The 112,468-nt window shown below is 47.4% G+C and overlaps 4 protein-coding genes across 8 annotated transcripts; 3 read left to right on the top strand and 1 right to left on the bottom strand.

Annotated features, from left to right (window-relative positions):
• Positions 1-5,827: 5,827 nt before the first annotated feature.
• LOC308575578 (uncharacterized protein) lies at positions 5,828-36,781 on the top strand (the record flags this gene model as incomplete). The annotated part of the gene is made up of 20 exons (XM_081174330.1): positions 5,828-6,232; positions 8,395-8,498; positions 10,096-10,250; positions 11,607-11,775; positions 12,173-12,296; positions 13,164-13,282; positions 14,976-15,190; positions 15,536-15,644; positions 16,141-16,344; positions 17,287-17,363; positions 21,708-22,201; positions 24,015-24,118; positions 25,562-25,716; positions 26,697-26,865; positions 28,046-28,169; positions 28,795-28,910; positions 29,788-30,002; positions 31,779-31,887; positions 32,747-32,950; positions 36,226-36,781. The coding sequence occupies 20 exons, from the start codon at positions 5,828-5,830 to the stop codon at positions 36,380-36,382; spliced, it is 3,528 nt and encodes a 1,175-aa protein (XP_081030456.1). The 3' UTR covers positions 36,383-36,781.
• A 4,622-nt stretch (positions 36,782-41,403) lies between these two features.
• LOC308575445 (solute carrier family 22 member 6-A-like) lies at positions 41,404-59,043 on the top strand. 2 transcript variants are annotated; one of them, XM_081174106.1, is made up of 10 exons: positions 41,406-42,146; positions 45,713-45,816; positions 46,265-46,419; positions 48,942-49,110; positions 50,039-50,162; positions 52,031-52,146; positions 54,260-54,474; positions 55,703-55,811; positions 57,125-57,328; positions 58,496-59,043. In XM_081174106.1, exons 1-10 carry the CDS (start codon positions 41,730-41,732, stop codon positions 58,590-58,592), a joined length of 1,710 nt encoding a protein of 569 aa, XP_081030232.1. In that variant the 5' UTR covers positions 41,406-41,729; the 3' UTR covers positions 58,593-59,043. The 2 variants fall into 2 exon arrangements, with proteins under 2 accessions (XP_081030233.1, XP_081030232.1); XM_081174107.1 differs by lacking the exon at positions 58,496-59,043 and having other exon boundaries at positions 41,404-42,146; positions 57,105-57,274.
• Positions 59,044-64,740: 5,697 nt separating this feature from the next.
• Positions 64,741-80,826, top strand: CHRM1 (cholinergic receptor muscarinic 1). Of its 2 annotated transcripts, none has more exons than XM_081174505.1 (2): positions 64,741-64,793; positions 77,497-80,826. In XM_081174505.1, the coding sequence occupies exon 2, from the start codon at positions 77,593-77,595 to the stop codon at positions 79,174-79,176; it is 1,584 nt and encodes a 527-aa protein (XP_081030631.1). In that variant the 5' UTR covers positions 64,741-64,793; positions 77,497-77,592; the 3' UTR covers positions 79,177-80,826. The 2 variants fall into 2 exon arrangements, with proteins under 2 accessions (XP_081030631.1, XP_081030630.1); XM_081174504.1 differs by lacking the exon at positions 64,741-64,793 and adding an exon at positions 75,422-75,555.
• Positions 80,827-83,096: 2,270 nt separating this feature from the next.
• DPF2 (double PHD fingers 2) lies at positions 83,097-110,917 on the bottom strand. 3 transcript variants are annotated; one of them, XM_081174204.1, is made up of 12 exons: positions 110,737-110,917; positions 106,393-106,553; positions 105,492-105,599; positions 103,179-103,342; positions 100,578-100,670; positions 98,003-98,081; positions 96,887-96,928; positions 91,307-91,444; positions 90,334-90,462; positions 89,002-89,114; positions 88,172-88,253; positions 83,097-86,372 (listed from the first exon to the last, which is right to left on the bottom strand). In XM_081174204.1, the coding sequence occupies exons 1-12, from the start codon at positions 110,766-110,768 to the stop codon at positions 86,296-86,298; spliced, it is 1,218 nt and encodes a 405-aa protein (XP_081030330.1). In that variant the 5' UTR covers positions 110,769-110,917; the 3' UTR covers positions 83,097-86,295. The 3 variants fall into 3 exon arrangements, with proteins under 3 accessions (XP_081030330.1, XP_081030332.1, XP_081030331.1); XM_081174206.1 differs by lacking the exon at positions 110,737-110,917 and adding an exon at positions 108,386-108,548; XM_081174205.1 differs by lacking the exon at positions 96,887-96,928.
• Between the last annotated feature and the right edge of the window lie 1,551 nt (positions 110,918-112,468).

Below are 112,468 nucleotides of genomic sequence, written 5' to 3'. Positions count from 1 at the left end.
AAGGGATGCCGGCTGTGAGTCAGTTTGCATGTTTCTTTGGGAAGTGCAAACAAATGGAATCACCTTCCCCCCCCCCCACCGACACTGGGATCCCCGATTAGGAGCCTATGGGGGCCAGTGGCTTCTCCAAGCCCTTGCCACGAGGGGCCCAGGACCCCAGGCTGAAAAGCAACAGGCTTGCAGCCTTGAATCTGGCGAGAAAGAAGAGCGGTCTGCTCTGAGGTTCGGAACACTTGGGAAAGGCCTCTAAGCACTTTCAGAGCCCAGATTTTCCATGCAATGGGCTAGGAAAGGATTAAATTCTCCCTCCCCTTCTGCCAGATCCGGATCATTATCAGCCCCTCCAGCTGCTGAAAAAAACCTGCATGTGAAATATGAAGATACATTTACTGTCGCATCTACTTTGGTTCTCAGATATCTCCAACTGGCAGAAGTAGCTTCTAAGCCAGTGTTTCCCAACCTTTTTTGGGCAAAGGCACACTTGTTTGATGAAAAAAATCTCGAGGCACACCACCATTACAGCCCCGTGACGTCAGCGCGCAGCGTCACGCCGGGAGGGACACACGAAAGTGTAAGTTTCAATTTTTTCCCCTCCCCCTTGCCGGGGAACCTCCAAGCTTTGGGGGTGGGGGGGAGGAGGCAGCAAAGCAAGGCAGGAAGGAGAGCGCGGCTTGGCTGGGTGAGCTTTGGCAGGGAATGAGAGCCGCGAGGCGGGCGCTGTGGATGGAGGCGCTGCCCGCCGAGCTCGCAGGCAGCCAGGCAGGCAGACGGCGAGAGCCCCGCGCTGGGCGGCCTCTCCTCGCCGCCACCGCCCCGCCTCTCGCCGCCCGACTCGCCCGCCTCCCTCCAGGCAACATCTCGCGGCACACCAGGCAACATCTCGCGGCACACTAGTGTGCCGCGGAACAGTGGTTGGGAAACACTGTTCTAAGCATAGGAGCCAATTCCTAGGGGCTGAGGTCCCTTCGGCCCCCTCCAATAAAATATTGGAGGGGGCTGGACGCCTCCCAAAGTTGATAGACATTGCCATTCAAATGGTGCACATGTGCCGCATTTTGCGATTGATCATGTGGGGCAGGGCTTACCTGGCCTCCCCAATATGCACCATCAGCACCAGTCAGCATAGCCGTTGTGCAGGATGATGCACCAACTAGATCTAATTTCTCCCCCCCATGCTTACTCTGGGTTGGCATTGGGAGCCCCACAGGTGTGTATGCCCATGTGGGGCTGCTGCCACCCCACAACTCCCCACTCCATCCTTCTTATGATGAGCATAGTGTTGTCACCAAGAGGCTGCCGCTGCCTTTGGCCTCCACCCCATGGGCCACCGCTGTTGCCTCCTCTGCTTGGGTCATAAGAAAAGGGAGCACAGGATTCTCCCGGCGAATCATTCACATGAGATCCCAGCCTTGCAAAACAGCGCAGGGCTGGCAGGGTGATGTGAGGAGCCAAATGTGCAGTGTCGCTCAGAAAAATGCTCCCAAGACCATCAGCAAGCCCTGCCCTATACCCCTAGCTACAGTTGCATTCTCCACTGCAGATTCTGCACTGAGTAGAGCAGCGGTTCTCAACATGTGGGTCCCAGATGTTGTTGGACTACAACTCCCATCATCCCTGAGCTCTGGCCTTGCTAGCTAGGGGTGATGGGAGTTGTAGTCCAACAACATCTGGGGATCCACAGGTTGAGAAAGGCTGGAGTAGATGGTTAGACTAGCTGGAGGTCCCTTCATGAAATTCTATGATTCCATTCTGAGAATGATTTTGCCTTACCCTCCATCGGTAATCACAACCGGCCTGTGAGCTGAGAGGTGATGGCTGGCCTTCCAAACAGATTGAGTACCCTGCTGTACAAGGATGGGGAATCTTTGGCCCCTGAGATGCTTTTGGACAGCAGCTCCCACCATCCCAGACGTCTGGCCATGCAGAGTGAGGCTGAAATGAATGGGAGTCCACCAGAACCCAAAGGACCACTGGTCCCCCATCGTTGCTGTTGTAGGAACTAAGCAGTGGATGCTCATCTCACCTGCTCCTTCCATGCACTGAGTGCCACATTGCACCCAAACTTGGTGGAAGAAATGGCTGATTCCTGATTTTCCACTCCATGCCCAAACCACTGATCCACAGAGCACAAGCACAGCTCGCTGCGCATGAACAGATGAGTGCAGATGAATTGCTCCTTGAACCCGTGCCATGCATTCCAGCAAACATTCCTGGCTAAAGGCCGCCATCTTGTTGAGCTCGATGATTGGGTAGCTGAACTTTGCCCACAGTCTCCAGGAGGGAAATGATCAACCCAACTTCCTTTCTTAGGGACTGTAGCCAAGTTATAAAAGTTGGACTCCAGGTATTTAACAGATTTTATTTGTCACTGACTTCGCTTATGGGTCAGGTCCACTAGCTTGGTTTCCTGATAGATTATTGATTTAGGTCAGGGGTAGGAAACGTCAGGTGCACGGGATGAATGCAGCTCTGATGCCTGATCCTTATTTGGCCCCCAGGACTCTTCAAGGGCCACACACCTTCCCAGAATTCACCCCTCACTGGCCCTGCCCCATGTTCTCCTGCAGAAGCACTTTTTACAATCCTACAGCAAAGTCCTCCAAGGCCCTAGAACAGTGTTTCCCAAACTTGGATTTCCAGGTTTTGTTTGAATTGTAGTCCAAAATCAGCTGGGGACCCAAGTTTGGGAAACACTGGGTTGTGGATAGATTCTAAAGATAGCTCAGTTGGTAGAGCATGAAGAAGAAGAAGAAGAGTTTGGATTTGATATCCCGCCTTTCACTCCCTTTAAGGAGTCTCAAAGTGGCTAACAATCTCCTTTCCCTTCCTCCCACACAACAAACACTCTGTGAGGTGAGTGGGGCTGAGAGACTTCAAAGAAGTGTGACTGGCCCAAGGTCACCCAGCAGCTGCATGTGGAGGAGCGGGGAAGCGAACCCGGTTCCCCAGATTACGAGACTACCGCTCTTAACCACTACACCACACTGGCTCTCAAATCTCAGGGTTGTGGGTTCAAGCCCCACATTGGGCAAAAAGATTCCTGCACCGCACAGTGTTGGTTTAGGTCAGTGATGGCCATACTTGGCCCTCCAGCTGTTTTAGGACTACAATTCCCATCATCCCTGACCATTGGTCCTGTTAGCTAGGGATAATGGAAGTTGTAGTCCCAAAACAGCTCGAGGGCCAAGTTTGGCCATCACTGGTTTAGGTGATCCTCATGGTCCCTTCCAACTCTATGCTTCTAATGAAAGCTGGCTCTGTGCTGCTGTCACCGTGAAATGTGGGCAGCCTCGTTCATATCAAATGAGGACTCCAGGTAGTTACAAGTGCTGGTGCAACAAGTGCCATTTAAGGTTTTACAGTTGGGCCCATGAAGAGTTTGGCAGTGCGTGTTGAGGGCAGGGCAATTTTATCCACCTAGAGAGGATGTTACTATAGTGGTACCTCTGGTTACGAACTTAATTCAGTCTGAAGGTCCGTTCTTAACCTGAGGTACCACTTTAGCTAATGGGGCCTCCCGCTGCTGCCGCATCACTGCCACGCAATTTCTGTTCTCATCCTGAGGTAAAGTTCTTAACCTGAGGTACGGCTTCTGGGTTAGCGGAGCCTGTAACCTGAAGTGTTTGTAACCAGAGGTGTTTGTAACCCGAGGTATCACTGTAGTGTCTGCAAGTGACACTGAAGGCACCAATGAAGTCAAAGTTGCACCTCATGAGAGCTGTGTTTATGTCTGTGAAAGAAAAACTTCTGATGAATGTAACATCTCAAGATTTCTTACTAGTAAGATATAGTACATTTCTTGAGGAACGGTGGTAATAAAGACCACTTTCTATGGTGGGCTACGTACTGGTGACCTCTGGCCCCATTGTAGGCATTGATTTTGGTGCTCTGATTTTCCCTTTGATATGTATGTTAATTTTATTCTTATACCTATTCCTGTTTTTAAGAAAGGGAGGTGTGTGGTATGACATCCCTGTAAAATTAATGAACAGCTTGCCAGCACAGGTGAAAAGCATTTCAACAGACAAGCTCATTTCCTCATGGTGTGTTATGTTTGCACCTGCTTATCTCTGGATATGTGAATAAACTTGCATGCCGCATTTATGATGCATTTATTAAATGTGTATAACTGCCCTTCATCCAAAAATCTCAGGGAGGTTCATAGAATAAAAATACAAAATAAAAATACAAAATACATAATAAAAACAAGAATATGAACAAAACAAGGACCCTCCGTCCCACAAACACATCTAAAAGGACACAGCCAAAGGCCTGGTTGAAGAGGAACGTTTTCGCCTGGTGCCTAAAAGTGTACAATGAAGGCTTCCCTGGAGAGAGCATGGCACAAACGGGGAGCCACCACAGAAAAGGCCGGTTCTCCTGTTGCCGCCCTCTGAACCTCTCATGGAGGAGGAGGAACAGGAAGAAGGACCTCAGGTGATGGTGGTAGAGTCCAGGCTGGTTCATATGGGGAGAGGCAGTCTTTGTGGTATTGCCATTTGGGAAGCCTGGGCATTATTGAGTTGGTTCCACAGAACCTTTGAGAACCAGATCTTGAACTCTGACAATGCCTCTTGCTGGAGGATGGAGAGGTGAGTGTGGCCTGTGTACATTGAACCCTTTGGCATCTAGAATGAGGAATCTTATGGCTAACCTAGTGTGCTACCTGGCACACGATGTGTTCACCTTCTGGAGCTCTGCTCAAGCATGCAAGGGAATATGGGCAACACCAGATCCTGTGATTGGCTGGCAGCACGAAGCCTTAGCATTGGCCAGGCATGTTATAAATACTGGAAGCCTGGCCAAGAGAGCAGTGTTCTTCTTCCTGAATTTCAGGTGCAAAGCTTTGCAAAGCATCTCAGCTGAAACTGATGCCCCCAGTTTCAGCCCTTGACCTCAGAGACCCAAGGCTGGAAGGAGACACACTCCAGGTCAGAGGTGGTGAACCTCAGGGTTCAGTGGTGAGGAGAGTCAGGAGAAAGGGGAAAATGCCACAAAGGGTCTCTCCTGCACCCTAAGTGCCCAATATCCTCCTCCATTTTGACAGCTCCAGATCACTCTGGGTGGATCTGACTCAATGGGGGTGATCAAAGGCTGTTTCAAACCATCCATGGACCAGCCCCTGGTAGCTTCAGGATCCAGGATTCATCCAGACTGGATGCAAAGCCCTAGATCTAATGCCTAGCTCCATCTCTCTGCTTTGTAGCCACCACTAGTCGTCCTCAAAGCAAACCCACTGAGATTAATGGGAATAACTGAATCCCATTCATCTCTGTAGGTCTTCTCTGAGAATGACTTAGCGTGATAGCTCTTGTTATGTCACCCGTGTGATGTAACATGCCAAGGTCCACTGCTCCGGTCCACTTCCCCCTTTCCCAATAGATGGAGCATCTTCCATTTAAGCTGCCACCGCCCCCTTGGAAACTGCTCTCAGAGGTAAAAAATTAACCGGCCCGAAGCTTTTATACAAAGTGCTGGCTTTTCAAAGCTTGTGGATTGGCCAGGAGGGTCCTATATACTGAAGGCATCTTCTCAGTATCAACACGTAGAGGCCCTGTTCTTAAATTCTCTTGGGAATAAAGGAGAGCTGGAGAGAAGAGCAATATTATTGATAGGTGAAGAGAAAAGCAAGGGGCGACAGCGGGCTTTTGGTGATTTCAGGCCACGCCATCTGGGAACTGTGGATTGCCACATTTCTGCCTTCTGAAACACAAGAGGCCAGTTCTCTATAAACTCCAACCAGTGTGCAGAGGCTTGAATCCCATCAGGATCTCCTGGGAGCCCCTCTCCTCCAGGGAACTCTACTCGGCTGACCACCAACACCACCATGACTTTTGCAGATATCCTGGACAACCTGGGAGGCATGGGCCGCTTCCAAAGGATGTCCGTTGCCTTCCTGGCCATCCCTCTTATGTTTCTGGCCAACCACAACCTCCTGCAGAATTTCACGGCAGGGATCCCCGAGCACCACTGCCGGCCCCGCATCACGGCCAACCACACCCGCCATGCCAGCAACCTCACCCAGCAGCTGGGAGCCGAGAGCTCCCTCCGGATTTCCATCCCGATGGATGAGAACAAGCAGGTAGAGAAGTGCCGCCGCTTCGTCACCACCCAGTGGCGGCTCCTGGATCCAAACGCTACCCTCCCCAGCAACACCGTGGTGGACACTGAGCCATGTGTCGATGGGTGGACCTATGACAGGAGCATGTTCACCAACACCATCATCAGCGAGGTGAGAGAGAGCAGCCCTCTATCTGGACCATCCTTGAGAGAGTGGGGTTGAGGATAAGTGGCTGGGAGGTCCATCGTGCAGTGGTAGAGCACCTGCTTGGAGTGCAGAAGGAGTGTCCCCTGCCTGAAACCCTGGAGAGCCACTGCAAGTCCACTACATGGACCAGTGGTCTGATTCAGTAGAAGGCAGCTTCGCAAGCTCCTTTGTTAAGAACCATGAGGTCTAGAATCTTAACTTTTTTAAAAAGGAAAAGGAGCATATATTATTTACATACAGAAGGTCCCTGCTTCAATTCCCAATGGCACCTGGAAAACCATTGCCAGTCAGTGCAGCCAGAGTTCCCCAAACCTGGGTCTCCAGCTGTTGTTGGACTACATCTCCCATCATCCCTAGCTAGCAGGACCAATGGTCAGGGAGACCCAAGTTTGGGAAACCCTTGTGTAGACTATATACTGAGCCAAATAGACCAATGGTGTAACTTGATGTAAGGAAGGCAGATTCCTGTCCTGCCATGGACAAATGAGGCAACAGTTTTTCATAGAGATGAAAAGAGTCATAGGGCTGGAGGATAGGTTTGCGTTCACCCAACGGTCCCTAATTTGCACTTCCCGAAACAATATGCAAACCCCTAAGCAGCCGTCCTTCAAAATTCACACTTCTCCAGAGATTTGGATGCTGTTCGCTTGCCAAATAAAGTGATCAAAAATATGTGACTCGCGGGAAGCTGCACATAAAAATCCACCCGTTAGCAGAAAGAGCATGCAATATTGCATTATATGAGGAAATTGCTTGCAAAAATGTGTACATTAGGCAAAATTACACATACGTATATTAGAAGAGAGAGTCACACCAAAATGCTGATGAATTCTAAAGAGCAGCTTTAAAAGACAAAAGAAATCAGAACAGATGCTCATTCAAGACTGAACATTTTATATTTTTGGCATAAAACTTGTGTGAGCAAATCAGTTTTTGTACACCTCATTAAATTTTGTAGACCCAAAACACCTTATAGCAACAGATCTGTCAGGGGTGTCAGCTATAACAGCCAGAGGTTCAGAGTGTGTGGAGTCAAAATGTAACAGCGAAAGGGAGGGATTTCTTCACATCTGGCACATAATGCTATGGTGTTTTTCAAGCCTAAGAATCTGTATTTCAGTCTCTACAAGTGGGATCTGTAGCAAAATGTCCAAGCTTCCTGCCAGCCATGCCTTTCCTCAGAGATCCCATCCATTCTGCATTGGCTCCCAGTGCATTTCCGAGCACAATTCAAAGTGTTGGTGCTGACCTTTAAAGCCCTAAACGGCCTCAGTCCAGTATACCTGAAGGAGCGTCTCCACCCCCATTGTTCAGCCTGGACATTGGGGTCCAGCTCTAAGGGCCTTCTGGTGGTTCCCTCACTGCGAGAAGTGAGGTTACAGGGAACCAGGCAGAGGACCTTCTTGGTAGTGGCGCCCACCCTGTGGAACGCCCTCCCTTCAGATGTCAAAGAAATAAACAACTATCTGACTTTTAGAAGACATCTGAAGGCAGCCCTGTTTAGGGAAGTTTTTAATGTTTAATGCTGGGGAAACCCAGCCAGATGGACAGGGTATAAATATTTTTTTTTATTATTTTTATTTTCCCCCAATCTACCAGCTAGCATGCTAAGTGCAAATTGGACTATGGGGGGGGGGGTGTTCCTCTGAGCCAGATTCCTCCCTCCTTGTGCATGGATTTTGGATGCGTGAGAGAGCGAGGTTACTATTAGTAGGTAGGATGAATCGGTAGCATCAGAAACATGGACATAAAACGTTTGCACCTATTTGTAAATGTACAAACAAATAAGCAGCTTCTTTAAATGATGACTTCCCTAAGTTACTCCTTATCCCCTTTCAGCACTCTACCTTGTTCGCAGTTATATTATCTAAAGGGGGGTATTTAAGGATTGTAATGAGTCATTGTTTTCAGCACCTTTGTAATGAGTCATTGTTTTCATTGCCTTCGCCTAAAGCCTGAAGTTCACCAGTCACATAATTTTTCCTCTGGGACACTGGAAACAGATTCCGCGCTGAAAATAGATTTCCAGGCTCAGAAATTAAGCCCCGCTGTGAGGCTGCCTCAAATGTTATGTCCACCTTTGTTCTCACAAAGTCTCTGCTCCCCCCCCCCCTCTCAATTTTTAGTGGGATTTGGTGTGCGATTCCCGGACCCTGAGGCAGATGGCCCAGTCCATCTACATGGCCGGAGTGCTGATTGGATCGGTGCTGTTTGGCAACCTCTCGGACAGGTGAGGTCCAAGGCCGGTTGCCATGGCTACAAACAACAAAGCTGGATGAATCTCCCCCATTCCCCAGTTCAATCTGTGGGGGTTGGTTGTCCCCTTCCTCTGGGGTATAATAACAACTCTTGAAATCAATGTGGTTGGGGTTGTGGGTGAGAGATGTGGGCGTGGCCTGTTGCGTGGCCACCTGGGTCAAGGGGTGGAGCCTAAAGCAGGTCTTATGGTGAAGCCAGTGGGCCTCTCAGGCTCCAGCAATGCTGAAAGTTTAAACTCTCTGCAAGTCCAAATACTTCTAGGAATCCTAAAGAGCTACTGTGGGCAGGGACAATGGTAGCCCCCAAACTGTCATAGAATTCTACTCAGTATTGATCCAGAGCAGATTCCAACATATAGTTAGCAGAGTAAAAACTTAACCATGTTGCAGGATTGACAAAACTAAATAAATAAATAGACCAGAGGTGCTTAATATTTCATCCAGCAGAGCTTTGCTGCTACTGAAGGCAAACGAGCATAATAGTCACAAATCCAATACATTCAGGATTGGCCCTGTCCACAAGAAATCCAGTTGCAACAGACTTAACTTAAACTTGCAATAACTTATAATAAGACTAAACCTTAACACTATACAGTGGTACCTTGGTTCTCAAACTTAATCCATTCCGGAAGTCCGTTCCAAAACCAAAGCTTTCCAAAACCAAGTCATGCTTTCCCACAGAAAGTAACGCAAAATGGATTAATCTGTTCTAGACTTTAAAAAAAACACCCTAAAACAGCAATTTCAAATGAATTTCACTATCTAACGAGACCATTGATCCATACAATATAAGCAACAAACAATGTACTGCAGTCACACAATCAATCAATCAATCAGTAGCTGAACTGGGTTCCACACACTCACAAAAACAAAACAAAAAGCCGCAAAAACAAAAATGCAAAATAAATTGCCAAAACAGACAGACCTCAGCATAACACTCAAAACAAACGTGTGGCCCTCAAAACGGAAGTGTAACACTCCAAAGAGAGCATGTTCGGCTTCCGAGAAAGTTCACAAACTGGAACACTTACGTCTGGGTTTGGAGTGTTTGGGTTCAGAGAAAGTGAAACCCAGGCTCCTTCTGACCTTTCTTTTATAGTCAGCATGACCTTGACAGAAGAGATAAGAGAACCCGTTTAAACCAGCTGTACTCAGCTTCTCTGAAGGAATAACCCAAACATCATGAACCTTCTGCTTGCTTCTTTCACACAGAGAAGCTTCCAGAACCCTCTTGAATTAATTAGACTAAGAAAGATCTCTAGACATCAGGTCAATACTTTCTGCACTAAGAAATGCAAACTGGCAACAACATCAGGAGGGTCCCATCTCTGCAGTGAAGAAGGGAGACGGGCCGTAGCCAAATGGGAGAGTATCTGCTTTGCACACCTGAGTTCCCAGTTTCATCCCAGGTGTGTTCAGGTGGGGTTGGGAAGCTCCCCTGCCTGAAACCCTGGAGAGTCAAAGCCAGTCCATGGAGACAACAGTGAGCTAGATAGACCAATGGCCTGATGTGGTTTTTTTAGGCTCCTCTTAGCTTCACATTAATACATGTTCAACTCCATCATTTAGGTTTGGCCGGAAAGCCCTCATCGTCTGGAGCTACCTGCTGATGGGGGTGGCGGGCACCTCCACTGCCTTCTCGCCAAACTACACGGCTTACTGCGTTTTCCGCTTCCTGTGTGGAATGGCCATGTCGGGGATAGCGATTAACTCCGTCTCCCTGTGTGAGTACTTCGACGCTCCTCTCTCGCTGGCCAAGTCCTCAAGCAGCCCTTCACAAGCCACCTGAGAAGAACAGGCCCACTTCCATTTCATCCTACAAACCGGGGATGGGGGAACCTCAGATCCCAGGGCCAAGGGTAGCCCCCAAGGCCTGTCTAACTGGCCGCCGTGACTCTCCTCAGACACCTCCCCCCCCTTTCCCTAGGCAATACCTTTCGCTGGCCCTGAGGGGTTTTTGTCTGGAGGGAACGTGCCCTTGCACTCTGACAATGTCTCTTACTTGTGGATATTTAGTGGAGCATGAGACTCTTCATTTCAGGGTTGTGGGTTCGAGCCCCACATGGGGCAAAAAGGGGGTTGGGCTAGATGACCCTTGTGGTGCCTTCCAACTCTCTAAATTATATATATATATATATATATATATGCTTTCGTAGATTTTCACGGGTACAGGAATGCAGGTTTTGGTGTCTTCGGGTGTCTTCCCGTGTACACCCCAACTCTTACACGGGAAGACACCCGAAGACACCAAAACCTGCATATATATATATATATATATATATATATATATATATATATATGTTTTTAACATCATTTTCAACAGTTATTAAACATACTTTTATATCTTATACAAATTTTTTTACTTCCATCAATCACATCTGAAAATTTTCCACTCTTTTCCACTTAATTTACATTTCTTACTTTCACTATTACATTTAAGTATCATAAGTAATGTCTCTCCTCTTTATCTTCTTTGCAATATTTCATATATTCCTCCTTACAAAACTTCTTGTAGTCCTACTAGCGTAATTTGCTCTTCAAATAGTTTGTATATTTCTTCCAATCTCCTGTGAATCTCTTGTGGTGCCTTCCAACTCTATAATTCTATGACTGTCTGGATGGAAAATGGAGAGGGTGTGTGTGTATTTAGAAACAAGCCTACTTTACAAGAGTAAAAGTTTATATTTTAACTAAGCCAGCACTTCTACACACTTTACTTTTGTATTTTGAAACATTTCTCCCAGTTTGAAAAGAACTACCTACCCCTTTTTAATCTACGTGACTATAACAGCTCTGTGTTTCGGTGCCCTGTCCACTCAATCAACTCCCATGGCACTTAATCAACTTGAATTTGAGTCAGGTTCAAAGGTGCATCATGGGGAAAAGAAAACGATATCCTAGCTAGGCAACTAATGTATGACTCCTACCCTGAACAGCAAGAATTGCGGCAAGAAAGTGGTACCCATAATTGTTACCTGCGCACTTTTATCGTTTTTACTCACCCTGCTCCTCTGACATCGGTTGCCAACCTGAAAAAAGCAGCTTTTTTAAAAAAAATGTATCCTTTTCTCCTTCCCCAGGCATGGAGTGGATTCCGACCAAGTACCGTGCCATTGTTGGCACCATCAACGGTTATGGCTACACCTCTGGGCAGTTCATCCTGGCTGGCCTGGCGTACGCCATCCCTGGCTGGCGCTGGCTGCAGCTGACAGTCTCCCTGCCTTTCTTTGTATTCTTCCTCTACTCCTGGTAGGTCAATGTGGTCTGCTGGCAGTGGCGCCACCAGGGCAGGACTTTGGGGCAGAGAAGCCCAAAGCTCAGGAGCAGGAGGTCTCAGGCCACCCCATACATCAGGGCTGGCTTGACACATTTTGCAGCAAGTGAAGTAATACACATGGCTGGGTCTTGCTCTCCACAGGTCCCAATCCCAAACACTGAGAATGGAAGGTGCTCCAAGCTCACTGTGGGTTACTCTGCATTTTTAAATCGGTCCCAGTATATCCTTCCAACATTAGGCTCATTAGGCCTGGCTCCCCTGAGCAGGCATTTCTTCAGATAAAGAGTTAACTGCTCCCTGCTCTGGCCATTCCTTCCTTCCCTCAGAGAGCTACTGAAAGAATTCCCTTTCCTTGTGTTTGGTCTGCAGGCTGTATGTGGAGTCGGCACGATGGCTGGCAATTTCAGGAAAACACGAGCAGGCAGTGAAAGGCCTCAAGAGAGCCGCCCAAATAAACGGGAAGAAGAACGAAGGAGACAAGCTTAGTGTGGAGGTACATCACGCTGGGGATGCAGGACAAGAAAGAAATGCAACTTTTTGCACAGGCACAAAATTAGGAAGCAGCCATGTGTGCAACGGCCCTAGCAAACTCATCTGTAGAGTTCAAATTCAGGCCTCCCATCCTGAGACACCTGAGGACTGGCTGCAGTTGGCTGTGATGGAAAGGTACTCTGAGCATGCTCAGAAGTATTATTTCATAGATCCCTAGGGCTCAGCCATTTCATTTCATTTCACTTCATTCAGTTATTCATTTTTCATTCATGAATGTTGCCAAATAAACTCATATTTAGCTAACCATGAGATTGTTTGGCCATTACGAATCCAGCTTGGGAGGCTGGCGAGTCCCTCATTTGCCAACATATTTTGATGCCTTTCAACTATTTCATTCCACTTTTAATTTGTGTACCACCTTTCTATATAAGCTATGCATGAGCTTGCTAGATTAAGATTTGATTTCAAAAGCAAAACGCTTTTCTGCACAGCTCAGGTTCATTGTCAGCCAACTTGTGTCGGGAGCTGTAAAGCATTTCATGCCCCTGTTTTCTCATTCTGCAACAAGTCTTGGGAAACAAAGTGTCGGCGGATTAGGCTATCTGTGGCTATAGGCCAAGATGGCTATGTTCTGCTTCCACAGTCAGAGGCAGCATGTCTCTGAATGCCAGTTGGTGGGAATCGCAGGTGGAGTTGTGGCTGTGCTCAGGTCCTGTTTAGGGGCTTTCCAGAAGAGGCGTCTGATTGGCCACTGGGAGAACAGAATGCTGGATTGGATGGGCCTTGGGCCTGATCCAGCTGCAGGGCTGTGTTGGTGACCTTCTGTCCCCTGCTTGGTTTATCCCAACTTTGCTCTCTTCCTGCTCAGGTTTTGAAATCCAGCATGCAAAAGGAGCTCTCCTCCGCCACCAAAGCCAGCCACGGCATGGCCGACCTGATGTGGACACCTGCTATTCGCAGAATCTCCTGCGGGATCTCCCTTGTCTGGCAAGTGCCTTCTTTTCTTCTTCTTGCTGGGGCAAAAAAAAAGGAACACAAACTTTGCCCCCCCCCCCAATGCAATGTCGGGGACTGGCTGGATAAAGAGGAGCGCTAGGAGGCTTCAGCCGAAGAACTCCCCCAGGAAAACAGCAGAGGAGGATGGCTCACAGCCAAGATTGTGGTGGTGGGACTCTGGAGACAGGTCAGAGATGGAGGGAGGCTGGGAGGCGCAAGGAGCAACAGGCTCGAGGGAAAGAGAAGAGCCTGAGGCAGAAAGCCCTTCGAGAGCAAGACAGGGTAATAATAATATTATTATTATTTATACCCTGTCCATCTGGATGGGTTCCCCAGCCACTCTGGGCAGCTCCCAACCAAATATTAAAATACCGTAATACATCAAACATTAAAAGCCTCCCTAAACAGGGCTGCCTTCAGATGTCTTCTAAAAGTCTGGTAGTTGTTGTTCTCTTTGACATCTGGTGGGAGGGCGTTCCACAGAGCGGGCACCACTACCAAGAAGGCCCTCTGCCTGGTTCCCTGTAACTTGGCTTCTCGCAGTGAGGGAACTGCCAAAAGGCCCTCGGGGCTGGACCTCAGTGTCCGGGTAGAACGATGGGGGTGGAGATGCTTCTTCAGGTATACTGGTACAGATATATGGGTACAGAGAGAGAGAGAAATCAGGCCCTGGACCTGAAAGAGAGAAGGTGGAAAGGACAAAAGCTGCACCAGCTTTGCAGCAGCTGCCCGGTCCCTCTGTGTTGAGCGTCCCTCCCGTTTTGACTCCAAGGCCATGCAGGGCTTTACATATAGCCGAACAGAAAGCTCAGAAAGGTCAAGGGCCTGCCAGAGTTTGAACCAGTTTGGGAGACATCCAGAGGAGAAGATTTAGGTGGAAGGAGGAGGAGCCAAGAGCTAGTCTTGGCAACGTTGCCACTGAGAGCAGCCATGCCTGCGTGCTCCCTGCTTATATGCTATTTTCTTGAATCAAAAGCCAGCTTTACTTTGAGTCTCTGTTCTAACTGGCCAATGACCCAGCCCTGACATGCAAGCAAACAAATAGGGGATGCAAAAGGGGGGGGGGATAAGGAGAATGCAGAGGGGCTGAATGAATTATTTGCATCCGTCTTCACAGTGGCAGGTGTAGGGTGGATGTGTATACCTGAACTATCTTTCTCAAGAAGGAAGTCTGAGGAATGGGCCTTTTCAGTGTTGGCTCCCTGTTTGAGCAATGCTTTCCCTAGGGAAGCATGCCAGGAACCATCATTCACGCATCTCTGAATTTTGAAAGGCAGTTCTCCAGCCGGGTAATGCGTACACACATGCATATACTAGGGCAAAGTGTGCACTAAAATGCCTATATTAGTGAAAATCACATACAACACTGTATTCTCCAGGGGGAAATTGCTTTACGAATATGTGCAAAATCACATACAAATGTGACTCTTTGGAGAAATCCACACTAAATGGCTGGTGAATTTTCGCAAGATTGCTTAAAAATAAAATAAAAACTGCAAACTGATATGGCAATGTGGAGAACGGAATTTAAGATTGGAGAGAAAGAACTGTCAGAAACTGAAACCAACAGATTATTGGAATCCATTTCAGACAAGAAAGACAGGAAGAGCTTTTGCATTGTTGGCAAGCAAGGAAGTTGGGGGCGTGTTGGTTGAGCATCCTAACTTGTGATCTGTCACCCCAGGTTCTCCACCGCCTTTGCCTATTATGGGCTGGCCATGGACCTACAGAACTTTGGCTTCAACATCTACCTAACCCAGCTGGTCTTTGGCGCTGTTGACTTCCCAGCCAAGCTGGCCTCAGTGTTGACCATCACGTTTGTGGGCCGCCGATTCTCCCAGGCTTCGTCACTTATCCTGGCAGGGCTTTGTATCCTGGCCAACATCTTTGTGCCTTCAGGTGAGGCTCTTGTTATGAGCGCGGCACAGAAATTGGTTAGTGCAAAGATATAGTGTCTCCCCTCCCCACTGGCCTCAAACCCAGGCATAAGAAGAGTCCTGGTGGAACAGGTCAATGGTTCACCCAGTCCAGCACCCTGTTCTCACAGCAGCCAGCCAGATGTTCCAATGGGAAGCCCAAAAGCGAGACCCGAGCAACTCTCCCTACCTCTAGTTTCCAGCTATTGGTGTTCAGATGCATATGTCCTCCAACAGAAGAGCTTCAGCATAGCCATCAGGCTAGAAGCCATTGGTAGCCTTATCCTCCATGAATTTTTGCTTCCGACTGACAAGTCTCTCTTCTTAGATCTGAGCAATCTGCGAATGATTTTTGCTGTGATCGGCAAAGGCTCCCTTGCAGCCTCCTTCAACTGTGCCTACATCTTCTCCGGAGAGCTTTTCCCAACTGTGGTCAGGTGGGTCAAAGGGAGTCCTGGAAACCTACAATGCAAAATTCAGATAACTGTGAATTTTGAAGGTTAGCTGTGTTTCGGTTTGTGTATTGTTTTGAAAAGTGTGTTTAAGGTAGATTTGCCTTTAAATGAAAACGGAACTTCTCCTTCATCTCCACTGAAAAGTGTGGAATTAATTAATCATTAAGAGGAAGACGTACAAACGCCTCACAAGCAAGTCATGGCGAATGCATTGTTGTATAGTCTCCCTGCCAACAAATCAGAATGAAACGTTCAGTAAAGCTGTCTAGCTGCCGCTTAAGCTTTGTGTGAGCACATCAGGATGACTGCTCAACAAACAGGTCATCTGGAAGAGCCCTGCATTTTTATTTTGTATCTTGTGATGCTGCCCTAGAAAACTCTAAGCAAACTGACGGTCATGCAATCCACATTCAAACCAGAAGCTCTAGAAAGAGCAGAAAACTGCAGATCTTCACGTCCGTTTCCTCTCCTGCCACAGGCAATCGGGGATGGGCCTGGGAGGTACCATGGCCCGTGTGGGTAGCATGATAGCCCCTCTGGTGAAGATGACTGGGGAAATATTCGCACCGTTGCCGCTGATAATCTATGGAACGGCCCCCATTATCTCTGGCATTGCTGCCTGTTTTCTACCAGAGACCCGGAATGTCCCACTTGCAGAGACAATTGAGGAAGTGGAGAGACGGTGAGTTTCAAGACATATCTAACGCTTTGGGGAGGTTTCTGCCCTGGTGGCCCTGCCCTCAAATTGGGCTGGCTAAGGACGAAAACAGGGATGCGGGAGCTCCTGTTGCTCAGTCCCAGCTCCTGCCAACCTAGCAGTTTGAAAGCACGTCAAAGTGCAAGTAGATAACTAGGTACCGCTCCAGCAGGAAGGTAAATGGTATTTCCGTGGGCTGCTCTGGTTTCGCCAGAAGCAGCTTAGTCATGCTAGCCACATGACCTGGAAAAACTGTCTGTGGACAAATGTTGGCTCCCTTACCCAGTAAAGCAAGATGAGTGTCGCAACCCCAGAGTCGGCCACGACTGGACTTAACTGTCAGGGGTCCTTTACCTTTACCTTTAAGAAAGAAAACAGAATTCTATATACTACTCAGAGACACTTTTTTTATAAAAAAAGCACCCCCTCCCTTCTTTAACTGACGAATTTATAAGATTTTTAGGCTGGAATCCTATACACATTTAAAGATAAAGGGACCCCTGACCATTAGGTCCAGTTGTGGCCGACTCTGGGGTTGCGACGCTCATCTTGCTTTCTTGGCCGAGGGAGCCGGCGTACAGCTTCCGGGTCATGTGGCCAGCATGACTAAGCCGCTTCTGGCGAGCCAGAGCAGCGCACGGAAACGCCATTTACCTTCCCGCTGGAGCGGTACCTACTTATCTACTTGCACTTGATGTGCTTTCGAACTGCTAGGTTGGCAGGAGCCTATACACATTTAGTGAACAGTAAATGCCTTGTGGGATATCTTTGGGAGAAGAAAAGGTGAAGGAGTAAACCCTACACAAATCCAGAGTGGAGTCTCTAAGACGGTTAGATAAACATGCCCATTTCCTTCCGCCATTTCCGCATAGGGCATGATCCTTGCCCTGTATTGCTTATTTCTGTTCAATTGCTTTTACTTTTAAGGTCAAGACCCCTCCAAGAGGATGAACAACAAATGAAGGTTCTTCTTGCCTCCACCAAGTCTGATCCCATCAAAGATGGTAGCTAAGAAGACAAAAGACACAGGGGCTTTTTCACTCCACCCTCACCTGCCCACCCCAGTCTTCAGTCTTCAGACCCCTCCCCGGGTCCTCTCAAAGTTAAATCTCAGTGGGGAGGGAATTGATGGAAGCAGTGGGATATGCATACACCTACGGTACAGGCATGTAAATTTCATGTGCTCGCGTGGACGCAAAATGTCAGCGCACTCTTTCCAGTCTTAAATTCAGTTCTCCACATTTCTGCATCAGCGTGCAATTTATTTATTTTACAAACGCCTGCTTGAAAACCCATCAGCATTTTATTGTGAATTTATCCTGATATACACATTTTTTTATTCAGTTTTGGCAAAATAGATAGTTTTTGCAAAGCAATTTTCTCCAGTATAATGTGTTTTTGTACACTACTTTCACTAATATATGCATTTTTATGCACGCTTTGTCCAAGTATATGTATTTTTGTACACATCACTTCGCTGGAGAACTGCACTGCAAAATTTGGAGAAGTGTGAATTTCAAAAGGTGGCTGTGTTATGATTCATGTACTGTTTTGAAAAGTGTGAATTAGAGTTTGTCTTTAAATACAAACTGATTCAGTTTCCTTCCCCATCCCTTATCAGAGATGATGGGAGTTGTAGTTCAGTAATATCTGGAGGACTGCAGGCTTCTCTCCTGCCAAAGCTGTTCAGGGATACACTCTGCAACTTGACTTGACTCCACACTAGGCAGCCTCTGACTGAACTAGAATTCCTGTGGCAAGTTTGATTCTGTGTGTCTGTGGCTCAATTGGAACCAGGGTTTCCTCTCATACCTGATGCGTAATTAATGGAACAAAGTTTGGAAGATTGCCAGTTGCTACTGATGAAAATGGTTACTGTGCTTATTGTATTGTATACACCTGAGATTTGCGAAATGTCAGACTGTACTTTCTGCATCCTGTGGCCTTTGGGCCCCACTGTTTACAGTTTTCTCTATACCTGTATATATATGTGTGTGTCGGCCATGAGAGGCTTTTTCATGCATATGATGCCATAATAAATGTGTTAGCCTTTAAAGTGCCACAAGGCTCTTTATTTCATTTTGCATTGCTTTGCTTCAACAGAACAACAATGAACAAACCTATGGTCACGTAAAGCATGCTCAATAAACACACAAGACATAACCGGCTGTGTTCTTAGATAAATAAGGCATACTATTCATTGTACCAAATTATAAATTTCAACAGAAGTAACTCATAAAGTTCAACAAACGAACGAAGCAGAAGACCCAGTGGATCAGATCATTCTCTAGTCAGTTCATGCATAAGATCCATCCATGTAATGGTGTCTATTCCACCTGTCTGTTCATAAAGTCCAAACCATCCACATGAAAGGTTGTTACAGTTCCACAAAATCCTCTCACAAAGACAAGGATTTCCGGAATATTGGCCTTGTTTCGCTGTCCTGGGCTTCATCAAAAGTTAAAGCTCATATGTGATATTACAGGACAGCGGATCTTATGCCATAGTAGTAGCTGCAGTCAGCAGACAGCATTTTCGATTTGTACGGCTACTCCTCTGGAAACTGTGATAATAAATCTGTTAAGATGTCACTGGACTCTTGGCTCAATCCATGGCAGCAGCCCTTGGTGCTTTGGATAAAGGGCTGATCTAGACAGAAACATGGAAAGGTAGCTGATATGGAGGGCTGCCACCAAACTGGTGGACTGTTGTTTTGGTTGGAAATCACTGGGGAATACCAGTTAATCCTAAAGTCCCATGTGTGGGAAAAGGGGTGCGGGGCTTGACTCACTCTTTAGGAAAACCAGTCCCTAGCAGAGTTGAAAACACAGATCATTTGCAAAGCATAGGAAATATACGTTGTTAGAGCTTTAACGTTTTAACATTTGCAAAGCATAGGAAATATACGTTGTTAGAGCTTTAAATATGCCACTATTTTTAAAAATAATAATAATACTGTTTTTATTTATTTTCATGGTTCAGAAGATAAATTTTGAGAAAACAATTGTTACAACAGTAAGCAACAAGTAACTTGTCCTGATAAAATTATCATGCCATGTGTTAAAGTTTCACTTGATTACTCCAAGAGATCACGCCACATTTCCCCAAGAGTGCTGGGTGGATTCCTGCCACGGTCTGAACAATTTATGTATTCAATAAACATTTGTCATGTTATAAAATGTGCCAGTATTAAGCAATTAAAATTCTCCTCCACCCCTTTTGGAGTGAATAGACCATAAACGTTAGCAAGTTTAAATACTTTGCTCATGCATTCTCCAATGCTACAGCAGAAACAACACAGGTAACATCATCTTCAGCAGTACAAGCAGTCTCCTCCCACCCCTGCTTATGTGGGGGTTATGTTCCAAGGCACCGTGCGCATCAGTGAAATTGCATATAATTGAAACCTACAGCAGAAATCCTGTCTGCCAGGATACCTGATAATGGTCACTGGTTGCATTACCTGGGCAGTCTGGCCATTCTTTTTTGATGGCTAATACTTTAGTTCCTGAACTGAGGTCACAGGCTCACCCTATTCATACACAAATACACCCTTAAGGCAGGATTTGTAAGCAAAAGACAATGGGGAGCCTTTCCATTTCCTTCCTTCTTGCAGAGAAATATTTGAGGTCAATTTGGGAGAATCAAAATGGCTTCAGGATTGCTCTCCTGTACTATTTCAGACATGTGGTTTATATATTTATGCATATGGTTTGCCTTGTACATTTATGAACATTTAATTTATATATGAGACCTGTTCCTTGCAGTTGTGATCACTTTTGCAGAGCTGTGTAATTAATGCCCATCAGCGCCTCCCATCAAGCGCTGGAAATTATTGGTTGCGCTGTAAATTGAGGGCATGCACCACCCCACATGCACCACCCAGAAAGGATAAATTCATAACCTTTTCCTCTGAAGTAATAGGTTTTTTTATGAATGGAAAACCTTGCTTATGAATGAAACTCATGGCAAATGATATAGTAAACCCAAAAGTGAGCAGTGTTTGTCCCACAGCTCACCCCAGCAGCCACCTCTGAAGTCACACAGCCAGGAAACTAGGAAACCCCTCAACTAGCTGCGAATGTCTTACCAGTTGGAGAGGGTTGCTTGTCCACAGAAGAGGGAACTGTCATTTGCTTATCAAAGAGGGGAAATGTGGGCAAGAGCAAGAAGAATAGATCTGGGAGGGAGAAGGAGAGTGGGTGTTTAGATGCCTGGAGAGGGGAATAAAATGTGTCTGAATTTGAATGGCGGTTCAAGACAGGCAATTCACAAAGTATTGTGGTTGACAAGTTCCGAAACTATGTACTCATGTGTGCTCCAGTGTCACTAAACACCTCCTCTTTCTTTTTGATGTTTTCATTACATTTTGGGTGGTCTTTCTGACAGGGCTGGGCAGTTTCCTTTCATTTTAGCTGGCTGTGACTCTGTTTCCTTCCACTGACCAATAGCGGACATTGCAGGGTCTCCCTTGAGAGAGCCCCATTTTTCGTGACATGTGGATGTGTCAAAGGCAGAAGGGTTCACCATGCAGACTGATACATTCATTGGGGATTCATGACGCGACCTCAGCGGGAAGCATCCCAGACCAAGAGAAGGGTGGAAAAAGTCTTACCAAACACCCAGAGCAGCAAACAACACCCCCCCCCCGGATCTGCAAAGCCCCCATAAATAAAGCTTATCGTTGTGATGTTTTCTTTGATACCAGGAATGCAAATGACTTCAAGGGGAAAAGTTCATATTCCGGGCCTGACTCAGCTCATTCCTCTGCCTGTTACCACCATCTCGCCCAAGTTCGCTGGACGTAAATGTGCACCCCTCCCTTTTCACTAATACCTCCATTCTTAGGAGATGTGGGTCTAATGGAACCGACTAAGCCGTCTGAAACTCAGCAGGAGCTTAATCAGAAGCACAGAAAAACAAGCCCCTCTCCAGAGCCTTTTCGTCTTGCTCTGGCCTTTTCAGCCTCATTCTACCTTTCGTTCCTGCAGGCAGAGGGGGGAGAGGGAAAGGTGCCCTACTGGTTCCTTCGTAGGAACTGCACATAAGCGGCGGCGCATTTCTGGGTGACCTTGGAGCAGGCTCAAATATGAAATGCACACGCAGGAGGGCAGAGGTCCCCTCTGTTTGCCCATCAGCAGGAGGCATGGGAAGTGTCCTTCTTAACTGTTTCATTCCTTCAGTACAGCTCCAACCACTGCAAAGGAAATCAGCCGTGGAATCATTTTGACAGCCTCCACCGGGCCAGTTCTTGGAGGTTTCCATCTCTACGTTTTAGCAAGTCCATTTGGGATTTGCACCTCCAGATCACCAAGCAAACACCTAACGTTTGCAAGTATATATACCAGTATATATTTTCTCCTTCCTCTGCTGCCATTGCATCTACATCGGCCAACGTGCCTCGTCCGATTCAGCCGGGCCCGTCCTGCGTCTCTGGGCCGCGATGACTTTTGCCCAACTTTTGGATCAGGTTGGCGGCATGGGCCGTTTCCAGGTCCTCAACGTGCTGCTGCTTTGCTTCCCGATGGTCCTCATGGCAGCCCACAACCTCTTGCAGAATTTTACAGCAGCCGTCCCCGGGCACCGCTGCCGCACTGGCATTAACAGCACATGCGGCGGCAGCAACGTCACCGAAGGCGCAGACTGTCGGGATCCTCTGAGAGCCTTCATCCCGACAGACGGCAACCAGGTGCTGCAGAAGTGCCGTCGCTTCGTCACCACCCAGTGGCACTTCCTCGAGCCCAATTCCACGGAGCTGGAGAGAACAGAGGCAGAGTTGGAGCCTTGCCTTGACGGATGGACCTACGATGGCCAAGTCTTCACGTCGACCATTGTGACAGAGGTAGGAAGGCCTTAGGTGAGGATCAGCAATGCCTCACCACATTTTTTGGGATTGGGTTGGGACTGAAGTGGGATTCTGGATGACATGGCTGGATTTGTGTAGATCGGGGGGAACTTGCTGCTAGACTACAGTCCCTGGTCTGGGCATAGCTGTCAACTTACAGATTTGAAAATAAGGGACCAGCAGCCTCGAAAATAAGGGGTCAGCAGCCAAAATAAGGGATTTTCCGGGCACAGGTATATTCAACTTCTGAGCCACTCCGAGCCAAAGGCAGAAAGCCCAGCCAGCAGCCAAATGAAGCCTCATCAGTAAGGGACAGCAGCGGGACATGGCACTGGGATAAGGGACTGTCCCGCCAAATAAGGGACGCTTGACAGCTATGGGTCTGGGGTGATGGGAATCGGAGTCAGTGCAGATGTTAAGTGTGTGGGAGGACCTGGGAAACCAGGGTACAAATCCCCACACAGCTGGGTGACCATCAGCCAGTCACTCTCTCTTAGACTGGCCTACCTCCCAAGGTTGTTGTGTGGAGAAAGCAGGGGGGGGATACACATGTTTGGCCCCTTGAGCTCCTTGGTGGAAAGGCGGGATACAAATAATAATTAAATAATCTGGAGGGTCCCCAACAATGATGCAGATGACTTCCTGTAACAATTTTTTTCACAAATAAAGGGGGGGGGAGAGATAGGCCACATGTCCACATTCAATATGAAATATGACTATGCCCAAGACTGATTTTAAGGGAGCAATGTTGAGTAGCTAAATTGTGATTATCTATTTGCAAAAGTTTAGTGATTTAAATAATCCTCCCCCCTCCTGCAAACCCCCCCCACCCTCTCCTAATCCATCATTCACGAAAGCTCTCTGCGAAGAGTCTCCATATAAATATGGGGGGGTTGGGGGGCGTCTATTCTTAAGAAGTGGAGGACCAGCTTTGCAGAAGGAAAATCCTAGGTTCTGTATCTGGGGTCTCTTGCACAGTGGCGTAGCGTGGGTTGTCAGCACCCGGGGCAAGGCAAGTAATTTGCGCCCCCTAACCCATGGATTTGCGCCCCCTAACCCTAACCCCCAGATGTTGTGCCTGGTGCGGCCGGGCCCCCCTGCACCCCCCACGCTACGCCACTGCTCCTGCATTTGTCTAAATTCAGCAATTTCCTACTCAACACAATTGCCACAATACAGTGGTACCTTGGGTTAAGAATTTAATTCGTTCTGGAGGTCTGTTCTTAACCTGAAACTGTTTTTAACCTGAAGCACCACTTTAGCTAATGGGGCCTCCCACTGCCGCCGCGCCGCCGCCACGCAATTTCAGTTCTCATCCTGAAGCAAAGTTCTTAACCTGAGGTTCTATTTCTGGGTTAGCGGAAGCATCTGTAACCTGAAGTGTCTGTAACCTGAGGTACCACTGTTCTTGCCAACGGGATTTAAGGATTAAAGTTTTTGCAGTAAAAACTGCCTCGGCCACCTATGGTTCTAGGAATGCCTTTTGGAGCTGCGGAGCTTGAGCACACACCATCTTCTGTGCGAGATGGAAAGTTGGAAAAGGAAATGGAGCTTTATAGATACATACAGTGGCGTAGCGTGGGTTGTCAGCACCCGGGGCAAGGCAAGTAATTTGTGCCCCCTAACCCATGGATTTGCGCCCCCTAACCCTAACCCCCAGATGTTGCGCCCGGTGCGGCCGGCCCCCCCTGCACCCCCACGCTACGCCACTGGATACATATCCCAAAGTCAACTTTTCTGCTTCGCGTTTCGGAAAAGCCAGGTGATGGTGATGCTTTTGTGTTAACCGCCTCCCCCCTCCCTCCCGCAGTGGGACCTGGTGTGTGACTTTCGGACGCTGCAGCAGATGGCCCAGTCAATCTACATGGCGGGGGTGCTAGTGGGTGCGGTCGCATTCGGCGGCCTCTCAGACAAGTAAGGCTTTTCACGCTTTGAAAGCACGTCGCGAATGCACGTCAGAGCGGTTGGTTCTAGCTGGGCCAAGGAATCCTTTGTTGTTGTTGTTTTAAAAAAAATACATTCATACTAGATTAATAAGTAGAAGCAAAATGTCAAATGGCAGGTTGTGGGGACAGGGGCGCCATCAAAGGAGGGACTGGGGGGCCAGGGCACCCCCCATATTTTCAAGGAAATTCCATGGCAATCCTCAAAAGGATGAGCCAGGATGAAGAGTCTTTGCCTTGGAGCATCCCTTTCATGAAGGTAATGTGGCTGTTCAGGGTGGGGGGGGCATGATGGGCCAAGTCGGCCTGGCCGGGTTGGGAGGGCAGCACATGTGTGATGTCATGCCACGCCCACGCCCCCATGTTGGGGTCAACTCGGTGTGTGTGTGCAGGGAAGAGGACCACTTTTTTCCTAGCCAGAAACTTACTTTCCCCCAGTCCCAGAGTCTTATCCGGATTACAGTGGTACCTTGGGTTAAGAACTTAATTCGTTCTGGAGGTCCGTTCTTAACCTGAAACTGTTCTTAACCTGAGGTACCACTTTAGCTAATGGGGCCTCCTGCTGCCGCCAGAGCACAATTTCTGTTCTCATCCTGAAGCAAAGTTCTTAACCTGAGGTACTATTTCTGGGTTAGCGGAGTCTGTAACCTGAAGCGTCTGTAACCTGAAACGTCTGTAACCCGAGGTACCACTGTACACTGTGGGCTCAGGGCCGGTGGAAGTATCTGACTCTGGGCTCATCTACATTTTCATTTGCCCCGTAATTTCTTCAATTAGTCCCATGATCCTCAAAGGTTTTAGTTTTATCCTGCCACTTTCCTTGGGGAAACCCAAGGCGATGGGTGGCAGCGACGTGTAAGGGGTGGCAGGCGGCAAGATGCAGGGGGAGGTCATGTCCTGATTTGCCCTCCCAGGATGCTGGCAGCTACGGTGTGTTCTCTTTCCATTCTCCAGCCATTACGCCTTGGTGCTTCTAGAGTAGCTCTTGGGTGGGAAGCCCCAGGCCCGGGGGACAAATTCTGCCCTCCATTTCTCTCTTTCTGGCCCTCAGGAGCCTCCCCAGGCCACCCCAGCCAGACCATCCTTGAGTGTTTATGCCTGGCTGGAATGCACCCTCAAACTCTGATACCGCCTCTTGCTTGTCTGGGTTGAGGAGAGAGAGGCGTGTGCAGAAACTGGCCCGCCGTACAAATATAATATTTACATTCCTTGCTCCTCCCACTTTTGCCTCTGGTCCTGCCCACCACAGGCATGTGGCCCCTGGTAGGTTGCGCAGAAGGAAATGTGGCCCTCAGGCTGTAAAAGCTCCCCCACTCCTTTTCCAGATCATTCTTCCATTCCCGCCGCTTCCAGATTTCACCCACACAGAGACCACCACCCTGTCTATAACAAGACTCGTTCCTCCCTGGTTTAGGTTTGGCCGGAAAGCTTTGTTGATCTGGTCCTGTCTCCAAATGGCTGTTTCGGGGTCCTGCGCCGCTTTCGCCCCCAGCTTCACAGCTTACTGCATCTTCCGCTTCCTGTCAGGAATGGCTCTCTCAGGCATTGGGCTGAACTGCGTGTCGCTGTGTAAGTAAGTTTCCTCTGGTGACTGGTTCCAAGGCTTAAAACATTAGCCAAGCACGCTGCAAATCTTCCCTGAGGCCTCTGTGCATGTGCAAAGGGCACTGTTCTCCCATTAATCACAGGCAGTCATAGCCACCAAAGACAACCAGTTACAGATGAGAGAGAGTTTGATTCTTGGAATCTCTTTTTTCAGTTGTTGTTTTTCTGAGAATATGAGAAACTTGCAAACTGATGTGGAAACAAGGAGGACTAAGATTGGTAAAATGAGAACCCGAGAGAAACGCCAATCATCATTGACAGATACACTCATCCCTCATTACCAATGGGGTAGAATGAGTGATGACTACTTCCCAGCCTTGTGATCTGGGTTCAGGTCTGATTTGTGCACACACACCCCGAGGCACTATGTTGTGTTGTAGTGAGTGTTGCACAGAATAAGGGATATCTGGGTTTAAATCTCCACTCATTTAGAGCATACGATATCGGACTAACAAAACCTGTTCTTCATTATTTACATGTGTGAATTCAAATCATGGGATTAAACTGCCAAAATATTTAGAAGTGATAAATCTACCTAAATATAGCAGTGCCTTACCGTTAGCTAGGTTTGTGTTTTAAATTCTCCACTGCTGCAAATAAGGTTTTCGGGTGTTCCTTTTGATGTACATTTATGTCCCAGAGGAACTGGAGAAGTTCAATCTGTCCCATATGTTTTATACGGTGTTTTTTTATATAGAAAGGGGAGGGAGGTACTCACCACGAAATTGTTACAGTAAGTACCACACTTTTAACATGGGGAGGGGGGCAGAAGGTGCCAGTACTGTGTAACCTTGAGTACTTCCAGGAAGAAAGTACTGATTTAAAATTTTCTGTTTGATGCAGAGTTTAGGTCAAAGTTCTTGTTAGAAACCCCAGAATCAGTTAGGTGGGTGTTCACTCCTTTGAACATTGCTAGACGGCAACATGGGGTTTTCCTCTTCCAGCGGTAGAGTGGACCCCAATGCATTCCCGGGCCACCATCAGCATGGTGACTGGATACAGCTACAGCGTCGGGCAGTTCATCCTCGCAGGCATAGCTTATGCCATCCGCGACTGGCGCTGGCTCCAGCTGGCCGTCTCCTTCCCTTACTTCGCCTTCTTCCTGTACGGCTGGTAGGTGGCGCTGTGGCCCTGCTCTCTTGTCTGCTGTGAGTGGCAGTGGTGGGAGTTCCTGGCCCAAAACGTTGACATTAATTGTGTGGGGAGGCTGGGAACTGGTGGGTGAAGGCGAGGAAAGCTGAGGTTGTGGGAAAGGAGCTGGGGAGGAAGGAGGGAGCTGCGAAGGAGGACACCGGTCATTTGAGGAATGGGAGGAGTGTCACAAGGAAGCTTCTGGAAGGGCAGACTAGACAAGCAAGGAGGAGAAAAAGGGATGTCTCTTCTTCTCTCTCACAATCCCCATTTAAGGATGCCACATTAAAGATAAAGATATAGGGCTTATCCACGCTTTCCAGGAACAACCCATGCTTTAAAGCTCTGTGTCCAGGCACCCTCTTTATTTCTCTCTAAAGCTTCTCCCACACACAAAAAAACTCTTTAAAGCTGAATCGGACCAAAGAGCAATCTGCAGAAAACCTGGACTGCCATTTGCTCCCATTCAGCTTTAAAGAGCAGGTCCTGTGTTTGCATCATTGACAAACAGCAGTTCAACAATAAAAGCTTCCCCAGCACATTATCAGAGGGAAGCTTCAACTGTTGGTTTCCTGCCTTTCCTACAGCCAAGCGTGCTGACTCGGGAGGGTGATTGACGCAGCTGACATCGCGTGTGATGCCGTGATGTCACGAGTCGCATCCGGGCATCATGCACGATGTTGTGATACTGCACGTGACGCCCAGACATCGGACATGACACCAAGACACAACGCCATCGTGCACAATGTCTGGGTGTCTGGGCGGCTCCAGTGCCATGAGCCGGGGGCTGCTCCCCCACCATGGAGGGGGGAGGGGGGAGCCGCCATATCCCGGACAAACATTGTGGGAACTCTGCCCCCCGCTAACAAATATTGGGGTGGGGGTTCAAAGGGGTTCAGCCTCTAGGAGTCAGCACCCCTGCTTACAGCCATTGGAGGCAGAGAAGTATAAGCCCTAAGAGGGGGGGAAAGCTAGCTGAACCTAGGGAGGGGCTTGTTGGAGAAGGAGATGTTGTGGTGCAGGGCAGAGCTGTTAAACAAGTACCCAAGGGCTCCTTCTGTAGAGCAGGATGGGCATTACCTAGGGGTTGTATATACCTGCTTTCACCTCACCGTGTCCCTGTTCCCCCACCTTGCTGCCTCTCTGTTTTTCTCTTGCCCAGGTGGTTTACAGAGTCTGCCCGGTGGTATGCCACAGCTGGCAAACTGGACCAGGCACTCAAGGAGCTGCAAAAAGTGGCACGGATAAATGGGCAGAAGGAGCAAGGGCAGAAGCTGAGCCTCGAGGTAGCGAGAGAAAGAAACGTTCCTTACTTTTCTTCCTGGTTTACGCTTCTAAGCCTTTAGCATCTGCACAACAGGTAGTGATTCAGAAGTGCCAGCTCCCCCCAAAAAAACATACACACACAAAAATGCACCTCTCTGCTGTTAAAAAAAACCAAAAAACAGCACCATTTGAATATCTGCCTGCCAAACATCTACAGGGAACAGGAGCCTGCCTGGGAGTGCAGGTGGGGAATGGTAGCAACCTTAGGAAGAAGACGAGGTGGACCAGCCATCCAAGAAATGGCTGTGCGTATTTTGCGACAGTCTTGATTCCGCAGTCAGGATACACTAATTCTGCAATCGGGGTGCAAGTTGTGGATTCGCCTGTTTGGCCTCCAACCTCACTAGCCTGCTGATCTGTAAGGTTTCCAATGGGGCTTTCCCCCTACCTCTACCGAAAAAGGTTGAGGATTGAATGTGGAACCTTCTTTATCCAAAGCACGCACTTGAACCTGGAACTATGGTCCTTCCCCTTAAACATTAAGTAAGTTTCCAGGCGTCTCGTCATTCCATCCCTAAATGTGCGGAATTTGGCCGGAGACCACAGCAGGCGGCGGGCAACCCCTTGCTTGCCTTTTTCTTGCAGGTCTTGAAAGCCAGCCTACAGAAAGAGGCACCCTCCGCCAAGTCCAACTTCACGGCAGCTGACTTGGTGCGATCGCCTGTTGTGCGACGGGTAACGTGCTGCCTTTGCTTCGTCTGGTAAGTTTGAGGTGGAAGCAGCTGGTGGGGAAGGCAAGAGAGGGAATGAAAGAAGCGGAAGAAGAAAAGCCAGATCGCTTTAAAGATCGTTTTCTTGGCTCAGTATTGGGGGGGGGGGGAATTGCTCAGTTGGTTAGAGCAGGGGTGTAGTGTGGGGGGCTGGGGGGCTGTGCTTTTTTGAGAGGGGGCATGACCAGCCCCCCCCAGGCTCCTTCTTGGACTAACCTACCTCACAGGGTTGTTGTGAGGGACTAAATGAGGGCAGAAGCCACAGGTGACACCTTGAGCTCTGTGGAGAAAATGTTGGGATATACAGTGGTACCTTGGTTTTCAAATGTAATCCCTTCCAGAAGACCGTTCAGCTTCCGAAACATTCAAAAACTGAGGCGCAAAGGGAGAATTCCAATTTCAATGGAGAAAATTGAAAAACATGCAGCGGAAGCCATTTGACTTCCGAGGTGCATTAAAAAACGGAAGGATTTACTTCTGGGTTTTTGGCGTTTGAAAACCGAAACGTTCGGCTTCTGAGACACTCAAAACTGGAGGTACCACTGTAAATGGAACGATAGGTGGTTGGTTGTAAGTCCCTTTGGGTTGGAGGCGACTAACAAATTTAATAAATAATGGTGCATAAAGAATAATGATGGAAAACAGAGTCCAAAAACATCTGGAGGGTCAAAGGTTGAAGAGCATTGAGCTAACTCAGTATCTACGCTGACAGGAAGTGGATTCACCTGGTTTCTGACGGGGATGTCCCTCCGTTCTACCTGGAAACGCTGGAGACTGAACCTGGGACTTCCTTTACGCAGAGCAAATGTTCTGCCCCTGAGCCACAACCCTCAGCTTATTTGTGTGTTTTCGCTGTATCCGCCACCAGGTTCTCCACCAGCTTCGCCTACTATGGGTTGGCTATGGACCTGCAGAACTTTGGGGTCAGCGTCTACCTCATCCAGGTGATCTTTGGGGCTGTCGATATCCCAGCGAAACTCATTGCCTTTGTTGTGATTTGCTACTTTGGCCGCAGGATCACCCAGGCATTGACTCTCATCCTAGCAGGCCTGTCCATTGCCGGAAACATCTTTGTCCCCCAAGGTGAGACTCCAGATAAACCGCAGTTTAGGGGCTCCTCCAGACCATTGAGCGTTCGTTCTGATTTGCTTGCACAAAGCTTATGCGGAAGTTGGATTTATTGAGCACTTGCTCCAATTCGTTTCCTGGGAGGTTATACATTGACAACAAATGTTCATCTTGATTTGTTTGCAAGGTGTTCATGTATCTTCCTGTTAGTCACTATTCCACCCCATACTTTTCAATGTACGGTACGTCCCCATCACTTTCCAAACTGCAAACAGTTTGTTTCTTATTTATTTGCTTTATGCATTAAATTTATATCCCATGGCTCTTCCTCCAAGAAAATCCCAGGGCATCTTATTTTTTCAAGTGGGTAATAATAACAACAACAACAACAACAACAACAACAACAACAACAACAACAACAACAACAACAACAATAATAATAATATTTTATTATTTGTACCCCACCCATCTGACTGGGCTGACCCAGCCACTCTGGGCAGCTTCCAACATATATAAAGACATAAGTATGCTGCACCAGGGATACAGAATGATTTCATCCACTTTATTTATTTATCCACCTATTGATTTATTCAACGTCCACTCTGCCCTTCTTCTTTCTAAAGGAGTCCAGGGTGGCAAACCACCAAGCAGCAAAACAATACAATTCAAAATAAAACAAAACATGCTTCTGCAAACCTATGTTTCCTGGTATGTGCTAGAGTTCCTCCCACAAAATAGAGAACAGTCTGTTTTTCTACTGCTTGAGGTGTTTGGGTGCCCTCCAAAGACCTCTTGGGAACTGTAGTCTGGTGAGGGTGCTGAAAGCAGATTCCTAGGGTTATAGGCTCCCAACAGGGTTTCCTGTGGAGGAGGAAAGGCTGTTTGTTTTCAGTGTGAAATGGGATTAAGTCCTAGAACTGTGTGGCATAAGACCTTGTGACTGAGACTACAGGTTCATGCTTCTGGCTCAAAAGCACGTGGAAGAATAGGTGAAAGAGCCCCTGAGCATATGCGGGGTGCATTTTTCTTACTAACAGCTTCCTTCCTCCAGGCAAATTTTAATTCATTAATTCATTTGCTTATTTTACATTTGTGCATAATACCCAACAGCTAAAGTTTTCTGAGTGATTTACAGGTAAAAGTTGAAAACCATAAAACAGAAAACAAGAAGGTGAGGGAGGAACTTTTTGTTGAAATCACAGCATAGTGGGAAAGGATTAAACCACAGCGCCAGCCCTGATCAGCTCCCAGCCCCATCCCAACAGCTGTTATTTTAAAACCACAAACAGACATTTTAAATGCAATTTCTTATTTAACATAATGCATCGTTTCACTCAAGGAAAGTGCCTTGACTTCACTCTTGCTGGTGATGGGAGCATCAACATTCACAGTGTCAATGCCAGTGTTCACCAAAGGTTGCCGAAAACTTATATAATAAGGCTTAAAATGTGGCTGTTGCCTGCCACCTTCAGGCTGCCACCCTTTTTATTGGCTGAGCTGCAGGTGAGACACAGAATGTTCACAAATGCTCTAATAGTTCTGAGACGAAGACTGCTGGTGACACAACACTGACAAACTGAGAAAGGTCATTTGGCTGGTGACAGAGGGAGAAAACCTTATCTTAAGACTGAGGTGGTGGGGGCAGGAAATGTATGCCAAATGCAAAGTGGAACAGGAAGTCAAATAATGGCAAGAAACCAAAGGTCAAAACGGTAACAGAATTTGTTGGGGGGCTGAAGGGCTCTGAACAATAGTTGTTTGCAAAATCATTTGAGTTGATCTTCTCCCCAGATATGCAGATCCTGCGCACTGTCTTTGCTGTCTTTGGGAAAGGGTGCTTGGCAGCCTCTTTCAACTGTGTCTTCTTATACACAGGAGAGCTTTACCCCACGGTGATCAGGTACCTCAGACTTAGTGGAAGCTCTTAACTGTGGGCCATTTTATATGGGCGGTTATCCTGGAATACCATCAGAACCGTCTTGCGTACCCGGAAATAAATGCTGTTTTTGGCGCAAGATATCAGCCCGAAGTCATGTGAGGCACCCAAAATGGCCGCCGCACTCTTCTGGGATGTGGGGAAATGAGATGTCCCAGCTTTTCCAGGGCAGTTGATGGGTATACAGTGCTGCCCACTGCTATTCCTTTTAATTTCTAAAGTGGCCTCTGTGGCCTGAGCACACACAGCTGCGTAAGCCCCCTAGACCCAAGCTATTTAAGGCAGGCCCATCTTTTAAAACAGGCAGGTGGAGCCATCCTTCAAGTAACCTGGCTGCTGTGGAGGCTGGCCCATTTGGGTGAATGGGGCGCTGCCCCACCAGTCTCAGTCTGCCATACGCCAGCCGCCTTCCACCAGTCTTCATATTCCCAGCCACCCCAGGGATTGGCACTGCCTGGCAGCTTCCTCCTCCTCCTCAATCTCAGTGTTGCTCCATGTAGAACTCAGCAGGGAGGAAGAGGAGAGCAAAACCAGAATGAGTCGTCTCTGCCTGTCGTAGGCTCTGGCTCCCCCTAGTGTTGGGCTCCCTGCCTTTTGCCCTACCAGTCCCAATGAGCACCAGGCACCAATCTATTTAGGCCAGCAATAGGGAACCTGTGGCCCTACAGGCATTGCTAGACTGCAGCTCCCATCATCCTGGGTCACTGGCCATGCTGGCTGGGTCTGATGGGAGTTGAAGTCTGGGGTCATCTGTTGGGGCAGCAGAGGTTTCCCAGGCTTAAGGCTTTTCCCCTTTGTCAACTTTCTGTCCATTGCATGGCAGGCAGACCGGGATGGGGTTTGGGAACACCATGGCTCGTGTCGGCGGGATCGTGGCTCCCTTGGTGAGGATGACTGGCGAGTATTCCCCATCTCTCCCCCTTCTGATCTATGGGGCAGCTCCCATCATCTCTGGCATTGCCGCCTGCTTCCTTCCAGAGACCCTGAACATGCCACTACCTGATACCATCGAAGATGTAGAGAACCAGTAAGTAGATCTGCCTTTTCCCCTCCTCATTCCTTAACCACATTTGTTTGCTTATCAGCACCAACCCTTGGTACCTGGCATTGTTTGGGAATTCTGAGAGACCAAAAAAAACCCCACAACAGTGCAGTTTTAAAATCAGTGGCTAAAATTGGCAGAGTTTCGAAAGGTTCAGTTTGCCTCAGCTCAGAAAGGGTATTGGAGAGTTGGAAAAGGTTCAGAAAAGTGATGGGAATTGGTAAGGGGACATATTCATTCTATATAATCAACAAAGAAAAAATGGCTGGGAGCCTGTCTTCCAAAGTGCAGGGCTTGCACACAGACAGCCCCAGGAGTTGAGTTTGAATTCTTATCCTCTGGGGGGCATCTGGCTGGTCACTGTGAGAACAGGTTGCTGGAGTAGATGAATCCTTGGCCTAATGCAAAAGGTTCTTCTTAGGCTCTTAATCCATGTATCCAAACATAGACAGAAACCTGGTCATTGCTCATGATAATCTTAAGGTGTTCAGATATGTAGCCAACATAAAGTAGATGTATTCATCGCATGTATCCAAGAGCTTTTATCCAAGGACCTCAAGTTGGCATAACTGGTCCCCCACAATTTTATTCACACAACAACCCTATCAGGTAGGCTAGGCTAAGAGTGATTGGCACAAGGTCACCCAATGAGCTTCATGGCCCTGGTCTCCCAGGTCTTAGTTGGACACTCTAACCACTGCACCACACTGCCTTCCTTCCATTTAGTAAGCCACCAGTGGCGGAGAAGTGACTTGCATCAAGGAAAACACAACATTCCAGCATTTTACCTAAAATAGTCAAAGGACACATGAAGGTACTTATGCTAGCAATGCTTATAGAGCTATTATAATACAAACAGAAGAGATTGTGCCTTTTCATGTCATGATTCATACACAGGAATTGTCATCATTTCGGCTACCCCCTCTCTTAATTCAAAACATGGAATGGGCATCATTTGGCTTGTCAATGTATGCCAATCGTAACCGCATAAATTATCTGCCTATATCATGCAGATTACCCACAAAGTGTGCAGATAATCAACTTACACAGATGAAACTGGCTTATGACGCAAAGAAGCTGAATTTGCTGTTGCCATTGTCACATGGTAGACATGATATTAAACTCCCACAAAAAGGCCCAGGGATAGGTTCCCACAGTTTAGGGACCAAGAGCTGCTGCCCTTAGCACCAGATTTGGCAATCAGATAAATCGGGTTTGTTTGCTCTAAAACATCTTTTTACCATGCAGTTTTGCATGTTATTTCCATTAAGATACAAATTTATATGCATGCTGTACAGAAGTACTGGTATATGCATTTTGGTACGCATTGCTTAGCAGAGGAACAGCATTGCAAAATTCAGAGAAGCGTGCATTTCGAAAGATGGCTGTGGGTTGATTTGCATCTTGTTTTTCGAAAGGTAAATTCCCCTTTAAGTGCAAACGGAATCGAATTTCTGCCCAACGCTACGGGGAGGTCATCTAATCCAACCCCACCGTGACTCTTATCTTCTGTTTAAAATTGCTTTGAGCAATTTGGCGTGAAGGTAAAGTCTGCATTCAGGCCCTGGATTACCTCCGTTAATTTGCAGAGACAAATGATTAACTCAAGGTGCCTAAAAACGAAATAACCTTGGACCCCACGGAAATTTCCTCCTGCAAATTTGGGGGAATGGCTGCATATTCCTGAGAGAGAAGTGATACTTGCTTTTTCTTTGCTGATCAGCATCTTGACATTTGAATCCAAGAGTGCGGCAGAGCAGTCGCCAGCTCCTCCGCTAGCTGAAAGACTAGCTTGTGAGGAGAAGCAGTCCAGTTGCCGGCTGCACATACCCCTTAATCAAAAAAATACCCCAGATCAGTACAGAACTCAAGGAAAGCTTTTCCTTTTCTTTTTTATTAATTTATTTAACATAATTATTACAAAATCTTGCAAATACATACATACATACATACATACATACATACATACATACATACATATTTCAGAGAAGCACACATATATAAAAAAAGAACAAAAGAAGAGAGAAGAAAAAATAGAGAGAGAAAAGAAGAAAAGTTGGAAGAATTTCTTCCAAATTTATTCTACAAATATCTCAATATGAAAATATTAATAAAATTTCATTGACTGATTTGTGTGAGATTGTATGGGAATAATATGGAATAACAGATACAATCTGCCTTAAAATGTATATAGGAAGTGCAGTGTAAGCGATGGAAGTCAATCAAGGAAAGCTTTTCAACACATCACCTGGCACGTTCATGGAAATCACATGGGGGGGGAGTGCTGCTGTACTGCTTGGAGGCTTTCCACGGGGGCATCGGAGTGACCACTGTGAGACTAATGGGCCTTTGGCCTGATACTGCAGGAATCTTCTTACATTCTTATGGCAGAACAACCTCCCTTGAGCAAACAGCAACTCCAGCTGAAGTCAGCTTGGATTACACGGACAAGAGGGTCCTGTGTGCCTCTTAAAACATCCCCTGCCTTCCGAAATACTTTCTTTTAAAAACGGAAACGCAAGCCTGAAGTTCAGAGGCCTTTAGTATCAAATCCAGTAGGACTATGTGGGGAAACGAAGGTTAAACCAGCTAAGGCACACCTGCTCTAAAGACCTATCCGGGCCTTCTAATCCAGGGGGAGGGCCAGGGGGGTCGTAGCCCCAGGCGCATGGTTTTGAAGGGGTACGAGGCAGGCGCCCCCATGCAGGGATCCCCACCCTGCCTGCCGCCAGAGGACTCGGGATCCTGGAGCCTAGCCTTCCCGCCGTGTCCCAAGTCTCCTTGCCAAGGGCCAGCCGGCCAGGCTCCCCTCTGCAGAGGCAGACAGACAACAACAACAAAACAACAACAACAACAACAACAACAACAACAACAACAATTTATTTATACCCCGCCCATCTGGCTGGGTTTCCCCAGCCACTCTGGGCGGCTTCCAACTGAATATTAAAAATAATAGTGTGTCAGACATTAAAAACTTCCCTAAACAGGACCGCCTTCAGTTGTGGTACAGGTGGTACAGCTAAGCCCCATGAACCTTCGGTGTCCTGAGCAGCAACAGTGCAACATTAGCTGGCTTGGCGAGTTTTCTTCACCCTCCATCCCCAGCCCCTCATTTTCTTATTGAGCTGAGCTGGGGAGGAGTCAGTTTGTAAGAATACCTGGACCTAAGCAGAAGGATTTGCAGGAACCCATAATATTCCCCCAAACGTCTCTCTCTCTCTCCCCACCCCCATCCAGCTTCATTATTTGTCTTCTTCTAGGAACTTGGAGCAGCAGAAAGGCGACGAGGGCTGCAAAGGAACCCCTTCCCATCAGGACGACATTTTCCTGGACATGAGAATGTTTAAAGATCCCAGGCCGCTTGAAAACACAGGAAAAGGAGATGGGGCAGCCGCCGACCCAGCCAAAAGTAGCTGAGCCTCAAAGGTGTGGCCCCAGGCGCAGCAGGGCCTCCACTGCCTGCAATGTACCACCTTCAACAATAAAAAAACCCCTAAGTGCCTTCTTCCACCAGCATAGCAAAGTCGAGACATTCTGTTAATCGTAATAGGCTAGGACACCATTCTAGCCTGGCTGACATGTCCAAGTGTGAAAAACTCACAGCTGGAGACCTGCAAAAAAATGGGGGGGGGCAATCCTCATCTCCTTAAAGGGCTTCTTGTGTTTGAGGATCTGACCAGCCAAGCCCTCCACCCTGCAAGGACACTTTAAGGTGGAAGGGGCTTAGGCTAGTCTCTGCTGCAGGGACCCACCAAATCTCGTTTTTCCAGTTTTCCAGTTCAGTTCCTAGCATGTCTACAACATTTTGGTGTTTTTTAAAAAATCCTCCTGAAAATTCAACAGCATTTTTTTTGTGTGTGCACTCCTAAATAAAGATGGAAAGAGCTGTCAATCTTGGTTCTACATATGCTTTTTTTAAACCATTGTTTACTTGGAAAACTGCAAGGCAAATTTCGTATGAGGGTGAATTTTAACAGAAAGCTGTGCTTTGGTTCACGCATGGGTTTCGGACAGTGCAGATTTGATAGATTCAGCTTCAGATGAGAACTGAATCTAATTTCTCCCCAATCCTAATGCAATATCCCCTAATAGAACACACTGTTGATGTTATACCAGGGACACAAATACATGCATTTTAAGGCATGATTTTCCTAGTTATATGCATTTTGGGGGAGGGGTGGTACCCTGTGCTTTGGGTTGCATATTGTTTCAGAATGTACAGATGAGGTTGGTTCAAATTAAGATGCAAGTGGAGGTTGCAGGTGCCATCAGATCAACATTTTCAAAGCAATGAGCTCTCCCTACTTGGGCAGAGGAAGCCAGCAGGAGAGGAGGAGGAAGGGAAAGAGGGGAGCAAATAAGGCCAGAGGGAAAAAACCCGCCATGGCCAGATCCAGTGGGCCGTTCACCATCCCTGCCTTATCATGTGGGTTTTCTTGGGAGGTGAGGCTCAGCAAAACAACAGGACTTGTTTGGAAGCCATCAAAGAAATGCAACAGCACACAGAGCGCCAACTCTCAATTATTGTCAGGTTAGGATGGAATAGTGTCCAGTTTTTACTTTGGGGTCAAACAAGGACTTTCAGCAGGGTGCTCATTTCTGCCAGGAAATACTTGAACTATACAAACATATTCACAGTCTTGTGGAGGGCCATTGGTTCCCCATGCCTGCTCCCAGTGGCAGCTGGTGCCCATTGGGTGGAGCAGAAAGCAGGGAGGGCAAAGTAGGCGGAGCCAGAGTCAATGACAGCTGGAGCCACAGCCAATGGCAGGCAGAGCTAAGGAGCTCTTGTTTCTGCCCCATTAGGGACAGAGGAAGAATTCAATTCAGTATGCATTCAAAGCCAAATCTATCCAACTTGCCCTTTCTGAAACGATGTGTGAACAGAAACAGAGCTATCCTTCAAAATTCACACTTTTCCCAATTTCGGGTTACAGTTTTCCAACCATTTTTTAAAATGCACATTTTAAGGGAAAGCATGCATTAAAAAAATTGTAAAAAAGACACAAAAATGCATTGCATTAGGGGAAATTGCTTGCAAAAATGTGTACGTTCACCAAAACTGCATATGAAAATGTGTTTATTAGGAGAAATTCGTACTAAAAATGCTGGTGAATTTTCACGGGGAATTTTCTTTAATCAATAAATTTCAAATTGTTGCAAAATGTGGGGAACTGGATTTAAGAATGAGAAACTGGGAGAACTGGAATCCTTCCATCCCTCGTCCCCATCCTCCTCCTCTGCCTGCCTTCTGAGCTCTGCAAGACGGCTGCCCCTTTGGCTGCTTGTAAGTAAAAAAGGCAGGCAGGTGGGGGCTGGCAGAGGGCAGACTCAGAGCAGTGCCCCATTTGCCCCAATGGACCAGCCTCCAGTGCCAGCTCCAACTGAAGCACCTCACCCTTTCAAGGCCCCCTTACGGGCATACTGCTTAGATAGGGTACACCTGGAATTTCCCAGACATGCCCGTAATACTGCAGTCAGAAGCAGCATCCAGGTAGAATTCGGCAAGAAAATGTCCTGGAAAATCAGGAGATATGGCAGCCCATATTGGCAGTGTCATTTTTGCCAATTTCCCATAAAATATCTCAAAAAGCACACGCCATCTTTCCACCCCACCACTACTCTCACCCTACTGTGGCCTCAGCTTCCTCATGGGGCTTCTCTTGCCCATAATGCAGCTATTGGCTCTGCTGAGGTTTGGTGGGCCATGGAGGCAGCTCCCAGTTCCAGCCTAACAATCGCCTCCTCCGTTTCTCCGGACACATTTGGCGGAAAGCTTCAGAGAGAGGCTTCAGCGGTGGGCGTGAAGGGCGTGAGGGAAGAAGGGAAAGGAGGGGCGTGGGGAAAGAGGCACGCAGAGCTCCTCGTGATGGCTTCAACAACTTTTGTGTCCGTATTTACACTTTTTGAAATATGGCAACCCTAGCTTAGAATGGCATCGCCACTCTGTGCAGCCTGTCAAATCTGACTTGATAATGACATCACTGAGAGCGAGTGAGGGCAATGGCAAGCGAAGACAGTGACAACAACAAAAAACACAACCCAGTTCCCCTAAAATGTTAATAAATTGTCAAAAAGGAGACGCACCCACCGCACCCGGCAAGATGGCTTAAGAAGATGGCTTAAAAGATTGACAAACTTTCAGACTCAGCCCACATCCTGATGGATTGCTCAGTTGGTAGAGCATCAGACTCTTAATCTCAGGGTTGTGAGTTCGAGCCCCACACTGGGCAAAAGATTCCTGCATTGCAGGGGGTCAAACTAGATGAACCATGGTGGCCCCCTCCAGCTCTACAATTCTATGATTCAACTCTCCTCCAAGGAGCTCGAGGTGAAATAAATGGGGGGGGGGTTCCTTTTTATAATCACAACAGGCATATAAGGGAGGCAAAAATAATATGGTACAATGGGCAACTTCCCCAGCCTGGCAGAAACCAGGAGGTTGTGCAGACCCCTCTCCTTTCCCCATCCAGGCAAGCAGACACACAGTCAGACTTGAAGGACACATCCTGGCAAGCAAAAGCCCTGAAGGAGGGCCAGCGAGAGGGTGTGGCCTGGGAGGAGTCCCAAGGGCTGGGCAGAGAACTCCTGGGGGCCACATTTGACCTCTGGCCTCGGCCCACAGCCCTGCTCAGGGTTGGAGGAAGGGGGGGTGCGGTGGGGGCAGGCTGCAGCACGTGTCACCACTGAGGGAGGTGACAAAATGCTGGGTGGCACTCACCGTGGGGCCTGCAGTGCGCCTGAGCCACGTGTCTCTCCTGGGAGTGACGCGGTGGCTTGGGTGCCCACCGGCTCCCCGCTGCCCCAAACGGTCTGCCCACCGCTTCCCCCTCAACTGTAGGGCGGAGCGTCCTGCCCCAGCTTGCCCCGCCCATGGGTGCAGGGCATGCGCGCTGCCCCAGGTGCCCGATCGGCTTGCTCCACCGCTGGCCCTGCTCTAGACGATGACTGGAAATGGTGAACAAGGTTCATTGGACAGGTCAATCTTGCCCTGCAGCACACATTGCAAGGAAGCATTAAATCTACTGGGGGGATTTGTTCTTCACTCACTTGAGTCAGCAGGTAACTTCAACCGGCCTGGGCAAGGTACCCTTTGTGTTGAGTGCACACCCCAGAACACATCCCAGAATCCTTTGCCACACACAGTGGAACACCACGCTTCAACACTTGGGGCGAAGTCAAAGCGGCTGGTGCTCTCCGAAGGCAGAAATTATGAAGCACACTGCCCTGCTGCATAATTTTACTACACTATTTGGCTGCTTTGACTTGCGTCTGTCAAGAACACGGCAGTCACATTTTTCACACATTAGCATCTCGGCCACAAGAGCTAGAAACCGTTTTTCCCCCTTCAAAAAAGCAGACAGGTTGTTAATAATCACAACTCTGTTCTTTGTACAGTGTCTTCAGCCAGCAAATAAAAAGATAGGGAATAAATCAAGGTTGCAGGAGCGTTTTTAGCCTGGGGGCTACATTACCCCCTGGGCTAGTTTCTGGCTGATATCTACACATACACACACTCCCCTTAAATTGATACGGCCACACCAAATTTGAAGGCCTCACATGCTCATAAACTTCCCTTATTTGTGCAGCTCCTGTTTATTTCACTGAGTCACATGTGATAAGAATTTGGCACTGTTCCCCACGTGGGCCCTTTGGTGCAAGCAGCTGCCTCACCTGGGCTGCCTCTTGGCAGCTTTCCATCCTCACACAGCTCTTTCCCAGGCAGAAAGGTGCAAAATCATAAAGCGCTCTGTGTAGCTCAAAAGCTTGCACACACACCAATCAGAGCCTGATGGGGGAATATAGGAAATGTCCTTCTGCTGAGTCAGAGCCAATGGTCCATGGAGCTCCCTACTGTCCATACTGACTGGCAGCAGCCCTCCGGGTTTTTGGACAGGGAATCTCCCCCAGTGCTACCCAGAGGTGCTGGGGATCGAACTCCGGACCTTCTGCCTGCTGCAACAGAGATGCTCTACCACAGAGCCACTTCCCACTGCCTGGTGAGAACAATCATTCTCTCCAGTGCTGTGCCATCTCCTGCCTTTGTCATTCCAGGGCAGGCGATCTCCAGCGGCCCGCTTTTTAAGATTATGAGCACGGAACAAGAAACAAAAAACGATGCTTCCTGTAGCCAAGAGAACACAGCCAGCTCCCCCTCTTTCCTTTCTCCACACGCCTCCCCTCCCAAAAAAACCCCTAATACTTGTTCCATGCAACACCCTGCCCCACATTTACTGAATGCCTTCATTTTCTCCTCCTTCCTATCCCTTTTGGACTAATCCTTCAAAGCCTCATTAGAACTTTGACCCAAGTAAAGTGATTAGGGCTTGCATAATCCCATGGAGAAGAGAACAACCCCCCTTTTCTGAAACCTAGCCCCATTGGTTCCCCCCTCAAAGCTATGGCACACACACACACAGGGGGGAAAAGGGACTCATAAACACCCCATGCAGTTTACAGCCTGTGTGAAGAACAGTCTTGGAGGGATGACTTGAGTTCACAAAACAGGTTGCTGGAAATGTGTTTTTTATTTCCCCTGCCAGGCCGGCCTGCGATGTTTTCAGCTGCGGCCAAGATGGGGGCCATCACAGCTTTGCCTTGAGAAAGATCCTGACCCTGAATTAGCGAGAGGAAACTTCTTCCAGCGAGGGTGGGAAGGGTTTGCCTGGGGCTGGCATGCGTTCCGGAGATCCCGGCCACAAAAGATCGCTCCTGAGCCCAGCCACTCAGTCGTCCCCCTTCAAACGTTCCTCCCTCTTCCACCATGGCGTTTGCTGACCTACTTGAGAAGATCGGGGGCATGGGCCGCTTCCAGGTCCTGCAGGTGGTCTTGCTGGTCACTCCTGTCTTGCTGGTTGCCAGCCACAACCTGATGCAGAACTTCTCCGCCGCCATCCCGGACCACCACTGCCGGATCCGGCTGACCGGCAACGCCACCAACCCTGGCCATGCAAACAGAACTACTCAAAAGCCAGGGGTGGAGGAGGACCTCCTGTGGATCTACATCCCCAAAGACGTGGCCGGGAAACCAGAGAAGTGTCGCCGGTTTGTTACACCCCGCTGGCACCTCCTCAATTCCAGTGCCGATGACAGCCAGAATGTGACACAGGTGGACACGGAGCCGTGCTATGATGGGTGGATCTATGACAACAGCGTTTTTGTCAACACTATCATCATGGAGGTGAGAGGGCCTGGGCGGCAGGTCGGGTGGGGGTCAGGCTGCCACGGCATTCCACATGGGTTCCATGCGCAGTGATGTTTCATAGGGGATTGCTTTTCAAGGCAAGCATTTAATAAATGACTTGCACCACATCCTCCTGCAGCCCCATGGTGTCTGGGACTGGTGGGGATTGTAGTCCTGGGGGCCACAGTCCCCCCCCAACTCAGTCTCTGCTAATTGGAGACATCCGAGGGCCAAGGCGGACATGGCGTTGAATGTGTCTTTGCATTTGATGGGCAGGTCTTTTCTCCCACTAGAACTAGCTGCTAATTATCAGGATCTGTGGCAGGGAGAATTTAACTATCTCCTAGCCCAGGGGTCAGCAAACTTTTTCAGCAGGGGGCCGGTCCACTGTCCCTCAGACCTTGTGGGGGGCTGACTATATTTTGAAAAGAAAAAGGGGGGATGAATGAATTCCTATGCCCCAAAAATAACCCAGAGATGCATTTTAAATAAAAGGACACATTCTACTAATGTAAAAACATGTTGATTCCCAGACCGTCCGTGGGCCAGATTCAGAAGGTGAATGGGCCGGATCTGGCCCCTGGGCCTTAGTTTGCATACCCATATCCTAGCCCATTGTGCTGGCAAGGAAAATTTGGGCGCTGAAAGTGGCTAGTGGCCTTTTTGGGGAGTGTGCCAAACCTCAGAACAGACCTCTCTTCTCTCTTGCCTGGTTCAAGGCTGCAAGCCTGTTCCTCATCAGCCTGGGCCCAAGCAGACAGGGCGTGGCAAGGCTTGGAGGAGCAGCTGGCCCTCACAGGCTCCTAATCAGGGACCCCAGTGAAGGCACGGGGGAGAAAGCCGATTCTGTTCGTATTTATAATTGAGCCTGCCAACTTTGCACATCCCAGAGCAACGTGCAAACTGAATCACAGCCACCATCCTTTGAACGGTGCGCTTCTCTGAATTTTACAGTAAAATTCTCCAGACATGCAACCTGCACACAAATACATATATACTCGAGTAAGTTGCATATAAAATTATATATACTTGTGAAGATTGTATGCAAAAATGTAGGGAACGTTGTTTTGCAAAAACGTGTATACTAGGCAAAACTTCACAGAAAGATTTGTATATGTGAATCAATAATACAGTGGTACTTCAGGTTAAAAACTTAATTCATCCTGGAGGTCCGTTCTTAACCTGAAACTGTTCTGAACCTGAAGCACTACTTTAGCTAATGGGGCCTCCCACCGCCGCTGCACAATTTCTGTTCTCATCCTGAAGCAAAGTTCTTAACCCAAGGTATTATTTCTGGGTTAGCGGAGTCTGTAACCTAAAGTGTCTGTAACCAAAGGTATCACTGTATTGGGAGAAATTCGCACCAAATTGCTGATGAATATTCAGGAGGACTATTTTTTAAAAAATTGCAACCTGGCATGGAAATACAGAGAACTGTACTTAAGATTGGAGACCTGGGGGCTAGGTAGCTTTTAAAAGGAGGAGGGGCGTATTCAGTATAGGTAGCAAATACAATCACCATCATGCTTTATATCTTATTTTGCTTGGCTACTGAAATCCTGCCACCATCAGTTGCTAACTACAAGAGCAAAGTGAAACTGCCACAGTCAGCAGCAGTCTACCTCTGATCACCAGAGGCCAGGGAATAACAGTGGAAGAGGGCTATTGCGTGCATGTTTGGCTTGTGGGCTTTCCATAGGCACTTTGGCTGTCCAGCGTTGGAAGTAGGTTACTAGGCCAGATGTATATTACTGCTGTCTTTCAGCAGGACACTTGCTTTCATGCTGCAGGGAACAGCCACATTGACTGCCAAAGCGTAGGAAGGTTAATGTTTCAAATGATTTGATGCACACTGATGTTTTCTGTGCATGCCATCTGCCTGTTTTTCATGTAGTAATTCTTTTTATATGTATATATAAAAGGTTAACGTGGCAAAAAGGTAAAATGTACTAAAGCAGCAGCAACCCTGTGTTTCAGTTAACCATTTTTCTCACAGCTTAATTCAACGAGCAAGAGGAAGGGGGTGTGATATCAGCTAACAGCATGCAGAAAATTCCACTGAGGAGGGGGAAGCATGGGAGGTCAGAGGTTGACAACCTTTTTAGGCCTTTGGGCACATTTGGATTTTTGAGCAAGTGCCACGGGCATCGGTTGCTCTCATCACTGCTTCCCCCCCACTCCACCAAATCAGCACCTGCCTACTTTGCTTTTCCAAAGGATCAGGGCAAAAGTCCCATCCAGCAGAATTGACCAGAGCTTTGAAAAACACATAGAGCTGAAAGCGGAAGTGAGAAAGAGCGTCACTCTTTCAGCTTCCTCCTTTAGCTCTCTGTGCTTTTCGACAGAGAAATGGATAGTGGTCCTCACCACCTCATCACCGCAGAGGCGGGGTGGGGTCTTCTCCAGAGAGAAGACCTCAGAGGTGCTGTAGTGCCCACAAGTGCCAAGTTGGCACCCCCTGCTGCAGACCCAGACATCATCAACTACAGTGGTACCTCGGGTTACATACGCTTCAGGTTACAGACTCCGCTAACCCAGAAATAGTACCTCGGGTTAAGAACTTTGTTTCAGGATGAGAACAGAAACTGTGCTCCGGCGGACGCAGCAGCAGCAGGAGGCCCCATTAGCTAAAGTGGTGCTTCAGGTTAAGAACGGTTTCAGGTTAAGAATGGACCTCCAGAACAAATTAAGTTCTTAACCCGAGGTACCACTGTACAGCAGAATCCTGCAAGCACACAACTCTGTGTGAGGCTCTCTCCTTTCAAACAGAATCTCAGCACTATGAGGTCTGACCAGCTGCTGGGAGGGGGGCCTCAGCATCAGCCCCACCTTCCTCCCCCCCCCAGATGATTGGCACTGTCACTGCTAGCTCTCCATTTGACAATATTCACATCACATTCTTTTGTGCTCACACAGCCCAAGTGGCGTAGCGTGGGTTGTCCGCACCCGGGGCAAAGCAAGTAATTTGCGCCCCCTAACCCGTGGATTTGCGCCCCCTAACCTGTGGATTTGCGCCCCCTAACCCCCAGGTGTTGCGCCCGGTGCCCCCGGCCCCCCCTGCACCCCCCACGCTACGCCACTGCACAGACCACATCCAGATGGGCAGCGGGGTGTGTGCTGAGGCATGCCTCCACACTCTGGGCGGCTTCCAACACATAAAAACATATCACCAAACATTAAAAACCTCCAGTTACAGGGCTGCCATCAGATGTCTTCTAAAAGTCGTGTAGTAGCTTAGATCAGGTGTGGGAAGCTTGTCAGGCCCTCTGGGTATTGTTGGACTACAGTTCCCATAATCCCTGACCACTGACCATGCTGGCTGGGGCTGATGGGAGTTGGGAATTCAACAATATCAGAGATGGCATCAGATTCCCCAGACCTGCTTTAGACCTCCCACCACCCAGTTCTCCTCTAGGGGGCGACACAATGAACCACACCTCCCCCTAGTGGTGGGATGTTATACCTACTGCATTTAACCGACTGACACAGGTGGATTGTGATTCTTCTTGTGCGAAAGGGTTGCTTTGCCTACATTTTAAACCTCTTCCATTCTATCCATGCAGTGGGATTTGGTGTGTAACCTGCGGACCCGGAGACAGATGGCACAGTCCATTTACATGGGGGGAGTTCTGGTGGGCGCTCTCGTGTTTGGGAGCTTAGCTGACAGGTGGGTATCTGTGGTTGTTCAATATATCTGCCCAGGGGTGGAGAAACTCAGGCCTGGTGGGTGAAACAACTCAGGTGGAGGAGGGGAACAGATGAAGACGTGAACTGCTGCCTCAATTAGGCTTGACGAAACGCTGGCCTCAGCAGCACTGTTCCCGCAAAGGGGCATTGTGGGAAATCAAACTGGCAGGCCGTTTCCCATTCAAGTACTAACCAGGCCTGACCCTGCTTAGCTTCCGAGATCAGACAAGATCGGGTGTGTTCAGGGTAGTATGGCCGTAGACAGGCCATTTCCAAAATCAGTTGCTAGCATCCAGCTTGAGAGGCACCTTGCTAGACTCTGCCCCCCCCCCCATAAAAAAAGAATCTGGGACCAGTCCTGCTGTTAGTATTCAGATTGTTGGTACTGTAGCAATGGCAATATATTCATGCAGTGTCCTGTGTTGCAGATTTGGGCGCAAGCCAGTTTTAAGCTGGTCCTACCTGCAGATGGCCATTGGAGGACTGTGCACCGCTTTCTCCCCGAATCTCACAGCCTACTGCGTCTTCCGCTTCCTGGTCGGCATGTCGTACTCTGGGATTGTCCTGAACTGCATGTCCTTAGGTAAGCGTCGCAAGGCCCAGTCCGATGAGGCCAGTTGAGCACCATTAGCTCAGAGTCCCAGCGATGGTGGAGAAACTGGTTCGGCCTGCATTTTGAAGCAAGCCATCCCAATTCTTGGGTGCCTGGATTAGAAAGCATCTATCAATTCGATGATGCACCTTTCCAAATTTTGCAAAGGAATTTTTGGTTCTAAAAAATGCGCATTTTACAGGAAATGCGCCAAAAAGAAAAGAAAAGGTAAATGCATTTATTAAAACACGCACACAAACCTAGAGTGGAAGTGATTGCATGTATGCAAACTCACACAGAATGGAAACAGCCAAATTCATCCATTCCCTAGCTGGGACAGGGTAGATGGAATGGTACAAATTAGAAATTTCATAATATTTCAGAATTTGATTGTGGACCTTGCGAATTTTGTTCAGATTTGTGGGTTGATGCCAATTAAGCTTTATTTAGAGTAGACACGTTACTATTAATGGTCCTAAGTTAGTCATGTCTATTCATTTCAGTGGGTGAACTCTGAGTAGGACTTCCATTAAATGCAACCCTCCATTTTTAAATGCAACTTTAAGGCCACTTTGGATGGAATTCAACTTTCTGCTAGTTCCATCAAGGAAGCATTTCTGTTTGCCAGGTGGAACAATCTCGACCCTGTTCTGCCAATGTGCTGATCTTGGGGTTCTCCTGATCCTCCCGAGAAGATTTGGGGAGGGGAGGCCAGTTGCAGAGGTTTCCACTAGTGCAGCAACATCGTTGGATCGGCCCTTTCAATCTTGTTTCATGATTTTAAGGCTATGATGTTCAGCACCAGCTAGGTAAATTCAATTCCTCCACACCAGAGGTAGGGAACCTTATTCTGCCCGAGGGTCTCGTTCTTCCACAAGCCACCTACCAGGGGCTGTCTGCCAGTGTGGGATAGGGACCAGAGGACCAGTGAAGCAACAGGTGAGTCTCTTACCTTTGCCCAACAGACTGCATTCCAGCATTCCAGCCACACAAAAACCAGAGGTTTCTACACACAAACATCCCTCTCCCTATCCTTCACCCAGGCAAGCAAAGAGGCATTATCTGAGTTCAAGGGCACAATTCAGCCAGGCAAAAGCATTCAAGCAGGGTGCAAAGCAGGAACAGTGAGGGGTGTGGCCTGGAGAGGGGGTGTGGCCTAGAGGACTGAGAGTAAGATAGAGAGGCCTGGAGGGCCACATTTGCCCAAATGTGAAGATCCTTCTCCCTGTTTCCCTCACCCCCACAAAAACCCGGGGGGATAGGTTAGAGAGAGGGGAGACTGAATCAGGCTCACCCATTGAGCCTCATGGTTGTCTCTACCCACTGAATCACACTGCCCCTTGCTCTGTAATTCCAAACATTTCCGCTCACAGACTTAGAGGCTGGTGCTTTTAACACCTGCAAGACAGGTCACTATGCAACAGGTGCAGCTTTTACTCCAGTGTGGAAATGGAGCAGTGGCTGAAGCTAGACCTGCTGGATTTCTGCCTGCCAAACAGCTGCGGGAGGTGCAGGGGAAAGCTTGCTTTTGCATGGTGGCATGTGGAAGAGTGTTTTCGTGTTTGCATTTTCTTGCATTCCTGACTCCATTAGCTGTGTTTTGCCCTCAGCATGTTGCTGAGCTGTACAAATATTTATCCCCCTGGTTTGGCATACCTGGCTCTCATTTGCTTTGTCACACGCAGAGAGGAGAGGCGCAAAGGGTGGGTGGGTCACATGATGTGGAAACATTGGAGACGGATTGTGGGGGGAGAGAAATGCCAGGCTTGTTTGGTCATATGGGAATAATTAATGCAAAACAATATCTCATTTGATCTGCCCTGTGCTAGATTTGCCAACTGACCAGAAAAACACACAACCTGGCCTGCTCTTCTGCTCCTTAACATCAGCTTGACAAGGTGCAGAAGGGAGCAGAGAAGGTTTTTTATGGGATGAAGAAAAAGCAGCATTCCCAGCTTGTAATATCTGCAGAACCAATCACTGTTAAAAGCAGAGGAGCAGAGGGCAGAAAGAGAGTTGGCAACCCTTGCTGCACCCCTACTTTAATAAACATGCACTTCTGCAAAGAATAATCATATAATTCTATGATTCCTATCTTCCTAGTTAGATCAGCCCTTTATCCAGAAACACAAAGACTAGAATCTTACTTTATTTTTATGAAAAGGACCATAGCTCCGTAGCAGAGCATCTCTGCAGAAGGCCCCAGGTTCATTCGCCGATGGCATCTCCAGATAGAGATGGGAGAGGCTCCTTGTCTGAAACCCTGGGCAGACTCTGCCACTCAGTGTAGACAGCGCTGAGATGTATGAATCCCAGTGGAATATATATGTGTGTTGTAACACTGTGACACCAGAGGGCGCTGTAGAGCTGAAATTAGAACTGAATGAATTTTTACATTGTGAGCTGTAAAACGTTTTTTCCAGATCATTTGCAGAGCGTTTTTTATAGCTGTGTAGATGCAGCCCCTGTTGCTATATAATGATTGATCTTCGCTCTCTCTGTGTTTCCTTTAGTCCTCGAGTGGGTACCAACCAAAGTGCGCACGATTGCTGGGACTGTGGTGGGATATTCTGCAACCACCGGGCAAATCATCCTTCCTGGACTGGCCTACGCCCTCCCAGACTGGCGTTGGCTCCAGTTCACTGTTTCAGTGCCCTATCTCGCCTTCTTTGTCTACTCCTGGTGAGCACACATCATCCCTTTGCAGAAAACACCCTTAATTAAACCCTTAAACCCTAGAGAGCAGCTAGGGTCTCACCCAACAGCTCCTGTGACTTTTGCCATGAATTGCTGCTATGCGAGCATTTGGCCAAATGGCTCATTCGCACGGCAGTCCTGCTACAAGCAGGGCTGGTCCACCCAGGGGCATCTTGCCCACAGACGTTAGTGGTGCAGGGCACCAGAGCGCCAGATTTTGGAGGGCACCACAGGCTGAGTGTCCAGGAAGGAGAATCAGTCAGGGCTTGCTCCCTTCCCAGCTCTGGGGCAGCCCACTCCTCTCCTCTCAGCCACCCATCAGAACACACTGCTTCCGACTCAGGGAAGCCTCTTTGCGTCCCCTCCCGCCGGGGCTGCCTAGCCTAGGTGCCTGGCAGGTGCAATCGGGGGTGGGTGCAGGGCAGGCATGTCTCTCCCACCCCTCTCTGGCCTCGCCACTGCCTGCGCGCCTCCCTGGGGAGTCTGTGAGCAGAGCAGGGAAGCGCCCTGTGCAATCCTGGCACCAAGAGAGAATGGGGCAGCCGGCAAGCCACTTGACCCGCTTGCTGGCCCTCCTGTTGCGCGGACTTCCCCAGATGGGGGCAGGTAAGGGGCCCCGGGCGCTTAGAGGGAGGCAGCGCGGGAGGCCATCTGGGCTGCGATCCGGGTATCTCTTACCTACATGCAGCGCCGAGCACGCGTTGGACCACACGATGTAAACGAGCCAGACCGAAGTCCCCCCCCCCCTTAAGAAAGGTCAACAACTCTGGGAAATGGGGGGGGGGCAGAGAGATATTTGCACCACGGCGCTGGATATGCTTAAGGCAGAAAGCAGAAGTTGCCCGGGGCACTGGTCCTACTGTGATTGTGTCTCCAACAGTTTGAGATTTGACTTTTTTTTAACCCTGCCTAGGTGGTTTGCAGAATCCGCACGGTGGTTGATACTCTCAAACCGACTGGAACAGGCTGTGAAAGTTCTTAAGAGGGTAGCGCAGATCAACAGGAAAATGGAAGAGGGAGAGAAACTCAGCACAGAGGTACAAAGATGAATTGAGGTTGTTGATGCAACCAAATTCACAAGCAAGGAGTGTGCACATTCTGTGAATCTGTGTCTGTTATGTTGGCTGGATTTGTTGCTGTTTTTTAATGTGAAACTTTGAATCTTGAAATATTCGAATGTGACTCAATTTGGAGGGCACCTTTAGGAAAAACACAATACAGTCGTACCTTGGATCTCAAACGCCTTGGCTCCAGAACAAATCAGCCCCCGAACAATCGAAACCCGGAAGTGAGTGTTCTGGTTTTCGAATGTTCTTTTGGAAGCCAAAAGTCTGACAGGGCTTCTGCGGCTTCCAATTCGCTGCAGGAGCTTCCTGCAGCCAATCGGAAGCCATGCTTTGGTTTTCAAATGTTTTGGAAGTCGAACGGACTTCCGGAACGGATTCCATTTCACTTCCAAGGTACGAATGTATTAACATATTGGGGTGGACACACACACACCATATGAAAACACTTCCTTGCCAACATTAGTATCAGCATTATTTATATATTACATCTATCTGTCACTTTATACAAGAGATAAAGTCTCGAAGTGACCTGACAAAATGAAATAAAACAAATAAAAGCCAGTTAGAACCAGAAAGAAATTAAACAAACAATAGAAAACACTCAGTGGTCTAGCTAGGCCAATATTGTCTACACTGACTGGCAGCCTCCCTCCAGGGTTTCAGAGACGAGGTTTCTCACAGTCCTTTCTGAAATGCCAGGGAAGGAACCTGGGACATTTTGCATGCAGGGCATCTGCCACTGAGCTTACAAACTCGCCTGTCCATCACCTGACATTGCATGATGACACGCACAGGACAGGTAAAGCAACAGTTTCAAATAGCAACAAATGCATGCTGCAAAGGCAATGGAGCATTCCTTTGCAGCTGCAGCTTAAATTCAGCAAGGAAAGGTGCCAATTTAAAAAGGGAAGGAGCGTTCCTTTGCAGTTCAAGCTGGGAACCTGATATCATATGATGCCAGGTGACAGATGGGTGCACAGCTTGGCCCACTGCTCAAAGTGGTCCACCCATTCCTGCCCGCCCCCCACCCGAAGCTTTGCAACAACTCTAACAGATAGGCAACATTCTACTTAAACGCCTCCAGCACAGGATTTCTGGGCATGTTCTAAACTCTATCTTTCTCTCCTTTTCAGCTGAGTACATGTGTATTTACTGGAGTGCACATATTTTAAAAACTGTGAACCCAACATTATCCATCTTTGCAAGTGGGAGTCATTCCCTGTACTCCTAGAGCACAGGTGTCAAGCACAAGGCCCGCGGGCCGAATCCGGCCCACCAGACCTCGTCATGTGGCCCGTGTAGCCGCCGCCGGCCGCCAGCCTTCACCTTTTATTCTTGCTCTTTTTTTTTGACACAAGAAAGCCGCCTCATCAGCGCATGCGCGGCAGCCTACAAGCCAGAGAACGTCTGCCCTCTAGCGGCGCCGGCCGTTCTACACAGGAAACCTCCACTTTACATGTCCTTTACATAGTCCTACAGATACAACCGGCCCTTTGAGGGTGACCAAACTGCTGATGCGGCCCCCGATGAATTTGAGTTTGACACCCCTGTCCTAGAGTTTGGCGGTGACGTGCCGCTTCTTAGGGAGTATTGCACTATGTGACACATGGACAATCCCAAGCAGGTTTGGTGACTCTTCAGAAACTCAAGAGATAGGACTGGTGAAGGTTGTCAGTCACCCAAGGCCAATGGCAGACTTCCTGAGGTCCTTTAGGCTCTGCTGCCAGTGCCTCTGCCAGCCTTTGCCTTCATTCTTTCCTTAAATCGGGGCAGTCCAGGAAAGCTTCTGCATCAGTGACGAGTAAGATCAACCATTTGTTCTCCTTTTCTTCCTGTAGGTCTTAAAAGCTAGCATGCAGAAAGAATTGTCTCTGACACGATCATCCTACACAGCCGTCAGCTTAGTTCGTACACCCACTGTGCGCCGGATCTCCTGTTGTATTTCCAGTGTCTGGTACGCTTTGACTGTTACTTTTCATCCCTCCGCTCCTAAAATTCAAATACTCTCACCAGGGCTAGAAACTTGGTTTTAAGATTCTTTTCAAAATGCAACGCTAAAATCATCAAGAGGCTGAATTCCTAATTACTAAATTTTAGGACTCCAATGCTTTAAAGGTAAAGGGACCCCTGACCGACTCTGGGGTTGCAGCGCTCATCTTGCTTTACTGGCCGTGGGAGCCGGCGTTTGTCCACAGACAGCTTCCGAGTCATGTGGCCAGCATGACTAAGCCGCTTATGGCGAACCAGAGCAGCACACAGAAACACTGTTTACCTTCCCGCCGGAGCGGTACCTATTTATCTACTTGCACATTGACATGCTTTCGAACTTCTAGGTTGGCAGGAGCAGGGACCGAGCAATGGGAGCTCACCCCATCACGGGGATTCAAACCGCCGACCTTCTGATCGGCAAGTCCTAGGCTCTGTGGTTTAACCCACAGCGCCACCCGTGTCCCCATAGTAGTAGTAGTACATTATTTTTAACCTAACTGCTTACAAAGCTATGGCTGTCACACACTTTCTCTCCAGTTTCCTTTTTCCAATATAATTTTTTAATTTAATTTCCAATTCCCCCCCAAAAAAGTTTTCAAATTGAATAGTTACATTGTTTTATGTATTGACTTCCCACCCCCACCTCCAGAGTGTTTTTGTTCAACCCCTTTTTCTACTGCATTATATATCAAAACTTTCTCTCCAGTTTCATATCCACTGTGAGATAAGTGTACATTGTCTAAAACCAAAACAAATGATCTTCTCCTCCCCCCGCCCCCACTCCAGAACAGTTGCTTTAGTCCTATGAAAAATTATGTAGATTAAATGGATTAAATGTTACGGCTCATAGAGTTAAACCAATACTTCGATCCTTTAGAAGACAAGTTTATCCCCAAATCAGATGATATATTTGTGCCACATATATAAAGAAGAAGAGTTTAGAAAGAAGGTACAGTCATACCTTGGTTGTCAAATGGCTTGGTACTCGGACGTTTTGGCTCCTGAACGGCGCAAACCCAGAAGTGAGTGTTAAGGTTTGCAAATGTTTTTCAGAAGCCAAACATCCGTCGCGGCTTCCGCTGCTTCTGATTGAGTGCAGGAAGCTCCTACAGCCAATCGGAAGCCGTGCTTTGGTTTTCGAACCGTTTTGGGAGTCAAACGGGCTCCTGGAACGAATTAAGTTCAACAACCAAGGTTGTATTTGGTGTTTGTAGCATCTTTTCCAGGGCAGGTTGTATCTTAGGGCTATGGAGTAATGAACAGTGTGAGTGATGCAAGATTACGTCCTGCTGGAACCTCGTTGCATTCTGTCAAATTGGTAACAAGCAAAATCCACACAGCTCTCAGCTCCAAAAGCCATTACTTTGTGTCAGAAGTAATGGCTTTTGGAGCTGAGAGATGTGTGGATTTTGCTACCCACCACAACCAGAACCTGCACATCCCTTGCCTTTCTTTCTGTGCCATCTCCTTTTTGTGGGATGTAAACACAGGAGCAGTCAATGACAACATTCCTAGAGTGTACATGTTACAACATGGGGAGGGATGTCTGTCCATCAAGCAGGTAAACTTCCTGGGGACGGACTTCCTCCACATGTGACCAGAGGTGGGTGTGGCCTCACCTGTGCAGGTAAATGACAAAAGCACAGGGCAGGCAGCCATCTCTCTCTCTCTGCCATCACCTTTCGAAGAAGCAGGATGCCCTCTTGGCTCTCAGCCAAGAGAGGAGAGGCCTATCTTCCTATAAGATAGATTCTAAGTGTATTTTACCTTTTTAAGCCTGTCTGCCGTCTGGGATCACATTGTGAACAGATCGTGAGTAAACTCTTTTATACTTTTATAAAGACTGTGTTGTGTCTTGTATTTTAAGAGGGAACAAAGGGGAAATTACCAGAGTAATTATTATAGAGGTTCTAGCGAACCTGTGCACACGTTACCGTTGCGTACTTAAAGGGGAATGTATATAAACTCTGCTGATATTTTGGGAACTTGTTAGCACAAGTTGGATAAGGATATAATTAGTCAATATATCCTCTCCTGCACCCCAGAACATTCCCACACTTTTTACACCCCATTTCCAGGTTTGCCACTAGTTTCGCTTACTACGGCCTCGTCATGGACCTCCAGAACTTTGGCTTCAGCATCTACCTGATCCAGGTGGCATTTGGCTGCATCGACATCCCGGCCAAGCTGGGGGCCGCCATCGGGATGAGCTACATCGGACGGAGAACCACACAGGCCTCTTCTGTCATCCTGGCTGGCTTAGCCATCCTGGCCAATATATTTGTGCCCCAAGGTAAGCTGATGTCAGGCAGAAGTGGTGAAAGTCATCGCTGCTTGGCTCTGTGCAAAGCCACCACTTGCACCCGTTGCTCTGAAAATCAGTCCCATGAGGTGGTTTGGCGGCCGATGGCACTTAGTTGGTAAATCCCCTCTACTCTTTTATATTGCTACAGTCACCAGATAGCTTTCCTTTGTTGGGGTTGCTTGTTGGTTAATCCATCAGACTGACTCTGGTAGATGCTTCCTTGATGGGAACAATTGGATGGGAGAGCTTTCTGGAATACTTAAAATGTGAGGTTTACTCACATTGAAGTCTTGCCAGGATTCAAGAGATGCCATGATAAAAAATAGGCAGGCAATAATCCTTAAATGTTAAAAATGTCAATAGTCCAGTTCAAAATGGAGATTGCTCTCTGGAGGACAGCAAAGAAATGTCTTCCCACATTGAAGGTAGGAAAAATAATAAATAATAAATAAATCTGTATTTGTACCCCGCCCACCCTGGCCGGAGCCGGGCTCAAGGCGGCTAACATCATAAAACTAATACAGTATACAGTGGTAACTTGGGTTAAGTACTTAATTCATTCCGGAGGTCCGTTCTTAACCTGAAACTGTTCTTAACCTGAAGCACTACTTTAGCTAATGGGGCCTCCTGCTGCTGCCGCGCCGCTGGAGCCTGATTTCTGTTCTTATCCTGAAGCAAAGTTCTTAACCTGAAGCACTATTTCTGGGTTAGCGGAGTGTGTAACCTGAAGCGTATGTAACCCGAGGTACCACTGTACAATGAAAGAATGGGTGTTAATCTAGAGAGTTTCAGCAACTCAGAAATAATTTCAAATCAGCAGAATTCACAGCGCAGTCCTATGCATGTTTACTCAAAATTCCCACTATATTCAATGGGACTTATTCCCAGATAAGTGAGCCCGGGATCTCAGCCTAAGGCTGCAAACCAATATAGAATTATCTGAGAGTAGAAAAAGAATGTTTAGTGACAGGAAAAACTATAAATTGCATTTTCTGTTGTTCTCCTTCCCGCAACAAATGTCTAGATGCTATGACATTGTAGAGTCCCCTGTTGGTGACTATCTAGCCACCATGCTTTCTGTGATTTAGCTGCAGATGCCCCTGCAGTTCCCTGGACTTGTTGGTAGCTAGGAAAAATAAAATAACCATCAAGGTGTAAGGGATGGAAAACTCACCATAACCCCATATGTGTCTCCTGACTATCTTTTCCACACAAGATCTATACACCTTGAGGACCTCCCTGGCAGTGCTTGGAAAAGGCTGCTTGGCTTCATCCTTTAATTGCCTCTATCTCTACACAGGCGAGCTCTACCCAACCGTGATCAGGTAAGTCTGCACCTCAGACTATCACCTCCCCTTTAGATTATATGGAACAACTGGCAACACTTGAGAAAAATTGGAGCCGGTGGGCTTCTTATCGCTAGAGTATGATATCTCTTTTACCCAACATGTCACAGAAATAATTGCCTGGTCAGTAGCAAAGCTCAGTAAGAATATGCTTGTTACTTGGATGCCCCATGAGCAAGGTGCCTATTTGCATGTGAGAAAGAGAGATCAGAGATATCAAAGACCACAAACATTCACTTAATGCTGTCTCATATAACTTAGGAGCACAGGAGGCTGTCTTACAGTGAGTTAGTCCCATAGGGACTAAATGTCCAACCACAAAAATCATAGCAGATTTGACTTCTTCACACCCAAAAACATATTTCTAAGGCCCCTCACTGAAGAAATTTGCAAAAATTAAGCTTCACACCCCCTAAAATGGCACACCTTATTGGCAGTGGTGTAGCGTGGGTTGCCAGCGATCAGGGCCACACCAAAGGGGTGGATGGAAGGGAGGGAAACAGACGAACTATGCTTGCGATCCACATCACCCAGGGGATCATAGCTGCCAAGATAAGAAAAGAAGAGTTGCCCCATTGTCTGGAGAGGTCACTTCCTGATTTGCATAGAGAAGCTGTTTTCAACAAAGCCCAGCAACGGAAGTGCAAAGCTGTATTGAGGCAGCACCGGGTGTTGACATTTTACACCCCTAACAATTTTGTGCCTGGGGCAACCGCCCCTGTGCCCCCCATCCTACACCGCTGCCTATTGGTCCAGCTAGCTCAGTATCGCCTTATGCTGACCAGAAATATCTCTCTAGGGCAGCGGTTCTCGACCTGTGGGTCCCCAGATGTCGTTGGACTACAACTCCCATCATTCCTGAACTCTGGCCTTGCTAGCTAGGGGTGATGGGAGCTGTAGTTCAACAACATCTGGGGACTCACTCTAGGGTTTCTGGCAGGGGTCTCTCTCTCTTTCTTAACCCTCCTTGGAGATGTCAAGGATTGAACCTGAGACCTTTGGCATACAAAGCAGATGTTCTGCTGCTAAATTACAGCCTTTAATGCTCATTGGTGCCTGTTCAGACATTCAGCCCAAAGAAGCAGTGCCAGGCAACTTGTGGCTCAGCCCCCAAAGCAGCATCTCTGAATAATCAAGTCCCACAAAAAATATCCCCCCCCCCAAAAAAGACACCCAGATCTTGGTTCCCTTTTTCTGATTTGTTTACTTGTTTAAAGAACCAAGATAAACCAACCTTTTGTTTTTTACCATTTTATGGTTTCTCCTTTAAAGGTTGTTTTCTACACTTGCAGACAGACCGGGATGGGGCTAGGAAGCACCCTGGCTCGTGTGGGGGGCATAGTGGCGCCGATGGTAAAAATAACCGGGGAATATTTTCCATACCTCCCACCTCTCATATACGGGACAGCCCCAATTCTGTCTGGGATTGCCGCTTTCCTCCTGCCAGAGACACGCAACAGGCCGCTCTCAGATACCATCGAAGAAGTTGAGAGTGGGTGAGTCCCTGTTTGTGGCCTCCTGGAAAGGCATGGCCAGGGGGAAACTTTCGCAAGTCTCCATTCATGAGTCCACAGCACATCCCATCTTCGCATTTCTCTGCCATTTAAAAAAAAATTAACAAAAAGCACAATTTGTATTTATAAATGCATGTTTTTGAGCCTGTTTCCTCACAAAATTTTATGCATTTCTAAATATATACTTTATTCCAAAGTGGACATTTCCTAATACATTTGAATTTTGTTAAAGAAATTTCTTTATACGCCTCCAAGCGACTTACAGAAGGAAGTAAACCATGCCATGCACAGGCTGTCATACGTGTGGAGGAAAACCTTCACATGTTGCAGAGATTCCCAAAAATAGACCAGAGGCAATTGTATTTCATCCAGCAGAGCTTTACTGCTACTGAAGGCAATGTAATAGTCACTAATCCAGTACATTCAGGATTGGCACTGTCCACAAGAAACTCAGTTGCAGCACTTACAAAAACTTATAACACGACTGAAACTTAACTCTAAGCATAATATGTACAGAACACCACACCAGAAGGAAGAGAGAAAGATAAAGTAACACCCAGGCTCCTTTTGGCCTGTATTTATAGTCAGCATGACCTTAATTGAAAGACATAAGAGAACCAGTTCAAACCAGCTTCCCAGAAGGTATAACCCAAACAATCATGACCCTTCTGCCTGTTTCTCTCACACAGGGAAGCTTCTAGTAGCTTCTAGAATCCTCTTGTATTATTCAGAATAGGAAAGATCTCCACGCATTAGATCAATACTTTCTGCACTAAGAAATGCAACTGACACAGGCAATTCCCCATTTATGCACGGTCAAGGCATGCGTGGACCATGACAGCATGCATTGCCACATACACGGAAGTGGCATGAAAAGGGGCAAAAACGGCCCGTTTGATTCTGGCTGCAGATCCATTTGACTCAACTTTGCAGAAAATTCACATTTGCTCATTTATGTGGAGTGATGCAAATTAAAGCTGACTTTCAGAGGGAAAGCTGCCATATAAGGAAAGTAAAATAAAAATAAAATTGAGTTGAAAGGGAGGGGGTGGGGAGGAGCAGGAGATCCTGGTCCAAATCTATGGCCCCTGCAGTCTGCAGCTGCCTTGAGATGCCATGACAATGTCTTGCCTTTTTATCCCCCAACAGACAGGTGCCAGAGCAACATCTCCCTACCAAGGACCATGAGCAGGTTTTGCTGCAGAAGGTGGGCCCGGAGATGCCCCAGGAACCTGGACTGTGCTAAGATGGGGGCAGAGGAAGCTGCTGGCCATCTGCTGGGAATCGCCATGCCTTGAGCATCCTCTGGAGGGAGGGAGGAGGGACGAGGGAGCGTCAGAAATTGACATGAATGGACCAAACAAAACAAAGAATCAATTGCAGCACATCTCTCTCTGGGCACAGGCAGAAGATCAGGCCGAGCCTTTTTGCTTGTGGCAAAACAATGCAGAAACCGGCATTTGGTGTGCAAAATTCCAGATGTTCTTGCATGGGCATAGCCAGCATTTATGTGAGGGGGGCAGGAACACCCACCTGTCATCACCCTCTCTGGCTCTGTCTAGCAGATTCGGAATGAAACGTCTCAACAACAGTTGTTTTAAATTACTTTATTTTCACCCCAAGTGCTCAGAAAAAAAAATCTGTAAAAATATTCAGTTATTTGAAAACTGGGAAGCTAAATAAAAAAATTAACATCAGGGAGTAGCTTTCATGTCGTTGTCAAGTATATTTTGGAAAATTACAAAGAACATGCCTTTTTTCATCTTTCTTGTTTGTTTGTTTGTTTGTTTGTTTAATTAAACTAAAACAAGTTTTCTTGGATTTGCTGAAAACCTTTTCAGCACTTCCTTCTCAAATTCCTATTTTCCAATGCAGTTTTTCTGTGCACGCTCAGAAAGCACATCTCCCCTGCCATCAATGACCTCAGCTGGGTCTTTACTCTCCGCAAGGTACTGAATGACCGCTCTATAGTACAAGTTGTGCATGGCTGAGCAAGACCTTTTTTTATAGTAGGTTCAAAGACGCCCATGGGTTCTTGGCTTTTGTTTTAAACAAAAAAGCAGCAAGTTCCTAGCCCCACTATGAAGTACCTGGGGCCAATGCCTGGTGCTCACAAAAGTGACCTAGGGGAAACAGAGATGTTATTTGGTGTCCTTTTTTGTCATTTCTCTGTGAAGGCATGCACAGTTCTCCATGCACAGTTTGAGGGATCAGGGCTTCCACCTGCTCTGGGGCTGGTCAAACAGGTGATGGTCATGACAACATCACAAATTTTGCTGACTTGTAGTCCTGCAAAGGTGGTCAAGGTCGGTGAACAGAAAAATCTAAGCTGTCTCAACAAACCTGCAAGGTTGAAGGGGGAAGGCAAGGGATTGAAGCTTGCAGTGTAGGAGCAAGACCTTAATTTCCAGAGCTGTAAATTTGAGTCAATTAATCAGCAGAACCAAAGGAAACCTGTTCAGAGATTAAAAGGGCACGCAGTTTAACTGGGCAGCCACTTTAAAACATTTTTTTTTTAAATCTCAAAGCTGGCACCAGCAGTGGGCAGGGTTGGGCATATCTCAGGACCCAGAGGGGGTTGGGCAGTGCCACTCGGCACCTCTGCCACCATCCTCCCTACCAGGGAACACAGATGCATAAAAACTGCCAGGCCGTCAGCATCCAGCTCCCCACGGTGGACATTCGTTACTAATTCCTAAATTGCAATGAACAGAAACAGTTGTGGGCTATGCTTACGTTCTTAACCTGTGACCTCCACTTGTTGTTGGACTACAACCACCAGTTTCCTCACATCCTGATAATACTAAACCACAGCTGGGTCATTTGGTACCACTGAATGTTGGGAGATTCAGGGCTAGCAGTGATTTCTGCATTGCAGGGGGTTGAACCAGCTGATCCTTTGGGTCTCTCCCAAATCTACAATTCTAAGACTCTACAACTCCCATCACCCCTGAACATTGGCAAGAAGAAGAAGAAGAGGAGGAGGAGGAGGAGTTTAGATTTGATATCCCGCCTTTCACTCCCCTTAAGGAGTCTCAAAGCGGCTAACAATCTCCTTTCCCTTTGTCCCCCACAACAAACACTCTGTGAGGTGAGTGAGGCTGAGAGAATTCAGAGAAGTGTGACTGGCCCAAGGTCACCCAGCAGCTGCATGTGGAGGAGCGGGGAAGCGAACCCGGTTCACCAGATTACTAGTCCACCGCTCTAAACCACTACACCACACTGGCAATGCTGGGGCTGGAGGAAGCTGAAGACTACTATTGGACTACTGGGCTAGTCCAATCTAGTAGCCCAATAATCAGGCTGGTTTGCTGAAAAATGAAGATCAAACTACATTCTCAAACGTCTCCACCAACCATTGGCTAAATCTCTCATCCACAGAGGAGACTGGAAGTGCTGCAACATTCAGATGTTTTACTCTGGACCATGAGTAGGGAACGGATGGCTCAATCAATTTCAGTTTTTCTCAGTATCTCATTCCCCGTCCCCCCATCTCACATTCTGTTCTTCACATTGCTGCAGTGATTTGCAATTTTTGTTTTTAATGCTCATGAAGATTCGTCAGCATTTTAGTGCAAATTTCTCCCAATAATGTTTCTGTGTGCAGTTTTGACTAATATGCACTTTTATACCAAGCAATCTTCTCCTAACGTAATACCTTTTTGGGTGTGATTTTTTACCTATGCGTGCATTTTTTAATGCACACAGTCCCCCTAATATGTGCATTTTTGCACACATGGTTGAGTTGGAGAAGTGTGTTGCAAAATTCAGAGACGTGTGGAATTTGAAGTATAGTTGTGCTTTCAGGTCAGAAATGTGTGTATTGCATAGTTCCTCATTAAAATGCAAGCAAAATCAAGCCGCTGCCCCCCCCCCAATTCCCAACCATGAGAAATCAAACCTTAAAACTCCCTTCTCTCTTCCACCAATAACTTTCTACAAAGGCAGAAAGGACAGGAAAAATTGCTTTGGTGAAAATAAAAGAAAGTGGAGCTTTTCTGCCTGCCAAATTGGGGGTTCCATCCAGCCAGGCTCCTGGATATGAATAGAGCACACAGGCCCTGCCAATGGGAAATGAGCAAAGAAACGTAGGAGAAAATAAAACACTCTCATCTCCGCTGTTTTCTGCAGCCCTTCTCTACGGCTAAGTCCTTTTTCTCCCCATGAAAGGCCCAGCTGTGTTCTATGGCAAGCTCACCCCATTAATCTAGGCCCGTGTTCCAGCGAGTTCCCACATACAGCACTACTCTGTACAAAGGAGAGGTGTTTTAAATCTCACAGCTGTTTCCTGTCTGCTCTGCTTTGTACAGTGACTATGGAAATGGGCTTCTGGCCTCACCTAACTTTTTATTGTTGTTTCTCTGTCTCAGTGTCACCGATGCTACACCTCACCGTTCGCTTAAGCTAACCATGGTTTGGAAGATCGGAAATGCACAGGGCACCGTGGTTTGGTTTGCCAAGCTAAGGTCTTCCCCAAAGAAGCTGAAGCCAGATCCATTTGTCCTCAGGAATGGATGGATATGTCCATTTCAGTTTCACTCGGTTTCTTATTTTCCCAGTTTTTAGTTCAGTTTGGCACATTACTGATAAGTCTGCCGATTTTGGTTTCTCTCAGTTTCCCATTGTTCCAGCCTTACCTGTATTTGTTTCTTTAAAAGCATTTCTTTGAAAACAAAACTAAATATTTTTGTACACAATCTTTGGATGGAGAACTGCATCATGAAACCTGCAGAAGTCCAAGTTTTGGTTTGTGTACTGTTTTAGGAAGTGCAACGAACGTGGGATGAAATTTACACTGACACAACTGTTAAAGACCAGACAAGGCACATATTCTGTCGCACCTGTTCAGCATATCCTGGCTTGTGCTGACCTGGTGCTGTCCAGATATTTTGAACTACAAGTCCCATCAGCCCCAGTACAGCTGGAGGGTATGACATAGGGGAAGACTAGCCTAGACCAACCAGTAGTGATGTATGAAAGTGAGAGCTGGACCATAAAGAAGGCTGATCGCCGAAGAATGGATGCTTTAGAATTCTGGTGCTGGAGGAGACTCTTGAGAGTCCCATGGACTGCAAGAAGATCAAACCTCTCCATTCTGAAGGAAATCAGCCCTGAGTGCTCCCTGGAAGGACAGATCCTGAAGCTGAGACTCCAATACTTTGGCCACCTCATGAGAAGAGAAGACTCCCTGGAAAAGACCCTGATTTTGGGAAAGATGGAGGGCACAAGGAGAAGGGGACGACAGAGGACGAGATGGTTGGACGGTGTTCTCGAAGCTACTAACATGAGTCTGACCAAACTGCGGGAGGCAGTGGAAGACAGGAGTGCCTGGCATGCTCTGGTCCATGGGGTCACAAAGAGTCGGACACGACTAAACGACTAAACAACAACAACAGCAAACAAGCCTAGACCAATGCAAGCATATTAGTTTACAAGGAATTCACCAGAAGCATTATTTTAATTGAATGCTGCTTCTCCATGGCAAGCTATGCTCAAAGCAGCTCACAACATCAGATAAATTCTGCACCATAAAATGTTAGGCAGCAACATTCCAGGATAACACACCAGCAGTTACAAAACGTAACAAAAGGTAAATAGCCAGACAAATATCACTAGACCGAACAAACACCTCCTATTAATAAGATGAAGCAATCTGATACCTCGGTTCCCAAACACCTCCATTATCATGTGTTTTAGTTCCCGAACACGGAAAACCCAGAAGTAAATGCTCCGGATTTTGAGCGTTTTTCAGAAGCTGAACATCTGACACGGCTTCAGCTTGAGTGCAAGAAGCTTTTGCAACCAATCAGAAGCCGTGCCTTGGTTGTCGAACATTTCGGAGGTCGAAAGGTCTTCCAGAATGGATTGCATTTGACAACCGAGGTTTGACTGTAATGATTCCTACTAAGGCCTAACCATGTTTATTTAATTTATTTAAATCAATAGCCCCTTTAGCCAAAGGCTCTCAGAGAGGCTGGGGGGAGTGAGGAATAGCATTAAGACTGTTCACAACTAAAAATAAACATGGCACTTGAGGGGAAAGGAATGGGCTGGTTAGAGTGTGGTGCGCATGACACCAGGGTTGCAGGTTCGATCGCAGCATGGGACAGCTGCATATTTGTACATTGCTCAGGGTTGGACTAGATTGTATTTTAGTGTTCTGTTGGAAGCCGCCCAGAGTGGCTGGGGCGGGGTATAAATAAATTATTATTATTATTATTATTATTATTATTATTATTATTATTATTAATTGTCAGGGTCCCTTCCAACTGTACAATTCTATGATTCTATGAAAAGCAAGCTCAAGCACAATTTCTTCAATGTCTAGTTCTTCAAGTTAGCATCGGTGTCAGTTCCGACTGATAAAGGTAAAGGGACCCCTGACCATTAGGTCCAGTTGTGGCCGACTCTGGGGTTGCGACGCTCATCTTGCTTTATTGGCCGAGGGTGCCGGCGTACAGCTTCCGGGTCATGTGGCCAGCATGACTAAGCCACTTCTGGTGAACCAGAGCAGCACACGGAAACGCCGTTTACCTTCCCGCCGGAGCGGTACCTATTTATCTACTTGCACTTTCATGTGTTTTCGAACTGCCAGGTTGTCAGGAGCAGGGACCAAGCAACAGGAGGTCACCCCGTCACGGGGATTCAAACCGCCGACCTTCTGATCGGCAAGCCCTGGGCTCTGTGGTTTAACCCACAGCGCCACCCATGTCCCAGTTCCGACTGATGCTCAACCGCAAAGCTGCAACCATGGGTGTAGCCAGGGGCAGGGGGGCAGCTGCCCCCCAAATAAAGTAAATAAATAAAAATACACTAAGCCCATGGCTACACCCCTTCTCACACCCAGCCTTCTAAACAAAAGTCAGCATTTCTGCTTCCAGTTACCAAAGCAGAGAGGTGTATTTGTGGCTTTCTTTTTTTTTTACAGTAAGGATTTTTTTTAAAAAAAGCTGCCATAGGCCAGCTGTGGAGCTTAAATGCTGGATGCCCCAGGCTCAACCCCAGCATCTCCAGATAGGGTTAGGATCGGATTCTCTTCCTGAAACCCTGACGAGATCTGCTGCCAGTCAGTGCAGACAATATGGAGCTAGATGGGCCAGTGGTCTGACTCAGCCGAAGGCAACTTCCTATGCTACTAATCCATTTCGTATTTGTCAATTCCATAACAACCTTCTAAAATCCTCCCACAAAGCCAGGAGTCTCACTCTTGGTCTCGTATCCAGCAGAGGGAGCGAAGGAGAGGAGGATGGTTTATTGGAGTGCTGGGTGGGTGTTTTTTCCCTTCTTCTTCCAGTCTGCTGTTTGCTCCCACTACCAGACTTCCCAGAAAGAGCAAAAGCCCTTGGCTAGAGACCAGGCAAGTGCTTCAGTGAGTCTCAAAGGAACCAGAGAGGCCAGCAGGCATCTCACCTGGATGGGCTATGATCCGAAAATCTGAGTCAAGAAGGTAAGTGAGGCATTCATGTCAACTGCCTTGTAGCCTTTAGAGATCGACACGATCTAAGGCACAGCTGAGGCCATTTCCAGACAATCTGTTTTCATGAGCATTTATCCTGCCGTGTTTGCACAAAGTTTGCGGGGAGGCTAAGACAACCATGGCCATTTATCTAGCACTTGTTCTGATTTGTTTGTGGGCATGTTAGATGGCGTAGCATCAAAGCAACGGCTATCCCACAATTTATTGTGCATTGCCTATCGTTTTCCTTATAAAAAGAAGACGGGGGGGTTGCAGGGGGGCGAGTTTGTTGTGCAAATGCTCCAAATCAGCCTGAATTGCGCAACCTGAATTTGCCAGCATGTGGCTGAATCCTACCAAAACTGTTGACTGCCTGGAAAATGCTTTTGTACAATGTAAGGGGACAAATCCTGGTAAATTGACCCAGGACAGTGACTCTCAGGCCTAAAAACCAGCCTCATTACCCACTGAGCTCTTTTGATATTATCTGTCTGTGTCAAATCACTGATGGTCAGTGGATTGTAGACCTAAACAGCCACAGTTATTCTGTGGCATAAAGCTTTCGGCCACAATAAAAAGTCTAGTTTTATAGTGCCACAAGGCTCTTTCTATGTTTGTTTGCCTGAATAGGCTAGCACAGCTGCCTCTCTGGAACATAGCTTTAGATTTAATATAGACTAGATGCTCATCAGAAATAAACACATTTCACCTAGGAATGAAAGACAAATTTGATTCTGTTCACATTTGAAGGCAAGCATACCTCATTCACACTTTCACGAACCCAAACCCAGCGAACCTTGACGGCTCTCAGAATATGGCAAAGATGTTCTCAGGCCAAGTGACATGTACCAAAATAGAGGCACTGGGGTAAAATGTATGTCTATGCATGTAAAGCCAAAAATTAGCATGCAGAAAAATTGCACTATATTAGAGGAAATTGCTTTGCGAAAAATGTGTATGATGGGCAAAATTGCATACCAAAAAAAATAAATGTGCATAGCAGGAGAAATTCATCCTAAATTGAATTTCCACAAGCCCTTTAAAAACAGCATTCACAAACCACCGTGGAAATGTGGAGGGAAACCAAAACTGAGACATTCACCCATCAAATGAAAAATTGTGGGAAAGAATTTTGCTTGCCGTTTAACAACAGAATTTCCTCAACAGACACACAGAAATGCTTTCTGCCCATCCTGCGCCCTTGGAGGTTGTAAGGGGATGGTTTGCATCGCAAGCGTAGGTCAGATGGCAGAAGAGAAACAGTTGTGGGCTACAATGGGGAACCACGGGCAAGAGAAAGCCTGCTTGTTAACCGTGCTCACTCAGAAGCATTTCCAATTCTTTTCAGAAGGATTTTACCGGTACTTCCAAGCAAATTGGTTTTGCTTGGAATGAGAAAGCACTGCTGTTCTCATTTGAACAGAGAACCCAGAATCAGTACCGAGAGACTGTTTTATGTGTGCCTCACCTTTTCCAGGTTAAGGGGAACCATTGCCCCCTGCTCAAGAAGGGTTGGGGGACATCGTACGTGTGGCGTCATGCATGCGCAACGGACCCCTCCAATGTTGGGCACAACTCAGCATCCCTGGCCGGAGACCTGGGAGACCACAGGGGACCTTGAACCTGCCAGTATCTCTCAGCCTAAGCCTACCTCTCAGGGTTGTTGTGAGGATAAAATTGGAAGAGGGGAAGAGAACCATGTGCTCCCCCTTGCGGTCCAAGAGGGAAAAGTGGGGTGCAACTGTCATTATAATGTAAAGGATTCTCAGAACAGAGAAGCATGGGATCCCCCCTCTCCCCAAAGCAAGGTGACTATATGCTCAGAGGCACTGTCACCATTACTTTCTGTAACAATGTGCTGCTGCTTGCGAGGGAACGTTGAGTTTCCGTTTTCTGAAAATGTATATAACAATTTGTCCCCATATACCACCCCAAGAAACATTCCATGTTAACTGAATCACTTTAAAAGGTAAAGGTAAAGGACCCCTGACAGTTAAGTCCAGTTACAGACGACTCTGAGGTTGCGGCGCTCATCTCGCTTTACTGGCCGAGGGAGCCGACCTTTGTCCGCAGACAGTTTTTCTAGGTCATGTGGCCAGTATGACCAAGCCGCTTCTGGTGAAACCAGAGCAGTGCACGGAAATGCCGTTTACCTTCCCACTGGAGTGGTACCTATTTATCTACTTGTGCTGGCGTGCTTTTGAACTGCTAGGTTGGCAGGAGCAGGGACAGAGCAACGGGAGCTCACCCTGTCACGGGAATTCGAACCACCAACCTTCCAATCGGCAAGCCCAAGAGGCTCAGTGGTTTAGACCACAGCGACACCCGCATTGCTTTAAATCTGTGCTATTGTGCTCAGTACGGCTACTCTGATAGAAAGGTTGCTTACTAATTTTCAGTGCTTTGTAATTATCTGGAGCTGCGTTGAGCGTGGTGTTGTTGTTGGGGGAACAGTGTACAGATAATCAGTCAAATCAAATGTCTTTCTGGGCCAAGCCATGGTACTGGAAAGAGGTTCAGGGGCTCAATCCTGCACGCTCGAATGAAAAGTTCTAAACACTTCAGTGTTTAGAAGCTCTCGCAAGTTCTGTGGAATTGCAAGCACGTGGCTTAAGCAGACGGGGAGAGCTTATATGGGGAAGATATGAGACAAATGTTCCACTTCTCTGGAGAGAGCTGAGTGGGGGCTCACTTCCCCAGTCCGCCCCCCGCCCCCAACAGTAACATTAACCACCTGCCAGCAAAGGCAGCCTCAAAGGTTTCCTGCACATGTGCTACGTCTTATTCTCTTCACATAGCTTTTGGAAGATCTGGTTTCTCTTTCCCACAGCAAAAAAAAAGTGGGAAAAGTCAAGACACCCCACCCCACGCAAGGGACAGGTAAATCTGTCTGACTTGGTTTTCCTGGTTCTCAATTTTTCAGCCTTAATTTCACTTCTTCACTTTTTTTACATCCGTTTCTGGTCTTTTGTTTTTAAGTCTTCATGAAATTCCATCAGCATTTTAGTGCGATTTTTCATTCCCCCCCCCCAAAAAAAGCTTAACAACTTTTGTGTCCTGAATTTTCCTTCTAGAAACATGGCACCCCTACCCTACCCTTGACCACTGGCTTTGCTTCCCAGCTTCCCGTCGGAGCGTCTGCTTGGCCACACAGTGAGGAAAGGATGCTGAACTAGACGGGTCTTTGGCGTGGTCCAGCAGAAGCAGCCAGGCTCTCCTTATGTCCCTGTGTTAGATTCCCTTCAGGGGCCTTGCTGGACCCCAGGCAAGGTTGTAAACAACTGCCTTCTGTTTCAAATTAAGGCTTTTAGAAGGAGAGAAATTAAATAAGGGTAAGCAGGCAGACGGTCCCCGACTCTGGGCATCAATTGAGAATGGATGCGTCTGCAGATATAAAAGACACCATTATGTAATGCATCAGATCCTAGATCTATCTGCGCCGCCACTCGTTTCTAACGGCAGCCAGGCTGGTGCTTTTGGAAAGTCAGAGGCAGGCTATGAAACTGGACATTTCTACTTGATAAGCCCACCTTTCCTCCAAGGTGGCAGACATGGTTCTCCCCCTTCACATCCTACCCTCACAACGACCCTGCAAGGTAGGTCAGGCTGAGATGGCAACCACCTTTGAACATCAATGCGCACAGAACAGATCATGTTTATTAATATTATAGTCAATATTACAAAATGCAAACAAACCATTCAAGTTCATCCATCCACTGCAAGAACAGAACGGGAGTTAAGGTTACGCTAAGGGATGCGGGTGACGCTGTGGTCTAAACCACTGAGCCTCTTGGGCTTGCCAATCAGAAGGTTGGTGGTTTGAATCCCCACAACAGGGTGAGCTCCTGTTGCTAGGTCCCAGCTCCTGCCAACTTAGCAGTTCGAAAGCACACCCAAAAGTGCAAGTAGATAAATAGGTACTTCTCCGGTGGGAAGGTAAACGGTGTTTCCGTGCACTGCTCTGGTTTCAGTGTTCCGTTGCGCCAGAAGCGGCTTAGTCATGCTGACCACATGACCCGGAAAAACTGTCTGCGGAGCGGACAAACGCCGGCTCCTTCGGCCTGTAAAGCGAGATGAGCGCCGCAACCCCAGAGTCGTCTGTAACTGGACTTAACTGTCAGGGGTCCTTTACCTTTACCTTTTTAAGGGTTTATTTGCAGCCCACCATTCCCCCAAGGAGCTCAATATGGCAGAGATTATTCTCCCCCCCCTCCCCATTTATCCTTACAACTAAGGTGAAGCTGAGAGACAGGTGCTTGACCTAGTGAGCTTCATGGCAGAGCAGGTGTTTGAATCTGAGTCTCCCAGGTCATAGTCCAGCCCTCTAACCACTACACCACACTGTGTCTCGACATGGAGGTTTTTGTTACTTGGTGCTGGAGGGAGCAATTTATGTCATCCACCTGCAAAAATAAAGACGGACAAAGTTTCCCCACTCCTCTTTTACGGCAAAGCCTCTCTGCTCGTGCTCAGACGTAGGCCACGTCAGGTGACCTGTTTATTGAGCATTCCTCCAAATTTGTTTGCAGGCAACGCCTGTGGGGTGGCTAGATGTCATCGGCTATTTACTGAGCATTTTTGCAGAGAGGTCAGGTGAGGCTGCATCAAGCCATCGTTTATCCCACACTTTCCCTGTGTGCATTCCTGACACTTTGATGTACTTTAATTGTACAAACCTTAAATTCCTCCCGCAAAAACATTTATTAATTTTTACTTTCGTAAAAACATTTCAAGGCAGCATTACAATATCTAAGAATAAAACCAGCGAGAAGCATCCACAAAAGCATTGTTAAATGCCAATGAATGAAAATTCATATTGCAAAGGAGGCCTAAGTTTAAAACAGTGCCACTCCAGACCCTCCAAGTGTCCCAGTTTCTGAGTTGATCCTGGAATGTCCCCATTTTCCTTAGGGCAATCCTATTTTCATCAGATAAATGTTGGAGGGTATGGAGTTATGCAACAACCCCTGAGCCAAGGAGATAAGTAACTATACAAGCTATATAAGACATCTGAGGGTAGTCCTATATAGGGAATTTTTTTTAAAAAAAGTTTACTGTTTTATTATGTTTTTATATATGTTGGAAGCTACCCAGAGTGGCTGTGTGGAGCATCATCATCATTGAATAGGACATCCCTATTTTCATCAGAGAAATGTTGGAGGGTATACATTCCCCTTATCACAAAATGTCCAATGGGAGGTAGCTCAGACCCTCCCTATTTTCCAACAAGAGTCCCGAATTTACAGAAGCCATCCTGGTTTCTGATTTGATTCCAGAATGTTTTCCTTAGGACGTCCCGATTTTCAACAGAGAAATGTTGGAGGGTATGCTGGTTTGTTGCGCAAGACCTCCAAACCAACTTGAATCATTGCACAACCTGCGCTAACTGGAATTTGTGACTGAATCGCACCTGAAAATAGCAACTGTTGGAACTGTACTGGAGCAATACTTCACACAGCTTCGATGTACCTTTGTGACACTGAAAGTAATGATTAGTGCCCTGCCCGTGGAGCTGTGGAATGCCACCACCTCTGGCCGCAGCCAATCGGGTGCCACATTCCCCGCTCTCCCATGAGCATCCATGCAACGCACCACCCTTTCCATGAACCAAACCCCAAAATAGAACAGCACGCTGACTTACAGCAGCGGCAGAGAAAGAGAGGAAGGCAGGCAGCGCAGAGGTGTCACTCTGCAATTTTATTCCATAAACACAGTGTGAGTAAGAACACGCTTTGGCAGATTCCAGAGGGTTCAAGAAAGTGAGACTCAAAACGTTCCCACAAATGCACACCGATATTGTGAGTCACACACCAGTTGAGGCTGTTGTATTAGGGCGAAAGGGGCACTCGCTGCCCAACAAACCTCCTTCTACCCTTAGCCAGCCCCCACCCAGCCACCTACCTGCCTGCTTTTGAACTTACAACCCATCCCGGGGGTAGCACTCCCTCTCAGCTTCTTGTTCTCTACAGTGGCGGAGGAAGGTGAGTGCGGTAGGCGTGGGCTGCCCTGGGTGTCATCACTGAGGGGTGTGTGACAAAATGACAAAAATATGAGTTTTTGAAAATAATTAAATAATAAAAATAAAAAATTGGGCTCGCGAAACTTTTTAGTTCAGTCAAGAAACGCAACGAAACGCGGCTGGCACTGGGCGCCACACCGTGATTGCTGGCACTTACCGCGGGGCCTGCAGCATGCCCGAGCCACGCGTCTCTCCTGGGAGTGACGTGGTGGCTTGGGCGCCCGCAGGCTCATGGAGCTTGCGTCTGCCCACCGCCTCTCCCTCATCTGCCCTACAGGTGAGGGGGAGGCGGCAAAGAGGCTCCACACAGCGCACCCCACCCCCGGCTGCAGGATGCGTGCGCCGCACTGGTCACAAGGCTCATCCATGATTCCAAGGCATCGGTCCGAGAGGTTTTTTCCTTTTGTCCCACTGCTTTCCCCAGGAAAGCCCATTGTTTACCTCTGAATGCGTAACAAATCAGGTTTGTTACGGATTGGCGTCGTTCCGATTCAGCGGTAATAATGATGAGAATAACTTTATTATTTGTACCCTGCCCACCTGACTGGGTTTCCCCAGCCACTCTGGGTGACAGACACCAAAACCCTGCACAAACACTATGCCAGTGTTTCCCAACCACTGTTCCGCGGCACACTAGTGTGCCGCGAGATGTTGCCTGGTGTGCCGCGAGATGTTGCCTGGAGGGAGGCGGGCGAGTCGGGCGGCGAGGGGCGGGGCGGCGGCGAGGAGAGGCCGCCCAGCGCGGGGCTCTCGCCGTCTGCCTGCCTGGCTGCCTCCGAGCTCAGCAGGCAGCGCCTCCGTCCGCAGCGCCCGCCTCGCGGCTCTCATTCCCTGCCCCTGCCAAAGCTCACCCAGCCAAGCCGCGCTCTCCTTCCTGCCTCACTTTGCTGCCTCCTCCCCCCCCCACCCCCAAAGCTTGGAGGTTCCCCGGCAAGGGGGAGGGGAAAAAATTGAAACTTATACTTTCGTGCGTCCCTCCCGGCGTGACGCTGCGCGCTGACGTCACGGGGCTGTAATGGTGGTGTGCCTCGAGATTTTTTTCATCAAACAAGTGTGCCTTTGCCCAAAAAAGGTTGGGAAACACTGCACTATGCAATAGAATGAACATGTCATCAACACCCCCCACAACCCCCTCCCTCTCCCTCGACCTCTTCCCCCCCAAAAAAGTCTATGACAAAAGTAGCAGAATCTAGACACATATAAAAAATGTTGTGAAAATGTTTTTTTTAAAAAAGTTTTGAAATATATATTGAATTTGCCATAGCTCACCATCACCATCTAGTGTTATATTTGTATAATGCACTTTACAACAAACTTAAAACGTTTTATTTGCAGCTGTATAGCTGAGTCCAGTGTCTCATACTGAATGTAAATGAACTGTGAGAAAAGATGCTATGAACTGAAAGTAGAGACACAACATGTACTTTTCCTTGTTAATTTGTTTGTTTTGTATCACAAGAAAGTCTTTAATAAAAACTAAATTAAAAACAAACAAACAAACAAAAACAGTGGCTTTCCCAGAGGGAGAGCCATGGGGCAAAAGAAAAACGTCTCGTACCCATGCCTAGAAACTGTGGGACTAGTGTGGATGAGTCCATCATGTAGAACCGGAAGATGGGGACAAAAATATTCCGGGCTCTGTGTTTCTCTGCATTATCTCTACTCCCAGGCTGGGGCCAGTTTGCAAGGAGAGACTCCCTTAATTAGACAATGGCCAGCAAGGGGACTTACTGCTGCCCAATTCATCACAAGGGCACAACACTTGCCCCACCCTGGGCACTGGCAACCCACGCTATGCCCCTGGCTGGGCAAGTCACAGGAAAGGCCCCCTGATTCTCCTTTCAACTCTGTCATCCCTTCTCCAGCCTTTCTGTTTCCTTTTCCCAGTTGCAACAGCAGTCGCAGTTTAGGGCAGGTTTCCGCTGCCTGTGTCGTACTACAATTCCCAAACTTCCTGGAGCATCGATCCTGTTTGTCAGGGTTAATTTTGTCCTTCTAATGTCCCAGAGAACTAATGTTTGGGCAGGAGAACACGCTGATGTTTTACCCCCTCTCCCTGGGTCAAATTCCTCCGTCTCCCAATTCTGGCACCCGAGAGATTGCCTCTTGTTGACAAATAGAAGGCAGCCCTCTGGCTTGGAGCACCTACAGAGGCACAGGATATTCCAGATGGCTTAGCACTCTCGATCCTCACCGCCCAAAGATGTACAGACCGAGGAGGAGGGTGGCAGGAGCAGCTCTTTCCCCATCAGCACCTCCATGATGACATCCAGAGCTCCATTCATCAAAAGCTAATGTAAATATTTTCCGCCAACGGACGGATGCCTAAGAGAGGCAGCGTTCTCGACCACGCTCCGCTCTTGGCCCGATCCACAAGACACGCGCACCTGGCTTCCTCACTTGGCAAGCCCCTCTCCTCCCAGCCTTGGTAGAGGTTTAGAAACCATTTGGAGCAGGCAAGAAAAATCACGGCCCAAAAATACGAGGGTGGAGCAGGCTGGTGCCGTAAGCCTGGCACCTGGGTCTAGAGAATTGGGGGCAAGGGGGGGGTTGGATTTCAGTCTGGTTCATGTTGAAAAGGAAGCCTCCCTGCTTTACCCTTCCCAAAACAAGGCATGCCCCAAGGGCAGCCATCCTTCGAAGACAGCACTGCTTCAAATTTGGTGATGCAGTTCTGCAAGCAAAAAATGTGTACCAAAAATGCATGTACAGTGGTACCTCGGGTTAAGTACTTAATTCGTTCCAGAGGTCCGTTCTTAACCTGAAACTGTTCTTAACCTGAAGCACCACTTTAGCTAATGGGGCCCCTGCTGCAGCCGTGCCGCCGGAGCACGATTTCTGTTCTCATCCTGAAGCAAAGTTCGTAACCTGAAGCACTATTTCTGGGTTAGCGGAGTCTGTAACCTGAAGCGTATGTAACCTGAAGCGTATGTAACCTGAGGTACCACTGTAGTGGAGAGCAATGGGCACAGAAATGCATGCATTGGTGAAGGTAGCATAGAACGGTGTGTTATATTAGAGGAAATGGCAAAAGTGTGGATGTCTCACAGACTGCTTGGGTGCATAGGAATGGTGGGAGGGGAACCACCTGGGGAACCCCCCCCCCCGAAGGAAGAAGGCTCAAGCCCTGGGGAGTGGTGGTGGGATGGCAAGGGGAGGTCAGAGGGAGAAGAGGGAGGTGCCTGAAGCTGAAGAAGAAACAGAAGCAGAAACTGAAGCAGGCGAGAGCAAGGAGGGAGGCCAAGAGGCAGGGATGAGTCAGGCTGGGGAAGTCACGGGTGTCTCTCCCTCCTCCTGCGACAAGCTCCCATCCCTGCTGGTCTCCCAGAGCCAGGAAAGGTATGAAGAGAGCAGAGGCGCTCTCTCAGATTGCATGGGGGGAACCCTGGAGAGGAAGGGACAAACCCTGAGTGAGCCCCTGGGATTTCACACCGCTTGGAGATTGGGGCGGCATGTAACCCTGCTGCCTGGGTGACTGTGGGCCAGTCACTGCCTCTCTCTCCGCCTAACCTTCCTCACAGGGTTGTTTTGAGGATAACATGGACACCACCTTGAGCTCCTTGGAGGAAAGATGGAATAAAAATGTAACAACAACAACACTTTCCACTACATGTTTAGGGTAATCCAGATTAGGACCACAGCAGGGTGGGTGCAGGGTGTCAAAGCAAAACTGGGTGGAGCAGTACATCTCCATTTTACCTCTGTGCAGTAAACTAGTTTCCACACACTTGCACCCCTCTCTCCATCTTCCATCCATGCAAGAAAGAGCATTACCAGACTTTAAGGGCACATTCCAGCCAGGCACAAACACTGGGGGTTCAAAGCAAGACCAGTGAGACTGCAGCCTGGGAAGAATCCTTAGGACCAGATGGAGAGGCTTGGAGGGCTACCCCACATTCTTGAGGGTTTCCCGTTCCTGTTCTATTGCATGGCAGCAGCTCCACCAAGATCTCAATGGCAGAAGAGTCTGTTCTATCACTTAAAAAGGTAAAGGGACCCCTGACCATGAGGTCCAGTCGTGGCCAACTCTGGGGTTGCGGCGCTCATCTCGCTTTATTGGCCAAGGGAGCCAGCGTACAGCTTCCAGGTCATGTGGCCAGCATGACTAAGCCGCTTCTGGTGAACCAGAGCAGCGCACGGAAACACCGTTTACCTTCCTGCCGGAGCGGGACCTATTTATCTACTTGCACTTTGACGTGCTTTCAAACTGCTAGGTTGGCAGGAGCAGGGACCGAGCAACCGGAGCTCACCCCATCGCAGGGATTCAAACCGCCGACCTTCTGATCGGCAAGTCCTAGGCTTTGTGGTTTAACCCACAGCGCCACCCGCGTCCCCTGTTCTATCACTTACCTGACTTCTTTTTGAACTTGAACTTGGAACCTCCTGCACACCCAGCAGGTCCTGCCCCTGAGCTACAAGCCTCCCTATTTTTAATCAGGCCTCAGCTTCCTTCTCTCCCAAGGTGCCTCTGTGGTGCCAGGAGGTTCTGTTTGAGCTCGTGACTATGGAATATTGACACAAGGGGAAGACAGAGAAGAAGTGGGGGAAGCCCCACAAGGAGCAGTTTTGAAAAGAACAACGGCCGGCTCTTTCTGCTTGAGAAACCCCCCACTGCCACCGTCACCCTCAGCTGCCCCTTGGTGGGCAGGAGGGAGAGAAAGAGAAAGGAGAAAGGAAGGAGAAGAAAGACCAAAGGAGACCTTCCAAGCTGCCCAGGGAGGGACAGGAGGTGAGGTGAGGACACTGTAGACCAAAGCAGCTGTTTGTCCCATATGGCAGGCCTTCAGGTATGCTAGATTTATTTTCTTAGATTACCTGCAGACGGTCGCCATTTGCTACTGGGTCAAGGTACTTGGGTTAATTCACAAAGCCTAAACAACTGGGGCTCAAAAGACCTTAAAAATCCTTCCTGATTCCTTATGCTCCACCACAAGCCTTGAGATCCTCAGTTGGGGCATTTCTAGGGGTTTCCCCATACCCCTGAGGTTCGGCTCACCTTTGCAAGGGACCAGAGCCTGAGGGTGGTAAGCCTTGCCCTGTGGAACTCACTGCCAGTAGACGATTTGACAGAAACCATCCCTTTCTTTCTTCAGATGCCTTCTGAGAATGGCACACCCTCCAACATTTCTCTGATGAAAATAGGGACATCCTATTCAACAACAACAATTTTATTATTTATACCCCACCCATCTGACTGGGTTGCTTCAGATGTCTTCTAAAGGTTGGGGGGGTGCTTCAGATGTATAGTTACTTATCTTCCTTGGTTCGGGAGTCCAATAATGCCATACTCTCCAACATTTACCTGATGAAAATAGGAATGCCATAAGGAAAAGCGGGACATTCCAGGATCAAATCAGAAACCAGGACAGCTTCTGTAAATCCGGGACTGTTCCTGGAAAAGAGGGGCACTTGGAAGGTCTGGAATGGCACCTTTTTCAATGCAGGCCTCCTTTGCAATATGAATTTTCTCCTTTTTAGCTCATCGGCATTTAACAGTGGATGCTTCTTGCTGGTTTTTTTCTTAGATATTGTAATGCTGCCTTTTTACTGTTATGAAAGTAAAAATTAATAAATGTTTTGAAGGAGGAATTTAAGGTTTGCACAATTAAAGTACATTTAAGTGCTTTGCTGCAACAAACCCACTTAAAACACACACACACACACACCAGACTTTTTGCAATTGGAAGTGTGATGGGGAGATGGATGGATGGATGGATGAGCGAATGATTGGTAAGATGTGTAAACGCCTTGCAAGCAAATCAAGATGAATGATCCATGTCATATAATCTTCCCACAAGCCAAACAAAATGAATGGCTATTAGCCACAATGGCTATACACTGTTATTGGAGGCAGTGTGCCAATTGGTCGTAATCACAAGTGGAGATTTCTCTGCTATGCTCAGCTCCTGCTTGCAAGCTTCCCAGAGGCATCTGGTTGGAAACTGAGAACAGGATGCTGGACAAGATGGGGCTTTGGCCTGATCCAGCAGCCAGGCTCTTCTTATCTTCTTACAAATGTTCAGTAAAGACAGGGCATTGCCTAACCTCCACTTAAGCACTGTGCAGGCAAATGGAGACAAATGCATGCCCCACAAGTGTCCCGGAAAAACCGGGACATCCTTTTTTAATCACTAGAGAATAGTGGCCGTTTTGGATGCCACGATCTCACGCAATTTTGCGGTGTGGTTTCCCCCTGAAAAATGTGCTCCCCACCTCCCCAGGTCAAGAGCCTCATGCTCTACTGATTGAGCTACCACGGTGAAGCTTTCCCCATAATTGTATGAGAATAGCTTAACCTGTTGAGCTTCCACTTAGAAAATAAGACAGAAGCCAGAAAAGTGCATTGAAGGGGGAGGTTGAAACGGGAGCTCTTTAGGAGATCGGGGATTTATATCGCCTGGTGTCCAAACAGGAAGTGCATCAAACATAGCTCTGACTTCACTCATTGGCTAAAATGTCTGACAAGTGGAACAGGCAGGTTGTCTCATTTCACAGATTTCACTTATGAGGATACCTGCACATTTTGCTTCACAACTGTTTTTCTAAGAGGACTAGAGACTTAATTTTTTAAAAAAGGCTCAGAGCTGGAGCGCGGATCTATCTGGGACCACCAATGTAGGCTTTGCAGGCATCAGGCTATGTTACTTACTTCTGTCTCCATTCCTCTCCTTCCAGGTGAAATCCTTGGGCTGAAGGACAGTCTGCAACTGCCACTTCCTTTTAATCGGAGGTGGCCGTCAGAAGTAAAAAAGGACCTTGTCCGACATACCCATGTGGCTGTCTTCCTGGAACCCTTTCCTAGATGGTGGCCAGGAGAGACTTCACGGTGACACAATGAACATCTCAAGCAACCCACTAGCTCCAAACAACACCCTGGAACCCACCAAGCCTTCGTCAGAAGGTGGGCACTCTCTTTGGGAGGTGGTCTTGATTATTTTGACGACGGGGATCATCTCCTTTGTCACTGTGGTGGGGAACCTTCTGGTGATGATCTCTTTCAAGGTCAACCGGGAGCTGAAGACCGTCAACAATTACTTCTTGCTCAGCTTAGCTGGTGCCGACCTCATCATTGGAGTCATCTCCATGAACTTGTACACCACCTACATTGTCATGGGGCGGTGGGCGATGGGCAGTGTGGCCTGCGATTTGTGGCTGGCCCTGGACTATGTTGCCAGCAACGCGTCTGTCATGAACCTGTTGGTCATCAGCTTCGACCGCTACTTCTCCATCACCCGCCCGCTCACCTACAGAGCCAAGCGGACACCCAAGAGGGCCGCTGTTATGATAGGCTTGGCTTGGCTGATCTCCATTATCCTGTGGGCACCGGCCATCTTGTTCTGGCAGAACTTTGTCGGCAAGCGGACGGTCCCCGAGGACGACTGCTACATCCAGTTCTTCTCTGTTCCGATCATCACCTTTGGAACGGCCATTGCGGCCTTCTACCTCCCCGTCATCATAATGGTGGCTCTCTACTGGAAGATCTTCCAGGAGATCCAGAAGAGAGCCAAGGAACTGTCTGGACTACAGGGCTCAGAGTTTGGGAGCAAACCCCAAGCTGCCTCCAGAATACCCCCAAACAGTGGCAGCGGGGGCAGCAGCAGTAGCAGCTCAGAGCCATCCCACGCTGTCGCAGCTTCCTCTGCCGTAGTTGTCCTTCCTCTGCAGACATGCTGCTTTCCTGCTGGGCAGAGGGCCGAGGGCCTGTTCGTAGACCAAAGCAGCAATGGCAGCTGGAACAACACGGAGGACGAGGAAGTGGAGGAGGCCTCTGCCGACTCCTTGACATCATCCGAGGGCGAGGAACAGCCCTTCGAAGTCCACACCATCTGCTCAGCAGTCATCCGCCTGCCCATGATCAACACCGTCCTGCAGCCACCGCAGCCAGGTCAGTGCCGAGATCCCAAGGCAACGTCCAGTAGGAACTGGGCAGGCGGAAAGGTCCTCGTCGGGATCCCAAGGCAACCTCCGGTCATGGAGAACAAGCTCAAGAAAGCAGCAATGCCACCCCTGATGGAGAAGACTCCAGCAGCGGCCAAGAGCCAAGCCTTCAGGAGGAAGAGGAGGAAGAATCGTGTCTCCAAAAGGAAAACGCTCTCTCTGATGAAGGAGAAGAAAGCAGCCCGGACACTCAGCGCCATCCTTTTGGCCTTCATCATCACCTGGACTCCCTACAACATCATGGTGCTGGTGTCGACTTTCTGCCAGGGATGCATCCCCAAAGGCCTTTGGAAACTGGGGTACTGGCTTTGCTATGTCAACAGCACCATCAACCCCATGTGCTACGCCCTCTGCAATAGGTCATTCCGGACCACCTTCCGGATGCTGCTGCAGTGTCGTGGGGTTCGGCGGCGCTAGAGGGAGAAGGGAGCAACTCCTAGGTGGCACCGGTCCATTGAGCAAGGGGCAAGAAGACCCCGAGGTGGTGCATAAAACAAGGAAGGGCAAACAGAGAGTGGGATGGAACAGAGATCCTTCCCATTTTTAGGGCTAGGTATTTATATTTTGGAAGGATAACTATGATATGCCTGGGTATGTTTACAGAATTCAGCACTGCAGAGGCACAGAGGTGGTTTCCCCCTTAATGGATGCTTAAATATATATATACTTTTAAGCTCAGAAGACATTTTGCTCCTAAGAACATAAGAACCACTGGGACACTCCATCCTAGACCAGGACATAAAAGCTTCAACCACCTAGACCCCCAGAATCTGGTATTCAGAAGTAGACTGCCTGTGAAAAAATTCGTTCCAGAAAATAAAGTGTTCCTCTGCCAACTTCTAGGCCACCACAAATTCTTTGCAAAAGGAATAAAGGAAGCAGAATAAGTTGTAGGGAAAGTGCAGATTGAATCAGTATCCCTTCGTTATTCAGATTTCAGAATTTATAGGCTTATTAGCAGAGACTTTATGAGACAGAGAGAGAAAACCATAGGTGTATCCAACTAAGTTCTCAGATCAGACCCATTGGAGTTAATGGATCTAAGCTACACTTAACACTAGCTACAACCCTATGCACATGATTCATGTTTGCCTTGCTCACAATTTCTGTTGTTACAAGGACAATAAAAACGAGTACTTTACAAATCCTGTGCAGAACAGTGGAAGTTGTTGGGTGTATTTAGCCTGGAAAAGAGAAGGGGAGACACAATAGTCTTCAGCAAGTCCATGTTGTGCAGAAGATGGAACGGACTTACCGTTGTTTGCCTCTCCAGAAGGCAGAACTGGGAGCAATGGGTGGAAATTGCAGGGAAGCTGTTTTGGATTAAAGATTAGGAGAAACTTGGTAATGGAAAGAGGTACAGAGCAGGCTGCCCAGGAAGATGGCATGTTCTGCTTTGCTGAGGACATCTGAGCAGAGCCTGGAGAGTTATATTTCAGGGGGTGTTTTAGCTGCATCCAACAACAGTGTAGTATAGTGGTTAGGGTGCTGGACTAAGACCTGAGAGACCAGGGTGCAAATCCCCACTCATTCATTTCAGTGCACTGGTTGATCTTGGACCAGGTACTCACTTTCAACCTAACCTACCTCACAGGGTTGTTGTGAGGATTAAAATGGGGGGTGGGGGGTGGGATCGTGTATGTTGCTTTGAGCTCCGTGAAGGAAAGGTGGGGTATAAATGTAATGTAATGAAATAAGTTATAGATCCTGCTCAGAGCAGGCAGTTGGGCTGGATAAACGTCTAACGCCATTTCCAGCTTTTAACGATTCTATGAACTTGCGTCACCTTTTCAAAACAAAACCAAAAAAGCATGCAATCTTAATGTCGCCCATGATTACAAATAAGGCTGTGACCCAATGAAAGAAGTGTGAGTTACTTAATCCACTGAGAATCCATTAAACCTGCATAAATGTACAATTTTTAAGGGAACGCGAGCTTCTTGGGCTTCAGATAACGCAGGGATTTCCAACGTGACACCCATGGGTGCAAGGGTAACTTTGAGGTCTTCCCCTGATGCTTGGGGTGCCTCTGCCCTCTCCCCCTCCCAGCACCCCCTTAGTCAAGAGGTGGGGAAGCTCCCATGGAAAGTACATAGAGCTGAAGGAAGAAGTTGGAAAAGCGACATTCGTTCCCACTTCCTCTTTCAGCTCTATGTACTTTTCAAGGCTCAGATTAATTCTATTGTGTCTAACCTTCACCCAGATGACTGGGAAATATAAGGTGTGTGGCGCACTCTTTCCTTCTGTGCCTCAGGAATGGGCTGATCAAGGAAGCAGGGAGAGAATGGACCATTAGAGGTGGCACCCATGGCACTCCCTGAAAAATCCAAATGTGCCCATGGGCCTAAAAGTGTTGGCAAGCTTTGAGATTATGCATGCACATTTTGTAACACACACTGTCCTAGAAAATGCCTTCCCTCCTGTGCCAGCATTATGGGGAAGGCCTGCTTTATTATGGTGTCTGCCTTCTGCGCTGTATTTAGGCTGTGGGTTAAACCACTGTGCCGCTTGGGCTTGCCAATAGAAAGGTCGGCGGTTCGAATCCCCACAACGGGGTGAGCTCCTGTTACTCTGTCCCAGCTCCTGCCAACCTAGCAGTTTGAAAGCACGCAGTGCAAGTAGATAGATACCGCTCCAGCAGGAAGGTAAACAGTTTCCATGCACTGCTCTGGTGTCGCCAGAAGTGGCTTAGTCATGCTGGCCACATGACCTGGGAAAACTGTCTGCGGAAGCAGACAAACGGCGGTTCCCTCGGCCTGTAAAGCGAGATGAGCGCTGCAACCCCAGAGTCGTTCGCGATTGGACTTAATTGTAAGGGGTCCCCTTTACCCCGTTTAATATTAAAAATAAAACATATTTTTTGTTAAAGATGGTCCTGCCAAATTAATCCGGAATGCCTTTTTTAGTTGATGGTCCAACTCTGGCAAAGCTGGAGAAGGGCAGTTTAGCTACTCCTGGATTAAGGAGAGACAGCATATGAACAGTGGGGGGGGGGAGGCTTACACTGCCCCTTGGTGGCTGAAGGAAAGCCTTGCAACATTTAGGAAACACACAGGATTTTGCAGAGGGGAACCCCAAACTGTAGGCCCTGCTCATTTTCCCTGCAAGGCATATCAGCACAGGTTCCCCTTCCCTTGAGGTTTCTATTTTTAAAGCTGAAATAGCACAGGCACCCATGGCAAATGGAAAGGGCTGTAGTGTTGCTGCCTGCAAGCTAAATGTCCCAGGTTCAATTCCTGGACAGATTTTCACCCACATTTGTGGGAACCTCTAGATCAGTGTTTCCCAAACTTGCGTCTCCAGCTGCTTTGGAACTACAACTCCCATCATCCCCAGCCAGCAGGACTGGGGTGGTCAGGTGGTCAGGCATGGTGGTAACTGCAGTCTTCACAACATAGTTGCTCCATCCCCACGATCATTTTGGTTGCCCTTTTCTGAAACTTTCTCAACTGGTGAGGCAACCAGAACTGAGCACAGCATTCGTATAATGGCATTATGATGTCAAGAGTTTTATTTTCAGCTCCTTTCCTAAGGATCCCTAGCATGGAATTTGCCTTTTTCATGGCTGCCGAACACTGGGTCAACACCTTCATTGAGGTATTATGCACCTAGGTCTCATTCCTGGTCTGTCACTGCCACTTCAGACCCCATGGAAGTATATGTGAATTTCAGGAGGGGTGCCCCAAAATTCATCACTTTACCCTTGTTTACACTGAACTGCATTTGTCATTTTACCACTCATTCACTCAGTGTGAGGAAGTCCTTTTGGAGCTCTGAATCCTCTAGCGGTTTTTTCGTCTTGCGAAGCAAGCCCATTGACGGATTAGCGCTATTAGCGGCTTATCTGCTGATCGGATCAGCTGATAAGCGGCTTAGCAGCTTAGAAAAGGGGGGGGAGGAAAAAAAACCAGCAGGAACTCGGAAGACATTGTCGTCTTGCGAAGCAAGCCCATAGGAAATTCGTTTTGCGAAGCACCTCCAAAACGGAAAACTCTTTCGTCTAGCGAGTTTTCCGTCTTGCGAGTTTTCCGTCTTGCGGGTCCCCACTGTAGTGTCATTAGCAAAGTTGACCACCTCACTGCTCACTCCTAACTTTAGTTTATGAACAAGTTTAAAAAAGGACAGGGCCCAATACTAATCCTTGGGGGACTCCACTTTCTGGTCCTTTTCAACTCTACAATTCCGATTCAATACTTCTCTCCATTTGGAGAACTGCTCATTTATTCCTACCCTTTTGCTTCCTGAAACTTAACACCTCGCCACTTCCCTAATCGCATCAAAACCCAGAAAAATCCCAGAGCGCCAGATGATTGTTGGACAGAGAAACCGGAGAGTGCTTTCTGTGTAAAAATGATTTATTCGCTAATACTTATTACAATACCTTAAAATAAAACAAAAAAGGTAAAACACACTTTAGCTTCAGCTGCAATTTAAAAAAAAATGTGGGGGGCGGTGAAGAGCCTCGGCATACCCTAACCAATTCCAAACCTAAAAAATAAAATTATCTGCATAATTAATTGCCTGGGGAGAGGGAGAAACATAGCCACCAATTCATTGTAAAACTAGTAATGGCTGGGCAGGAGGGCGTCCAGGTGCAAGGAGCTGCAGAATCAACTTGTGGCAAAAAGGGGGCGGGGAGATGAAGTATTCTGATCAGCTTCTGAGTGTTCAAGGAATAGAAAGGATGTGGGTTTGAAAACTCAAGGCCCACCCCTCCCCAAGATGAAGAGAGCACTGAAGCAAAGCCCACTTTAAAAAGAAAAAAAGAACATGGACCATGTTCTTATATACCCTTCCCAATTCCCCTTCCCTCAAACCAACAGATCTAACCTGAGCATAAAATATCCATAATGCAACACTGCTTTTTTAAAAAAAAAAATCCCCTGCAAAAAAGCTATTTTCAACCCACCCCCACAGACAAAAGACTGCAATAAAATAATTAGTCCAAACAAGCCATTTTGGTGTTTATTCGGGTTGTGAGTTTTAAGACACGGGTGTGATGCTTTGAACGAGGACATGCCCCCATCTGGGGTTGGGACAGCAACTCCCCCCAACGCAAGGTTTGCCCACCCCACCCCCCTTCATCAACAGGCCGCCTCTACCTGTTCCCTCCTACCCAATCCCAACCAGCTAGGGGAGAGAAATCAAGTGCAAGGTTAAAGAAACCAAAATGGCTTCCCTGTGTGGGGTTGTGGCCCCCAAGGGGATCCAGGGCTGTAAGTGCACAATGACCCCACCTCTCTTGACATCCCTTATAGACTCAATGGGGAGTCTGTGGACCTTTTTAATCCTGAAAGCCTCTAGTCCACAGGGCATAGCAAATGAGGGCAGGGGTGGGTGGGTGGAAGCTTCCGTTTTGGTTCCCAAAGTGCCTCTTTCCCCTTCCAAATACAGCCCTACTAAGACCCACCTTAGCTAGCAGGGCAGTGAGGACAAAGGCAAGGATGGCACCCTTCCTGCAGTCTGGCTGGAGGTGTGGAGTCTGACTCCCAGCAGCTCCGGCAGCCAGCAAGCCCAATGGGTCAAGAGATGATAATGGGTGCCATAGCCCAACAATATCTGTTGGGGGGGATCAATTCCCCACCCCTGCCTTAGGGAAAGGTGAGGCAAGAGGCTGCAGTGCCCACTCACAGAATGGATGTTAACTCGGTGAGGCAAGCTATTCTAAAAAGAACCAGCCCCCTTTGCTTTGCCAGTCCCCCTGAGTCTTCAGGTATTGCCTCTGCAAAGATGCATGCAGAGAAGGGCTGGACACATTTTGGGGGAGTGCAAGAGGATGTATGACTGGGGCAAGGGGCTTTGGAGGTAGGTATGAAGTCAATTTTTAGAAAAAACAGGCACATCATTAGTATATTACACAGAACCCTATTCCAGAGAAAAACACCTCTCCTCCCCAAATGGGGTGCCATACAAAGGGGGTCAGGGGGAAGACAGGTGGGAATTTCCAAGGAAGGTTTTCAAAATGTCACTTCTTATTAAAGGACCGGTTCCTCCAGAGAGTGGGGGTGGGGAGGTGAAGAAGGCAACCAAGGGGGAAGGCAGGATGGATGCAGAAGAGAGCTTCCGTTCTTGGAAAGGGAGGAGGCCTCCGCATGCCAGCTTGTTTACTTCTCCTTGGAGAGCAGCCCAAAGGTATGAGGGCTCACCCTCCACCCGCAGACGCGCACACAGAGAATGTCAGGGAAATCAGGACTCAGCAAATAGGCATCAAGTGAGGCTAGGGAAAGAAAAAAAGAAGTGGCCCGCACAGGCAACCCCAGAGATCTGTGGCCAACGTCCCCAGAGAGGCACGCAGCACAGCGGGGAGACCAGGGTCAACTCCTGCCAACAAGCCCTGCTCCAGGGAAGAAAGAGCTGCCGGCCCTCCATTCATCCACTCGCATATTCCTGTAGAGGCCCATATGGTGGGAGGATGATACGAGGGGAAATGTAAAATGGTGCCAGGACTGGAAACATTCCCTCGAAAATTAAAAACATATTAAAACCCACCGTGGGACAGAAATGCTGCTGGGGGGGGCTGTAGTCAACACCCCATGTTAAGGGCTTGCTAAAGAGAGGTGGGGGGAAGTGCTGGAACCCTCTCTCTGCTCCCCCAATCCCCCACCCCAACACAACCCCCCGTTAAAAGTATATATATAGCCTTGTGTGTGTGAAAACAAGGAAGGAGGCAATGGTGCTTTGTGTTAACAACGGGAGGGTTCTTTGGGTCAGGATCCAGCCTCCATCAGGACAAGCGGAAGCCTCAAAAGATCTTCCCTGACTGAGGTAAACGAAGTCACTTTGTTTTCACACCTGCCTAAGCCAAGTCCTGGTCCACACTGTTGAAGGCCAAAGGTAGGTTTTCCACTGGACAATGCCTTCCCAGAGTTCTCTCGGGTCTAGGAGGCTGCTCCAGACCAGAACCGGATCCATTTGTAATTATATAGGGGACAAAACCACTTTCTTATGGAGAGGGAGGAACAGGTGGTCAAGGGCTGGGAGGGAGCCTATAAGCCCTGTGGGTAGTATCAAGAGTGCTCGTGGTGGTTTTGTGTTTTAAAAAAAAGTTTTAAAAATTGCTGGCTCTGCTTTCGGAGACATAGAAGCCTGCAGATCAGCTGTTGATTCAATAGCACAATGTTAGTGAGATGAGAAGGAGTCGCCTCCTCCCAGCAAGCCCAGTTCGGTCGGAATATATTTCTATATATATATATATATTTGTCCTTGAGTATTAAGGCCGTAGATATGATGATCTGTTTGGTGCTTCTCAGCCAGCCTGGAGGCAAGTGAGGAAAGGGCATGGAGAATCCTCCCTCCCAGGAGAGCAGGGAGAGAGAGAAAGAAGGAGAAGTTCTAAACCCAAAAACCGCTGCGCAGAGGACAACAGAGAGAGCTGGCAGGGGCTGGATCCGACTGGTGAAGGAGACACTGACCAAGAGTGGGAGGCAGCATAGGAAAAAGACTAAACCAAGAAAGGGAAAAAGAGCCCTGCAAGGTAGTGGACAACTGGAGGTTCCTCTTTCAAGCTCCCTTTCTTCTCTGCTGCCCCAGCGCCCATCAGGAGGAGTTCTGGTTCTGATAGATGGAGGCTTTCTCCTTCAGCAAATCCAGACACAGGTGACAGCTCCAGCTTCCTGCAACAGAAAAGAGGGCAGGGGGAGGGATAAGACCCCTATTGCAGCAGTGGGAGAACCAGTGGCTCTCATGAACTCCCAACAACCCCAACCAGCATGGCCAATAATTATGATGAACTGCAGTTGTAGCCCAGAAACATCTGGGAGGTGCCAGGTTACCCATCTTTGAGCTGCTGTTAAATTTGGGTGAGGGATGCTGCACAAGCAAGTCCTGTTCACTCCAAAAGTGATACCCTTTCTTCAAAGGTTAACTCAGTGATACTCTGAGAAGGGCCCCTCTCCATGATCATAACCTACAAGACGGGACATACTGAGAAAGGGTCTCCATTAAGTACTTGGTTATTTTAGCGTAATATCAAATTTATTCTATGCTTATTGAATTGCTGATTTTGCCCTTTTTAAACCCCAGAGCCTGGGACTTGCTGACCAGAAGGTCTGTGGTTCGAATCCCCGCAACGGGGTGAGCTCCCATTGCTTGGTCCCTGCTTCTGCCAACCTAGCAGTTCGACAGCACGTCAAAGTGCAAGTAGATAAATAGGTACCACTCTGGCGGGAAGGTAAACGGTGTTTTTGTGTGCTGCTCTGTTTTGCCAGAAGCGGCTTAGTCATGCTGGCCACATGACCCGGAAGCTGTACGCCGGCTCCCGTGGCCAATAAAGTGAGATGAGTGCCGCAACCCCAGAGTCGGTCACAACTGGACCTAATGGTCAGGGGTCCCTTTACCTTTACCTTTGAAACACAAAGTTGTTTCAAATGTTGTATGTTCTGATAATAAGTTAATGTTTATTGTGAGCCACCAAGGTCAAAGTGGAAAAGCGACTTATAAGCAAATTAAATTTAAGCACAGCAGACAGCGGTGCACACAGAGTGTCATTTTGTCCACCTCCTTGTTTACAGGTATGTGACTTGTCCTCTCTGGAGTGTGTGGGATGCATTATAGCTACACTAGACATACACTGTACACCAGCAGAACTTGACGCCACAGCAGGGGTGTCAGGGATGAGAACCAAAATCTACCATGTATGAAATGTTTGCTCCGTCCCAAAACTACAGCCCCTTCTACTGGTCTTACAGTAGACAGGCAGTCTGTGGGCCTTGACTGGATGCCCTTTCCAACTAGGCCTCGGAAAAGCCTGAGCTGTGACCTGCGACTCAAAAAAGTGATGTAAAGATTAAACAGGCGATTTAAGATTAACACAGGCTCCCTTTGGCTGTGGGCCTGTTGCTGGAAGCATCTTTTCAAAATCCCAAGTCAGCACCTGCTCAGGAAATGAGTCAGCAAGCTGCCTGCTACAAGTCACCAGTGTTTTGCCATGTCATGCTACATGCAAACTTTCTTCTTTTATATAATTGGCACGCTAAGGCAGGTTTAAAATCCCAAAGATATTTTTTTTAAAGATCCTATTTGATTTGTTAAGCAGAATGAGGCCCAGAAGGAACTTTTCTTCTTCTTCTTTTACTCAATTTAAATTGCAGGCCAGTTAATTACAAAACAGGTGAGCAAGCTGTGCAGAGCAGCCTTTTATTCTATGCCCCCAAATAGGATGCTGCCTTATACAGAGTCAGAACCTTGGTCCACTGAGCTCAGCAATGGCTACACTGATCGGCAGCAGCTTTCCAGGGTTTCAGGGAGGGGTCTCTCAGAGACACCTGAAATTGAACCAGGGCATTTTGTCTACAGAGCAGTCACTCTTTATCACTGAACTATGGCTTCCGGAATTCCCTATGCAAAAACCAGGAGAAACTCAAAATCGCACAAAGGTGGGAAGATGCAAACAGGGAAGCAGAGAAGTACTCACCTTCCGGTGGTTCTGACATGGGTGGAGTGAGGCAGTACATATGGTAGCCACGGTCACAATCGTCACAGAAGAGCAGCTGGTCCTAAGCAGGATGGGGAGGGGGGAAAAGCCAGAACAAAGGAGAATGCAAATTCTTCCACTTCTTTTCAGAAAGGGAGAAAATCTGTCCTGCACCCCTAAAATTCAAGGTGTTACAGTTTAATCTATCCAATTTATATCCCACCTTTGCTTCAATGAGCTTAGAGAGGAATGCAAGCTGCTGCCACCCTTCAGCCTCACGACAACCATGGGGAACTAGAGATGGGGAACTATAGGCCTGGGGAATGGATGTGGCCCTCCAGATCGTACTATCTGGCCCTCAGAACTCTCCCCCAGGCCAAGCCCCTAATTGACTTTGCTTTGCACTATCCTTGTGATCTTTTTCCTGGCTGGGAGGTAGCCTTGACCTCTGATAAACACTTGTCACTTGCCTAGGAGGATGGACCGAGGGGTGTGTGTAGAAAGCGGTCTAAAAAAAAAAAAGGTTAAAATTTACATTGTTTGATCAAACCACTTTGGCCTATGACCCCACCTGCCACCAGGCTTTTAATGAGTTGATTTTGTTCTGCTGGAAGTGTGCTTCCTGAGGCTGTAACTGGGGGCGGGGGGGAGTGTCTATGAAAATGTTACAGTTTTGCATGAATTGGTGTAATGCATTTAAATTTCCAGATGCAAATTGTTGAGACCTTTTAGGCATATAATATAAAGAGGGACATTCAGGATGAAAGGACAGAGGGAGAAGGGATTCAGTCATGCAAAGGGCAGTGGCAGGGGACAGAAAGGGTACTCACATCGTTCTCAGAGGTGCCACAGATGTTACAGCACTTGCACTCAATACACTGCCAGCGGTAGGTCTTCACCGCCGCCATCATAACTGGTGTGAACTGCAGGCATGAAGGGTGTCCTGGTGGGGAGAGACAGTGGGGCAGGCATTAAGACAGGAAGGTTGTGTGGGCAACCTTCAGCGCTACTGAATTTTATTCTCACAATGTTCACATAAGACCAAACAACAGAATATTGTAATTACTTTTGGAATGGCATACAAAGGATGAAGAGGTTAAGGCAGTTATTATGATACACTGGGCTAGAGAGTTTGGATATAATATTCAAATGTCATATTGGGGGAAAATATGGAAGGAAGAAATTAAATATACTGCATGCTACTTGTTGAAAGAAAATATTATGAAAATGATGTATCGCTGGTATTTGACGCCGAGTAAAATTGCAAAAATGTATAAAATGAGCTCAAATTTATGCTGGAAATGTAAGGGAATAGAGGGTACTTTTTACCATATGTGGTGGTTATGTGATAAAGACTTTTAGAAGATGATTTACAATGAGTTAAAGAAAATGTTTAAGGAATTTTTTTTAAAAAAACCCAGAAACCTTTTTATTAGGTATTATGGGTAAAGAGATACTGAGAGAAGATAAGCGATTATTTCTGTATGCAACAACAGCAGCGAGAGTACTACTAACCCAAAAATGGAAGCAAAAAGAAGTGCCATTGAAAGAGGAATGGCAGGCGAAACTAATGGAGGATGGCAAAATTGACAGGAAAGATCCAAAACCAGGAAGATCAAGTATTCTTACTTTATTTAAAAGATCACTGTAAAATTTTAAAGTCACTGACAGGAATGTGAAGATACTTTAATGTGAAATTTTACTGCATTTTACTTGTGATTTATATAATTATTTGGAAAACATAAAAGATGCAATTAATTATAAGACAAGGAGAGAACCCATGGAGGGAAGTCCGAGAGGTCAAAAGAACCTGATAAATAAGAGATGAAAAATGATTATTGTAAAGATGTTAAAAATGTGGGAAATTAGTAAAAAAATATATTATAAACGAAAACAAAAACCAACAGAACTGTTTTGTTTTTTTTAAAAAAAAATATTGCAGCTTCAGGAGGCAGCTGTAAGAACATGCCTCCTGAGCCTACTTTATTTTTCTTGTTTAGATTCTTTTTGAAAAGGTTGTTCTTGGGACCAAAACCAACAAGCATGGGAAGCTGCAGATGGGAAGGATCAGAAGTGGAATGCCAAGCAAGCCCATAAAACTTACGCAGGACACCCAAGCTCTTGGCAGGATCTGGCCCCACTGCTCCCCACAGTTCATATACCTGATCGTCCACAGTCAGAACATGAAACCAGCTCTTCAGGTTGCCCTGTTTTCTTATTGATCTTGGAGTCTCCAAGGCAGAAGTCGCAGTAATTGTTGGGCAAGGCCAAGCCATCCGGACCTTTCTTGGCTATTGGAAAAAGGGGTTTTAATCAATGACAAGTCAAAACAGAGCCCTACACACACACACTCCACCCAGACCTAGGGGGAGTTTATTATTTTTAAACTGCAGCCCAGCTTCTCTCAAAGGGAAGGGGTGACCACAAGAGAAAAGCTTCTTGTGTGCATTCTCTCAGTGTCCCATTGCCACTACAGGATACAGGCTATAGCATCCTGCTGATCGTTTTATGCTAACCCTGTATTCACAGCCTACTTAAAGAGAACAGCTGGCTCTTACCTATGGCTCGGATATACGTAGGTCCAGCCCAGGGGTAGGCAACCTAAGGCCCATGGGCCACATGCAGCCCAATCACCTTCTCAATCTGGCCCGTGGACGGTCCATGAATCAGCATGTTTTTACATGAGTAGAATGTGTGCTTTTATTTAAGATGCATCTCTGGGTTATTTGTGGGGCATAGGAATTTCTTCATTTTTTTATTCAAAATATAGTCCGGCCCACCACATGGTCTGAGAGATGGTGGACCGGCCCACGGCTGAAAAAGGTTGCTGACCCCTGATCCAGCCCTTCAGTCCTGGTTGTGATGGTTCCACATACAGCTGCTCAAAGCACGACAGGCTTGGTCACTTGCTAGCAAATGCCACCATTCTGTCTGAAATTGACTCCCTTAGTCCTTCAATTGGCTCATATAAATCCTGACATCACAACACGACAGTTAAGTGTGGGACTCGCACTTGGTCTATCCCTTTTTCCAGGGCAAATCTTGACATCCAATTTAAACTGGGGTAGAGGAGAATTTTACATAAAGAGATCTTAAAGTTTAGAAAAGCCCCAGAAGGAGGAGGAAGACACTTACATTTCTGCTCCTCAGATCTCTGTGATACAGGCGTAGGGGGCTGCGAGTCTTCCTTGTCTTCCCCCTCCTCCTCAGCCAGGTGGGAGTGCGCATAGTGGTAACTCAGCCCAGGACGGTTCTTGTAACGCTTCCCACAGACTGAACAGGAAGAAAATTTTAAGGCAGACAAGACACAGGTTTGAGCTTCCCGTCACCAGAGAGGCTGCCTTCCTCCCCCTTCCCTTCACAATGAAATTACCCCATTCTCAGCCAATCTTTATCCCCTTCTCCCCCCACCCACTCCAAAAAGCACACACTGCCCACCCCCTCAATGTGCTACTGCGTCAACCTGTTACAGAAACAGAAACTGCACAAATCTCAAAACAAGGGTGGGGAAAATATTTGCTGTTGCTCAGCACCAGAACCAGATTTCTAAACACAGTGGTAAGTTCATGTCGTAGCACCCTTTGCGACCTGCACTCAGAATGCTCTCAAAGCATCTCCACACACCCCCAACCAAACAGCAATGAACAAAGGGGATAGTACACAATTGTGTATGTCTGGCACTCCAAGTAATCAAAGACTCTTAACACGCACAGCACATGTTTCTGGCCCTCATGAAAAATGACCTGAAACCCTGTTTGTCTGGTTTCAGAAAGGGAAAAGCTAAGAGCAGATTTCTAATGGCCAGCTTTTAGTTGCCCTGCACAGCTCTTCAGCCTTGCTGCGTCCACTCTTCCCCAATTGCCACCCCACCATTCCTCCACCTTCCACCCTCAAGCCCTTGGCAAAAAGAAAAGAGCAATTTGTTTGAAGATCTGGCTCTGATTCAGAAATGCATTATGGATATCTAAAAGAGAGCAGGTAATACCCGCAGCTCAACAGCCTAGGCTGAACCACCAAAACAGCGTGCTCCGGATTTGGAAGTAGCTAAGGCACAGAAACAAGGAAGTGAGCCATATCTAGCAAGGAACACTGCTTGGAAAAAACCCCGCTGGGGCTGGAGAACATACACAAACACACAATCTCCCATAAACACTCCAGGTCTAATCAAGTTCTGATTTCAGGGAGGGAGACAAATGTTTTCTAAAGCACATTAAGTATAGCAAGTCTTTTGCACAGCGACTGGAAAGCCAATTTGCAGGGAAAAAGTAATGGCTCTCTTAAGGGCTGTGTAAACACAGCTGATTAAGTAGGGAGCCTATGCTGGCAGGCTCCCTCCAAAGAGGCAGTGGTTGCTACATGCTGCTTCCAAGGAGGCTCAACATAGCTTACCAAAAAAAAGCTCACTTTGGAGTAGCTGCAGGAGAAAAAACAACCTCCGTCCTCTTTCCTTGGGCTATGGTTCCAAAATAGCTCTTCTCTCTCTTTCTCTCTCTCTCTCTCTCTCTCTCACACACACACACACACACACACACAGTGCAATGGGACCTTGTTCATGAAATACTGAGTTGTATCCAGTATCAGTCATGCTCAACAGTAGCTGAGCCATTAATTTCCAATTGTGTCTACTCCAAGGAGAACTTAGATGGATACAATCCATTGCGTGCTTCTGGGCAGAAGCAGAGTGCTTTTCTCTCACCAACAGTGCAGAGCCACGTATCTGGGATTAAGGGTCGGGATACTTGAGACAGCCAACAATTCTCAGTTAAAAATAAATAAGTCCTATGTTCATTCCTGCAGCCCACTTGCTCATGGCACCAGAAAATGGAGGCAAGGCTGAATATACTCTGCAAAGTTGCTTCATTCCGATGTTTTCCTTTGCAGAACCGACTCCCGGTTTTCGTTAATAAAAACAATAAAATAAAAATAAATTAGTTCTTCAGACTTGCATAGATGTAAGAAGGTAAGAACCTGGCAACAGGCCAAAGGCCCATTCAGGCCAACAGGGACCAGCCAGATCCCTAGGGGAAGCCTTTAAGTAGGGCCTGACTCTGTTCTCCTCGCGATTCCCAGCAAATGGGATTTAGAGGCATACACTGCCTCCAACAGAGGAGGGAGAACATATTCATATTGAGAATTTCCATTCCACCTTAAGGAGCAGACATGGGATTGTTACGTGTCACATGTATGTCTACATTCCAGCACAGTATGCTGGGAACTTCCATTTGTGTATAGCTTTTGCTTTTCACTGTCTTTCTGAGGAGAAGAAAGGGAGACGACATGTTTTCTTTGTCCTGATTTATGCTTCATAAATCTTTAGCTGTTAGTATGTTTCCACAAGCCTCACGCCTGTTCTGTTTGTGCAGTATGCTCTGCTAATATAGCGTGCTCAGGCTTTTGAAGTCTTGAGTCGCTGATTTACGTCGCACCAGAGATCGGGAGATCGTCACGGCTGGAAGGGCATGATCCAGCTAGGGGCTAGCCAGCTTGCATCTTGACTCCCGAAGGATGCTGACAATTCATTGTGGCTAATAGCCACTAGTAGTCTGACCTTCCATGAATTTCTCTAATCCTCTTATAAAGTCACCTAAATTGGTGGCCATCGCTGCCTCTTGTGGGAGCAAATTCTGTAGTTCAACTATGTGTGTGAAGGACTTCCTTTGTCTGGCCTTAAACTTCAAATATTCGGCTTCATTGGATGCTCCTGAGTTTCAGCGCTTTAAGAAAAAGAAATGTCTCTCTATAGGCTTCAAATGAAGGGCTGGGCAGGATTGCCAGGGGACACGGCTTACCCTTGTGGGTCTCTTTTCTGCTCAGAGTTGTAAGCAAACATTCCCAGAATAGCACAATCCTGCTGTTCCACAACTACTTCAGCAAGCTCGGAAGGCTCTGCCACATGAGGGCTGTGCCTGAGATTAGCAGTTTGAGCTGCCGCCCTGCCTTTGCTCAGCGCCCTTTCCTCCTCTGGTTGGCTAATTCCAAGGGAAGGGAGGGGTAAAATCAGGCTGCTCTGCTTGACAAATCAAAGTCTAGCAAATGTAAGAGCCTTCCCATCAGCCCCAGCAAGGATGACCAATGACCATGGATGATTGGGGGGGGGGGGGTTAGTTCAGGAACATCAAACCAACGGATTTAAATTACAAGGAGATTCTGATTAGGAAGAACTTTCTGGCAATAAAAGCTGTTTGAGAGGGGAACAGACTCCCTTGGAAGGTGGTAAAAACCCTTTGGGGGTCCCTTCCCACTCTACAATTCTATGAGAACAGTTACAGGTCCCAGTATTGTTGTTGTTGTTGTTGTTTCTATACTGCCCTTAATCTAAGGATCACAGGGATGGAAGGAGTAATAGTCGAACAACACCTAGAGACCCAAAGCTGAAGAAGATTGACATAGGAGATCATGAAAGGAAAAATGATGCTATAAAACTCATTATTGGGTACAGGATTCTTTAATACCACAAAAATCACTCTAGATTTATTTTGGGAGTCTAAAAAAACAAAACAATAAATCAAGGCAAAATATAAATATAAATTCATTCTCAGAAGCCTGCAATAATACTTGAGGTACCTTTTCCCATGATGCTTAAATGTTTTTAAAAGAATGAAACATTAAACTGAAACATAACTGATTGAGGTTGTGGCCAAAGGTGGCCTTGGCCCTTGGTTCAAGTGGCTATAAGAAGGAGCAAGAGTCCAAAGGGCAGAGAAAACTGAAGACTCAGGGCTTAGCCTATCATTAACAGAGCTTATAAAATTCCAAGGCCTTTTGGACCCTGGGACTGTGTTAATACATTATCTAGCTCTGGAAGGAATAACTTGGCTGCCTAGCACATCTAGCTAGGTAGGGTGGAGGATGATATTCAACAGCTATCCAGGACAGGAAGAACTCAGCCTATGTGCCAGGGATAGGGGACCTCCAGATGTTGCTGGACTCCAACTCCCATCACCACTGACCATGCTGGCTGGGACGGATGGGAGTTGGAGCCCAGCACATATTGAGGACCAGAGGTTCCTCATCCCTGCTATACACCAAAGCCCTTGCAGATCAACCACAGAGTGCTGCAAGCAAAGACCCCAAAAAGCTGGTCTGCAGTTCCAAAACTGCCGAGTGACTCATGCAAGCGAGTCAAACTAGAAGTCACAGGAGAAAGCAAAAATACACAACAGTTTCACTAGCCAATATCCATTCCCCCAAGCAAAATCCAGCATCTTCTCAAGGAAACTAGATATTAGACACAACTCTGCAGCACTCAACCTCCTGCAGTGCAAAGTTGTAAATAGCCTGATCACCCAGGGCAAATCAGAACATGCCAAGTTTACAAAAAAGGTTCTTATTTCTACCCACCTACCCTTTCAGGCCAGAAATAAGAGCCATGGGCATGTGGGAGTATTTGTGAGCTACTAATTTTTGTGGCCTTTAAGGCTATACTCCTGGTGTGGCAGATCCTGTTGCCCTGGGAGCAACAGGAAGCAAGAACTCAGTCACATACTGAGAGTAAAAAACCCAAAAAAAAACCCGACCTCTGGGTCAGAACCAAAGGACAAATTTCTGCAACTGCAGGAGTGAAGAGAAGGCCACTCTAGCCTCTGTCACTAGCCAGAGATCAAGGCCATGTGGAAGTCTCCCCCCCCCCACTTTTCCAAGGGGATCAGACAAAGAGAGAAGAAGAAGCAGTTTCAAGACACTTGCTTCCCTCCTCCAAACATCTGCAATGACTACAAGGGCAAAGACGAAGGACATCCTAGCCCATCATCAGCCTAAGGGCTACTAGATAACTGCATCCCTTCCTTTTCAGTAAAAATATCAGGCAGGGAACATCATCCCAGTCCCACAAGAATTTAAATACTAGTAGCAACTCACCACTTCATTCTAGGTCAGGCAAATCCATCTCCCTTCTAGCCATTTCCCCTTGTGTCTCTTGTCCTTTCAGGCACAATCCTAACCCTACTTCTCTAAGAGGAAGTCGTAATGAATTCAACTGGTCTTGCTTCTAAGTGGACATAGATAGGATTGTGCTATTAAATAAGGCTGAGTGCAAAGACAGATTTATTTTTGTTCATGTATGCCAGGGGTGAGCAGACAGGCTTGAGGAATATACTTTGTGATGGTGGTGGTGGTTTTACAGTAGCTGGGCAGAACACTCTCAAGTTTTAAAGAACAGGGTGCCGCTTATGAGCACATGATGAGTCCAGGAATGTGTGGTCAGTAGCACAGCGAAGCTCACAAGTCCATTGATATAAAAATCTGCTCCCCGTTTCTTTTTCAGCAACCTAATTTGAGGCTGGAAGGGAGGGGAAAGCGTTTTCATTTGTTACTGCTAGACAATAGGAAGACAGAATTCCTGCCAATCTACTGCAAAACATCCTTATGTACTTTCTTCCCAACTCAATGCTCAGCACCTTACAATAACAATGCTTATTGAATTTTAATTGCTAGGAGCCACTGAGGGAGATATGTATTTATCCAAATTTCCAGACAAAAATTTATCACCTTTCCCACAGCAACTTGGAGAGAATTGGGCCAAAAAGCTGGGTGCTAACCCTATTAGGCCACACACACTAAATAAAAACCTGAACTGCATTATCATATGAGGGAAGGGGTTTTTTTGTGCCCTGCATCAAAAGACCTGCTTTTCAAAAAAGAAGAGTTTTTAAAACTAACATTTCAGAAGAACAAAGTCAGGAGGAAATAAATAGCAAGACAGAGAGAATGGACTACCTCGGTCAGGAGGTTTCGAGGTATGCTTTTGTTTGTAACTATCTGAAATACAGAAAGAGAATAATGAGAGAAAAGGTGAAAACACTCTATAGGCCACACACATAACATGCACACAGTAAAGCTATATACAACGATTAAAAGGGAGAAAAGAAAAATGCTTACTGGTGTTATTTTAAAGTAAAAAGGGGGAGTATAAAATTCTTACAGGACAGTAAAAGGAGAAGAGAAAGAAAAGTAATTTCAAAAACTCATTGTTTGCAATTTTGAAAATTCTGGCCAATTGCCCCCCACCTTTTACGTTAATAACCAGGTTTGCATGGGCGTTCATTTCCAGATTGGCACACAGGGAGCAGCTCTAAAGAACAGAAAAGTCATGCAATATGGAACTGGCAAAGGCAGCCACACGCAGCAGGGCTGGTCACATAGCTTGGGTGTCTGCACACAAACACAGCCCCCAATGGACTGGTAAAGCGATACCAAGGTCTATACACGTCTTGGGATCTGCCAGAGGAAGGCAGGGCTGGAGCACTGTGGCTGAGCACCTGCTTTGCATCCATGAAGCCCTGGCTCAATCCCCAATGTCTCCATTTTAGAGGACCAATGGTGGCAGGGCTAAGACCCTGCATGGACAAGACTGGGTTAGTCTGCCAAGTCTGTCCCAAAGGAGATGAGAACATTGGTAAAGTTATCTCCTATTGGGCCGACTTGAGCTGGTGCAGAGGTATGTAATTTTGTGCACTTTCACAGAACTCTTCACCTGCCAGAATAAAGCGCTCTGTGAAACAGGAAAATTTGCACACCAGGCAAATAAAAGGCATCATTTTATCAGCCTAAGATCTCATCGAAGCAACTGCCCATACCCAGGAGACTCCAGATAGTGCCAGACCTCCAACGCTCCCAAACTAGACAAGTAATGTTATAGCCTCCAAGAAGCTGAATTAAAAAGCAAGGGACCAAGGACAAGTAGCTCACGCAGCCCCTCTTTCAAAGAAGTTTTGACCTCTGCATCCTCCGTTCCCCCACCCTCCCCACCACACCGTCCTCCTATCTAGGAAAAGCAAAGGTGTTCTGCTCACGGCAGCTGCGTCCCACAGCACGGCTCGCCTTCTTACTCACTGTCACAGGCATACGGTTTGTCTCGGTCTTCCAAAATGGCTGCATCCAGCTTTTTCCGGGCGCTCCCAACTCCTTTGCCCTAGGAAGCCAGAGAGGAGGATGTCATGAGCAAGGGGAAAAATGCCTCACCCAACAACCCCTCACCGAAAGAACCTTGAGGTGACATAAAGTGGGAGCTGAAACAAATCAAGTAGCTGTTAAAGAGGCCTGCTTCAGTGCCACAGGGTGAGGCAAGGGGAATAAACAAATTCATGGCAAATGAGCTGTTATTCATAAAAGGATCTGAGTAATGCCAGTTGCTGGGGGTTGGAGGAGAGAGAGAGAGAGAGAGAGAGAGAGAGAGAGAGAGGGAGAGGGAGAGGGAGAGAGAGAGAGATATGCCTGGCCACACTGGGAGACATGATACAGGCTAGGTAGTCTATGCCAGCCTTCTCCAACCGAGCACCCTTCAGACCACATATCCTGGACTGAAACTCCCAATAGGTGTTGGGAGTTGTAGTCTACAACATCTAGAGCAGGGGTCTGTAACCCGCGGTTCCGGAGCCGCATGTGGCTCTTTTACACCTTTGCCGTGGCTCCGGGGCGGATAGTAGCAAGGGGAGGAGGTGCATTGTGCGCCCCGACACTCCCCACTGTGGCGGGCGCTGTACTGGCTGTGACGTCGCATGGGGGCGGTGCATGCGTTAGTCACGCACCGTCCCAACGTCACCTTCCCGCCCTCTGTCAGATCGGACATTAAGGTAAGAAACAATATATGAAGTGTTATATTTGTTTTAAATGTCGCAATGGTTTTGCGGCTCCCAGGTTTTTTTCTTCAGAAACGGGTCCAAGTGGCTCTTTTTGTCTTAAAGGTTGCAGACCCCTGATCTAGAGAGTGTACGTTGGGGGAAGGCCGGGTGTGTTAGAAAATATAGTCCAGAATATCTGGAGGGTACCATGCTGTGGGAAGACCAATGAACATATAAGCTAGCAAGGAATAATAACAACTACTAGTACTCCTGCTGGACAGTTCTTGTGGGTCCAAGGAATTCAAAAACACTTTCAAGCCCTTTATGAGACTATTAAATTAGCTGATTTATCCATGGGCAAGAACAGTATTATAGTATGATCTGAAGACAGTGACCCCACCATTATTTAGGTCTATGAGACAGGGGATAATCACAGGTGCCATGCTGAACTCTTCCTCCACGCCCAACAGCGCAACTGTTAGATCCGTCATGAAGAAAAACATATGTGGTTCCCACCACGATGGCTAAATGTTTTCTCTAGATTGCAGCCATGATGTGCACCATGCATTTATGTGATGCACCATTATTTACATATAATGACCTTCAGAGGAGAAAAAAATCACACGTATTCTCTTTCTCAAGTAACATAGCCATCACCAAGATGTTTTAAGGGAACAGTTGCAATTGTCATTTTCAGGGCTGAAGTCTTAACTTTTAAAACTGTTTTGTTTGTCTTTCAGTATGTTTTCACCACTAGAATAGGGCAGGACAGTTACTTCAGTAAATCAAAAAGCCAAGCAGAGGGAGTCATACTAATGAAGTGCTGCAGAGTCGATGAGCTCAGCTGGCAATATTTTAAAAGACAATCCACTACTGCCCCACAGTGGCACATGCTTTGAATGATTTTTTTCAAATTTCTTCTTCTTTTTCATTATTATTCATATGACAACCAATATTGTGCCAAGCAATTATAGCCCCAGAATCCCCCCTTCCCCCGCAAGGATAAATCATCCCTTTCCTTTAGTACTTACAATTACCTTGTGTTTATGGTGTTATATCAATTTCAACCTTTTAGCCTTGGGGCATGGGGGCAGAAGAGTGTGTCCATGCATCTTTTTCCCAGGGACAACAAGATTTTTAAAACTACAGAAAGGCAGACTGAGAAATACTTGGACAGGGATGGAGAAGCTGTGGCCTTCCAGATGATGCTGGACTTCAGTTCCCATCAGCCACAGAAAGGATGGGGTGATGGATACTGTAGTACAGTGGTGCCTCGCAAGACGAAATTAATCCGTTCCGCGAGTTTCTTCGTCTAGCGGTTTTTTCGTCTTGCGAAGCAACCCTATTAGCGGCTTAGCAGATTAGCGCTATTAGCGGTTTAGCGGCTATTAGCGGTTTAGCGGCTCTTAAAGGCTTAGCGGATTAGCGGCTAAAAGGCTATTAGCGGCTTAGAAAAGGGGGGGGGAGCGGAAAAAATCGGAACACTCGCAAGACGTTTTCGTCTTGCAAAGCAAGCCCATAGGGAAAATCGTCTTGCGAAGCAGCTCAAAAACGGAAAACCCTTTAGTCTAGCGGGTTTTCCGTCTTGCGAGGCATTCGTCTTGCGGGGCACCACTGTACAAAGACATCTGGAAGACCACATGTTTTCCCCATCCCATTCTCACTAGTCTCTACAACCATAGTGTTCATTCCTTTCCAGCACCCAACATATTTTGGGACATCCATAGAATTATCTTGCCTGCCACTGCCATAGAGCCCCAGTGCTCCTTTCCACTCCATGCAGACTCAAAGCGCACACTGACTCAAGACTGAGCAAGGATTACTGAGCCCCAGTATGTGAGCTGTACCTTGGCCTTGCCTTTGCCTCGGCGTTTTGGCGTGTCTTCTTCATAGTCCTCATCATCTAGATCATCCAAGAAATCGTCAGGTTCCAGAATCCGCTAGAACAGAGAAGCAAGACTACTGTAGAGAAAACAAACAGATTCAAAAAGACAAGGGGGAGGACAGAAGACTTGGAAGTCTGGCTAAGAAGCACCCCCTCAAATGCATTCTAGTTAGACCAATGGCAATGACCACCTAATAGTTTCATTTTCACTGCAGAGCTTTCAGGTAACATTAAAAACTGTCGTAAGGACATAAGAGAAGCCCTGCTGGATCAGAGCAAAAGCCTATTCCCAGATGTGGGGATCCTCTGGCCCTCCAGATGTTGCTGAACTACAGCTCTCATCATCCCCGCGATTTCAGCAACATCTGGAGGGCCAAAGGTTCACCTGTGCCCTATGTAGTCCAGCACATTGTTTCAACCAGATACCTATGGGGAACTGAGAAGCTGGGCTCTTACTGTTGTTCCCCAGCACACGATACTCAAGAGGCATGGTACCTCTGAGCCTAACCAGTGACTGAAAACCTGTGGTCCTTCAAATGTCACTGGACTCCAACTCAAATGAGCCTCAAACAAGAAGGATTATGGGAGATGTAGTCCAACAACAGCTGTAGGGCCACAGGTTCTCCCTTCATCATCTAGACATACCACCATCGTGACAAGTAGTTACTGGCAGCCTCATCTTTTAGTAATTTGTTGAATCGCCTAAACTATCCATTTAGGGCCACCTACACATCTTGCAGTGGCAGATTTCATAGGCTTTCTGTAAAGAAATACTTCCTGCTCTCTGTCCTGAATCTTCCAGTTGGTTAGAGCATGGAGCTGATAACACCAAGGTTGCAGGTTCGATCCCCGTATGCAGCTGCTGTATACTCCTGCACTGCAGGGAGTTGGACTAGATGATCCATCAGGGTCCCTTCCAACTCTACAATTCTACCTTTAAGCTTTATCAGATGACCCTGGGTCATGGTATTAACAAGAGAAAGTCTTCTATATCTTGCTTTCGTCACGTCATATATAATTTTATTTGTCGTTACATTTATATCCTACCTCTCTATCAGAGATTCTTTAGCTGTGATTTCTGCACTGCATGGGGTTGGACTAGATGATCCTTGGGGGTCCCTTCCAATTCTACAGTTCTTTGATTCTATGAAAACGCATGGGCTCAAAAAAGCGCATTTCATGCCCACATTTCAAAATCAGCAAGTGCTCTTTCTCTCTTTTCTCTATTGCTCTCTCTCTCACACACATCCTGTCTTCCTGGATGCTGGAAGACAAGCTACAGCATTCCGTCTTCGGCTGCCTTACTAGGCTATTAGAGTTGATCCTGGGAAGCAGCCAGTGTGTATTATGACATTCAGTATCTCACCAAGCCAAAAAACTTGATGAAAACCAGAAAGTGTCATTGCACCACCACCTCCTCCCTGTTCGCTTCACCCCCACCCCCATCCCAGCATGGCTTTTGCAAAATAGACTGGCTTTCATTTCACACTAAATTCCACTCTGGTTCATTTTTTTTTTTAATTTTTAAAGGAAGCTCTTGCAATCCAAACCAATAGTTTGTAGTAAAAGGGTGGAATTGGGAGCAAATAAAGCTGAAGAAACTGGAGCCACAGAAGAGACCTTGGGCTGGGCTGAGAGAAGCATGCCTAGCACCACAGTGGAACAAAACACTGGTCCATGAAATGATTTTTCTGGCAATGAGGATCTTTGAGACAGAAGCAGTCTGACAAGCTGAAAGGACACTAGCAGCAGGGGTACGGCTGTGCACTCCTTGCGTCTGTGCACACAGACGCAAAAAAGAGGCTCTCAGCTCTCTCCCTCTTCTGCATTTGAAGCAGGTTTTGAGCCCTTATGTCTGAGGGGAGAAGCTGGTGAAACAGCAAGGGGTGGTGGGATCAGCAGTACAGTGGTGCCCCACAAGACGAATGCCTCGCAAGACGGAAAACTCGCTAGACGAAAGAGTTTTCCATTTTGGAGGTGCTTCGCAAAACGAATTTCCTATGGACTTGCTTCGCAAGATGACAATGTCTTGCGAGTTCCTGCTGTTTTTTTTCCTCCCCCCCCTTTTTCTAAGCCGCTAAGCCGCTTATCAGCTGATCCGATCAGCAGATAAGCCGCTAAAAGCCGCTAAAAGCCTCTAATAGCGCTAATCCGCTAATCCTTCAATGGGCTTGCTTCGCAAGACGAAAAAACCGCTAGACGAAGAGAATCACAGAACGGATTCTTTTCGTCTTGCGAGGCACCACTGTACTTCCAGAAGTCATGGGCTAGGAGCCTAAAGCTCCACACAGCTCCTTATTCTGATGTAAACTGGATTTAAGTGCTCAAACTTCAGCAACTGTTTGTGCACTTGTTAAAAATCTGAACAATTTATTCACGCAGCAAACTTCTGTTTTTGTGGGTACAAAAACTAGGTCTCCGTGGTGCAAGATTTCTATCCATTCTGTAGTTAAAGGCAAGGACAGCAGAAGAGAGGTAGGAAGAAGCTGCGAGGAGCCATTCATATGTTACCATGGAGCCCCCTTTCGAAACAGAGTCAATGCTACCCTCTGCCTGCCATTACCTTCCGCGCGCGACTATTGGCAACAGGAAACTCGCCGAGGCTGTCTTCGTCAGTACGAGGATCGGGCAGACTGCGCTTCTCAAGAGAGTCCGTCCTCAAAAGGGCCTCCAGGCTGCTGCCATCCTGAGAGATCAAACCCTCTTTCTTTAGGGTCTGCTCAGTGTCTACAGAAGTAACATCCAGAGGGTTGGCTGTGTAATTTTTTGGTTATGTACTTAAATTTGTATCCTGCCCCTCCTCCCAGAGAAGCCCAGGGTGATAAACACCAAATGTTTAAACTATACTATTTAAAATAAAAGAAGAAAACTTTTAAAACAATTTTAAAACATCTAAAAACATTTTAAAGCAATCACATATGCTCACAGTCACTAATTTCAAGGTTGCCATGGTCAGTATCTGTCAGCCATCAAATGTATGAGTAAACAGGAATGACTTAAATTTCTCCGGGAAGTCAGTAAGGAGCAAGACACTCTCAATCTCACCAGGTAGGGAATTCTCCAAACCAAGAGCCAACCAAGGGCCTCTGCTGGCCGTTGCTAAAACTGCCACCCACATCACCAAAGGAGAAGGACTGGAGGCTCCAATACATGGTGGAAGGAAAGAACGGACTGGAGGAGGGATTGTGAACCTCAGTTAAGGAAGCAGAGCCCATTGAGGAACAAAGCCTTTTAAACACCTCCCCTGTGAGGAAAGGTTGCAACATTTCCGGCTCTTTAGTTGACCAACAAGGTGAGTAAGAGGCAACATGGTAGAAAAATATAAAATTATGCATGGCAGGGAGAAAGTGGATACAGAGGGGTTTTTTAAGGAAACTAAGAGAAAGAATAACAAGCACAAGGCAGAGAGATGAAAGAACACATTTGGGTGAAGGCAGGGCCTGAAACTGAAAGAGAAATCCAAAGGGAGGATGCTATAGTGAACAATATAGTCACATGCCGTTGCTACCACCACCCCTTAGGCAAATGAGAGGACACAACTCACTATGTGGATGGCTCACATAGAATCGGGCTTGCTTCAGGCTACGTGATTGGTGTGTCTTTTTCATGAAGAACAAAGGGTATAGTATGAAGGTTGTTACCAAGTGATCCCACTGGTCCGACTAGTCAGACCTGTGCACATATGCATTGGAAAGGATGGGGCAGGGTGTGGAGTATTGGGCTCTGCTGCTCAAAGGCACTCGGTGCACTTTTGGAAAGTGGCCGCCAAATGCTCAGTCTCTCATCCCATCCCCAACAACCTCAGGCCAGCTTTTGGTGGGGTGGGCAGGGGTAGCAGCAACTACAATTTCTGGCTCGGCCAGCAAGGCCAGACGAAAACCATGATTCATGCATGTAAAGGCCCTCCTATTTCATCTGTCCCTGGCTACAAGATACTTGGCCCAAGCAGAACCCTTTAACAGCCAATACAAACAACTGTTATCACCTGTGGCCCTCCAGATGCGGAATCTTGGAACCAGCCACAGCAGAAGAAAGGGAAGGGGGGGGGAATTCCCAAGCTGGAGGGGCTCCATTGCTCTGCCTTCCAGCTTAGGAAAAATTCCTCTTCCCCTGTGTTTTGCCAAAATGTGAGCATTCCAGGAGAAACCTAAAATCCAATGTAAATGTGCTACAAAGTGTGAATCTCATGAAAAGTCAGCATGTCAGGAGTGTAATTGCAATTCTTATTCCTGACCCATTAAAAAAACTTTAAGGTTTGCCTTGATTTGGGATGTGGAACTTGTGGCCCTTCAGGTATTCCTGAACTGTAATTCCCATCACCCCTGACCACTGGCTATGCTGAATGCAGCTGAGAAATGTTGGAGTCCAACAACAGAATGCAAGCCAAAACAGTTCATCAAGTCAGTATATCAAGACTTTAATAAGTTCTCATGTAGTAATAGAACAGCGGTGGGTACCCTGTGGTCCTCCAGATGTCACTGAACTACAGCTTCCATCATCTGTGGCCATTGGCCATGCTGACTGGGGCTGATGAAAGGTTTAGTTCCACAAGCTCTGGTGGGCCACTCGTTAGCCACCCCTGCATTAGAGATGTGATGGGATAAATAGGGAAAGGGGTAGCCTTTGAATAATATAGGGCTCAAAGACTTCCAAGGGTTACTAAAATCAAAACAGGATTTTACCTGGAAGGTTAGAGATGCTGATAATGATGCTCCTGAAAGCACAGTTGTGTCGGTGATGCAACTCACCCTGGCAGAAGAGGTTCTCTCTAATCAATTTGCTATGGTGTACAAACCCATCCCCAATCCCTAGGAAAAACTAATTTGATCCCAAGTGAAGTCCCAGCAGCAGCTCAGAGAGAAAGGAAAATATGTACCTGGTTTAATGGAAGGGAAGGAAAGCCTTGGATCCTCAGGAGGGTGAGCGCGACGTTTTTTCCGCCAGCGCCGAGCCGGGTAGGAATAGAGCTGGCCAGATGCCAAACCTTCCAATAAAAAAAGCAAACCAGGACAGAAAAGGAAGAAAAAGAGTAAGATTATCAGTTCAATGCAGCCTTTTCAGAGCTCTAGCCTTGAGCACTTCCCCAACAACCCTCACTTCAGGAATTAACACAGCCACACCTTACAATCCATCCTAAGTAAAGGTAAAGGGACCCCTGACCATTAGGTCCAGTCGCGGATGACTCTGGGGTTGCGACGCTCATCTCGCTTTATAGGCCGGGGTACAGCTTCCGGGTCATGTGGCCAGCATGACGAAGCCACTTCTGGCGAACCAGAGCAGCGTATGGAAACGCCGTTTACCTTCCCGCCGGAGCGGTACCTATTTATCTACTTGTACTTTGACGTGCTTTCGAACTGCTAGGTTGGCAGGAGCAGGGACCGAGCAACGGGAGCTCACCCCGTTGCAGGGATTCAAACCGCTGACCTTCTGATCGGCAAACCCTAGGCTCTGTGATTTAGACCACAGCACCACCCACGTCCATCCTACTTTGCCGCTAATCCGCACAGTTGATATGGACCAGTAAATAAAGGACTATGCAGTATATGCAGATAGGCTCCCTGAAATAAGTAAAGATATTTCCATGAAGGAAAAAGAAGAGACCTACCTCTCCCCACCCACCCACTTCTCAGGTGAGCTGTCAAAGAACAGGTGCAGTGCCTTATCGAAAACAAGCACATCTGCTGCCGGACCCCAAAGTGTTACAAACTGCAGCCCAAACAAGAAAACCACAGTGCCCCTAAACTTCACGTTTTCACAACATCCTATGTGTATCCAACCTGGCCCCCTGTGCCGCTTCTCCATCCAGATGTAGCAGTTACTCTGCGCCACTCCAGTCTGCGAGTCCAGAAATGGCAATCGGACACTTCTCTCAGCACACAGTCGAGCATTGTAGTTGTGGCACTGCTCCATCGCGTCCTTATAATATTGTTCGCCAAGGCTGGTGGGAGGCAAAAGCAAGCATGCGTTAGAACATGGGTGTGCCAACTTCAGGCTTGATAGATCCACTTTATTCTTAAAGGACCTCAGGATGCACAAACCAGCCATTTGCAAATAAGGAGCAAGGTGCCTCTTGAACATATGCTCAGCCCATAAATTTGCTGGGCGAATTTAAAAGAGGACAAAACTGATGAGAGGAACATAAGTAAAAACACTGTTTTCCAATGAAGCTGAATGTGGGAAGACGCACAGCACTTAGCTAACCTATGGAATTTGCTCCCACAGCAGCTAGTGACTGCCACTAACATGGATGACTTTACAAAATTAGACCAATTTATGGAATATAAGGCTATCAGCAGTAACTAACCATGATGACTATGTTCTTCTTCCACTGTCAGAGGTGTTCTACCTCTGAATACTCAGCTTGCAGGCTTCCCATAGGCACCTGGTTTGCTGCTGTAAGAACACGATGCTGGACTAGATGGGTCTTTAGTGTGATCCAGCATCCAAGCTATTTTTATGTTGTTATGGTTTTCACTCAAGCTTTCTTCATGTCCTCAATCTAATTGTGGGGAAACCTTTTTGCATTGCTATTGCTAAATCACTGGGCATCAGAAACACCTGCCTCAAGATCTACCAGTGAAGATCACCTCACGATCTACCAGTGCATCCAACTATACCTTCTGCCTACTCCTGTATTAGAAGAAGTTTTTCCCAACTACAGTAGATAGTTCACCAAGAGTCTAGGTTCACAGAACTATAGAATTGTAGAATTGGAAGCGACCCAAGGGGTCATCTAGCCCAGCCCCTTGCAATGCAGGAATCTTTTGCCCAAGGTGGGGCTTGGACCCACAACCCTGAGATTAAGAGTCTCATACTCTACCAACTGATTGACTACATCACACAAAAAGAACTCTAGGAAGCTGGACCTTCCCACAGCTAATAATTGCAACAATGTTGAACTGGGGTGCAGAAAGTACAGTGGTACCTCGGGTTAAGAACTTAATTTGTTCCAGAGGTCCGTTCTTAACCTGAAACTGTTCTTAACCTGAAGCACCACTTTAGCTAATGGGGCCTCCCACCGCCGCTGCACAATTTCTGTTCTCATCCTGAAGCAAAGTTATTAACCCAAGGTACTATTTCTGGGTTAGCGGAGTCTGTAACCTGAAGCATATGTAACCTGAAGCGTATGTAACCTGAGGTACCACTGTACTTTAAATTTTAAGGTGTCAGGAACGAAATTCTGATTACAAAGCTGGTTTTAAGCTTCCCTACTTGGAACAAAAGAGAGAGGCATCTGTAGAGCTAGCTTTTTATATTACCACATCTCATTTTCAATCTATTACAATCACAGAAGAAGGAAAATGCCCAATTCTATTCAATAATCCCATTAGTGAAGACTCAGATGGAGAGTTCTCAGAGCGAAGCGGAAAGGGAGGGAATACATCGCTTGCATTTATATTCTTGTTCTTTAAAAATCTGTGGTGTGGCAGCAATGAAGTTTCCTTAATTGAGCAGCCTATAATTACAGTAATTTTAGTGTTTCAATCTCGCCACATAAAGTAGCTGAGGGAAGGGAATAGAAACTGGTGGGCATCAGCTTGCTTTGGGGGGAAAGAATTTAATATCTTTGCTGCCGGAGGAAAAAAAGCTTGTTGGGGGGAGTAGAGGGATGAAAGAGAAAATTAGGTAATTAAATTGCAAGTCCACCTTGTTTACAATGTTTTATAATCCTCTTGGCGCTCTATCATCAGTTGAAGCAGCTATGTGAAATTTAGAGGATGCAAATCAGGACAGAAAATTGCCACAACCCGGGAAACAGCTTCGACTGACCAGATGAACTATGTGAGGGTAGCTGATGGGAACATCCCCTGCATGCGAAGACAGGCTCTGGCAGATTGAGTCAACAAGACTAATAGTGAGCCCAGTGGTCAAGAAGGTGGTTTCTGCAGGAACTGTAGAGGGAAGTGAGGAACAGTTGGGGCTCATCAACCTGGAAAGGTAGCTCACCTAGGAAAAGGAAAACTCTGATCCAAAACCTCCACTGCCTTGCGGGATATCTTCAGAAGAAAAGGCTAAGGAGTAAACACTACACAAATCCACAGTGGAGTCCCTAAGACTGTTGGAGGGCACTTTCTATGCCTCCTTCCAGCAGCTCCTGCAGCCAAGCTGGGGCCAAACAAATTGCTCTGCTTTACTTTGGACCACCATCAGCGAGGCCAAGGAGGGGCGAGGGTTGTCATCTGGGCAGCCCAGGACTTCCATACATACTGCCCCGGCTAGCGCCGAGAGGTAACTTTGGTGCTGCCAATGCAGCAGTCTGACTTTACTCTCATAGGCGCACTCCTTTGTCTCTCAAGATAGATGGATGCCAACAACAACATAATTGCAAGAATGTATCATACAGAACCTTCAGGTACCAACATACCGTATGCCAGGGGTTGCCAACATGGTGCCCCTCGGGACAATTCCTAGCATCCCTGACCATTGGCTATGCTGGCTGGGGCTGATGAGAGCTGGAGTCCAGAGCAACATCCAGAGGGCACCACACCTGGAACCTGGGTCCACCCTACATCCATTACTTCTTGACTTCCAATACCAGCCACGTACTGTATAGACAAAGTTGCCATCTTAAAATTCTACACCAGCTCAGAAGCTTAGCTTTTCTTATGTGGAAAGCAGGCCCATCACTTTTTCTCCATTCGAGAGCAATGACCCATCAATTTGCACTTCTGCCCACCTCCCATTAGCAGTCCTGACCATTATGGGTCATGGTTCCTCTTTCCATCCTGCCTCTTTGGGGCAGGAATTCAAATCATTCTCTCCCGTACCTGAAAACTTCTTTTAAACTCTTGCAAGAAGGTGGGTCTTTGTGCTCTTCACTTCCACTTCACTCCTACTGGGCAAGCAACTTTCATCTCTTCACTTGTTATTCCAACCCCTGGAACTTGTCCCTGACATTGCGAGGGGGGGAATCTGTTTTTCCCTAGCACAAGGACGAGGTACCTTTTGCCCTCCAGATGTTATTGGACACATCAGCCCCAGCCAAGCATGGCCAGGGATGATGGGAGTCGTAGTCCAGCAGGGTCACAGGTTGCCCATCCCTGCCCTAGCTTCTCTAGCCACCCTACCTCTTTGCTAGCCAAAATCTCTTGCCACCCTTCATCTCCCATATAAAGAAGAGGAAGATAAGGTGGCTGTGTTGTGTTTTAACTGTGCCCCCATCACATTTTATTTCTGGAGATCTAAACTGAGTGGGTGGTAGATCTATATATTATGTTCTCATCTTAAATCCATTTCACTCCCCCGCCCCAATTTTATTCTGGATTCTGACAGAAAGCGGGGAGGAACTCATTCTTACCCCCATGACTGGAATCCTACTTTTCAAGAGTGATTTTTTTCCTACTTTCCCCTCACTCCATTTTGAAGACTTTTTTTAAAGGGCATGAGATAGTCTCTCTTGACACACACTCCTCTTAAAAGTCCACTCCACCCACACACACTTTTTTGAGGGACCACCTGGTGTATCCCCCCGCGCGCCCCCCCCCCGCTCAAGACACGAACTGTATCTGTTTTCCTGAATGGGTATTTCCCCCTTTTCCCCACACCCCATTTTTCTTTCACAATTACTGTTTCAAGGGAAGGAGGCTGTCTTCCTCCCGGCCTCTTTCAGAGCTCCACGGGGGGCATGAGGTAGAAGGACCATTTTCTTCATTATTCCCCATTTTCTTTTGGGACTTTATGGAAAGTGGGGGGGGGGTTTCCTGCTCTTTTCTCCTCCCCCGTGGGAGCTCTACTTCGCCTCCCTCTCTTTTTTATTTTTTGAGCAGCCTTTTATTTTTCTCATTCCAATCCCCCATCCCAAAATTTGGGATATTTCAAGGCGAGGTGTCCTCTTTTCCGTCCACTTTTAAAACTCTGAGACGAAGGCACCCTCCCCTCTCCTCATCCGGCCTCCACCCACAGAAAGGGAGTTTAATTTTTTATTTATAAAAACTTCAGCCCTGAACAATAAAAAGAGCCCACAGCTGCCCCCTCGCCTCCTATTCCGCCCCCAAGTCCACCCCGATAACAGAATGGTCTCTCCTACGACCCTCCTGCGAGCATTTCTCGGAGATTCGGGCTGTACCATTAGAACCAAACAGGGGAGGGGAAGGGGGGGGAAGAACGAGAGTTGCACTCACAGCTTCACCACATTCTGTACCACCGCCGCCATCTTCCCCTCTGCCGCCTGGGGCCGCGGAGTACTTAAGTGCGCATGCACCACCGGCCGTTCGAGCTCACCAGGGCGACTTCCATAAGCATCTCACTCAGTTCCACGGCATGGCGCATGCGCCCCGCTACCACCATCTTTGGCGCATGCGTAATTTTAAAAAAAAACCCTGAATCCTCCCACGCTCTTCCCGCCGGCCCTGCTGTCAAATATCATGAAGGCGCACGCGTAGAGAAGACAAGAAAGACTTGCTAGTGACGCCACCAACGGTGACTATTTATGTATATTGCGCAGGCGCAACGGGAAAATCCTCCCTCATAGGGGAAATAAATTTCGCGGTCAAAGAGTCGGCCGCCGAGGACGCATGCGTGAATCTGGAAAGATTTGGCGGGAAAACCATGTTGGTTGACGAGGGAACTAAAATAAGCAATTCGACTAAAATGCAAGATAGTGGCTGTCTTGGGCCAGATATTAATCTGTACAAGTACATTTAATGTTTTGTTCATATCGTATTTATAAAATTTCTTTACTGCCTTTCATCAGAGGATTACAGCGTGATATATTTAAAATATATAAACTCATAAATACATAACATAGCAACAAACAAAAACAATAAGCCCCACCTTGGTATAAGGGTCAATTTGTTAAAATTTTCTGTTGATGCGTTAATGCTTGTTAATAATATTTTAAAAGAGAGAGAGAGAGACATGTTGACCAGGATTCCTTTATTAATAAGGTATTTATTTAATAATATTTCAGTCTGCAAAACAGTCCCCTACAACATCATAAATACATAACAAAACAGCAAAAAAAAATGGGTTGGATCAAGCTCAAGTTCACATCCACACAATACAGGGCTTATTACAAAGGACCCCAGGAACTTGAAGCTGCTAAGGCAGTGTTTTCCAACCACTCTTCCGCGGCACACTAGTGTGCCGCAAGATGTTGCCTGGTGTGCCGTGGGAAAAATTGAAAAATTTGAAAGATTTTTTAAAAAAATAATGTCACATTTTCGCCCACTAGGCGGGCGCCGGACTGTGTCCGCCCTATTTTCCATCCGTCCTGGGTGGGGATCAGATCGGATGGGATCGGATGAGAGCGGACAGGCGGTCCGCTCTCATCCGATTCCCCATAGAGAGCAGCGGGGCTCTGACATCTCCCTCTCCGCTCAGCGGGGATCAGCGGATCGATCCCCGCTGAGCAGAGAACAGTCCGCAACGTTTTTGTTTGCCATTAAAGAAAAAAATATTAAACCATGCTTGAATGTCGGAACTGGTTACTAAAATTTTTGAATCCCACCACTGATGTTAAGTGTTTGTGTTTATTTGATTTGTGTTTATTTGATTCCTATTCAAGAGAATTACTTTATATATAGTCAATATAGGCACAGAGTTAATTTTTTTAACATTTTCTAATGGTGGTGTGCCTCGTGATTTTTTTCATGAAACAAGTGTGCCTTTGCCCAAAAAAGGTTGAAAAACACTGTGCTAAGGGACTGGGAAGTGTGGTTCTATGAAGGGGAAACTATGGTTCCCATATTTTTTTAGAGGAAACTAGGGGCTTTGAATGTGCCTGCAACATTGTAATATGTGAGGCAATCCTACCACAGCTTGCAGAAGCCTTCTTTGCAGAAACTAGAGGGAAGGGTCTTTTTGGTGATGGCACCCATGCTATGGAATCACCTCACTGAAAACAGGCAAGTG

Source organism: Podarcis bocagei, assembly GCF_964188305.1.
Source record: "Podarcis bocagei genome assembly, chromosome: 16".
In the NCBI taxonomy this organism is placed as follows: domain Eukaryota; kingdom Metazoa; phylum Chordata; class Lepidosauria; order Squamata; family Lacertidae; genus Podarcis; species Podarcis bocagei.
Note: the sequence above shows the minus strand (reverse complement) of the source record. Positions and strands in the feature narration are given on the sequence as shown.

Bases quoted from the DNA above. Each gene is read 5' to 3' on its own strand.
- LOC308575445 (XM_081174106.1), top strand. From the start codon at position 41,730: ATGGCGTTTGCTGACCTACTTGAGAAGATCGGGGGCATGGGCCGCTTC. The intron at 49,111-50,038 runs GTGAGCACACAT...AACCCTGCCTAG, and splicing joins GCCTTCTTTGTCTACTCCTG to GTGGTTTGCAGAATCCGCAC. The intron at 54,475-55,702 runs GTAAGCTGATGT...TTTCCACACAAG, and splicing joins CAATATATTTGTGCCCCAAG to ATCTATACACCTTGAGGACC.
- CHRM1 (XM_081174505.1), top strand. From the start codon at position 77,593: ATGTGGCTGTCTTCCTGGAACCCTTTCCTAGATGGTGGCCAGGAGAGA.
- DPF2 (XM_081174204.1), bottom strand. From the start codon at position 110,768: ATGGCGGCGGTGGTACAGAATGTGGTGAAGCT. The intron at 105,600-106,392 runs GTTGGATACACA...TTTTATTGGAAG, and splicing joins GAAGCGGCACAGGGGGCCAG to GTTTGGCATCTGGCCAGCTC. The intron at 90,463-91,306 runs GTAAGTGTCTTC...TTTTTCCAATAG, and splicing joins GAGATCTGAGGAGCAGAAAT to CCAAGAAAGGTCCGGATGGC.